General features: G+C 46.4%; 1 protein-coding gene and 1 non-coding gene across 3 annotated transcripts; one reads left to right on the forward strand and one right to left on the reverse strand.

Annotated features, from left to right (window-relative positions):
* Nucleotides 1-40,679: 40,679 nt before the first annotated feature.
* On the reverse strand, nt 40,680-100,945 carry PAPOLA (poly(A) polymerase alpha). Of its 2 annotated transcripts, XM_066343128.1 has the most exons (22): nt 100,714-100,945; nt 83,536-83,709; nt 83,083-83,149; nt 80,797-80,878; nt 78,426-78,535; nt 77,937-77,990; nt 75,878-75,989; nt 75,116-75,205; nt 74,887-75,025; nt 72,912-72,984; nt 71,502-71,622; nt 70,447-70,531; nt 65,219-65,272; nt 64,388-64,507; nt 62,973-63,082; nt 57,602-57,723; nt 57,280-57,422; nt 53,908-54,008; nt 52,642-52,862; nt 47,869-47,931; nt 45,910-45,984; nt 40,680-43,911 (listed from the first exon to the last, which is right to left on the reverse strand). In XM_066343128.1, exons 1-22 carry the CDS (start codon nt 100,719-100,721, stop codon nt 43,816-43,818), a joined length of 2,220 nt encoding a protein of 739 aa, XP_066199225.1. In that variant the 5' UTR covers nt 100,722-100,945; the 3' UTR covers nt 40,680-43,815. The 2 variants fall into 2 exon arrangements, with proteins under 2 accessions (XP_066199225.1, XP_066199226.1); XM_066343129.1 differs by lacking the exon at nt 47,869-47,931.
* On the forward strand, nt 76,770-76,900 carry LOC136377957 (small nucleolar RNA SNORA33). Its single transcript, XR_010746555.1, has one exon. It is a non-coding gene; the product is annotated as a small nucleolar RNA SNORA33 (small nucleolar RNA).
* Nucleotides 100,946-116,872: the final 15,927 nt, after the last annotated feature.

Below are 116,872 nucleotides of genomic sequence, written 5' to 3' on the forward strand. Positions count from 1 at the left end.
TTCCTGTGTTCGGTGGGCACCTCCGACGAGCCGGGCCCTGGGCAAGCGAGATGCATGGAGCCTGCACTTGCGAGCTCATGGGTCAGCTGTCGACAGACACACAGACAGGCAGCCACAGCCCAGAGCAATGGGGGCTCTGGAGGGGCTAAAACAGAAGGCGGGGCGAGGTCTGAGGACAGGGCACCTGTCACCGTGAGGGTCTGAAATGGGTTCCCGGTGCAAGAGGCCTCTGACCCCAGGGTCCAATTCCAGAGGAAGGAGGTTCGCCACAGGCCTCGTCCCCCTGGGTGGCCGGGGTCCGTAACGGGGAATTCCCGGTGACTGTTCCCTCTGTCCTCGGGCTGGTCCAGTAGACCAGGGGTGGGCACTCATTTCCCCCCGACCTGCTGGTCATCCTTGACCTCCTTGGACCCGTGGAGGCCCGAAGGTTCCAGAGAGGTGGGTGGGTCACACGGGTGACGGGTGATGTGGCCCCTGAGGTCTGAGAGCTCTGGAAGGGGAGCCTGTGGGGGCTCCTACTGTCCACCCAGCATGTCACCCCGGGCCACAGGCTGGGGTCAGGCCTCTGCTTCCTCACAGCCCCAGGGCATTTACATGGTGCCCTCCAAAGGAGTTCTCTTAGACCCAGCTTGAGCCGGGCCGCTGACCACCCAGGGACCGTTCTCAGTGATGGGGCCCAGCAGGGGGATATTGGAAATATTTAAGTCAGAACGGATGCTGGCCAGTGCTTCAGGTCAGGTAGACATCACCCTCACACCCACACATCCAAATGCCCAGCCCCTAGTCCCCTGTCCTGTCTCTGCCCAGCCTGTCTTCCTTCCTCCACCCTCACCCTTAGTGGCCCACCAGAAAGGGTGTCAGATGGGCCCCACAACTCTACAGAAGGGAAGTGCTCAGGGCCAGTCCACACTGGGGACCCTCTGAGGCCCAGCAGGGGAAGGGTCTAGCTCTCCCACGACCGAGGACGCACACCCAGGCAGAGGACCTGCAGATAACCTCAGAGGAGGCAGTCGAGTCCCTGTGTCATGACAAAGACCTCCTGCCCCTAAGCTGAACTGTCTCCCGCCCCCAGCCTGACCCCAGGCATTAAAGAGTAGGCAGAACCCCACAAAACCTCAGACTGCCGCTTGGAAGAGAAAACAAAGTGATCGCGACTGGAACGGGAAAGAAACCCGGAGTCACCTGCACGCCCACGGACACCTCCTCACGTCCATACCCGTGCAGCAGGTGACACGACCACAGACACCTCCTCAAGTCCATGCCCGTACAGCAGGTGACACGACCACAGACACCTCCTCACGTCCATGCCCGTGCAGCAGGTGACATGACCACAGACACCTCCTCACGTCCATGCCCGTGCAGCAGGTGACACAACCACAGACACCTCCTCACGTCCATGCCCGTGCAGCAGGTGACATCCAGGCAGAGCTGGCCCCGGGGAGGAAGCCCGACCACAGACACCTCCTCACGTCCATGCCCGTGCAGCAGGTGACATCCAGGCAGAGCTGCCCCCAGGGAGGAAGGCTGACCACAGACACCTCCTCACGTCCATGCCAGTGCAGCAGGTGACACGACCACAGACACCTCCTCACGTCCATGCTGGTGCAGCAGGTGACACGACCACAGACACCTCCTCACGTCCATGCTGGTGCAGCAGGTGACACGACCACAGACACCTCTTCACGTCCATGCCGGTGCAGCAGGTGACATCCAGGCAGGGCTGCCCCCGGAGTCACCTGCACGCCCACAGACACCTCCTCACGTCCATGCCCGTGCAGCAGGTGACACGACCACAGACACCTCCTCACGTCCATGCCGGTGCAGCAGGTGACATCCAGGCAGAGCTGCCCCTGGGAGGAAGCCCGACCACAGACACCTCCTCACGTCCATGCCGCCCCCAGGGAGGAAGCCCGACCACAGACACCTCCTCACGTCCATGCCCGTGCAGCAGGTGACATCCAGGCAGAGCTGCCCCTGAGGAGGAAGCCCGACCACAGACACCTCCTCACGTCCATGCCCATGCAGCAGGTGACACGACCACAGACACCTCCTCACGTCCATGCCGGTGCAGCAGGTGACATCCAGGCAGAGCTGCCCCTGAGGAGGAAGGCTGACCACAGACACCTCCTCACGTCCATGCCCGTGCAGCAGGTGACATCCAGGCAGAGCTGCCCCCAGGGAGGAAGCCCGACCACAGACACCTCCTCACGTCCATGCCCGTGCAGCAGGTGACATCCAGGCAGAGCTGCCCCCAGGGAGGAAGCCCGACCACAGACACCTCCTCACGTCCATGCCCGTGCAGCAGGTGACATCCAGGCAGAGCTGTCCCCCGGGAGGAAGCCTGCCCACAGACACCTCCTCACGTCCATGCTGCCCCCGGGGAGGAAGCCCGACCACAGACACTTCCTCATGTCCATGCCCATGCAGCAGGTGACACGACCACAGACACCTCCTCACATCCATGCCGGTGCAGCAGGTGACGTCCAGGCAGAGCTGCCCCCGGGGAGGAAGCCTGACCACAGACACCTCCTCACGTCCATGCCCGTGCAGCAGGTGACATCCAGGCAGAGCTGTCCCGGGGAGGAAGCCTGACCACAGGAACGTGGCCCCCATGTACCAATCCACAGGGAGTGGGGAGAGGGGAGAGACAGAGAGAAGCCAAGATCCTGACCTACCAGGAAACAGAACTCCAGGGAAAGAAGGAGATTCCTCATTATTGGACAACTGATGAGCATGGTGACTCAACCAAACCAGAGCAGAAGGACAGGGGTACTCAAACAGCGGGAAGCAGGACAGGGGTACTAAAACAGCGGGAAGCAGTGGAAAGGGAGCTTGCTCAGAGCCGAGGGAGAGACGGGAACAGAGCATCGCTACAGGGGCCGTGACTAACTTCTACACACAAGGAACAGAAAACGCACCCGAAACCATTCGTAATGGGAAAGCCAGCGGATGCAGATGAAATAAAGAGATCAAAATAATTAGAGCTAAGTTAATATCGGAAACCGATAAAGATGGTAGAACATGAGACGTGTTTCCTGGAGGTGAGCATTCAACAAACAGAACAGAAGATGCGTTTGAAGAGACGATACAAGAAAATTTCTCCTAAATGGCTAGTTTTTTTTAACATATATATATATATATCTAGATATATGTACAGATATAGAGAGATATATACACAGATATATAGAGATGGATAGACAGATGATAGAAAGATAGATAGATAGATAGATAGATAGATAGATTATGTTTCAGAAAAATTTAACTGGCAGCCATTAACACTGAAACACTGCCTGCTTAAACTCGAGAACATCAAGGATAAACGTGACTTCTCTGAGGACCCCGAAGGAAAAAGCAAATCACCCACAAGCAGAAAAAAAAATCTCGTTGGCCAAAGTCTTACCTGTAGCCATGGTCAATGCCAAGAAGCACTGGAGAAACAGGTTGGAGTTCTAAATTAACCAAGAGACGCAGAACCTGAAAAGATGCTATTTGAGGGTAACGAGAACGAGAGAGAGAGCGATTCTCAAACACGATAAAACTCCAGGAATACAGCACCCAAGTCCTTGGGGAAAAAAGAAAAATGACACCATTGCGATCGGTCCGTTCAAATAAAGACCCACAAAGGGAAAAGTGTGGCGGCAGCCCCAGCGGCAGGAACGGACCCATTTAAATATAAAGCTAAAACTGCACAGCCCTGGAATTGTGGTTTCAGAAGAGACGCAGTTTCATCAAGTAGCAGAACTGGGGGCGGGGGAGCACAGAGATGTGAGTCAGCCTCAAGTGGAGGCTCCCGGTGACGGTGACGGCTGTAGGCTGGAAGCGTGAGGGGACTCCCGGTAAAGCAGGAGCAGGAAACACAAGCGTTCACTGGCGCCCAGGAACCCCCCGAAGTGACGGCAACAGAACAGAGCAGCGATAAACCACAAGAACGAAGAAAAGGGGACGATAGCCTGGCAGATGAGAGAGGTCAACAAAATTCTGGAAGACAGACAGTTGATGGATCAGCGGTAATTAACGGACTTAGCACTCCAGACAGCTAAAGTGTCATTGGTTTCAGGGGGTGGGGAGGAGAACGGACAACACGGAGCAAGCCAGTCTCACTCCCCCCACAGAAGCGAGAAGCCACGAGGACCAAGGACGTCTGACGTCTGGAGGACAAGGTCGGACTGAAGACAGGAGTGGTGGAAAGTTGGCACGAGGACAGCAAGATCCCCTGATAGCATGTCCCACTGTCCTGGTCACCTGGGTCGGAGGGTTTTCCCGGATGTGGGACTTCTGGGTCTACAACCGGGGTGAGTTGGTCACCCTCCCCCACCTCCACTCTGTGCTCCTCTGCCCGCCTGCCTTAGGAGAAACTGAATGAAGTGTATCTTGTGGTGAAAGTGAACCAGGCTGTAGACTCAACAGCCCCAGGCTCGGTGAAGACCCTACTGAAAACAGGGGGTTAAGAGAAAGTTTGCCCCGAGAACACAGTGAGGTCCACGGCTCTCTTTCTTCATGTGGCTCAGAATCTTGACAGTTGGGCTTATCGACCCCCCTCCCTTCCACATGTAGCCCCACCCCCAACAGGGGGTTCAGAGATTCCCCTTTAAGGAAAGTTCCAACAGGAAAGATCTACAGGTACCGACATTTGGACTCCCCTCCCTCCTTCCGGAGAATGACCGGACAGCCACCCAGTGGCTCCATGAGAGACATCAGCCCACAGCCGCTGGCCCTGGCCCCCGGGCAGTCACTGGCTTTCTGGTGTCTCACTCTTAACTGTGGGCGGATACTCTGGTTTCTCTTCAGATCGCATAAATCTTTCGCCTTTTAACTGTGGGTGGTATGCCAGTTGCCACACATGGTCGCCAGAACTAGATAGGAACCTTTAATAGAGAGGTTAAAAAAAAATTAACAATGCTAAGGAAAACAGCCACAGGAATCAGAGAAAATGCTGCATCTGACAAGTCAGACAGCTGCTGGTATAACAACAATAAAGGGAACAGCCAGAGAGCAAACAAAAGCACAAAGGTAGAGGGTGACCGTGACCGTGGCTCCTAGAAACAATGATAACCCCGAGGAAGACGAGGGTCATGACTAGGGGCCCCCAGGCTTCTCGTGGTCACCTGTAGGCCTGTCGGCCTCTCCTCTGTCCCACCCCACACACTGCCACCGGTCACACGCCATCACCTCCATGTCCCCCGTGAGGAAACACGCGCAGAGGAGAGGCGAGTGGCCCTGGGTGCCCAGCTGCAACGCGCAAAGCCCAGACTCCCACCCAGGCCGCCTCGGTCCACCTTCCAGCTCCAGCCTCCCTGCCCCCCGTCACACTCCCTAGAAAACCCTACAAATCACCCAGAGAGGCAACAGGGAGGGGACAGTAGAGGTCAGAAACACCCCCCACCTACCTTGCCCAGGGGGGTCCACACTGTCCCTCTGCCCAGCCCCCCATCACTCTCCCCAGGCTCCGAGTGCCCCACCAGGCTGGCACACGGGCCTGGAACCCACCTCTCAGTCCACAGTGATCTCCATAGCTCTGCCCAAGACAACCGCAGTGAGAATTAGGGGGCCGCACTGCCTCCCTTCGGGGCTTTCTGCTCGGCTTCTGCCAGGCCCCGCAGAGCAGAGGAGCGGTCCCTACCCACCTGGGCACCTACAAAGTGGAAAGAGGGCCCTTCCTCGGGGCAGAGTATAAACGGCAGTCGTGCCCTTGCTGAGTCCCTGAGCTGCTCTGCAGCGGGCTGGAGTCAGAGTGACCAGTGGGTCCCTCCGCGGCTCTCCCCCACAGAAGGCTTTTCTTCTTCACAGAAAATCTCTGCCAGCCCACATGCCCCATCTTTAGGGCAGGCAGACATACAAGGGACACGGTCACAAGTCTCCGGCTGAAGGTCATACCTTATCCAGACCCAGATGGGCCAGATGGCTCCCACCACGCGGAGGCCAAGCGCCAGCCCTGTCTCCCGCCAACACAGCCTTTGAACTTGATGTCCCAAACATCCCTGAGCACTCAGTCGCTCCCACCTCTGGACTTTGCTCCTCCAGGTCTCTCTGCCCCAAGGTCTCCTCTGCTGAGAAGCCTTCCTGGATGCCCAGAGAGGGTGAGGCCCCTGGCCGTGGCCCCCGAGCACCCCTTTGTCCCACGGTCACATGTCTCCTGGCCCAGACTGGGAGCTCCGTGCAGGCAGCAGTGCATCCGGCTGCCTGGTGGGTTCTCAGAGCTGCTGAGAGCTGCAGGGAAGACCTGGCGGATGAGGGCCTCTCTGGCCGGGACTCTTCTGCCTGATACCTCAGCGCAGGAAACGCCTCAGCCATCCAGCCTCCCTGCTGGTCCTGCTGCCACAGAGAGACACTTGGGTCTTGGGATCCTCTTCTACCTCATCGTACTGGCCGTAGGGAGTGCTGAGCAGAGTCTTTAGAAATGAACGAGTGTGAGCAGGAGGGAAGAAGGTTCCGAGCAGCCTGTGGGAACGGCAGGCTGGGCTGCAGAGGCTGCACAAAACAGGACTGTGTCACTTCATTTGAGAGGAATTTCCCGAGTTCCTACCGTGGGCCAGGCACCCTTTAAATGTGGGGGAGATGTAGCGTGTTAGTCAGCGTTCTTCAGAGAAGCAGAACCCATAGGAGCTAGATACAGGGCAGGCATAGACGGAGGGGTAGGGTTAGGTCTGGCACAGGTGTAGATGGAGGTGTGGGTACAGGTATACAGAGAAGATTTCTTGTACGGAGCTGTATTACAAGATGGTGCAGGCTGCAAAGTCCCACGATCTGCCATCTGCAAGCTGGAGACTCTGGAGGAGCCGTTCGTAGTTCTGAGAACACAAGCACCAACGGTGGAAGTGCCAGCGAGGGCAGGAGAAGACCGATGTCCCAGCTCACGGTCAGGCAGAGAGAGTGAATTCTCCTTTCTCTGCCTTGTTCTATTCAGGCCCTCAGTCGATTGGAGGAGGCCCAGCTCGTGGAGGAGGACCGTCTGCTCCACTTGGTCCACTGGGGCACGTGCTCATCTCATCCAGAAACACTCACAGACAAGCACACCCAGAAACAGTCTTTAATCCAGGAGCACTGACACATAAAATTAACCATCGCACGTGGCGAACAAGGACGACGGGGCCCTGCCTTCCTACAGCCTCTGTCCTAGCGCGGTGAGACACACGTACAGAAGTAACTGCGGAAGATGGTTTCAGAGTCGTAAGTGGTATGGGAAAAAATTAAACAGAAAACAGTCGTTTGACAGTGAGTGTGGACGGAGGCAAGAGTTTCTTTAACCACAGTGGTCCAGGAAGATCCCTCTGAGATGACATAAAACTCCTGAAGACTGAGACAGAGCCAGTCGGTTGGAATGAAGGACGAGGTAGCAAGTAGAGCAAGTAACACAGGCAGAGGTCCTAAGGCAGGATCGTGCGTGGCTTGTCCAAGAAATAGACAATAAAAATATACAGTGCACAGTATGTGAGCGTGAGAATGGGAGGAGTCAGGTCCCTCAGGGCCTCATAGGCTGTGTGCATCAGTCACCGAGTGCTGCGTAACAAAACACCCACCCTTTGGTGGTCGTTTGTTTTGCTCAAGTTTGTGCAATTCAGGCAGGGCTTGGTAAGGAAGACGTGTCTCTGCTCCATCAGGTGTCAGCAGGGGCTGGCTGGACCAGAGGGCTGAGGAATTCACTTCCATGTTGGCTCACTCTCGTTGTGGTTCGGAGGTGGGCTAGCGGCCTGCGTTCCTCTCCACATGGGCCCTTCCACGGGCTGTGTGTGCTTTCTCCCACAGCGGTGGCTGGGCTCGGAGAGAGTATCCCAAGAGAACCAGGCAGTACCTGAAGTTCTACAAACTAGCCTTCCAAAGAGTGTTTTTTTTCACCACATTGAAAGTCCACCCACGTTCAAGGGGAGGGGACACAGACCCACCCGTCAACGAGAGGGGTGTCGGGGCCAGGCTGTGAGAAAAGCACGGGGGAGGAGAGACAAGGATGATGGTCATTTGGGGGAAATGCCAGCTGCCCCAGTGTGGCAAGGAGTCTGGGCTTGGCTGTTCCTGTGACAGAATTTGGTTTGTGTTTCTAGATCGTGTGAGCCGCTGGGCAGGGAGTGGACTGGGGAGGGGGCTGAGTGGAAGCAATCATGGGGGTGGGGGGTGGGAACAGCCACGGCTCAGCAGAGGGATGACCCCCATGCAAGCCCGGGACACGCAGTGCTGGGACACGCACAGTGTGGCTCTCCGGCACACATAGTGACTGCACCTGTGATGGGCCACGGTGGGCAATGGGCATCCACTGGGGGGTTTTAAACGAGGAAGGAATAGGAGCAGGACTGTGTTTTAAAAAGAGCCCTCCTGTGGTGGTGCAGCGGATAAAGCATCGACCTGGAAATGCTGAGGTCGCCGGTTCGAAACCCTGGGCTTGCCTGGTCAAGGCACATATGGGAGTTGATGCTTCCAGCTCCTCCCCCCTTCTCTCTCTCTCTGTCTCTCTCTCTCCTCTCTCTCCCTCTCTTTCTTTCTCTCTCTCTCCTCTCTAAAAATGAATAAAATTAAAAAAAAAAAAAAAGAGCCCTCAGAGAGTGCTGAATCTAGGACAAGACAATCTGATCTGTGTCGTAATGACCTAGCGAACCAGCTCCTGAACCCTCTCAGCAGTTCCGTAAACTCACCGAGTATCCGTGGACCACCCACTCTGCTTCAAGCCCGAAGCCCGTTTCTCCATGAACTCACAGAGCTGTTGGCGTCTCCCCCCCCCCCCCCCCCCCCCCCCCCGTCTTGCCTCTCTGGGACGTGGGACGCACCTGTGGTTTCCGCCTGCCAGCATCCGTGCCCTGTTGTAGCCGTCAGCTTTGCTGGGTCGTGCTGCAGTCACAGATGATCCCAACCTCAGTGACTTCCGTCAGCAAACGTTCGGTCCTCAGATATATTTCATGTGGCCTTCAGGTGAGCAGCAGCCCCGTTCCCTGTGCCCTCTTCATTTCTGTCCCACGTGGGTCCTTTATTTTCAGATCCAGCCTCTCTATGTGACTTTTCCATCGGGGGAGAAAAGGGACCAGTCTGTCCTTTGGGCTGCAAAGAAAAAGAAGCATCTATTCCCATTGGCTTCTGAGAAGGTGGATGTGAGCCCGGAGCCCTGGCAGCTGGCTTGACACCATGCGGGGACAGTCCGCATGCGGTGGAGCCCTCCTGGAGAGACAGCAAGCGCAGCGCCCCTGGGGCCTGTTGTGGAGGAAGCTCTGTTTGGTTACAAGAATCTGCTCAAGCCATCTGAGCTGGCTTTCTGCCACTTGCCACCAAAAAATCCTGACAAATACTACAGTGTCCTCCGACCCTCTGAGCAGTGCAGTCCACTTACCCCAGGACGTACTTCACGTCCCTGATGAGAGGTACACTTCTGGAGGACAGAAACCCACGGTGCTCAGCACTGACTGCCTGGAGCGTCGAGCCCACAGTAGGCACACGTCTGGGGAGAAGCGTCTGGGGAGCATTTCCTCTGTGCAGGCATGGGTGCGAGGTGCTCTCCCACGTCCTTGATCACTCCAGCCTCGTCACGTGCATTCACGGTCAAGACTCAAGAAGATTCAACTCTCTGTTCAAGCCGCTCCTGCGTCAGTGACAGCTGGAAGGGGAGTCCACGTCGGCCCCGGCTGTTGGGGGAACCGTCTCCCTGGGCTTCCAGACCACCTCCTGGCGGTCCATCCCAGGGCTCTGGGTATGGTAAGGGACACGTCACTCAGACCACCTCCTGGTGGTCCATCCCAGGGCTCTGGGTATGGTAAGGGACACGTCACTCAGACCACCTCCTGGTGGTCCATCCCAGGGCTCCGGGTATGGTAAGGGACACGTCACTCAGACCACCTCCTGGCGGTCCATCCCAGGGCTCTGGGTATGGTAAGGGACACGTCACTCCTCCCAGGAGGACCTGCTTGCAACCAGGGCAGTGAGACAGCCGGCCAGGAACAGGTCTGGACTCTGTGGGCAACAGATAGGCATCTTCGCCTTGGCTCAAAACTCTAAGACCGCCACCCTGATGCCCACCCAGCCCAGGATCACCCCTGACCAAAGACCACTAGAAAACAAGCACTGAGGGCTGTCTCCACTCAACTCAATCGCCTCTAAAACCAACCCTTCTTTGGGCCACCTCCTGCACCTCTTCCCGTAGGGACAAAGCCACCTCCTGCCAGAATTCCAAGTGTATGCCCAGACCCCAGAGCCCAGACCCCAGACTGCTGTGCAGAAGCTGCCTGAGTCCTTTGCCTTCTGCAGACTCCCCACCCCCAGCACCCAGCCCTCCTATCCTCAGATTATCCCCCTTTTACAAGAAATAGGCAAAACTGCCCTGGCCAGTTGGCTCAGTGGTAGAGCGTCGGCCTGGCGTGCATGAGTCCCGGGTTCGATTCCCGGCCAGGGCACACAGGAGAAGTGCCCATCTGCTTCTCCACCCCTCCCCCTCTCCTTCCTCTCTGTCTCTCTCTTCCCCTCCAGCAGCCAAGGCTCCATTGGAGCAAAGTAGGCCCGGGCGCTGAGGATGGCTCCATGGCCTCTGCCTCAGGCGCTAGAATGGCCCTGGTTGCAACAGAGCAATGCCCCAGATGGGCAGAGCATCGCCCCAAATGGGCAGAGCATCGCCCCCTGGTGGGCATGCCAGGTGGATCCCGGTTGGGCGCATGCGGGAGTCTGTCTGACTGCCTCCCCGTTTCCAACTTCAGAAAAATACAAAAATAAAGAAAAGAAATAGGCAAAACTGTTTATCTTTGGAAACTAAAATACGTGAAACTGAGTCATCAAGCAAATTATATGCATCAGCAAGTGATAAATGTTCGGGGCCAGCACTCCTGAAACGGCGCGTGAAGACTTCTCGCTACTCCTCTTCCTGCCTAGAGCACTCTGAGCAGAGCTCATCGCTGGCGGTAGGAAGTCAAGCCCGCGGAGCCGTTCCCATCTGTCCTGCCAGCTCGGAGGGTCCTGGGGGGAGTGGGGGTGGGGGCTCCCAGGGCCGGGAAACACCCTCGAACCACAGTCCCAGCCCACCCTCTCCCATCTCAGGGCAAGGCTGTTGGGACCTCTCTTTGTTCCAGATGCAACCCCAAGACCCCTACAACGTGGCAGATGGGGACTGGAGGAAGTCCAGTGGACAGTCCTCTGGCTGACGCTCCCTTCGTTCACCAGCCCACGAGGCTGACCACGGGCCGCCACTCCTCAAGCAGTCTGGCCAGATAAGGGCTGGGGCAACGCTGTCAGCTCAGGTCCCTGTCCCTGCGCTCCCCTCCCCTGAGGCCCTGAGATGGACAGCGGTGCCTGGCGGCTTCCCCTCCAATCAAATCCTCTCTCCCATCTCCTTCCTCACAGACATGCTCGCCCACGGCGTCCTGCCCTCCAATCAAATCCTCTCTCCCATCTCCTTCCGCACAGACATGCTCGCCCACGGCGTCCTGCCCTCCAATCAAATCCTCTGTCCCATCTCCTCCCGCACGGACATGCTCGCCCACGGCGTCCTGCCCTCCCCACGCACCTGACCGCACGGTGAGCCTGCCAATCAAACGCCAGCCCCTGGTCCACACTGGACTGGGTGACAGGAGACCCAAGTCTGGTCCTGACATCCCCTAACTCACTGCATAACCTTAGGCCCCTGCACTGTCTCTGCCCCTGTCATCCAAGAGTCCCTAGTCTAAGGCCCCTGTGGGTCCAGGACGGGTTTTACCCTCCTAACAACTGCTCAGGATAATCCAGCCACTAAAACAGCCACTTATTCATTCAGTCAACAAACATCCATGGAGCATGTCTTGGGTGCCGGATACTTTATGCTCGGCCTTGGGGCGCTGGGGCAATTGAGGCAGGTCCCACCTGTGAGCTGCTCGCAGTCTAGGGTCTGCAGGGTTCCCTGGGTCAGGTGCCCACTGAACTATAGATCACCACGCTGCCCCTCGTTTCCACACAGCCACTGCTCCGCCCTGTGCCCTTGACTCGCTTGCCTTCTGCAGGGAGAGCTCATCGGATGAGCACCGTGGTTGAACCTCCAGCACAGCGGTTCTCAACCTGTGTATTTTTCGATGGCTTTAGGCGACCCCTGTGTTTTTGTCGTTCAACCCCCGCCGGGGTCATGACCCACAGGTTGAGAACCGCTGCTCCAGCAGAACTGAGCTTCAGTTCCGATGCAGCACTTAATACTGTTCTTTGCCACAGTTTCCTCACCTGAAAATGCAAATATTAAAGAACCATCTTAGAGGGACACCATGGGGGGTCCCGTGAGGTCATGCCTGGTGACACGCAGTCCGAGGTCAATAAACACTGTGGTTGTCATGACTAAAGGAAGATCCTGCGACCCACCCGCGGGTGCTGAGTGTGCACACACAGGTGCTGCCAGCACTGGCCTGGTTTCCCCCTTTGGGTGACTTTCTCGTCTCCTTCTCAGCTGTTGGGTCACAGGACGACCGCCTGCTATCCTCCAACGTCACCCTATGGAGTTGGGGATCTGGCCCTCCCACCGTGGAGCTGTCTGTCCTTGGCCTCAGCTGTCCTTATCTGAAACCTGGATCCGATGGCCCAGCTGCGCTGGGCAGGGCTGCTGTGAGGGCCGTGGGCGGGCCGGGGGCGGCCGAATCTTCACCGTGAGGCTCTGGCCGCACAGCCTCCTCCCTGTGAAGGCAGAAAGTCACTCCGCATGGGCAGGATCGGCCGGCTGCTTCAGGCTGCAGGTAGCAGACACGCCACCTCTAAACAACCAAGGGACTCATCACCTCACAGGCAAAGACCCTGAGGGGGTGCCACCCCCGGACCTGGGGGGTCAGTTGACCAGCTTCAGTGTCAAGGGCAATGAGAACCTTAGACCCGTCCCGATTCCCAGAGCCACAGCCCCAGAGCAGGGCGGGCCCCGAGCCAAGGGGAGGTTGGGTTTGAGTACCAACAGGAGCGGCTGCCACATCTGGTCACCTGAGAGTTTTGAGTGAGAACGTCCTCATCCGCTTGCAAAGCATTCTCAGCATTTCGTCACGACACTGGGGAGACATGGGGAACGAGTGACAAGCAGAGGGAAGACCTTGACTGGGAAGATGAACCGTCAACGCAGAGAGAAGCAGCCTCGGGCGGGTCCCTTGCCCGGTGCCACAGTCCTCCAGTCACACCTGGACAGGCAGGCCAGCTGTAGTCCTGGGGAAGGCTAAGCCGGCCTCCCGGAATCCTGCTCCTCCAGCCTAGGAAAGGGGGGTGGGGGAGACACTCACTACAGCTGGGAGGGCAAGTCCCGCCCCCGCCGCCGGGGACCCTCTGCACCCTGTGCCCTCCGGGCCACGCCCGGCGTCTGCTGGCTCCGTCCCCCAACAACACACTCTCAGCTCCTCACAGGGACTGTGGCCCACCCTCTGGCACCGGAGCAAGTCATGTAGGGACAAGCCCCCACCTCCTGGTGCTGGGCCCCCGTGGCTGTCCTGGTCTCTGTGCTTCCTGAGCCTGGCCCCCTCCAATGGCACAGGACACCCCTTCCTGCCGTAAGTTCTCTCTCATTGGGTGGCACGGTCACAGTCAGGGTCTGTTGCTTGCCACCCAAAGAACCTGAATGAATGCAGGGGCCTCAGCTGCACCCTCACTCTACGAGTAAGGAAGCTGAGGCCCAGGGATCCAGTAACTTGCCCAGGTGGCACAGGGGAGGGATGGCAGGTCTGAGAGAACCCGAGCCCCTTGGCATCACCCCTCGTTCCCTAGTACAGGGGTCCCCAAACTACGGCCCGCGGGCTGCATGCGGCCCCCCGAGGCCATTTATCCGGCCCCCGCTGCACATTGGTGGTCAATGAAAGGAGCACATTGACCATCTCATTAGCCAAAAGCAGGCCCATAGTTCCCATTGAAATACTGGTCAGATTGTTGATTTAAATTTACTTGTTCTTTATTTTAAATATTGTATTTGTTCCCGTTTTGTTTTTTACTTTAAAATAAGATATGTGCAGTGTGCATAGGGATTTATTTGTTCATAGTTTTTTTTTTATAGTTCGGCCCTCCAACGGTCTGAGGGACAGTGACCTGGACCCCTGTGTAAAAAGTTTGGGGACCCCTGCCCTAGTATTTCTTCAACGCATGGGACCGGCACCCTCCGCACCCCCCTCCCCGCGGCTCTGGCTCCAGGCGGCCCCCACCACGCACGCTGATGCCACCTCGAAGGAGAGTCCTGACCTGGCTCAGAGCCCCCCACCCCCACCCCGAGGGCGCCCAGGCTCAGGCACAGGGCTCTCCGAGTCGTGGGGAAAGGCCCTGCGCCAGCCCACACCGCCAGCTCCGACCATCCCCTGGCGGCCAGAGAAGTCCACCCCTCCCCACGAAGGGTGTGCGGGGGCGGGGCCCGTCGGCGGGGGGTTTGCTGCTCCCTTCGCTGCGAGGAGCGGCTCTCGCTCGCTGGTACATAAACTCTTGGCAAAGTCGGGTTTCCATGGTTTGCTGAACTCCTGAACACAGATGTCCCGTTTGTGTTTCATTAGTGCGCACGGCGCTCCGCGGCTGGCGACCTCTGCACCGGGCAATAATTACCTGGCTCGCGCCCATCCCCTCACCAGCTGGCTGGGGACCCGCTCAGCCCGACCAGGGCTGTGTCTGCTGTCAGCCCTTTCCAGGCAGCCGGACAGCCCCTCCTCGCCGGGGTGTCTCAGCTGGCTGTGTTAGCACAGTGGGGGGTAGGGGGCTGCAGACCTGAGCAGACACCTCCTTCCAGAGCTCAGCCAGCCTGGGGGAGGCTGGGGAGAAAGGGGGGGGGGAGAGGGCCACTTGGGGGGAGGGGAGGCTGGGAAGGAGAATGAGGGAGGTGGTGGAGGCCCCGCCCAGGTACCAGAAGATGGTTGTGCTAGGCGGGATCAGGCAGGCCTGGCAGGGCGCAGCCTGGATTCCAGCTCGGTGCCGTCTGGCTCCAGCCAATGACCAGGGCCACCTCTCAGTCCCAGGGCCGAGGACATCTAGGGGAGGGGAGCTTCTGGCGGGAAGCCAGCCAGGTTTCAAGAGCAGACCTGCCAACCAGAGGGATTTTCCCAGAACTGAAGCACCTGGCTGTGAATGAAGGCGTCAGGGGTCCCCATCTCCACCCCCTCCCCCTCCACAGGCTATGCTCCACAGAGAGCCACCAAGGAGGGCTCCCAGGAGGAGGTGGTGGAGTCTCGGCCCTGAAGCCCAGCTTCCAGAGGCTCCCGAGCCCCGCCCCTCTGGATGGAAGGGGGTTTGCTGCAGTTCATGGAGCTCCGGCTCAGGGCCCTCCCAGGGCCCTCTCTCCCTCCCCAGCCCTGAACCCAATCCGCAGTTCTGTAAGCTGGCAGCCAGAACGCGGAAGCTCCAGGCTCCCCCAGGTCGGGATCCGCTCCCGGGATACATTGGCAACATCGGCCCAGGATCTGGACATTCAAATGCAGTGAGTGTAAGGGGGCACTGGTCGAGGCCACATCTTATAATCGGAAAGGCGTGGGCTTGGGGGACAGAGGACCCTCCAGAGAAGGGGCCAGGGAGCGAGGACGGGACGGGGAGGGGAACAGGAAGAGGGGGCGGGCTTTCATTAGGCACCCCCTGCGTGCACCTGTGCTAAGCACTTTACACCATGATCTTACCATGATCTTATGTCATCTTCCCCGCCTCCGGAGAGGAAGCCGTGCCCTCATCTTGCAGAGGAGGAGACGGGACGGGACCTCAAAGAGGTAAGCGGTTCCAGGAGTGGGCTGATTTCAAACGCGGGTCTGTGGTCCCCTGGGCCTCCCTTTTCCCCGCTACATACCCGGCATGGGCTCAAGTGTGCACAGGAGCTGGGGGGAGGGCAGCGTGAGCATTTCAGATTCTGTTGGCACAGCTCACATCAACGGCCTCGAAACAATTCTCAGGTGACCAGCCCGTGGAAATTAACTGTAGGGCACCCTCCGTTACTAACTCAAAACCTGTACGATGGCTTTGGTAGTCTGTGTAGTTCGTTAGAGCACTGTTTTGTTTATGATTTTTCTTAAGAGAATGGATATAAATGTATTTATGTCCACAGATTCATAGTTTCACTTGTCATCTTGCTGGCCTCCGTATGAATCTCCCCATCCGTTCTCTCTTCGCCACTGTCCCCCCTCCAGGGGGCATCCAGGAGCTAGGCCACCCCCCACACCCTACCCCACCCCCACCCCCCGCCACCAAGGAGAGGAGAAGGAACGGATGCATCTAAAGAGGATTGTCTTCACCTTTTTCGCCAAGGCCCGTAAGTGAGCTGCAATGTCCTCAGTGCTGTGTTAGGAGGGGCTTTGGCAGCTGTGGTCTGTTAACAATATCTGCCCTGCACGTGGAGGGAGAGGCACGTGGGAAGGTGCTGGTCCCTGGAAAGACAGAAAACCCAGAATGACAGACGGTCCTCGAGCTGCAGAAGGGAGTGTCAGTCTGGACATGTGTGTGGGAGTGGGGGGGTGCTCCTCCCTCCCCAAAGAACCTCTGCCATGGCCGGTGCCCTGGTGGCTGAGGTGGCCCCGGCCGAGATGAGTGATGTTGGGGGACTAAGACACCGGGTCCAGCCTGCGACAGCTGGGGACCTGGCATCACCTCTGTGACCAGGAGTCAGCTGGTCCGCCCTGCCCGAGGTAAGTGGGCTCAGCCCCAAGCCCTGGCTGAGGAAGGTCCACGCCACCCCTGTCTCTGCCTGCCCGGGCCAGGGGCCCTCTCACATGGCCACCTGTGCGCCTCCAGCATCCATCCAAGTGTCAAAAGCAACGCTTCCTCTTGGATGTCACCGGAAAACGCTCATGTGAGACGTCTCTTATGTGAGCGATGCTAAATGAGGTCAGGGGGCTGCAGGACTTCTGTGGAGCAAGGAGACAGCTAGAGGTCCTATGCTGGGGACCCCCGTCCTCCGGGGCTGGGGTTCCTGTGAGGAAAGTAGGGCGTGTGCCTTGGGCGCAGAATTTAAGATGGTGCCCAAAATCAGGATAAATAATATTCTGGTGCAAAAAGTAATGGGGGGGGGGGGGAATCCACAACAAATAAAACATTTTAAATAAAAACAAGATCATCCTTACTGAATCTTCTTTTTGTCTCAGGCTCTAACATAGCTCTGCCCAATTGATCCTGTTTAAAATGTTGATATTTTGTTCATCGTGGTTTTTTGGGGTTTTGGGGTTTTTTTAGTAATTTTGAGTTTTTAAATATGGCATTAAAATACTGTTTCTCTTGATTACTGACATTTGGGGCGCCCCTCACATTCTGTGTAGGGAGGGCAGTGCCCCCCTGTTCCCGCCTAGACCCCAGCTCCCTGCTGATTCTCCCTGCTATCTCCCCCCTTGGGCTCTGTCCCCCCTTCAGGAGCAATGATGAGTTCTTCCTGTTCTTTTAGGACCACTCAACTCTTTCTGTCCCTCCCTCCAAGCTCAGTCCCCCATCTCCCAAGATCTGAAACTTTGAAATTACTCTTGGCCAGGAGCTGCCCAGTTCAGGGGATACATACAAGAGAGAGATCCCATGGAGGTGAGGCCCCGTGTACAGAGAGGGTTCTGGTTCCCTTTACTCTGAGAAGAGCCCCCATTGGCCAGGAGGAGGCTACAAAGGCGGATGGATTTGGGGATCAAACCATTGGCCAGTGAACAAGAATGTGAGGTCAGTCTGTAAGGCTATCGGGCGTGTTGGAAAGGGGAGGTCATCCCTACCTAGGCCAGTCCTCTCTCAGAGTCCAGACCGTCGGCATCTTTCCTTGGCATCTAAAGAGGTGCGGGCACACTCCGCGCAGGGCCCAAAGCTGGTTTGGAAAAGGAAGGGAGATGATGAACATTCCGGCCTCTCCCTCTGGAGCTTGACGATTCCCTCGTGGCTCTTAGTCCATACCTACAATATATTCCAGATAGTCACAGAACCACTCCTGAAGAAGAGATAATGAGAGAGACAGAAGAAGAGCAAGTACCAGATCACAATTTCTGAGAACACAGAACTTCTGCCTCTAAATCCAGAGACAAGCCGGGGGCAGAGTTGAATGGGGGAGGATTTCTCCTAGTCCTTATGATAAAAAATGTAGGCCAAGTAAGTTTTACTTGTTGCTTTGCTGTGTGAGTTTACTGAGCCGATTATTTAGGCAGCCAGGGCTCTGTTTTCCCACCTGTAAAATGGAACAATACAAATAGCTTGCTCTTGTTTGAATTACAAGGACAATATAAAAGCCCAAAGCTTCTGCAAATTGTGGCGACTTCCTCAGAGGGTGTGGCAAGGGGACATTCCAGTGTGTTGCCGTGATCACGATGAAGCATCATCCTTAATGGAAGGAGAAGCCAGCGCCTAGAGCTCCAAGGTCTAAATAAATGCCTGAGCTTCTGAATCTCCCTCTTTTCAGAAACCATTACCTCAGGGCTGGGAAGCACTGAGGACCAGGCCACCATTATTCTAGTCACAAGGCAGGGAGAAGCCCAGTGGGAAGGCAGGTGCATACACAACATTCTTCTTGCAGTTTTTCTGGCTTCGACAATGAAATTGCTGGTCCGCTGCCGATAGTTTGAAACATCAGCCAAACCAGGAACGTGGCAAGACAACAGGGCTGCAGAAACAAACTCTGCTGAGCATAGAGAGGCACGGGACACAGTGGAGGGGAGGGCAGAGGGGGCGAAATCTCTAGTCCAGAAGAAGGAAAGCCTGTGACCTTGGAGGGCCCAGACCCCGCAACCAGCCTGAGCCGCTGCAGACAGATCCTTCTCGCCCAGATGGCATCTTCCTGGCGCCCCCGGAGATGTGCTGGGACTCGGAGCCGTGAGCTGGCTGCATGACCCAAACAGCCCAGTGCTGGGAGCGGGGGCCCTGCCCCTTCCCAGCTGTGCCCTTTTTGTGGGCACCTCGCCTCTCTGAGCTCACTTTTCTCTTCTGCAAAATGGGAACAGTGAAGCCCCTCTGACAGGGTTAAGAAGCAGCTAGTAATTTTTAGAAACTAAACAATGCGCCCAAGGTTACACGCTGTCTGCGCTGGGACCAGAACTCAGGCCTCCCGTTCCTGCCCAGTGTCTGTCCACTGGGCCACCCAGCTATTTGTGGTCTGACACCCTTGTCACTTTATTTGTAACCAGGACAGAAGTTGCAAACCGGTGGTCTAAGAGATAGTTGGTCTTCACAGCCCTTAAACTTCTTTTTATTTTGTTGCCAGCAGTTTGAAAACCATGGGAAATTCACAGACAAGCATGGATTTCCATCTTCCCCTGAGAAATCAGGACCTCTGTGAATGGGGGGGCCTGATTCTCGTGTGACGATTGGCTGGCCCATCCCCCAGCTTCCGCCAGGCCTGCTTTCTCGGTCTCCTTTCCTCCCCGGCCCCTGAGCATTTGGACACAGGCACCTGAAGCCTTTCAGAGCGTGAGTCCCTTGTCACCTAGAAGAGGCGAGGAGACCTCTCAACCCCAGAGCTGATGTAAATTGCAAAGCACCCCTCAAAATGTGTCCGCGGTGATTAGCAGGCTTGGGGACATGATTCATGAAGAAGGATGAACACATCCCAATGTGCCGATTTGGCTAAACAGGGACGTGGTCAGAGATGCACCGGACCACCGGCCTCCTTGGAGAGGAGCTGAGTCCTTGGAAGCGCCCAGGTGTGTGTGGGGGTGGGGGTGGGGGGTGCGCAGGGGGTGCAATTCAGAGAAGCAGAAACTGAGCCATGGAAATGACCAGCTGACTTATCGGGAGACTACTGCCCAAGCTGTGAAAGCCTGTGGGGAGGGCGGGGTGGCCCTAAAGAGGGCGGAAAATGCTGCTCTGTTTCCGCCTAACTTCATCTCACATGAGAACACGGATCATTTAGCGGGCACAGGGTCAGCAGCTCTCCTGCTGGGAAGTTCTGAGAACGGGAGGAAGTGGCCCCCAGAGACGTGAGCAGCCCGCTGTCTTCAGAGCCCAGAGGAAGTGGCCAAGTCAGGCTCCCTGGGGCACCGGGGATGGCTGTCCAAGCAGGGCCATGGGATCCTGGTTTGGGTAGGTGGCTTAGTCAAGACTCTTCTCAGTTGCCACAAAAGCCCAACTGGAACTGACTTATGTGAGAAAGACAAGCGTTGGCCTCCGTAAGTGATCGTGTCAGAGGTAGGACAGCTTCAGGCATGACTGAATCCGGGGGACAACTGCTGTCATCAGGACCTGGTCTCTCTCCATCGTCCACCTCTGCTTTTTTCTCTGTTGGCTTCATTCTCAGGCAGCCCCTCCACGGTGGCAGATGTTCTCCATCACAGACGGGGACCACCAGCTCCAGGACCACCGCCTGGAGACTCCTTTCTGTGAATCCCAGCAGACATCCACTCTTATTGGATCCTGTGCCCATCCCCATGGCAACCTACCAGATTGATCTAGATAGAGATATGACACAGTGATTGGCCATTGAGCACTCTGGACCCACCCACGGTGCTGGGGTTGGGACAGGGTCGACCTCTGGCAATCCACATGAGCTGCCGGTGGGGGAAGGTTCTCCATAGGAAAGCTGGACTCCTGTGTCCAGAGCAGAGGGAGGGAACTGGGGGGCAGAGCACAGAGGGCAGGGGATGGGTTGGCAACAACGAGGCAGCCTCTTGGGCCTCCCAAGCAGAACCATCCCCGGGCCTCCTGGGGCGCTCCAAGGTCTGGGAAGACCAGCACCGAGGCTGGCCCAGGTCGCACAGTGGACCCAGGGCCATGAGGCTGGACGGTTAACATTCTGGCCACTTGGGTGAGGGTCACCTTAGGGTATAGGCGAATCTGCAGTTAGAAGAAGTCAGTGCACACAGCCACGAGGGGCCTGGAGGCATCGGTGCAGGGGGCCGGCGACTCTAAACCCAGAAGCACCAGAGGACGCTTCCCAGGCATCCCCCGTCCCCTCTCCCGGGCAGCCTCGGCCTCAGAAAGGGCGACTGTCCTCCCCGTGAACGGCAGGCTTAGGCCTGGCCATGCGGTGCCAGCCGATGAGAGGGGGGGAAAGAGGCCTGGACGTCGGGAGAAGGTTGTCCTTGCTGATTAAAAAAAACAAAAATCACGCCTGACCAGGCGGTGGCACAGTGGATAGAGCGTCAGACTGGGATGTGGAGGACCCATGTTCGAGACCCCGAGGTCACCAGCTTGAACAGGAGCTCATCTGGTTTGAGCAAAGTTCACCAGCTTGAGCCCAAGGTCGCTGGCTCAAGCAAGGGGTCACTCGGTCTGCTGTAGCGCGCCCCCTCCCCGTCAAGGCACATATGAGAAATCAATCAATGAACAACTAAGGAGCCGCAACGAACTGATGTTTCTCATCTCTCTCCCTTACTGTCTGTCTGTCCCTATCTGTCCCTCCCTCTGACTCTCTCTGTCTCATCCACCAAAAAAAAAAAAAAAAAAAAAAAAATCGCATTTGTAGAAACAGCCCCTTTCCTCGCTGTGGCTTCACTGTGTCTGGATGGCAGGCCCATGCCGGGACTCAGGCAGGCGGGGGGCTGCAGCTGAGCTGCTGTGCTGGAGGTGGCCGGCTGGGGCGGCCGTGGGTCCTTGGGGATGTTGTGGAGTCGCTGAACTAGCCAACCTGGAGCCGCCACCTCTGGAAATGCAGTCATGTGACAGAAACTGTGCCTGGGGTTTTCTGTTCCATGCGGCATAAGGCAGCTTGCGTGACCCAGGACAGGACTGCAGCTCTGCTCCAAGCGGGAAGGGACGCGGGCAGGCTCAGAGCAGATGGCCCCAAGGGCGCTGGGGACCCAGGCCTGGCTGACAGGCCTCCTGACCGCAGCCTCAGCTCCGCCAGCGGCCCTGACCACCACGGGCCTCTCTTATTGAAGACGGTTCAGCTTCCGCCCCTTCCCATCACTTCTCGTCCACAAAGTGACCATCTTTTCCCAAGTAACTGCCTTACTCTTTCTTTCAGTGAGCCTTCCTCAAAAAGGATCAGGGACACTCCTTTGTTCACAGAGGACTCCCAGCTCACTGTCCATCACCAGCGGTGACTGACTTCACTCAACCACAGCCGTTCAAGGGCCGTGTGTGTGGCTTGGTGCTAAACCAACGTGGACACGGTGATTAAAGGCATGGAGCTGCTTGTGGACGCCGTAGAGGGGGAAGGAAGGACACAAAGCGACGTGCAGTGTGGTCCCGATGTCACAGAGACACACACAGGGAGACGGGAGGGAAGCACAGTCGTGGTCAGCCCCCAGTGAGGAATGGGGGGTGGCGATATTTATTTTTTACTTTTCATTCCCAGGTGGTTTTCTACACTGAGCATATACCATGATTGTAACCTCCCAAACTCTCATGAATATGAAGAGAACACACTTAACACAGCACGGGGAGGAGAGCAAAGCGGTTGTTCTTTTTCCACGTTTACTTTCCAGTCACAGCTGGCACACCATGGTCTATTAGTCTCAGGTGTGCACCACAGTGAGTGAGTAGACATTATGTAACTTACAGAGTGACCCCCCTTTCTCCCCCCCCCCCGAAGGCTAGCACTCACCTGACACCACCATTCATAGTTATTACAATATTACTGAGTCCATTCCCTATGCTGTGTTCTTCGCGTTGTGGTGAAGAACCCCCGAGCACCCACAGGCCACATCAGGGCAGAGCTGACCCTTCCGGGAGCTTCCGGCTAGTGCGAGGCTCACCCTGCTGAACACAAAAGAGGAGAGTCGGACACCTGTCACCCGAGGCTCTGCATGGATGCCGTGCCCTCTGCCTCCAGTGCCTCTATCAGATCCTCTCCCTGGCTCGGCTGGGCTCAGCTGGGCTGGGCTGGGCTGGACTGGCCGGATCTAGGGAGTTTCCTCCCCGAGGCCAGAAAGCAGCCGAGCCCCCCCCCCACTCCCACAAAATTCTTCAAGCTGAACTGCGTGGAAGCCGCCCCCCCCCCACCCCACGTCCCACCTCAGGCCAACTGCCCTGGAGCGCCTCACACTCCAGCAGTTCGGCACATGGGAGGTTAATTCTCTTTATCAAAACTGTACAAAATCCTAATTTTGCAGAGTGGCAATTTGGGGAGGGGCAGGGGGGGAAGAAAACCCAGCAATGGGAAAATGTTGGTTCTGCAGCACTAGACAGTCGGTTCTCAGGGGATCAATTATAAAAACACTCATTCAGCTATTTCTATTCAAATGAACACCTGAAGAGGAGGCCTCAATGGTTTTAAAAGTGTGTGGATATTACTGGATAAATGTTAGTCCAATAAAAGAGATCATCATCCGCTATTTGTGTACATTTAAGTTGACACTAAAAAGATCTTCGCGGAGGACGGCTGCGGCGGCTTCCGTTTCCGCGTGAGCTTTCATCTCCTGCTCCCTTAACGCTTTAGGGGCCGAAGAAAACAGGCCAGCTGCGTGGGTCGTTGGTCGTGGGGCTGGGTTTCCTTCTCCTTCTTCTTCTTCTTCTTCTTCTTCTTCCTCTGCGTCCTCCAAGGCGAAAGGGACGCGGGTGGTGGCAGGCAGGCCACACCTGCAGTGGGGAGCCAGGCCCCTCACACTTATAAATATGTAACGTCCCTGCTCCGAGGCACAGTCAAGATCCCTTAATGAGAATTCACCAGTCTGGGTTTGAAAACAGGCATTTCCATTTGCCCTGCGGTCACAGTACGGGGACCGTTCTTATTCAAAATTTTATTTTTCTTCTTCTTTTTTTTTTTTAAGGCCTGGAAATATTCTGTGCCCTTGTTACGCTCGCGCACACACGCACGCACACACGCATGCCCTTGTTTCTATGTTCTCTTTAAACGGGAATGAAGGGGGAGAGGGCTCAGAGCCCTGCAGCCCTTTCCCCAGCACTGGCTGGACCTGAGGGAGGGTCCCTAGCTCTCAGATGAGAGACTCCCCTAAACCTGGTTCCAGAGATATAGATATTTTCCATGTCCAAGAACTTTCTCAAATCAGAATGAAACGTGTAACTAAAAAGAAGGGGAGCAAAACAAATGAGGGAGGGGTACATTGGGGCTCAACAGCCCCCACAAAGCAAGGTCAGTGAGAGGTCCACTTACCTGAGGGCTGCCCAGAGGTGGTGGCATAGCCCAGCGAGGGCAGGACAGAATGACCAAGGGGCCATGGTTTCTGGGGGAAATTCCCAGGAAAAACAGCATCGGGCTGGTCAGTTTGGGGAAACAGACTTTTAGAAGAGGCCCATTCTCGTCCTGAATCACTAAATTGTTGGCCGTGTTGGGGAAGGGTGGGTGTCACCATGGGAACCCCGCGGGAACACCTAGCTATTGGTTCTCTCCTCCCCTGCTGATCCCCCGACAGGGGGCACAGGCTGGGCGTCCGGTGCTTTGTCCCCACCTCCCACCGGCCCGAGCTCGTGAACACACTTGAGTGCAGCTGCCTGTTCCCAAGCCGCAGACCCAGATGCCGACACCCAGTCTCAAACCGAGTTCCCACCTTTCCTCCACAGTGGGGGGCACAGCGGGGCAATTCCACAAACCCCCTGTTTTGCACCTTCCTCTGCCTAATTACAGCCCCCACCCCCGGGAAAGCCACTGGCACACTGTGGGACACGGTGCTTCCTGTGGGCCGGACTGTGTCAGACAGGGGCTGTTTTACTCCATCTGAGCTGCAGGCGGGACGGGCTGTAGGAGCTGGTCACTGAGCCTCCTGGCCGGAGTGGACAGATTCCTTTGTGGGCCTCCCTGTGGTAGGCAAGCTGAGCCCCCATGCCAGGACTAACAGTGACACCTGCAATTTAACCTGCCACATGTCACGCTGTGGACAGCCACCCAGGAGGGCACCTCAGGCCACCACACCACCACTCACCTTGTGGCCAGATGGGGAGGCTGGCCAGGGAGGGACTCAGCTCTCACTTCCCTGGCAAAGGAGCCCGAGGGGCCAGCTCTGAGCCTCCAGAACAAGGGCCTGGGCCCGCTGCCCCGCTGACCAGAGCCACCGCAAGCAGCCCTCCACGCAGTCCTGGGCTGCCCTGGCTGGCGAGCTAGGCCGCGGGCAGTGGGACCCGGAGCCGTTTCTTGGGTACCTCCTCTGTGGAACAGCTCGCCACTGCTCTCTGGCCCCCTCGCCCCTCTGCAAGGTGAGACCACCCTCGTGTTTCAGATGAGGAGACTGAAGACCACAGAGGGGAAGCGGCTGGGTCAAGGTCACCCAGAGAGACGGTACCTCAGTCTGTCCTCCAGCCTCTGACCACCCAGCAGCACTCAGGACCGCCACGGCCCCTCGGCTTTGCAGAAGGCATTGATGGCGCCCTCCCGGCCCCCGCCGCCCCGCCCCCGTCCGCCCTCTGTGCGCGCAAGCTGTGCTGTGCGTGGGCAGGCGCCGGTCAAAGTCAGCGACTCCGACCCCTGGACCAGGTCCCGAGATCGGTCTCCTTCCGAGGCCAGTCTCCGCAGCCGCAGCCCGGCTTTCTCCCGTCCACCCGCTGGCTTGCTCACTCGCACAAGTCTGAGAGCCAGGACGCGGGAGCGGGCATGAAAATGAACCGACGCGAAGATTTCTTTATATCTTTTCTCAATATTCTGCTGATTGCTAGCTCAGTAGCAGATGTGGTGTGCTTAATGATGCATAGACAAGAAGCAGCCCCTAATCCCTAAATGAACTTCTTATCTCTAAATATATACAGGAGAAGCTATATAAACTGGATTTAGCCCTCTGCTCTCCCAGCGCTCTGAGCGGAGGCATGGAGGGTGAGGGCGCCGGGGGCACCAGCACCGGAGGGCAGAGTGGAGAAGGGCAGGGTGGCCACCCCCAGCGCCCACCGCCCCACGTCAGCACGACAACCCTGACAGACGGGAAGCCCAACTTGCTGTCCATCCCCCAGGGGGTCGGAGGGCCTTCGCCCCCAGGAGCCTTCCGTGGCAGCGACAGCAACAGCAGAGCCGGCGCCGGCCACACGCCGCCCCCGCCCCCACTCTGCCTCGGTGCTCCGTTTCAGGCGCTGAGGTGATCCCTCCCACCGCCCTCGCTCCCTGACGCCGGCCCCTGCACAGGACACATGACGCCCTGCACAGGACACATGACGCCCTGCACAGGACACATGACACCCCTGCACAGGACACATGACACCCTGCACAGGACACATGACGCCCTGCACAGGACACATGACACCCTGCACAGGACACATGACGCCCCTGCACAGGACACATGACACCCTGCACAGGACACATGACACCCCTGCACAGGACACATGACGCCCTGCACAGGACACATGACGCCCTGCACAGGACACATGACGCCCCTGCACAGGACACATGACACCCTGCACAGGACACATGACGCCCTGCACAGGACACATGACGGGGGACTCAGGGAGGTTTGAAGGTGGATTCCTGACAAAGGAGGGGAAAGGCCGGCGCTGGCGGGGGCGGCGCCAGTGGAGACAGGCTGATTTCCAGGGCAGGTGTGTGTGTCGGAGTGGACCCTTGGGCGACAGGCATGCAGAGGGGGCCCTGCAGGAATGCCAGAGAGGGGACGGAAGAGACAGCCCCGCAGAGCCGGGGGCAGAGGGGGCCTGTCCGTCTAGGAGCTGGCAGGTAACAGGTCGGTGGTGGCCGGAGGGCGGGGGTGGGGAAGGGGCCCCTGGGAGCAGCGGGGACAAGCCCTCCAGTATCAGGAAAGGGGCTTGATCTTCATCCGGCAGAAGGTGGAGACCCTGGGGCTTCTCTTCTCTCGGGTGGCGGCTGACCAGTAGAGGCCCCTGCGGCCGCACCACGGGGTGGGCAGGAGACGTGAACTTCCAGTTCAAGTCCCCCGATCCCTACAGGCCGGCTCAGCGTCCGGCCACACCCTCCCCGTAGCCGTGTGGCCCCCACGGCCCGCTGCCCTTGAGGGAAACCCGAAGAAGCACCCGGGACCCAGTGGGAAAGAGCGGCACGCCCCTCGCCCGCCCCGCCGCCGCCAGACCAGAGCCGACGCACGTTCAGCCCGGGCCGCTCGGAGAAGCCACGCCCGGGGTGCGGCGGGGGACCTACAGTTCACCGTACGTGGCACACAGCTGGGTTCAGACTGGCACCCGGTGCTCATATGCAAAAGAGGCAGCATCAGTATTCCTCAGGATGCTCCCTGGGAAGCCCGCGGGGCCGGCTCTTTCATGAATTCCAAACAAAGAGAGATGGTGGGTGGGGCACTGGGCATGCCAGGGGGCACCACGCTGGCCAGCCAGAGCCAGGTGGGAAAGCCGCGATGGGCCAGGAGGAGAGACCAAGCCTTCATGGGGGGGGGGGATCCTCAAAGAGGGGACTTAGGAACCCAAGGAGCCAGGAGCCAGAAGCTTCTCCCAGGACCCCAGTCAACCGGCCTCACTTTATTGCTGGAGAAACCGAGGCCCAGGGAGGTGGGAGGACTTGCGGAGGAGAACACACAGCCCGGGGTCGTTGACTTGGTCCGGGTCAGACCGTGTTTGATTCTGATGCTTGTTGGCACAGGTGAGGCAGGGCCGGTCCCTTCGAGGCCACGCTGGCCCTGCTGAGCCCGCACGCAGGACAGAGGGCAGGCTGAGGCGCAGGTCTTGGCTTCAGGATGCAGACCTCGTGTTTGGGGATGAAAGCAGCACTTAGCAAGCAACACGGAGCAAATTGTGGTAAGGACGGGAGGGTGGGATGCCCTCCGTGTTCTCGAACAAGGGCACGAGCAGGCACTCCGCGCCGGGTTCAGCCAGGTCTCCGTGGGGCTGGTGTCACCCCAGAGGGTGTGTGTGGGGGGGCTCTCAGGGCCTCGCAGCCATCCTTCACTCTGATCCCTGCTCTGGCTCTGTCCCCCACCCCACCCCCCACACCACCACCAAGTCCCCTTCCTTAGGGTTTTCCGGGAGAAACGGTGGGCAAAATCCTCCCCCAGTTGTTGAGCCAATGGCAGAGAGAAGACGCAGCTTAGATGGCTTACAGTGTGTGCGTCTGAAACAGTCAACCGAGGCCAAAAGCAGCCCGCCTCCCTCCCGCGGCACAGCTAGCAAATCGATTGGCAGGGAAGCTGTCTGCCTGGACACCTGCGACCGACCAGCCGGACCCCTCTTGTCGGAGCCAGCTTCCTAACCCGTAAAACGCAGTTCGGAAGGCCACCCCCAGGCTTCCTGGAGGAGTCCAGGGTATCGGGTGGGCGCACCTGGCAGACATACAGCAACCAGCAGCCAGGATCGCCCGGTGTGAGCTGTGACAACAGACGTGCTCCGGGGTGTGAAGCAGGAAAGACAGGCGGGACAGCCACCAGGGGACGTGCCGGGCGGCCACCTGGAGGGGGACAGGGCACAGCCTGGGTGCCCGGCCCGGTGACGTTTCTGCCCAGAGCCCAGAAGCCCTGGCACTCACAGTTGAGAGAGGGAGGCTGCGTTCCTGAGGGACAGCGCGTGTGCCAGCCAGGCGTCCAGATAGCGGGTTACACAGGCGTCCAGATAGCGGGTTACACAGGCGTCCAGATAGCGGGTTACACAGGCGTCCAGATAGCGGGTTACACAGGCGTCCAGATAGCGGGTTACACAGGCGTCCAGATAGCGGGTTACACAGGCGTCCAGATAGCGGGTTACACAGGCGTCCAGATAAGTGGCTTTCCACTTCTCACGTCGACTGGCGGCAACCCTTCCTCTGCGGCCTTTTTAGCGCCGCTCCTGACGGGCTTCAGTCAGCGCGTCTCCTCGGAGGGCGGTGGGGGCCCCACGGGGACCTGGCCCCACGGGAACCTGACCCCACGGGGACCTGGCCCCCCGGGGACCTGGACGCACGGGAACCTGGCCCCACGGGAACCTGGCCGCACGGGGACCTGGCCCCACGGGAACCTGGCACGGTTCTCTCCTGAAGGCTCCCGGCGTCCATTTCAAGAAGTGAGAATTCGGGCGGTGACCCCATATTCGTGTTTTATAGAAATGAATCATGGGCCAAGATGGGGGTTTTGAAATCACATAAGTTGCAGTTTATTTAGCCCTGTGCTTACGTGGTCTTTGGCCACCAAAGTTCTTTGGCCCTTTTCATTTTATTTCACAAAACCTGCCACAGCCAGGAAGGTGATGAGCACCGAGTCTCTAGGTGGTCAGCCACTAGACCTTACAGGGACCCCCGATCTACACGGACGCATTAGCCAGTCTCCCTGTCATGGCTTATTCAGTACATGACAATCTGAACTTTCACGCCACGGTCTCTTCCTCGCGCAGTGGGAGAGACCACGGGAGGAAATCACTTCAGGGTCCGATCACCCAGGAGCGGCCAGAGGGTTCAAGTTCCGAGGTGACTGCTTCCCAGCTGGAGCCCTTGAACGAGTCACCGAATTCCTCTGAAATCTGAGGTCAGGCAACAACCATGAATGGGGGGTGCAGAAAGCCCCCAGCAGGGCCTCGGACACAGGGGCCCCTTCCCTCTGTCCCCTGGCCCTGAACGTTCCCATCACAGCGGCTGCTCCGGCATCTACAAGGCGTGGGGCCTCCGACAAACGTTTCCCTGTTCTGTGCCTCGGTTTTGCCCTTTACACACTGGGAAATAGACTAGCTGCTTGAAGGATGGTGCCGCAGTGGTACCCCCCACTGGGGGACTGGGCACCGTGTCCAGCTCACCAGGGCTTTATGAAAACGTTAACTGGAACTCCCCACCCCGCACAGCGGGGGCTCCTCAGAGCAGGAGGGCGTTGGTCCTTCAGTCCCTGACTTTGGCTGACCAGTGACTCTACCACACATCGTGGGCTCTGGCTACAGACCCGGATCAAGCCACGGCCCAGCTTTCAAAGAGCTTGGTGTCTAGTTGGGGGCGACACCAGCCCACCCTGAGAGACGGGGCCGCAGAGGGCTTGGGGAGAGGAGGGCTCTAACCGAGCCAGTGGGACCAAGAGACTTGCACAGCCCGAGGGAGAGAGAGACAGACAAGCGCAGAGGATGCACAGTGAGGAGTCAGGGATCAGGGCGAGAGTTGCCAGGAGAAGGAAGAGCGAGCAATGGCCAGGGTACCGTCCCCCAGGTCCCGAGCCCCAGAAGTATGGGCTGGGGCCCCAGGTGGTACTGCAGAGTGGCTGGGACCTTGGGACCAAGGTTCTGGCGAGGCTGCCTGCCCCGGAGGAAGCAGGCCGGGAGGAGTGTGGGGCTGCCCCGGGCTGCGCGCCTCCTTCCCGCAGGGGTTCCCAAAGACTCGTCCCGTTCGTCCTCTTCCCGGGAGCACCCCCGCCAGCCGCCCCCTCCCACCCCGCCCGAACTCCTCTTCCAGCTGAGACGTTCACTGCTCACTGCACCCGCCCTCGGGGAAGGCTGTGATTAGAACCAGCAGACAGACAGACAGCATCCGGTCGAGACGGACGTGTCCCCAGACGCCTGCTAGGTTTTCTCCACTGTCTTCCGCTCCGGTTACAATTGCCGAATGCCTTGCGATGGGGGGACCCTGTGGTCAAACTACAGCTTCTCCCACCACGGGGTGCGCAAGCGTCTCCTGCTTCACCTCCGCTTCTCGCCCAGCGGGGAGGGTGTTGGCGGGGGGTGGGGGGCACTGGAGGTCAGTCAGCAGCGGACAGGGACAGCGAGCGAGCAAGAGCCTGGGCCGCAGTGTCTGGGCCGGCGGTCGGTGCAGGAGGACCGGGAGGGGTGGCCGCGGTTATCAATGGGCATTCGAAGAGCTGTTTCTGGTCCTGATTAAATAAAGCCTCATACATATTCAGCTCAGCCAAGCCGAGCCCCTCAGTGATGGATGTCAAGGGCGAGGAGGCACTCTGGGGGGGAGGGCGGCAGAGACATGGGCCCCTACCTCCACAGGTCACGTCACGGCGCCCACACACGTCGGGATGCGAGGGGCACGTGGCTCACGGCCTCCCCTGGCCTCAGTGATGTATCCCCCCCTCTCACACACCCTGCAAGACACGTGAACCTGGGTGCCAGGGGAGAAGTGCCACCAGCACGGTCCTGGGGCCGCAGTTCCGAGGAGGCAGGGGCGCCACTGGGAGCTGTGACCGGGAGCCCGGCGCTCAGCTCATCAGACGAGCCAGGCTCTTCTCCGGGACCCCAGCCCCCTTCGCGGGGCTGCCGAGGGGATCAGAGCAGGGGGGCTCGCACGGCTATCAGCACCAGCCTGGCACTCAGGACGCAGGTGTGACCCTGTACCGTGGAAAGGGTGGTGTGTCCCCAAACACCCTGATCGGGAGGCGTGGGCCTGTGCCCATGGGGGGCTCAGGGCACCGCACGGTCGAGGAGTCCGGGGCAGACGGAGCAGCGTGGAGGGCTGGACGCTGGACCTGGAACGAAAGGGGGACTTGCAGCACGGGCAGGACAGCAAGGGGCTCCCACATGTCCCGGGGCAGGCTGGTCACTGGCGAAGGGCCACTTCTCCTGGCCTCCCGCCGACCCTAAGCACGACGCAAGCTCGCAGGACGTGGCCGGAAGGCAGGGTCGGGGATGAGCCCATGGGACAGACGGGTCGTACAGCCATCCAGGTCGTGCTTTCTCTTCCCCACGCAGGTTGTAACCGTGCTAAGAGCTCAGACCACGCCTTGTTCACATTGAAATGTTTTATGACCTTCAGAACCCCCCTTCCCCGGAGCTGCTGAGTCTTTCTGCTGACCGGTCACACTGCTTCCTGCGGCTCCACGAGGGGCCTGCTGTTGACTAGCTCTGGGCTGTGCCAGGCCTTCCGCTCGGCACCCGTGCCCCGCCCCACCTCTCCACCCCAAGTGCCACCTCCTGCTTCCAGCTCCCTGGCTCTGCTTCGTGTCACCAGCCAGTTACAGTTCAGGTGGTTTGTACTTCCCCACGTCGTCCCCACGGCCAGCAGGAAGCACGTCAGGGCCCGTCACTGCGCTGTGACACACCTGGGCGGCCACAGCTCTGCCGGCCCCGGGAACTCTGGCACCTTCCTTCCTCTGACTCTGGTCTCCGAGCTCCTTCTTGCCCAGAAAAATGCTGCCTGTCACTCTGCCATAGCGCTCTGCAGGCCGGAGCTCATCTAAGGAGCCTCCTGCCCTCTGGGAGCCCGGGGGAGCTCATCTAAAGGGGCCTCCTGCCCTCTGGGAGCCCGGGGAGCTCATCTAAAGGGGCCTCCTGCCCTCTGGGAGCCCGGGGAGCTCATCTAAAGGGGCCTCCTGCCCTCTGGGAGCCCGGGGAGCTCATCTAAAGGGGCCTCCTGCTGAATGAACGGGTGTCTCAAAACAAGAAGGGCCAGGGCTTTGGAACCAGCCAGATCCAACCTGTGACTGGCTCCGCTGCCTAACCAGCGCACTGAGTCGTTACAGCAGCTCAGCATGATGTCAGCAGAGCGCCCCAGTGCCCCCCGCAGAACCAGCTTCCCTGCTCGCCCGAGCCCCACGTAGCCGCCCCCAGCACGCGGAGGAGCAGTGACCCTTTGCTGGATGCGTGAGTCTCACGGGGGGGGGGGGGGGGCAGAGCTGCGTCCTCTAGAATTGAGCCACCGCAGTATAGGAGCGGAGGACAGGAATCAGGCTAACGTAAGGCTCTCTGATCTTGCTCCTTCTAACCATCTGATGGGGGTATTCATTTCTGCACGAAGCCCGTCATGGCCGCAGACTGCCATTATATGGTCCTCCAGCATCTCGGGGGGCCTTCCCCAGGGCACAGCCTCCCTCCCCTTGGACACGATCCCCCCGCGAGGTCCAAAGCCGCACCTGAGGCCTGGCTCATGAGGACACATGCGGCTTCTTCTCCATACCTGGTCACCAGCCAGGACGACGTGGGGGGACAGTGCTTATGACATAACATTGCTTACTGGTATGATCGCAACCATGGAAAAAGGAAAGTATATAGGCCCTGGCCGGTTGGCTCAGCGGTAGAGCGTCGGCCTGGCATGTGGGGGACCCGGGTTCGATTCTCGGCCAGGGCACATAGGAGAAGCGCCCATTTGCTTCTCTACCCCCCACCCCCTCCTTCCTCTCTGTCTCTCTCTTCCCCTCCCGCAGCCAAGGCTCCATTGGAGCAAAGATGGCCCGGGTGTTGGGGATGGCTCCTTGGCCTCTGCCCCAGGCGCTAGAGTGGCTCTGGTCGCAGCAGAGCAACCCCCTGGAGGGGCAGAGCATCGCCCCCTGGTGGGCAGAGCATCACCCCCTGGTGGGCTTGCCCGGTGGATCTCGGTCGGGCGCATGCAGGAGTCTGTCTGTCTCTCCCCATTTCCAGCTTCAGAAAAATACAAAAAAAAAAAAAAAAAAAAAAAAAAAAGTATATAAAAGACAAAGAAAATATGTACATAAAAGATCTTAAAAACGAACTCGGGGAGGTCAGATGACGGATGATTTTTATTTTCTTCATATTTTTGTATTTTTCAAGCATTACAATGAATATGTATTTCTGTTATGATCAGAAGAAAAAAAGCTCAACATCAACAAATCCTAGATAGCATCACATGTGCCTAAAATCAATTCAGCTAATGATGAATTTCCCAACTGACATCGTCACGGGCAGTGCACACTGTACACCAGGGTTTCTCAGTCGCCGGCCCCCCCACTGGCAGCTGGAAACAGAGCTGTAAACAACACTTGGCAGAGTCGGGGCGTCCAATATAATGAACAAGGCCTCCCACAAAAACAAACTCATTTTTTGACGTCAATTTCTATTTTTACATGTTTTTGTAACATTAAGTATTGTTTTTTCTAAATCCTTTAAGGGGACTTCTGTCCTAATTTTGTGTTTTAAATAAAAATTTATCAGATGAGTACTGTCAGGTATGACAGAGCAGTCCAAGCGCCACCTGAGCCACCCCCGTCCCCACAGTGCCCTGTGTACCCAGCTCTAAGCCACCCCCCACCCCCGTCCCCACAGTGCCCTGTGTACCCAGCTCTAAGCCACCCCTCACCCTCCGTGCCCTGTGTACCCAGCTCTAAGCCACCCCCCACCCCCGTCCCCACAGTGCCCTGCGTACCCAGCTCTAAGCCACCCCCCACCCCCGTCCCCACAGTGCCCTGCGTACCCAGCTCTAAGCCACCCCCCACCCCCGTCCCCACAGTGCCCTGCGTACCCAGCTCTAAGCCACCCCCATCCCCGTCCCCACAGTGCCCTGCGTACCCAGCTCTAAGCCACCCCCACCCCCGTCCCCACAGTGCCCTGCGTACCCAGCTCTAAGCCACCCCCACCCCCGTCCCCACAGTGCCCTGCGTACCCAGCTCTAAGCCACCCCCACCCCCGTCCCCACAGTGCCCTGTGTACCCAGCTCTAAGCCACCCCCACCCCCACAGTGCCCTGTGTACCCAGCTCTAAGCCACCCCCACCCCCGTCCCCACAGTGCCCTGTGTACCCAGCTCTAAGCCACCCCCACCCCCGTCCCCACAGTGCCCTGTGTACCCAGCTCTAAGCCACCCCCCACCCCCGTCCCCACAGTGCCCTGCGTACCCAGCTCTAAGCCACCCCCACCCCCGTCCCCACAGTGCCCTGTGTACCCAGCTCTAAGCCACCCCCCACCCCCGTCCCCACAGTGCCCTGCGTACCCAGCTCTAAGCCACTCCCACCCTCCGTGCCCTGCGTACCCAGCTCTAAGGGCGGCACATGGCGGGAATGCATTTCAGCTTTTCTGAAACTAGAAGCCAAGGCAGAAACAGGGGAGCCAACAACCCAGCCTTTCCCACGGGAAAGGCAGCACCGGAGAGCCAGAGACAGGACACATTTCAGGGTTAAGCTTTAGAGTAAAAAGTAAGTTCAAAGCCCAGTCTCCTGTGTGCCCACGGGCAAGCTGTCCCACAAATACCCCTGTTTTCCGCACCTGGAAGTGGTGATGCCCTCACCGTGTCTGTACTGAATGGACCGACTGCTTGACCCCAGCTTTTGGGGTGCCCGCACCCTCAGCCAGGCTTTCTCATGAAGGTCGCTCAGCCCCACCCACGCGCATTTTTTTAAAGGGAGTTGGGGGGGCTTTGCCTGACCCCAGACTTTCTTCTCCCTACTCTGGTCGTGCGCGGATTTCCTATCAGAAAGGCAGCATGGAGAATCGGGAGGGGTGGGTGCCAGGCACCCTGCCATTGGCCTTTGAGTCCACCCTCTAACATACTCAATTCAGGTTTAAACTAACACTAAAAAATAAAAATAAAAAAAATCTTCTCTAAGCATGTTATTTACTTGCTAATCCACATGTAAAATTCCAATAAGAAATGAAAATATAAAAAATGAGTTCCATTTGACTCAGAAACTGGAAGTGTTCCTCCTGTGGATAGTGCCCTGGCCCTGGCAGACAGACTGTGTCCTGTCCTCCCCGGAGGCCTGCGTGTGTTCTGCCTGCTGCCCAGGCCAGTGTCTTAGCACCGACCTCAGCCATGCCGGCCCTGGCTCCGGAAGTCCGAGGTCAAGACTGGGTGCAAACTGGAGCGCTTGAAAGGTCAATGTTTGGTGACTTTCAACTCACCATTGTCACTTTTTAATTTGGCAATTGAAGAGGTCGGTGCCCCTGACTAAATAGTCAGGTAGTCTGTGCTTTAAAAATTCTTGTGGTGGCCTGACCTGTGGTGGCGCAGTGGATAAAGCGTCAACCTGGAAATGCTGAGGTCGCCGGTTCGAAACCCTGGGCTTGCCTGGTCAGGGCACATATGGGAGTTGATGCTTCCTGCTCCTCCCCCTTCTCTCTCTCTGTCTCTCTCTCCTCTCCCTCTCTTTCTCCTTTCTAAAATGAATAAATTAAAAATAAAAATTAAAAAAAAAAATTCTTGTGGCACACAGGTTGAAAATCACTGGTTTGGGCTTCTCGTATCCACAAACAGAAGGTTTCAAAAAAAACAAAAACAAAAAAACAATTGGTGACCATGTTTGGCTGACATGTTTATCAAAAAAACCCACCGTCAGGTTGATCTGGCACCTGAAACTTGAACAGACCCTCAAACATCCTTTCTCTTACCAGTGTGAGAATGGCCAGGGACCATTCGGCTAACCCCACTAAAAACGGTCAGTCAAAACTCGAAAGGCCATGAGCACTCTGGGCTGAGGCCAGGATCGCAGTGCAGCTGACCTGAAAGCAGGCACCTCGCTACACCCTGGCCAGCTGACTCAGTGGTAGAGCGTCAGCCCGGCACATGGAAATCCTGACTTTAATTCCCAGTCAGGGCACACAGGAGAAGCGCCCATCTGCTTCTCCATCCCTCCTCTTTCTCTCTCTCTCTCCCCCTCCCGCAGCTATGGCTCATTCCAGAGAGATGGCCCCGGGTGCTGAGGATGGTTCCCTGGCCACCACCTCAGGAGCTAAAAATAGCTCGGTTGCTGAGCAATGGAGCACCGTCTCACATGGGCAGCACATTGCCCCATAGGGGGCTTGCCAGGTGGATCCTGGTCCAGGCAGATGCGGGAGTCTCTCTGCCTCCCCTCCTCACTGTAGCACTTCTCTCATTGGTGGCTTCATGGAGCTTACATTCCAGTGGCGCTTTCTGTTGAGTTTTTGTAAGAGCTATTTAGTTGTCAAACCACGGAAATGAAAAAAAAAAACTTCATTAAACAAGCATTTTTTGGGACTTCTCATTTGTACAATAATTTGTGGTTGGATCACCGCTCAGGATGTGGCACTCAAAGTTGTGGGGCTTTCGTGAGTGAGGGCTTAGCAGTGGGAACACTGAGGCTCTGACTTGAGTGGGGTTCCATTTGAAACCTGCCACCATACTCACCGTGGGGAGGAGGACACCTGGGCGTTGGGAGGCGATTGGAGGGTTGGGGCCTCGTGGAGAAGATGAGGGCTAGGATCTGTTCAGTGGAAGCCTTGAGCGGCTGCTTGCAGTGGAAGTGGTGTAAACAATGGCTTCCATAGGGCATTGGGTCATCTTTGTCAGGTGTGGCGCTGGAAAGAAACAGTCTTGCGCAAAAGTGCCCTCTGAGCCTGACCAGGCGGTGGCGCAGTGGATAGACTGTTGGACTGGGACTCAGAGGACTCAGGTTTGAAAACCCGAGGTTGCTGGCTTGAGCAAGGGGTCACTCGGTCTGCTATAGCTCCCCGGTCAAGGCACATATGAGAAAGCAATGAAGGTGCTGTAACGAAGAATTGATGCTTCTCATCTCCCTCCCTCCCTTTCTCTCTCTCTCTCTCTCTCTCTCTCTCTCTCTCTCTCTCTCTCACACACACACACACACACACACACACACACACACACACACACACACACAAAGGCCCTTTGAGGCATCCATCCTGATGGCCACTTTCTCATGTTGGAAGAGCTGAAATACTTAGTGAACTCCTTTCCAAGTGGTAATGCTAAGTGCCTGCCTGCTTTCTTTTATCTATCATCTATCTATCTATCTATCTATCTATCTATCTATCTATCTATCTATCTATCTATCTGTCTATGTATCTATCTATCATTTCTCTAAAGAGCAGGGGAGGCAGAGAGACAGACTCCTGGTCAGTAACATAGTAAGGTTTAAAATTATAAGCAAAATCTGTATCTTTAAGCTGAGTATTAGAGAATGTTGAAAATGCTGGTGGGCTCTCAAGACCACACAGAACAGGAAGCCGCTCCCCGAGACGCAGCCGCCTAGCTCCCCAGCAGTGGAGGAAGCACACCGGATCACAAGCACGCGCCTGCGATCAACATCCTGTAACCAACGCGCGCTAGAGCCAGCGCCTCTTCTCCAGGCTGCCAGACGGGCTCCCTGAAGACTCTGGAGGGCTGCAGTCTAGAGGACTCTCAGGATTTCTACAAAAATTGTAGCAAAAGGCAAGATTTACACGGTCTGAGGAGAAGCCAGAATATTGAGGGTATAATTTTTAAATAAGACTGTTTTATTTTAAAGATTTTATTCACTCATTTTAGAGAGAGAGAGAGAGAGAGAGAGAGAGAAGAGAGAAGAGAGAAGAGAGAAGAGAGAAGGGAGGAGGAGCAGGAAGCATCAACTCCCGTACGTGCCTTGACCAGGCACGCCCCAGGCTTTGAACCAGCGACCTCAGCATTCCAGGTTGGAGCTTTATCCACTGCACCACCACAGGCCGGGAAAGGCTTAATTTTATTAAACCAAATTAGGAAGAATTATGATTGCTTCCAGGAATGTGCCAAAATGATTGAGTTGGGAAGCACGTGTCCTCTCTGCACAAACACTGGTCCTGAGCACCCCGTGAACTCGAGGAGAAACGGGAACGTGAGACCAGCCCAGGGTACAGCTCCTCGCAGCCCTGGCACAAGGTCCGGGCACGAGTGGCGCTCCGCGGGGGGCGGCTCCTTGACTGTGAAGGCAGACCGTGCTCTCTGTCACTCACGGGGAGCAGTTCTGCCCAACTGTCTCTTTTCGACAACTTTATCATCAATCTCTTTATTAACAGCTCTGCTGCAGTCAGAAAGCGCAAACAAGGACCGATTCTCAGGCCAGATTTCTGGAAGCCGCACAGCACCAGGCACCATGCAGCGTGAGAGTTTGTGAGGGGGGTGTTGTGGTGTTGCGCCAAGAAAGCCAGCATCCACAAGGGACAAGGAGAGTTGGGACATTTTACATTATCATTTTTAAATGCAAACACTTTTCTTTCATCTGTGTCAAGTTTGAAAGGACCCAATATCCACTTGTGTTGTGTGTGCACTCATGTGCACACGCGCGTGGGGACAGGGATGGGCACAGCAGAGACAAAAGATCATTTTACTCCCCGGAAACCTGGTCATTTTGCATTTACGTAAGTCTTCTTGGAGCAATTATTGTATCGTGCCAAGACTAAACTTAATAGCTTTAGGACTGACATTACTAGAACATTTACCAGGCTGAGATAAATGTCTGCAAAAGGAATTCATAAAATCGAAATTTTCAATTATTCAAAATATTTTCAAATTGAAATCCGTTGCATCAAAAAACAGCAACTCACAAATTAAAGGAAATGCTTCTATAAGGCTTACAAACATTTCTTAAGAGACTTAGATTTAAAAAAAAATGACAGACTCATGACTAATAACGAAATTAAAAACATTAAAGTTTAAGTGAAAACTGAGAACAGTCCCCGGTATGGAGGTAATACTTTATCACGGTGACTGTTAATTCATGATACTCAGTCTAAGATTTAAACCCACGCTAGGCCAGGGCTTACCCCTGATGCAGTTGTTTGAAATATATTCAAAATATCAGGTAAACAAAAATTTTACAAAATTTTGTTAAGACTCTGACCCCATCTAACTGAACTGACACTGCTCCGTGTTCCAGGAACGGGTCTCAGGGCCATGATGCCTGCACTCAGGTGGAAAAGGAACTCGCTGCTAAGACCAAAGTGGCAAGTTCAAGCTCAGTTAGCTCTGGGGCTTCCAGACCATTTCGCAACCTGCAACAAAACCAACACACCCTCTGGCTCTCCCTGGTCAATTCTGGGGCCTGGTTAAGAGGAAGAGTGGAGGGTTTTGCATAAATCCCTTCTTACTGCTAAAAAACACAAAGAAACAAAAACTATAAGCTAGGTGGCAAGAAGGAACTATCATTAAAGGTGTTATCCTGTATTTTAGAAATATAGCAAAAAATATTCTGCTCACACACTGTCCGCTCTTCACTTCAAAGGCTACATTCCCCATACTACTGGTGGAGTTTAAAGATGCCTCAAACAGAAGGGAAGGGACTGCATGGTCTTACTTACGGTGAAGTATGAACATTTTTCAAAGTTGACATTTTAAGCAGTAGATGGTTCAACTCCACAAACTCTAACAATGTTATGCCCTAAGCTCTGAATCAGTACAACTTTTAGTTAACCGAAAATGTGCAGCATCTAAGGTAACTAAAGGAAAAACACAATCATTCCCATCTGGACCTTCCCCACCGACCTGTGCTTTCTGAAACGTGAACTCGAGCACTGCCTTAATTCTGCCCTTTCAAAGAAGGTCTGGGGATTGGGAGCAGACGCGGAAAAGAAACAAATGTCCTTACTGTCCCACTGCTTCGAACACAATACAGATGTGATTTGATAAGCCGCTACGATGTTCCCAGGGCACGGATACAAACGCGCCCTCTCTGAGGAGTAAGAGCAGGAGCTGAAGTGGCTTCCTGAGTATATGAAACCACTTCCAGAATGAAGTACAAGCGCTTCTGCCATTTGTGGCTCTGAAAGAGCCACGCCATCTTCTGTGGCGCCAATATATACATGAAACATCGTAAGGACCTTTAAACTGGGAAATACATGGAGGAGGGATGACTAATTGACTCCACAGTATTCCACAGAAGCAAGCAGATGCCTGTCTCCAGGATGACTGAAGGTCACGATGACAGAATACACTCAAGTGTTTCATTTACCGAGTTCAGGTCCGAGTAAGGACAGCACCCCTATGTGATTTGGGTTTGAAAAGCTAACAGAAGAATTAAAAAGAAAAACATACAATTCAGAATAAAAGGCAACTAATTTTCCTTGTACTATTTTTATTAGAATTAAAATGGGCAAAAAATGGTCCAAAGCCCTGGTTGGCAAACCGCGGCTCGTGAGCCACATGGGGCTCTTTGGCCCCTTGAGTGTGGCTATTCCACAAAATACCAGGTGCAGGCGCTACCTCGATAAAGTATGTACCTACCTATATAGTTTAAGCTTAAAAAATTTGGCTCTCAAAAGAAATTTCATTCGTTGTACTGTTGATGTTTGGCTCTGCTAATGAGTTTGCCGACCACTGGAAGGATTGCTCAATGACTTTATAGGTGAACAGTGTATCTTTTACTTTATTTTAAATTTAATTTAGCCTGAGAGGAAGGGGGAAGGGGGGGAACATCAGTCTATTCCCATATGTGCCCTGACTGAGGATCAAACCGGCAACCTCTGCGCTTCGGGCCAATGCTCTGAGCTGTCCGGCCAGTGCAGTTTTTCTTTTTCTTTAAATGCATTTAAGCTCACTGACAGTTAAGTGTCTCCCGGGCTCGGTCTACAGGTTTGAGTGTATTAATGATTTACCCTCACATGTCAATGACTACTTGGAGCTGCTGACCACTGACGGCCACCCTGAGTGTGGCCAGGACTGACACTATGAAGAGCTGTGACACATTTTTCAGTGCAGAGGAAAAAAAAACAAAGGCATTAATTAGAAAAATAAAAACTTTATTCCAGAATACACCCAGAGCCACAAACACACAATTTTCAATCACCACTTTACTAGGAAGAAAACGCCCGAGGGCCACGTGGGTGACAAAGCGCAGAGGCTGGTGTTCAGTCCCATGGGCAGTGTTCTGTCACAGGAGAGGAAGTACAGGAAGTTCAATTCTGTAAGTGTGGACAATGGAGTCAAGGGTAGTTTTTACAGTATTTTCTCTTTTATTGAATAGTCTCAAAAGTTTAGTAGAAAGTTATCCCACGTTGCAGTCATGTGGTTTTATACACAGGAAAGGTGTTAGAAGTTGGAATTTTGGGAGTAAGATACGCACAACTGTCTGTCCCTCGGAATAATGGCTTTTACATAAGGAGGTCTATCCCCCACACACACACAGCACAGAAGATAAGCAAACTCCAGGGCTGGCTACCACGCGGACATCCAGAGCGGCTCACTCCTAACCCGAGTTTACTAGATAGTGCTGAGTACCTGGGGGTGTAGTAAAGCAGCATCTGATTTGGGGTTAAAAAATGAGAAACACAGGATCCTAGCTGGCTGTGTCTATAATCCCAAATTCACTAAAAAACAACAGTGCCACCTGCTGACATTAGATACAGCACTGGCCCTTGGAAAACCAGCAGCTCTAGGGGAAGCACAGCAGGGGTATGCCCTCTCCATGCAGGGAACAGACAGGCAAGGTGCAGCGCCCACACGCGCACAGGACACGGATTGTAGAGGGGACAGCTGGAAGTGAGCAACAACCACATTCAAATTTCCTACCTAACAATCACTTACATGAAAAACAAACAACTGTGTGGGCTATCAGTTAATATTAGGCTACTGGTATTGGCATAAATTAACCAGAAACAAATCTTTTCTAAATGTAACGGCAGTCAATTCTTTTATAAATCTTCCCTTAGAACCATACTATATAAACTTCAAGTAGAACCAATTATATCACTGAAACAACAATAGAAGAATAAGAATACAAAGTCAGTCAAAAGAAACCAGCCAACTGTGGGATTGTGCTGTTGTTTTTTTTCTTTTATTGTGTTTTCAATGGAGAAATACATCATCTGTTTACAAAATAGCTCTTGAAAAATACAAGGAGTACAGATACTATAAAACAAAGCAAACTCCAGTCATGAGACGCTACGTACATCATGCGAAAGCAACAGTCTGATCTTCAGGTTATGAAAACTAGAATTAAAAAGTCACTACACAGAAAAGGTCCAAGTTTCCAGCTTGGCAAAACTTGGGTGCAGTTACATGAAACGGTTAATAAACTGAACTTTTTTCCCCAATGTGTAAACAAAATGACAAGACTAAACCTGTGCCTGGCCATTTCCACTGAACTCTGAGGCTGCACAGAGCTGGACACCTGTCCACTGCACCTGCTGGATGGCCCCTGCTTTCCCTCGGGTGCCGGGAGGGAGGGCGGGGCGCCTGCGCAGAGCCAGGGCGTGGGAAGTGGAAATGCTGTCCACTAGACGTTATAAAGGATGGTGAAAAGAAGGCGTCAATTAATGCAGGGCCTACGGGGAAAAGACTACACTCCAACTTTGGAAAATTAAGTCAGAAGGTCGGGAAGAGTTTAAGTGACTGCAGTTTACCATGGAAATGCACATGTGGAAGAACGGAGCACAGTGGAGGAGGGGTCAGAAAACATGCTCGTCAGAAAACTGTTGGGTTTGCTTTGTCCAGATGAAGGGACAGTGAGTTTGTCAACATCTGGCATCCCTTATAGTTCGTGAAGATGGGTGTTCTGCTGCTGAATCATGAGGAACTACTATCTTTAAAGAAAAGCATCTAATCTATTGACAGGACGAAACAAAAGGAAACGGGATTAGCGAGACTGACTAGATGTCAAGTGCTTGCTAGAAATGATTTTTTAAATGTTTCTACATGTAAAATTTACTGACAAATTTTGGTCAACCACTTAAAAGTAAAAATTCTTGGAGAAAATGCCTTTTTGCCCACATGTTTAAAATTGGAAATCAACTTTACTATAGATAGGAGTTCTGTGGAGTGTACAAAATCCCTCCTATGTAGAGATCAAATGGCCGTCCAAGGTAGAGATCATGCTGGCAGGACTGCTCGGAGTCCTCCTAACGTGTCAGCCACGGGACCAAAAGTTAGTGTTCTGTGCCACGTGGCCACAGGGTCACTGGTTTCACATCATGGCTTAAAAAAATACTGGCATTTTGTTTTGTCTGAAAGAAACCCTACCCCTATGCATACAAGCAGGAAGGGGGAAAAAAACCAAGGTGGGAGGGAGCAAAAAGCTGTGTTTCAAAGACAACAGATTGAAGGCAAAGAATATGGAGCTTTCATGAGCTCAAGGAAAACATTTGCCGGCTGATCGCTGATTTCTATGCACTCTAAACAATCCTATAAATAAAACCAATATATCATCTCTTAATCATGACCCCATCAAACCAAGTATTTCTTAATTATTCTTTCAGTGTCAAATACATGTCCATGAACTGACAGTTCCCTGTGGAGGGTCCCAGCGGCCTCGCGGGACTGAAGGGGACGGACTCTCAGCCTCTGTCTGAAGCAGAGCAGCTCGCCACTACACAATGGGACCCAACCTGAAGACTTAGGGTAAAGGAGATTCTTCCAGAAAAAATGAAAATCCATGAGGCTGAAAATCTAAAATCAGTTCTAGTCTCTAATTAAAAAAAAAAAATACATAAAAGTGCATCATCAGAATAAGGAGTTCTTATGCCAGTTTGTATCACAAAGTTTCCAAACAATGCATCAAACATAAACCCAATCTGGATGTCAATTATGGATACAAATATAGCTTGAGGTTTGCTTTTTTTTTTTTGCTTTTTTTTCTTTTTAAAGGCAGTAATTTTTTGAAATAGTTAATGCAACTGTTGCTAACACAATAATAATAGTACTCCTGGCTTCACATACTGACCTGGACTTCCGATCAAGTGCTGATTAGCCCAGTAAGGGAGGTCACCAAAAAAAACAAAAAAACAAAAACAAAAAAAAAAACCCCAAACACCTAAATCCACGTTCAGCCATGTCTAGTCTTGCACCCTCCGTTCTCCTCTTTAGCATTTGAAGACAACAGGTTGAGTTGGCAGATATTGTTTATGGACCCCTGAGGTGGTTTTTACCGATTCAATCTCAGTTTTATTGAATTCTTGATAACAGGAATAGGATTTGCAGGGAGAGCAGGGATATCAGAAAGGTCTGTACTGGATGTTTTCTGAGAACAAAAGCAAAGAACACAACATTGTTCAAAGCACTGGAACTTACCGGTGAGATCCACCTTCCCATCGCTTCACTCCTAAGAAATGGGTGGGGCCTTAGCCTAAGTATTAAAAATTTAAAGAAAAATGCTCTAAAATGTCAAATGGAGTGAAGAGAAATTGACTTACTATGAAATTATTCCTTCTACATTTGTGGAAACATTTTAGCAATATATGGAAAACTTAAGTAATTTCAAATATAGCTTTTATAAACACACTCCTCTCAGAATCCCCTATCATGTAATTAAGTTCCTATTAAACTATTTTTACTTGTAATAACACTAATGGCTGCAATACTGACTGGTGTTGGAGCACCCTCATGTGGGGGAATACTTAAAGTTCACCTTATACACAGAAACAGCAGTTATCATTTTCTAAAAATTATTTTCTGACCCTGTAAATTATGAAATTAAATCTACACAACTGAGCAATAATTTATTCTAAATTTCAGGGAAGTTTCACATTAAAAATAAATTGCAAGGCTTCTTTAACATTCAAAAACATAGAGATGACTTTTTAAATGTTTTATTATGGAAAACTCCAAAAATACACAGAAGTCGAGAGCATGACCCGAGGAATCCCCATGCATTCACCATCCAGCTCCCTCAACTGTCAGCTGAGGGCACCCGGCTACTGGGCAGTCCGGCGCCCACCACTCCGTCTGCAAATGCTGCCAGTCTAGCTTACACCAGTGAGGGCTGTTTGTCAGACAGAGCCACAGCGTTTAATCACCCTGCCACATTCCCCTTATGTCACCAAATACAGGGGTGTATATTGTTAAATCAACATAATCACTCTTTCATAATTGCGTGATTTTCCTCTCAATGGGTCTCACAATCTTTTCATTAGAAGAAAATTCTACTTCCTCATAAAAATAGCTAGAGGGCCAACACCCATGGGTACTAATCACCATAGGGATGAACTCACTAGGACAGAACGATGAGAACAGTCCCCTAGAGAGTGAGTGACAAACTGGAAGACGTGCAGCACCACTGCAGGACAGTTCACGTTGGATCAACAGGTCTGTCCGTGTGTTGATATGAAACACGACACCTCCTAATGTTGTTTCAGTTCCTCACCCCCAAACACATTTTTATTAGATAAAGGTTAGGAAAATAAAAGACATTCCAGGATAATAAACATAATATTCAGAATATCTTTAGGGGCTGTGATATAGGTTAACAGCCAACAAAAACACATTTTTGAATTATCACATTAAAACAGCTCTGAACTGCAAAGCAGCAAACACCCCTGTATCGGCTCCACAGCACGGCCGTATTGATCTCAGCTATTCTGCAGGGGTTAGCAAATTTAACTTCTAGTTAAAGAAAATATTTACTTTGTGTCAGGGTTTGACCTAGACTCTGGAATATATTCAATTCGAAAGAATTCAAGAAAACATTTCACAAACAAAATGGAGGTTCACAGATCAATAGAAAAATGGTTACAGGTGCCTACTGTATGCAAGACTGTCACAAGTAGAATTTCTAGGTCAAACAAAAAAAGTTATTTTAAAGAACTACGGATTACATTAAATTCGCAACTGAAAGTCAGAAGTAAACTATAAGGCAGAAACACATTTTAAAAATAAAAGAGCATGTTAACCTTGTAAAAATAAAATCCATAAAGAATGGTGTTTAGTTGTTATAATTTCACTTTGACCGACAAAACCTCTACATTAACACTGCACACTGTGACTAGGAAGAAAGAATCTAAATGATATGCAATACCCAATGTGTAAGGAGCGGGATGTGTAAGTGACCTGTGAGCAGGGCAGGGGGCGGAGGGTCCATCAGGTCCTGTGCTCTACTGCAACAAATACTTCTACAGGATAGCTCGTAATTACGCCACAAAGATAATTTTATTAGTCGTCTGCATATGTTCATTTTAATTCGTTATACCACACTAACCTTAACGACATTTATAAAACTCTCCTTGCTTTTTGCACTTAGTACCTGAGAGGCCAACAGAGAAGCCGCTGTCTGAACAGTTTCTGATTGGGTTGTACTTGTCTCTGTATCAAGCTGTTCCTGTGAGACAAAGAAGATGGGGGACGAAAGAGACTTAAAAAGGCGTAACAGAACATACCCGCATTATGGCTAATAGAGAAGATATACTAGAAAACAGGAAGATTAAGAGAAAGATGCAACTACATTACAAAATCATCTAATAAGCCTCGTTGTAAGTTATTACCTCATTTCATAGACACATTAATTTTTATTTGCCCATTTAAATCTTTGAAGGCATGGTCACAATATCTCATGACTTTTCCAACCAACCTCCAATTTGGACATTCTAAGCAAACAATAATTAAAACACACAAAGGCACATTATGAAATGTTGCCCAGACAATAATTAACAAAATATAAACCCAGCTCTTAGCTATGTGAAAAAAACAAAGCCCACTCAACATCATTAAATAAAATTAACCAGAAACACAAAAACTGCTCCCATGCCTTTAATTAAAAGTAGAAACTGTCTCTAAAACATTCGTTCTTCCTTTTGGTTTCTCTTCCCATCCTCAATAATCAATGATTCCACGTTTAATCAGAAAGTATAGGGTGAATGAATCATGTCAATTCTCCTGCTCTAAGCCTTTAAAAAGCAGGACACAAAAAAGATAACATACATTCATATGGATATACAAATAAAAGTAAACATAAAAGTTTGAATTTCCATTAAAAAAAAAAATATATATATATATACAATAATAAAGCCATGAAACAGAGGTGTTCCCCTCTGAAACAACGGAGCAGGGAGCAGGGACGTAAGGACAGAGGAGCAGGTGCAGAGTTTCGGTAGCACAGCTTGGCAACATGTATCCAGTCTTAAAAGAATACACACTCTTTGCCCAGGCAATTCCTCTTTACTTAGTTTATCCCAATGAAGCATACACAAATGGCTGCAGGTATTTATTTGGCTATAGTCAATACTACAGTGGGAAGAACAGCTTTTCTTTAACAGAAACAATGGCTAACAACAGGAAACTGGCTGCATAAACAATGGTAACTGTTTTAAGAGAATAGGCAGCCATTTATAGTATTTTCTAGATTATAAAATGCCATGAAAAATTTTCTTTGTTTACCTAGTGAATCAAGATTAAAAAGCAAAAAGCACTGGCAGTGTACACAGACCACATCTGTAAAAACATCAAAACAATCCTTGCCAAAATATCAATCATGGGAATCTGGACAATGTGGGGGAATGAAGATTTCCAATTTTTCTACAAGTGGGAAGAAGTTAAAAGCCTTTAGTACATTTCAATTTCTGGAAACAATAACACTCAAAGTTGAAGCCGGCCTGGCTAAATCCATCTCTCCCCATGCACCCCTCTTGTTTCAGGCCCGCGCACCTCAAGGTCTCGTCAGAACCTTCTGTGAAACCTAGTTCTCTAATCGCACCCTCCTCTCACCCCAACAGCGACATGACCTTCTTCGTCTTGGACTGCCAATAATCCTTCGAGGACAAACTACCTCAAATACTGTCTTCTTCTTTTTTGGAAGACTAACATTATCTCTGCACTCAGAAAATAGTATCTAACTCCTCTTGCCTCGCACCACCCCTACCATCCTTCATCACTTTTTCTTTGAGAATGTAATTAACTGCTTCTGCCTTTCTTTTATTTCTTCCTTCCTTCCTTTCTTTTTTTTTCTACTCAAGTTTAAGTTCTTTAAAGGTATGGAACACAGCCCACTCATCACCCTATCCCATCAGGGGCCCACCCGATTACAGTGCATCTAGAAAGACCTCAACGTTGGAGGGATTCCGTGTCAGCACCATAAGCTAACACTGAAAAGGAACAAACACGTCTCTGAAAACAATACTGAAAACCTACAACAATATTCTAGAAACATTCCTATCACATCTTCTGTCCTCTTAACTGCGTATGTACTCCAAGGCTAAAGTCAGTATACCTTTGTTTCTGATTTATCATGTTCACTCAAAGCAGGACTGTTAGCATCTTCACTTGTTTCATCCTGTTTTTTAAAAAAGAAAGCTTTATTCTCTAAAATGAAAAATTTAGATTATTTGCCAATCAATGATTTAATCTACATTTTAAAATTATAAAATAATTTAACCTGTTGGATCAAATATGGCCTTAAAAATAGATTACTGGTTCACTTAATTTTTTTTCATATTAACAAATATAATTAGTATCATTTTTGGTATCTGCCAAAATTAAAAAGAACATGACAAAAACGATTGTTGATTGATCACCACCTAAAAGTACATTCCCCAAACCTCTGAGTTCATAAAATATTTTTTGTAAGAAAAGAGAAAAAATAAGTTCCCTGATTAAACATTTTAGGAACTTGTACTATATACTATCACCTGCACTTAAGGAGTCATTCACACACACATGTGAGCGCACACACACTCACTACTGTCTCCTGAGTTTGGGAGTCTCACTCACACACACACACACACACACACACACACACACACTACTGTCTCCTGTATTTGGGAGTCTCACTCACACACACACACACACACACACACACACACTACTGTCTCCTGTATTTGGGAGTCTCACACACACACACACACACACACACACACACACACACACACACACACACTACTGTCTCCTGTATTTGGGAGTCTCTCTCACACATGCACGCACACACATAAAGGTTCCAGAAATAACATTCCTTTACCTTTCCCAAAGTTTATTAACCACAGAATCCCCTGCTTAGTAAGACCTATTAAAATCCTGAAGAGAAGGTTAGAGAAATGTTCTCCTCAGATCTTAATTTTTTAATTTCTTATAATTCTATTCAAAACAACTCATTTTTGATAAAGAGGGAAAGTGGGAAGCCAAAAACAACTGTACTTTCCCATTCCTGTGGTGACATAATAAACACCACTTTCCTAAGAAAAATAATTTTGACACTAATTTCTCTGCTTTATTTACTAAGCAGAACTAAAATTTAATTTTAAATGTGGCTCTAAAACAAGATATAGAAACCACAGGCTAAAATTGAGTATGAGAGATTTAACTGCAGTATTAGCCAATTCCAATAAGAAACTTATGTGCATCCTGAAGACATATGAACTCAACAAATAATAATTAAAATCACTACTTGGCAAATTTCAATTCTGACTGGGTATGTGACATTATGGAACTATTGTTAATATTGATAAATATACTGACATACACACACATGAGAATATATATATATGGTTGGTGTTTTATTAGTCTTTATTTTTGGAAATATTTACGGTTGAAATGATATGCCTGAGATCTGCTTCGTAACCGTGGGGAAGGGAGGAGACGTTAACTGCTACGTGATGCAAACAGGACTGTTCATTGTAACTTCGGACACGTTTAAAATTTTCCACAAGTTTTTAAACTAGAATTAAGGCACATTTCTCTATTTTTATTTTACATTCCTACTATTTATATAGACTTGAAAGGCTCTAGCACAGGGGTAGTCAACCTTTTTATACCTACCGCCCACTTTTGTATCTCTGTTAGTAGTAACATTTTCTAACCGCCCACCGGTTCCACAGTAATGGTGATTTATAAAGTAGGGAAGTAACTAACTTTACTTTTTTTTTTTTTTTTACAGAGACAGAGAGAGAGTCAGAGAGAGGGATAGATAGGGACAGACAGGAACAGAGAGAGATGAGAAGCATCAATCATTAGCTTTTCATTGCAACACCTTAGTTGTTCATTGATTGCTTTCTCATATGTGCCTTGACCATGGGGCTACAGCAGACTGAGTAACCCCTTGCTTGAGCCAGCAACCTTGGGACCAAGCTGGTGAGCTTTGCTCAAACCAGATGAGCCTGCGCTCAAGCTGGCGACCTTGGGGTCTCAAACCCTGGGTCGTCCACATCCCAGTCTGATGCTCTATCCATTGAGCCACCGCCTGGTCAGGCGTAACTTTACTTTATAAAATTTATAAAGCAGAGTTACAGCAAGTTAAAGCATATAATAATAATTACTTACCAAGTACTTTATGTCGGATTTTCATGAAATTTGGCAGAATAAATCTTTATAAAACAACTTGCTATAGTTAAATCTATCTTTTTATTTATACTTTGGTTGCTCCGCTACCGCCCACCATGAAAGCTGGAACGCCCACTAGTGGGTGGTAGGGACCAGGTTGACTACCACTGTTCTAGCACATGATACACATTAAGTAGAACTAAACAACCTGGCAATACCTAGAACCCGCTTCTTCCACATCTGCTAAAATCTCTAATACCAAGTACTCATGAAGAGTATAAAAGACCCAGTTCAAGAGCGCTTCAGAATTAGGTACTTATGACAATCTTCTTCAAATTTAGCATCGTGGTTTAGGCCTGGGTTCTAGACTTTCTGACTTTCACTGGCTTTGTAAATAGAAAAACCAATGAATCTCAAGTTTCTCTTCTAAGGGATGAGATTAGTCTAAGACCCTAAGATCCTTTCTCTATCTTAAAACTGCTTTTATTAGTCAATTCCATAGAGCTGCCACATAAGCATATCCCAGACTAAGAAAGTATGCAGAACAAAATATTGCAAGAAAAAAGGGGAGAAAGCTAGACTTGACCAGTTACTCAAGAGACACCAATTAATTGCTTAACAGGGACCCTAATTAGTTACAGATTTGGACAAATCAGCCTTTTTGAAAAAATAAATCAATGATACAATCAAGAATATTTGGGCACTAAGTAGACATTTGAAATTAATGACATGTTAGTTTTCTCTAAGTGGGTTACCTTTATTTTGTTATACTTTCTTTTATGTCACCATTATTTTTTAGATAGATTTTTAAAAACTAATGTTATGATGTCTAGATTTTCCATCTAAATAATCCAAGTACGGGGAGAATGGAAAGGCTGGAAAAACAAGGGGCAAGGACAGGCTCAGTTCATCATACCCGAAGCTGCAGGATGGGTACATGAAACGATTCTCTTTACTCGTACATATATTTAAATTTTTCCCTACCAAGTTTTAAAACTAGATCCCTGTTGCTCCTCAAATTAGACAGGAAACAATTGTTTTCTACCAAAGTTTAAGAGCAAATGAAATTAAAAACATTGTGCCGGTCCACATTTAGTTAAAGCTCACAGAGAATATTAAGAAATTAACCAATTAGCATTAAGGGAATGGAGTGATAGGCATCTGAAGTCAGGCTGACATATACCGTACTGAGGTGAAAAGAAATGTGAGCTCTGAAACATCCTGACAACCCCGAACAAGTATCGACAGACAAAATGTGGGATTACACTGAAACCAGCCCATTCTGAGTCTGACGGGCCACACAGCCCAGCGGCACTGAGGCTTTTAATGAGATTCCCGGAGCCTCGTTAGCTACTTGCCCACCACTCCCTGCTTCCAAACCGTTTTAGCCTAGTCTTTGGAAGAAGCAGATGACTGAGGAAGGGATGCACTGAGCTAATCCCTTTTTGGTAGTGTTTCTTTTTTAAAAAATATTAAATTTTACATGAAAAATTAATAGTTATTTCTTAATTGTAAAAATAAAAAAGAAAGGAAAAAGAATTTCCCAGGCCCAAGTCCTGAAGTCTCTGATTCAGTGTATCTGGAGGAGGCCCTGAAATCTACAGTGAGCAGAGGTAGGGGAGGGGGCATGGAGGAGGGGCCTGAAAAAGTAGGTCAGATATACACCCAGGGTTCAAAAATCACTGCTTTTAGAGATAACTACAAAGACATAGATGGGTTTTCCGAATACATGTTTTAAAATACACTGTAATCATTCTTCATTCACACTTAGTATCATCAGAGGGACAAACTGATTATATTATTCATAGTTCATTAATAGTGACTATTTCCTAAAACAAAAACACTTCAGAAAAAAACAAGGAATAGAACATTTAATATTTATAGACAGTAACTTTTTACCACTACAGATCACACACTCCCTGAAAAACAGATTTTTCCCCATTCTAAAGAAACTTTGTTGTAATGAGTTAAGTTCCTAAACAACCAATTGTCCCCCAAAATCAAGACAAAATTGATGTTTTGGATTGTCACTTCTGTGGCAATGGTGGATGTCTCACTAACAGGACAACACATGACAGTGACTCCATTGAGTAATGAAAATGTATAACAAGGCTATTTCTCTTCTACGACACACACTACAATCAATGTACACTTTTAATGGTTTTCTTAAAATTGTTTGAGACTCTCTGACTAGATAAAACATCCACTATAAAAAGTTGAAGTATTGCTAGAAAATTTCCTCGAGGGTTAGAGAAAATAATCATTCAAGGTCCCAAAACTACTGTGGCTGCAGCTCTGGGCAGTCCCTCCATGAGAACTCCCTGAGAACCACTTGTGTTCCGTGACCCTGCAGTAACCCCACGCACAGTGTGGAAACTCCAACCCCCGTTTGGAGCACAGAAACAGAAAACTGTATCCCAGAGGACCACAGAGACTCAGCACACGTAGGACAGCTGTAAGGGAATAAATGGAGACGCCATCTAGTCCGTGCCGAGCTGTGTCACAAACCAGACATGCGACAGCAACTGGAAGGAGAGGCACAGCTGAGAGGAGGCTCCTGCGGGGCAGGGAAGAGGGAAACTGGCCCCAGGCACTCCCTACAACTTCCCCAAAGCCTTCCTCTGCGCCATCTCCCACTCTGGCTCGGAGGGTCCTGCCCAGCTCCCCCCCTCCCCCCGTTAGGGCTGTCAGCCCGATGCCCGGTGTTCCCCAGGGTAACTACCACAGATACCTCTTCCGTTTTGGTTTTCTTGGGACTCTCTTCCTTATGAGGCGAGGATCTCCTCTTGACTCCGACCATAGGATTAGGTATTTTTGTTGCCGCGTTTCCTGAAGGTCTGGGTTGCGGGTTCACCAGGCGTGTTGACGAAACTACTCTGGAGACCGCAGGCTTTGGTGGTGACGAAGTGGCTGGCTGTGTGGCAGTTTGAGGAATGCTTTCACTCGATGTACCTGAGGGACAGACAGATGTTAACATCCAAACATTACAATAACTCACATCAACATCACATTACAAATAAAGCTTTGTATCTGAATTAGATTTCATTGATAAATTTACAAGCAAATACTAACGTGGCGTTAAAAACTGAGTTCAGGCCCTGGCCGGTTTGCTCAGTGGTAGAGCGTCGGCCTGGCGTGCAGGAGTCCCGGGTTCGATTCCTGGCCAGGGAACACAGGAGAAGCGCCCATCTGCTTCTCCACCCCTCCCTCTCTCCTTCCTCTCTGTCTCTCTCTTCCCCTCCCGCAGCCAAGGCTCCATTGGAGCAAAGTTTGCCCGGGCGCTGAGGATGGCTCTGTGGCCTCTGCCTCAGGCGCTGGAATGGCTCTGGTTGCAACAGAGCATCGCCCCCTGGTGGGCATGCGGGAGTCTGTCTGACTGCCTGCCCATTTCCAGCTTCGGAAAAATGAAAAGAAAAAAAAAACCCTGAGTTCAAACTACTTCATTAACAAAGAAAGCCATCGTTCTAAAAGAAAGCTAAGTCCTGCATAATCTAAGTGCTCTCAGTCTGTAAGCATTCTCCTGACCCCGAGCTCTCACTGGTGGCACAGGGACGGTGGTGGCCGGTATATTGGTCACAGCCCCTCCTGACCCTGAGCTTTCATTGACATTCAATGGTGGCACAGGGACTGCGGTGGCCAGTGTGTTGGTCACAGCCCCTCCTGACCCCAAGCTCTCACTGGTGGCACAGGGACTGTGGTGGCCGGTGTGTTGGTCACAGCCCCCTCCTTACCCCCTGAGCTCTCACTGGTGGCGCAGGGACTGTGGTGGCCAGTGTGTTAGTCACAGCCCCTCCTGACCCCAAGCTCTCACTGGTGGCACAGGGACTGTGGTGGCCGGTGTGTTGGTCACAGCCCCCTCCTTACCCCCTGAGCTCTCACTGGTGGCGCAGGGACTGTGGTGGTCAGTGTGTTGGTCACAGCCCCTCCTGACCCCAAGCTCTCACTGGTGGCACAGGGACTGTGGTGGCCGGTGTGTTGGTCACAGCCCCCTCCTTACCCCCTGAGCTCTCACTGGCATTCACTGGTGGCACAGAGACTTCAGTAGCCGGTATGTTGGTCACAGATGCTGCTGTTACAGCTGGAGCAGGACTGTTTCTGCTATTAAAAAAAGTAATTGAAAAGGAAATAAAGGATAAAACTCAGTAACAAAACTTATGTGAAGTTATTTTCTAAAGTGACTGTTCAGGCTTACTTCTCAGACATACACCGGTATATACATTAGTAGTGACTATCCACTAGACATAACCAACAATGGAGAGTGCACACACCTTCCATAGCAGTGCTAGCTCAGAACTTTCTGTAGCATGTTCTCTGTCAGCATCACCCCCGGGGCAGTGAAAGATGGACACAGCGTGGGGCAGAAGCAGATTTCCAGTTGCCCGTATGCAAAATAACACAATAACTAATACGTAATAATACAAATATAAACTCTGTTTTGTGTACTCACAACTGTAAGCCTACTTTTGCTCAACCCTATATTTAATTCTATTTAATATTAATTACATTTACAGTGCCACATGAGGCTAGTGACTACCATATTAGAACAGTTCTTAAAAACTCGTTCTTATCTGACTTAGGGTATAAAAGAATCATATCAAAAAGTACAAGTAAGATAACAATCTGAGAAATGGACATAAGTTTCTGCACACAAAGTCTAAGGATCCGTGAAACCCTGAAGCCCCCGGTGGCCCAGAGAAACAGCAGAGCTGCTCAAAGCCCATGCCCCTTTCTGTGTTCCGGATCCCACTCCCTCCTGTCATCTTGCAAAACTCCAACGATTCCCCTTCACTCTCCTAGCTCTTCAACTTAGTTTCCAATAAATTCTATGTATAAGCACTTAAATAAGTCCTCTGTGGTTCCTCAATCCTTCAGCTAAAGCTCACACTCTTCAACTGATAAGTGACGTCATGACAAGGTGAACAACACTAGAGGACTTACCGAATCCTGGTGCCTATGTGACATTCATATAAAAAACCAGAGTGCATTCAGCTTATAAATGCTTTGGAGCTAACTGGTATAGCAGGTCCTCAAATAATGTCATTTCATTATAATGCTGACGAGAAAGAAAAACAAACACTATAGGTTTCTGGCTGGGGACCCTGGACACCGTCTATGTGAAGTCCTGCCCACTCTCCCCACATCCGTGCGGGTTTTCCCCAGGTGCTCAGGGTAGGTGCTCTGGCTCCTCCCGCACCCGAAGACATGCACGTTCTGTGAATGGTGGCCCAAACTGCCCCAGTCTGAGTGAGTGTGGGTGTGGGTGCGAGTGGCCCGGTGAGGAAAGTGCACCCTGTCCAGGACGGTTCCCATCTGGTCCCTCAAGCTGCTGGGATAAGCTCTGGCCACCCGCCACCCTGAACTGGAATAGGCAGGTTATAAAAGCATCACCTTACTTGTTTTTATTAATCTTTTTAAATGTATGTATAACTCATATATTTCAATGTTTGATATTAGAATTGTTTGGAGTCTTTATTTAGAAATCTGGTGATGTTTTTGATACTAAAGATATGCCATGCGAAGTTAAGAGGGCTTAACCCAATCAGCCTCTGGTAAAACTGGTTTTGTTACACGCTTTGCTTCAAGTCACAGCTTCCAAGAACCTATCAATGATGTTAAGCGAGGAGTTACTGTACAGGGAAGTAAATGAAGGCAACAGAGCAGGTGATACCCCAACCCAAGAAAGAACAGGGAGGAAATAAAGGCCCGAGGCGAGAACCCTCCAGGCACCACAATCGAACGATTGAGCAGGGGAGAAGAGCTGACCCCAGAACCACAGGAAGGAAAACCTGACAGAGCTGGAGAGGGGCCAGTGCATAAGAGATACTCATTATTTGTTAAGCAAATGCACAACCATTAACTTCACAATCAGAAGTCTTCTGTACAGAAGCTATTTAATATTACTTCTAATATTAAACTTTGGAAACTAATATTAAAATTTTTGAAATGATAAGTAGCCGTTTTACATATACATTTACAGTTGTGAGTACGTGAAACAGCTTATTTTTGTATTATTTGTATTACAGCTGTGAGCCAACTTTTGCCTATCCTTGTATGTGCATGAATGCAAAAGTACACAAAGGTCTTTATACAAATCTTTAAATTCTTAAAATTTCTGCTTTTACATTTAAAAAAAAATAATAAAAATTTGAAAGGTAACACTATAAATGGGGAACAGTTTTAAAACTGAAGATTCAGAGGCAATGTCTTTATCTGAAGTCTTCAGATTATGCATGACACAGTCTAAAACGTATCACATACTCACAGCCCAAGACAGAGAACAGAGCCCTTCTCTGCCCCTAAGCATGTTTTATTTCAAGCTCATGCAAAGAATCATCCCAACTTGAATCTTCACCACTAGGAAAAACCTTTAACAATCCAATTTCTAAAATTCTTTTTTAAATTTTAAGTTTAACGTGCTCAAATTTTAATTATCAATTCAATAAGTGATCAGCATAACCATTATAATTTAAATTAGCAGCATCCCCAAAAATCTACCATAACAGCTCCCTTTCAAAATACAGTTGTTTATCCAGTAAAAAAAAAAAAAAGTCTGCAAAGATACACTATAAAGATTTATAGAAGTTAAATATAAAAATGGCCTCCCCCTCTTCATTTCTCTCTCTCTCTCACTTTCCCTCCTGCTGCCATGGCTCAATTGGAACGAGTTGGCCCCAGATGCTGAGGATGGCTCCATGACCTTCCACCTCAGGCACTAAGAGCTCAGTGGTGGAGCAATGTCCCAGATGAGCAGAGCATCGCCCCCTAGTGGGCTTGCAAGGTGGATCCTGGTCAGGGTACATGCAAGAATTTGTCCGTCTCCCCTTTCACTGAATTAAAAGAACAAAAACCTTTTATGCTCAAATTTTTGTTACCACAGCCATGTATTTCTTTCATAATAAAAACATTTAACTGCTATAAATGTTTTTTAAAAGAATTTAATTCTCCAAAAGAGTTTTCCTAACATAAACCAGCCCACATAGATCTTCACCTTCTTTAGGAGATCCCTAATATTCACAGATATGTTCCCCTGAGACACAGGTCTAAGCAGCTCTAGGACAGAAAAGTAACTTTGGCCCTCTCATCTGTTCTCCTTAGCACACCATACCACTCACTGTAGACAGGCGTCTCAGTATATGAAACTGAAGGGGTGTGACACTAATACTCATATCTGTATCAAGACAATATGGAATACAAGTATGACACGGTAGGATAACAAATTACTTTCTGCAAAACTAAGAATTAAATGGCTATTTAAAAAATACATAAGATGGAGTAAAAATACTATTCTAAATAGATGACTTTAACAACAAGAGCATATCTAACTGTTCATAAATAGCCACAATAATAGAAATGCCCTTGTTTTCCTTACCCCTGAGAGCTGCCAGAACTGTTCAATGGACTGGTCTTCATAGCACTGGTAGGTGAAGGCACAGACATGCTGTTATCACTGTCCATAGATAAGTCGAGGCTGTTTTCATTTGGAGGTGTCAATCTGACACCTTCCACTGAATGCTGCAATTAATAAAATACTTAAATACATCAGATCTTTGAAACATAAACATCTTGCTCATGAAGTCTGTAGTGAAACAAGTTTTCTAATATTCTAAACAATCATCTTTCCTATCCAAAAATGCTACCAGTCTCTCTCTCCACCAGACAGGGATTTGTGCAGTACACTACACTCAAGTTACCTTTTTCTTCTTCTGAAGCACATGATTAGGTAGTAGTTCGTGGAGTTGCTTTCTTCTTACATGCATTGCAGCAATTTTCATGTCCACCTCAAACATCTTGCTGTTTATTGCTTGCCTATAAACTGTACAATCAGGAAATTGTTATAAGAAATAGAAACATTTTAATAAAGGGAGTTAAACTCAACCAGGAGGGGCTATTTTAAGTAGGGATCCTTTATACATCAATACTTCCTACCTGTAAAATTATCAGGTGAGAACCTACCTCTACTCGGACAGTTCACTGCCTGACCAAACTCGAAGTCGCTTTTACCACAAGTCTACATAATGAACAAATCCACAAAGTATACGAACTCTTCCAGTGTAATAACTCTCAAAGTGGTAACTTTAATAACATATTTTCTATTACAGAAATAACTCAACAGGTCACAGAACAAAAATAATATGCTAAAAATAAGTAAAACCAAATAATTTCATTCCAGAGGTTCCCAAAAATGGAAACACTCATTCACTCAGTTAAACAACAAATATTTATGGTGTGGCTATACTGTATCACACTGTTCTAGACACAGAAAGACCAAAATAACTTCAATCTGCATCCAGAAGAAAAAATACACAAGAAAAAAAATTTAGTAAAATATAGTTGTCCTTTGAACACAGGAGTTAAGGGTGGCAACCTCCCAGGAAGTCAAAAATATGAACATAGTAACTCTAGTTAGCCCTCTGCATAGCGGATTCCCAACTATGGGGCTGACCCTTGAACATGGGTTTAAACTGTGTGGGTCCCCTGAAAGATTACACGTACAGTATAAGTGGACCTGCTCAGTGTCCACAGGACAGCAACCCGTGTTGCTCAAGAGTCAGCTGTATTTCATATCAGATGGTGACAGGTGCTACGCAAAACCTGAGTAGGGGAGAAAGCAAGCTACGCCTGGGGACTGAGATTACATGAGTGAGGAAGGGAGCCGATGGCACCTGGTGGAACAGCATTCCATGAAGAGCAACCATCAAGGATGAAACGTCCTGAGGGCAGAGCATGCCTGGAATGCTTGAGGAGCAACAAAGGCCACAGGAAAGGGGGTTTTAAAAGTAGAGATCAGTAATCCTTTATCTGCAATTCTAAAATCCCAAAAGCTCTCACCCAACACACAAGCTTTTCCTAAGATTGGCACCAAAACTCATCTGGCAACAAACCTTGAACTGAACTATTTGTGGCTATTCGGCCTCTACCTTTGTGACTATCAAAACATAAGGTTACTGTCTGACTACAAATGTTGCTCCAGGCCCTGGAGTGGTACTAACTTCAGTACCTTTCTGGCCCCGACACACATGGATAAAGCTTTCTGAACTTAAAAAGTGAAGTCAAGAGACATAATGAGAATGTCAGATCAGGTAAAGGCTTGTAAACCACAGTCAAGACTGGGACTTTGATTCTAAGTGACATGAAAAGCCATTACAGGCTGTGAACAGGCGAGGCATGATTTAACATTTAGGATGCGGACCAAAGCAGGTGAAGGGGGGCAGCGGGCAGAACAGGGATGCTACCACAAAGCAGAAACCAGTCCAGCAAGCAGTGCTTAAGTGGCCTGGACAGCAGCAGAAATTTCAATGTAGTATTCTGAAAGCATAGGCAAACAAATTTTTTAATGGATTTATACCAAGTACAGCAGGTCCTCAACGTTTCATTGTACCGCTGATGGGGGGTGGGGGTTGGTTCCTGGCCAGGATGGCTGTCTGTGTGGTGCGCATGTTCTCCCCATGCGTGCACGGGCTTCCTTCCGGGGCCCCCAGTTCCCCCCACATCCAGAGCTGTGCAGTTAGGTGAACACGCATGTTCTCCCCATGCGTGCACGGGCTTCCTTCGGGGCCCCCGGTTTCCCCCCACATCCAGAGCTGTGCAGTTAGGAGAACCGGCATGTTCTCCCCATGCGTACACGGGCTTCCTTCGGGGGCCCCCCGGTTCCCCCCACATCCAGAGCTGTGCAGTTAGGAGAACCGGCATGTTCGCCCCATGCGTGCACGGGCTTCCTTCCGGGGCCCCCGGTTCCCCCCCACATCCAGAGCTGTGCAGTTAGGAGAACCGGCATGTTCTCCCCATGCGTGCACGGGCTTCCTTCCGGGGCCCCCGGTTCCCCCCCACATCCAGAGCTGTGCAGTTAGGTGAACAGGCATGTCTGAGGGAGTGAGGGTGTGTGTGTGAGTACACTGGAAGGGTGTCCTGTCCAGGAGAGTCCCACTTGTGCCCTAAGTTGCCAGGAGAAGCTCCAGCCACTAGTCACCTTGAACTGGAATAAGGGGAAATAATTATCGTGCTTGTTTTTATTAATCTTCCTTAAATGTATGTATAACTCACCTTTATTTCAATGTTTAATATTAAAAGTATTTGGGATCAATATTTCGAAGTCTGGTGATTTTTTGAGACCAGAACTGTGCCATAGGAACGTAACTCGTGCTGATTATCAGCCTATGGTAAAACCGGTTTAGTCAGAGATCATTTTGCGTAAGTATAACTTTTCTAAGAAGCTATCAAGGACCTTAAGTGAGGATTTACTATACAAGAAAAACAGGAGGAGGACTCCAAGTCCAAGTTTTCTAGTTTGAAAAAACTACAAGAATATAGTTGCCAAGACCTGAGATCAGAAAGATTTGAAGAAGTTGGACGCGACTAGAGGTAAGAATCTGAGGTTTGAACATGTTAAATTTGTTTTATTAGAAAATACCAAAAGTATTCCATTAAAATCTTTTAAGATACAGAAGAAATATTTCCTGCTCAAAATACCTTAAAGTTCCTTGAAAATCTTGATGGTTCATTAATACAAATTTTGATAAACTGCTCAACTTAGACTCAAAGTACAAAACAGATTTTCTACAATTTTTTATTTTATTTTATTTATTCATTTTTTTTAGAGAGGAGAGAGGGAGAGAGAGAGAGAGAGAGAGAGAGAGATAGATAGGGGGGAGGAGCTGGAAGCATCAACTCCCATATATGCCTTGACCAGGCAAGCCCAGGGTTTCGAACCGGCAACCTCAGCATTTCCAGGTCGACGCTTTATCCACTGCGCCACCACAGGTCAGGCCAAAACAGATTTTCTAATTCAAGTATCTCTACATGACTTGTTAGTTCTTAAATAGTTTAAGTTTGACATCAGTATTTTTACTTTGGAAAAAAACACTTCTGTGGTGCTCAGCAGGTGAAGGTATCACCCTCCAAGTCACTTTCAAAAAACCTAAGTGCTTTTGTTGTCACAATAACTAAGGGTTATTACTTGGTATGGATACCAATGGGGAGAGTTCCTCACAGTGAACAATGATACCATGTCCTACTTATATTCCTAAAGATAAAAAAAAAACAACATACTGATCAATTATATGAACCAAGAACTCAATTCAATCTTATATAAAAACCATGAAGTAATTTTTTTTTTAATTTTATTTATTCATTTTAGAGAGAAGAGAGAGACAGAGAGAGAGAGAAGGGGGGGAGGAGCTGGAAGCATCAACTCCCATATGTGCCTTGACCAGGCAAGCCCAGGGTTTCAAACCGGCAACCTCAGCATTTCCAGGTCAACGCTTTATCCACTGCGCCACCACAGGTCAGGCCCATGAAGTAATTTTAATATGAACTTTCCAGCAATGCAACTACCATATATATCAAGAGATCACCTTTTGTTCAACTTAAAACTTTAACTTTTATTATGTCACCACTGGTAATGCTGCTGGTCTCTTAATCAAAACAGGTAACACCTGTATCAACTGGTCAGTAGGAATTCAAACACCACACTGCTGCTGCTAATTCTACATATAGGTGTATTTCACCTGATCAAAATATGTCTTCCAGTCATTGCACCTAAGCAATTAATACTGAAATATATATTCTTTTCCTTTTATTTCTCCCTTATATTTAGTGTATGATACAAGCTTTTAAACAAATTATAACAGTTTTTTCTCTCTACTTCTCCAAAGAAGTAAAAAAATTTTAATGTTAAATCTGAATGTCCTTTGGGGAAAATTCATTGAGGACAGGTAAAACTGACACACACTAAACAATTTTTAATGGGGGGTAGGGAAAAGAGAGGTGTCCAAAAGAAACTTAGTCCCTAAAAAAGATGCAATTCGTCATTGTCTCTATGCACATTCATCATTCCCTTGAAAAGCTGCATCACTACAATCTACCATTTAAACAAGGTGTTTAAATTATACTGCCTAATTATATCTCAGGGTACAGTCAATCTGAAATGTAGCTCTAATCACCCTATTTGAGTCTATATCTGAAAAGGACAATAAATTTCCTCAAAGTCACCAAAAAATTTAGCTTCATAAATTTTTTTTTAATCAAGAGCGAGAGAGCGAGACAGAAAGGGAGAGAGATGAGAAGCATCAACTCGTGATTGTAGCACCTTAGTCGTCCATTGATTGCTTTCTCATATGTGCCTTGATCCAGGGGCTCCCGAAGAGTGAATGACCCCTTGTTCAAGCCAGTGATTTATGCTTCAAGCCACCGTGACCTTTTAGGCTAAAGCCAACGACCATGGGGTCATCATGTCTATGGTCCAACACTCAAGCTGGCCACCTCAGGGTTTTAATCCTGGGTACTCAGCATCCCAGGTCGACACTCTATATTCACTGTGCCACCACCTGGTCAGGCAGCTTCAGAAATTTCTCAGGTTCAAGATTATCATGGCAGTCAGACATAGACTTGGCCTTGTGGACAATCAAATATTCAGGTTGTTTCTAATAAGTAACTGTGGACAAATCAAACTTAAAATAGTTTTACTTAACTTTAGGCTTACCACAATGGGGGAAAAAAACATTTCTATACTACACAATACTAAAACTATAAGTAATCCAGAATCATTAAGATTATTTTGGTGACTATGGTTTACCACACCCAAGTACAGGGGGTCCTCGGGTTATGACAGTCTCGACATACAACGTTTAAAGTTTACAATGCTCATTCCCATAAAAAAACTTAAAAAAACTGAGACATGAGTGTTTTGGCTTGCACTATTAGTGCCGTCCTCCTGGGGGACATGGGCAGACTGCGGTCTGGTGGCGGCGGTGGAAGAATGTGCAGTGACACAAGTCCACACGCAGTCAGGCGCGTCATGAGTGAGGGAGCTGACATCCCCCGGTGCGCTTGTCTATGCCATTTTGGACTGTTAAAAGCTCAAGTGTTCCGTTTGTGTTAGGCAGGGTATGCTTCGACTTACACCAAAATTCAGGTTACATTACTGTCGTAGAAACAGAACTGTGTCGTAACCCGAGGACCCTCTGTAATTTTAACAGTTAATACAAATATCACTAAGGTATATACATGGAGACAAATTAATTCAAATATGCAAGTACACGTTTGTTTATCCAAATAGAGATATACCTGTATCTGTGAAAGACTGAATATCATAGGTGAGATCAACACTGAGATTTTCAGAGTTTTCGGTTTTTTTAAACACTAACCCAATCACCCACATGGTGCGGAATTCTTCCCTGAAAAGTAAAAAGAATATTACTGTAGTTTACCAGGATTTCATAAAAATACAGTTATCATGATTGACAACCTGAGAATGTGAAAAAACTTAAAATAGTAATGTATAAGCAAATTAAATAAAGTGATAAGCCCAAACTCCATCAAACTCAAAGCCCTCCCCACACACCTGTCCTCTATATCTCTATTAAAATTCAGAAACAACCAGGGTACTAGGACAAATACACTCGTATTTGTCAATCTACATATTGACACTCAATTTTCTTCGTGATGACCCTAAAGCATCAGATGCACTACAAAGAAAAATTACATTCAAACTAATGAAAGGGAACGTATATATTGTAGAAAATGCGGAACAAAAAGGAATATCCTAGCTATAAAAATTTAGCTAGAAGTTAATATACATTCCTTAAACCTTTAAAACACAACTGAAAAGGCTGCATGCGCAGAATTGACGCAGCATAGTAACTGGAACAAGGGTGATTCAGCTAGCTTTGAACATTTAATGGCGAATCCACTGAATGGACCAGATAATAATTAAGACTGGAGCAACAAAGAAATGCAAAGAGCTCAAATCCTCTCTTTCACATGATTACAGAAGAAAATAATCTGGAGCAATCAAAAGAATAGCTATTCTATTACTACACAATCTCAAATGACCCACTCCCTTATATTTGCAATCTTTCTTAAATGCTATTTTAATTTGTTAAAAAAGTCTCGCTACTAAAACTCCCAAATGCAATGAAGTATATATAGGCAAAACAGAAACTCATAAAGTAAGACAGCAACAATCAAACCAGAAACAGACTTATTATAAAAGACCTTGAAAAGTATGAAGTGAGCCTGATTTTAACGTATCTTCTCAATGTTCCAGAATACATCACAAATCAAATTTTTACAAAGTCAAATCCAAGTATGTTTTCTTTTAAAAATCTATAAGATAAAAAGCAAAGACTGATGCTTGGCATAACAGCCACTCTGACAGCCACTGTACAACAGGGCAAGAAAGAAAGGGTAAGAAATGCAGATCTGCAAACTTCGCACTGATTGGTTAGTGGGCACCTGACCACTACAGATGATTATCAGAGGAATTTATTTCAGAGGTAATTTTTCTCAAGTAGTAATTTTTGTCTTCAATGTTTCTAATCAGGAAAACCTAACCTATATGTAAATCTCGATGTGGTTTTGAGCTGTATTATAATCAATTTAACAGTGGTTCTAGTTATTAAAAATTGCCTATAAATGCTTCTAGGAGCAAAAGTTGAAAATGGAAAGAGGAAATCAGATCAAATGAGAAGGTGGCTTACTTGTCAGGATTTTCTTTGGGTGCTGGAAATGACTGAGGATTCACATGAGCCAGTGTAATAAATTCATTCTTCTCCAAACTTCCAACCAAGATTCGAATTTTTGACTCCACCAAGCCCACCCTGAACAAATGTCACTTAGTATTAATATGAATTCTGGTTAATTTTAAAAATAAAATAAAATCCTGATATGCCAAGATTGTGGGCTTGATCCTTGATCAGGGAGGGCACATACAAGAAATAACCAATGAATGCATAAATAAGTGGAACAACAAATTGATGTTTCTCTCTCTTACTTCCTCTAAAATCAATAAATAAATGAAAAACAAATCTGTTTCTGTCTCTCTCCCCTCCTCTCTCTATAATCAATAAATACATTTAAAATAAACACACACATACATAAAACACAAAATCAAATGTTTATGTAAAGTAGTATTATGAGGATCATACTTAAATACACAGGGAGCAGTTCAACTCTCTGGACCCCCATAGATAAAATGAAACCTTTACGTTCCAGCCAAAAATGCCGAAGATAAAATGGGAGAATAGAATCAAGCCACATTTCAAACTAGGAGGTTACAAGATATCCTTACAAATTATTATTTTTTAAAACACTTTAAATATACAGTTAGGAAGTGACACATGTATCTCTAAGGCAAACAGAATAAAAACTGTATATGAATCCCAAATTCCTCTATTTCTATTACAAGCAGTAAAGCTCCATTTCTGAATAAAACCAAACTGGGCGTTTTATGGACTTCCATCTCCTGAGCTCTGTGGTTATCTGATTAATTTGGAGTTTATTTTTTCTGTAAAGTCTAATCTTGTACTCACCATTCTAGGCGTTGCTTTTCTGTTGGTGCACTTGCTAGAAGTACAATATAATGCCTTTGAAGATAAAGACAACATGCTATTTATTTTATTTAAGTGCTTTTTGTAGGATATTAATACCATAATATAGTAAGCTTCATGAGTTATGTATCAGCATCGATTTAGCAAGGAGGAACTGTGATCTAAATATGTATATAGAATCATAAAAGCTAATTCCCAAGTTTCTATAACTACTGGCAAGTTTAATTCCTCTGAAAAGTAATTACATTATGAATAATTACCCCAAAAGCAGCTAAATTCAAGAATGCTGAATAAATATGAAATGATAATTTGGGTCAATGACGACAGGGGAATGCTTTACCTACAAAGTTAAAGAGCTGCTCACTAAAATATAATCCATTAGAACCAAGTTACTTCAATGGAAATAAAGCAACAAGATTGTAGCCACAAAAACAGCATGACTAAATATATACATTACATCAGTAACTTCAAAAAATAATAACAAACACATCATGCTTTTAAAAATTAGCAAAAATTAAGCCCAAGTTAATACTGAATGTCTCACGACCTTTCTCAAGTAACAGGATAAATTTTTGTGACAAAGAAGCAGCACCACTAATGTGAGGGCACCAAAGAAATCTTGTTTCTGTGCAGATTCCAATTCCATTGAAATTAAAGAAAAAGCAAGTTTTGCTTTTAGAAAATACCATCATGACCAAATATCTATTTTAAGTCTTTTAAAAACAAACTGTAACTGCGTACAATTCATACAGTTCAGCTGCATAAAACTAAAATGTTCAGTTCAATAAGCTCTTCCCCAGAATCTGTTTTAGGGGTGCTGGAAGCCAAACTTCTCACCAGAAATTTTACCTCAAAAAGCAAACTGTTGCCATGTCTAGTGTGGATACTGCTTTGAAAAGTCAGAACATAACCAAAATTTTTAAATTACTTTTTTCTTTCAAAAGGCTGAAACCTTTGTTATCTTTCACATCTGACAAATGAGATTTCTGGTCAAAAGCACATGTATGATCTAGGACCAGAAAAAAAGCTACCAACCCTAGTTCAAGTTAGCCCCTCCCCCAGCACCTCCACCAAAGACATTTAGGCAAGGGATACTTGCCTAATGAAGATTTGGCCAGTTTTAAGCATTTTTTAACCATACTCCCTTAAACAGACCACTTGATTATGCTCACAAAGTATGTGGAAAAAAATAGTTTCGATTCTTCACAACTATGTTAACCCAGACCTAAGACTTGGTTACATATACCATCTGTACAATGGGATACTTCCGCTCTCCGTGACAGAGGAATTGTTAAGTTCAAATGAGCTACCTATAAACTTACTGTAACAGAAGTAATATACATACATATGAACGCATAGCCAGATGGGTGAATATGCAGTCAAATCCACACAAGTCCTTACTTCCTTTACCAGTTTAATCTGTTCAGTATTATTTAAAGCAAACCAAATACAAATGACCCTTGAACAACACAGGTATGAACTGCATGGGTCCACTTATAGGTGGGTGTTTGTTTGTTTTTTCTTCAGTAAATAAATCTATCTTCCTTCTGATGTTAATAACATTTTTCCTCTAGCTTACTTTGTTAGGATAGAGCAAACAAAACTTAACATACAAACTGAGTTTAGCAATGACCTGTTATCAGTAAGCCTTCCAGTCAACAGTACACTATTAGTAGTTAAGTTATGGGGGAGTCAAGAGCTAGTCAAAGGTTTTGAACTGCATGGGGTTTTGATGTCCCTAACTCCTGCATTTTTCAAGGGTCAACAGTATATAGATCAAGCACAGATGGTTCAAATAAGTCACATGAAAGCACTTTTAAAAAGTCATGCATTTTGTGTACACAGAAAACCTCCTCTCAAGGGCCCTAACTGCTCTTAAATCAAACAAAATCATAACAAGATCAGTACCCGGACTTACACTTCCCTGGGAAATTGAAAATGGACAGATTTAAGAAACAAGAACAGGAAAGGGAGATGGAGGGAGAGCTCTCTGACAAAGTAGAACAACTTATAAAAGGAGACAACAAAGTATAAAAAGCAGCATGCATAAAGAACACCAGTCAGGTTGTTTGGGTTCACCTAGTTTAGGGACAAAACTCGCCTCTCTAGATCACTTCACCACACTATTAAAAAGGATATTCTTAATGACTGCCTGATTCTTCAACAAAAGTTTCAAGGATGTACATATAGTGTTCTCTAAGACAAAGATATAATCCATTTAAATATTTTTTTGGTAATTCAAAATTTCAAGTTGTGAAGCTTAAAGAGTTTAACTTTGGTTCTTAATGAAATGGGGAGTATCTATTCTGTACATTGTTTACAAACATGCATTTGTTTTAACACCGCTGAAAGTGTTCCACAAGTAACAAGTACTTATACTGAGGTTAAATGTTTACTTAGCCATATATAAGCAAATTTAAAGTGGTAGCTACAAAATACAATAATTAAGCCTAATAGAAATAACCTGCCATTAGGAACTTATTTATAAAGCAAAAACTCTTCCATCTAAGAAACTGAACAGAATCCCAGATCTTCAAATCCCTGAAAGCACAAAGGCCAAGTAGTATCTCTTCCAAAAATGTGACAACTCCTATTTTACACTGTCACTATCATGCTTATGATGCTCAGATGGCTTTAGGGACAGTTTGAAGTCTTCATGTAACAGTGATTAACTTAAAGATTATCAATTTCCAATAATAAATTTAAGTATAAAAATGTGCCCCACGTAAATTTTAAAAACTCCTTGGAACAGTTTAGTTACTATTATTACTTAATAACTACCCCCCCAGAAAGCATCATGTAAATAGGTTTCCTGGACATTTCATCACATTATTATTTTACTGGGGTAGATCATAGCTTATATATGCAGCGAAAAATCTCAAACAATCCATGCAAGTCCAGCTTTAAGTAACTCAGGACCAAGAATTATAGCTTCACTATTTTTAGAGTTTTTAAAAACATTATAAGGCTCAAGTATTCTATATATATATACTTCTTGAAATGATAGATTTCTTGCACTTTAGAGAACATTCTGGATTTTTTCCTAATACTTTCCTCCTTCCTTGTTTCCCAGTGAAATGAAACACCTGATGTATTCACATTTCCTAGGTTAACACTGAAGCACTTTATTGCTTTATTTATTTATTTTTTACTTAAGTGTCAACGAGTATCTCGCAAGGAAAAACATAAAAAATATTTTATTAGGACTACTTAAAATTTCACAAAGCAATGTTACGCTTTTCACAAGGAACGATGTTTTGTCTTAAAAAGCAAGATAACTTCCTCCATGGTTCTCTCCTTTCCAAGAATGGCAAACAGGTATATTACATATGATTTAAAATCCTACACATCAAAATACTTGCAGGACATATTTCAAATAAGGTTTAACCAACTTTGACTCAAGAGAAAACTTAAGAACTTCAGTTCAGTGTACAGCCAATCTTTGGACTATTTCATATGTTTTTAAAAATTCATATCTGTGAATACCTCTGAAGTCTAATAAAAGTATTTACTAGAAATTTGGGGAGAAGTTTTGAATACAATTTGGTATAGATAAAATTAGACCACTGTTGTCATATCTTCAAATCTGTTTTCCAAAAACTCACAGCTGAAGTTTTCATTTTGCTGATATAATTTCTTCTATTTGTTGCTACATCCTCATGTCTAATTATGTTTAAGGTCATTTGTGATAACCAAAGGACTGTTTCAAGATAATTCAGTATAAACATAGTAATCTACATCTTTTAATCAGTCAACTGAAGAGCTCACATGTACTATTTGGCATTGATTGAAAGATAGCCTAAAATTTTTAAAAGAAAAAATTAAGCAAGCTTTAGAAAAATCTTCAAAGTTCTAGTAATACAAATTTATTCAAACAAATAACACTATCAAGGTTTGTTCAATTTCAACAATAATCTTGCTTAAAATGAAGAAAGATACTTAGGTACTTTCAAGAATTTCATTCTACCCACCTCTCACCCTATAAGGAAGTGAAATAGGAAAAATAGTAAATCCAGCTTCATCTTTGATTCTCAGGGATTAAGAGATGCTGATACTTCTCTACAAACCAATTTATTATTCTCCATACAAGTAATTATGTACTCTATAATGTAGTTTTTAAAGTATCAGAAAATATGTTCATTAGTTTAAATGTTCAAAAGTACTTCTTCCACACTGGTTCAAATAAAAAACAAAGAAAAATTATCTTCCAAATGGAAAAGCACAACTTACGGGGAATAAGTAATAAACAGAATATTCGATGTTATGCTATTTAAATGTTTACTGACAGGTAGTGCTTCCAGAACACAACAATTAAGCTGGCTCCATCATTGCTTTATCATGCAAAAGATACAAACAAAACACAGAGACATCATGAAGGTCATCATTCTTGTTTTTAATTGGGGAAATAGAATAAAGCAATCTTGCTTAGATTATTACAAAACACAATCCACAAGATCAAATGGTCAGGAAAGTTTCAAGCATTAAAGAAAAAAATTTTAGTGGGACTTTGGCAAATTTTCAGCTCAGGGCAAATAAAAGTGCAAGTCCATTTTTTTAAAAGTAAGATTTATTGTAACTTACAATTTTCATCAAAACCAACACATTCAGGCTTTTAACCTGTACTAAGGTGTTAAACCATTATATTAAAACCTTTAGTAAAAACTATTACCCCCACTTAGATTCCAAAAGAATTACTTGTAGAAATATCTGAAGGGGCTTTATTAACTTTAGAGGAAAACTACATGTAGGCCAATAGTATCGGTAAGTATTGAAAACATTTGACTATAAATGCTGACATGTTATTAGCTTTGCCTATATTATAGAGAATCTTAATGTTTCCAGAAATAGCTGGAAATACTTAGTTTTGTAATAGTGAATATTAATTATAAATTTTGACAGTCCACTTCTTTGCCAAGGTATACAGGTTTTGAGATCTGGTGAGGACTAACATGTGCCTACAAAACTGACGTTGCTATAAATACAGGAGGAGGTTACAGAAGGCAGCGAAACTGTAGGGACTACACTTTACCTTGACAGATAAAAAAAGGGAGGGGGGTTCACTAGAAACAGTACACCCTTTGTGACAGGAAAGTTCTATAGAAGATATTTAAAGGAAAATTCAAAACTACATTAGTCTAGAAAGAAGAGATTTCACATACGCAACCATTACTTAAGAGAGCAACATGTCCGACATGCCTTAAAATACATACTTGTACTTTTGAAAGAAGTTTGGAGCTTCAAAAAGTTTGGACCACTCTCCCTTACTCAGCAAAATTTCATCTGTGATAGCAAGACCTAAATTAAAAACATATTAAAATGTTTGCATGGTTCAGTCTAACAATCTAGAGTTTTAAAGATCTTAAAACATACCACATGCGTTCACTATAACCCTAAAATAATTTTAACAAAAGCAATTTAAGTCAATGACTTCAGAGCATAAAGGTTCTTACATACATAAACACTTTTCGAAAATGCTAGAGGATTTTTTGAGAGCGAGGTATCCGGTAAATTACCACTATTCTAAAATGTCATGCTCACAGAATGACTCTCTCCAAAAACTGAAGCACTGTAGTTACCAAGGAAAGTTTTCCCAAAAGCTTGTTTCTTGTCTGGCTAAAAACATGCTTACTGCTGATTCTAAAAGATAGCAACATCTTCCCACGAAGAGCCCGTTTAGACTAACAGAAAAGACTTTCACACATCTGAGTTTGAAGCTGGTAGTCATACAGCTACTTCTATTTCTTAGATAGACTCGTGTCAGTCAAATCAAACAATCCTGTTCTGGTAACTTCCCTCAAAACTGTTTGGCAATAGCTGTACCTTCACACTAATAGTACAACTGAGATTCAGAAAAGTTTAGAGGTTCTTCCAAAATAATGGGAAGTATAGACCCAAGCCTCCTCAAAAGAGCTTTCCAAGAATATATAGCCTGCTAACAACATCGCGTGCCACACAGTAGAGACAAACTATCATTTAAAGTTTTACATGGCAATAGTTAAGTATGGCAGTAAATCAGCCCCAAAAGGCCCTTCTTAGAGTATGGCTTTAACTGTTGGTTAATCTTCCAATATATAATCAAAATACTGCCTAAAAGGAATTACACTTTTTCAAGTCAGTTCACAAATATATATTGTAATCAATAAAAACACCAAAATTCACCTCAGTGAATGCTCTCTTCAATCTAAATTGTACACCCGACTACAGGGTCTACATTGGTTATGTAAGTTCTCTGTGTAGAAAGGAGAACAGAAGGATAGCCACTTACCTTGTTTAAACTCCTCAACCATGACCATCCGTGTTGAAACGGACACATTGTACGTGGAGTTCTGCTGTGGGTATGCTGGTGTAATTATAGGCATAAGATGGTACCTATCACTGGGGTTTACCTACATACAACAACAGCCAATCAGTTTCTTCAAGTACATATGCAACAGATATTTGGACTTTTTACCCCTTGTTAAAACTGAACCAATGATTAAGTTTTATTTCATTCACAGCTGGAGTTGAGAAAGAAAAAACATGGGAGGAGACATTCTTTTTATAAGAATTCTTTACAGAATCAAGATTTTGTCTAAACTAATTGTTCAGATCATGTCAGCATGACTATTCTGGCAGCCTTACTAGCAACAGTGTGCCTAAGGGTCTACTTGGATGGCTACTGATGTTTAGTTTTTCTTTTTTCAACAACAGAAATGGGGATGCACACACAATTGTACTTTCAAGAAATATATTCCAATGTTCTGTGTAAAGCAAACTTTAAACCACCTGAAAACTTCCGGTCTAATAGAACCTCAACTCACATGTAATGAAGCTTAGCTCACTCATGGTGGAACTATGCTATCTATGTTGGTATCATTTTAAGAGATAACAAAATGATTTAAAAACTGTTCATCTTAATCTATACACTAAGGGTAAGTGGCATATTTCCGTGAAGAAAACTATACTCATCCCTCCAAAACTGTCTTGGGGTTTGGAAAACTTGAAAGTACGATAGTTTGATGTGTTAAGAACTTAAAACTGACAATATTTTTGAAAGTGTAAGATAGGAAAACAATGTAGAAAAGAATTTTATAAATCCCTAAAGCTTTATTCTAACCTGAATAAAGTACACGTTGCTAACATTTAAACTGAGTAAGCAATAAAGATCATAACTTTCTAAGAAGCAGAATGGAAGTTCTTTAGCCCAACCTTGTTTTTATAATCTTTAATACCCAAAACCAATTCTTATAATTACATCATAGAAATTAAAGTGGTATTTCTTAGAAGGTTTCTGCCACAGGTAAACATTAAGCAACAGTTTTCCTATAACAACTCAATTTTTTAACAGAATACTTAGATCAAATAAAAAAATACAGGGATTTTTAGTATCCTTTTATTTTTTTTTTTTTAAGCACAAATGCCCACACAACTTTGACTTACAAGGTAGTTCTATATAAAATAAAATGTTAGTGAACTTGATATTACGAACTATGTACAATTAAGTGTAGTTTACAGGGTACATAATTATGCTTCTCACATGAGAGGACAATTATAGTTGAGGTAATCTAAAAAGAAGTGCAATACGAACAGGTCACTCATATGTAAAAGGATGGAAAGTCTCCCTGAAGTTTATGCAGATGACTTTTACTTGTTATTGCAGAGTGTGAATTTGTAGGGGAAAAAATAATACACTAACCCTTGGGTCCCATACAGGCAAATTAAGATTGCATTCTTCAGGCTGTTTCAATAGCACTGGATTTGGCCATTCCCTGTTTAAAAAGAGTGTAGCACTTGATAAGACTTGGATATTACCATCTAAACGTATTTTGTTAAACATACAGCATTGTGAATGTGATCCTTCTTCATTCATTTTGCCCTCGTGGTACATATAATAATCTTTTATTCCTGTTGACGTTAAGACTACTTGAAATACTTTTCTTCTATGAAATTAAACCATTTGGTAACTTTCTCAGACTGCAGTCAAACATCTACTCTATTTCTCAAAGAACTTAGATAAAGCACTATTTAAATTAAAAAGTATTATCCCACAACATCTAATATGTTCACCTCTACCCTGAACTAGATAAATCCCTCTTAAGAGGCAAAAGTCCTGTCTTTACACTAGCTCCATCCAAATACAACCAAGAATGAAAAGTTAACGCATTACAGGCAAAGTATAAATAATAATAAAAACTGATTAGGAAAATTTTTCTCTACTTCATGACAAGAGTTATGAGTATGTGTAATAAAACTTTGTGACATGAACATATTATTTTCAAGGTGCATCCTATGAATTAGCTACTTCAGTCATTTATGGAGTAGATTAAAAACTAGAAAACATTTACCATACCTAACATCAAGGTTAACATCTTAGAAATGGTATTTGCTATGTATGTGTAACATTAAAAAAATTCTGACATCCTTTAGTCATTCCCATCAAACTGATTATATGTGATTAAGTACTATAAAATCCGAAAATAACAGACTCAGTATTAAAAAGTGTAGCAGAAAATAAAAGTGTGGGAGAGTTCTACATTATCAACTGTAATCCAAAAACTCTTTATTTTTATAAAATAACTAAAAGACTCTTTTTCTTCAGAGGGAGGAGGTATAGAAGTTAGCAGAAACAAGGAGGAAGGAAAAAAATCTCTAAAATCATTTTCATTAAAACCAAGAACCTGCCCCAGCCAGTTGGCTCAGTGGTAGAGCGGTGGCCTGTCACGAGTATGGCCTACGTTTGATTCCCGTCAAGGCACACAGAAGCGACCATCTGCTTCTTCACCCCACCCCCTTCTTCTCCTACAGCCATGGCTTGGTTTGTTAAAGCAAGTTGGCCCCAGCGCTGAAGATGGCTTCATGGCCTCTCCTCAGGCGCTAAAACAGCTTGGCTGACGAGCAATGGAGCAACAGCCCCAGACAGGCAGAACATCACCTGGTAGGGGCTTGCTGGGTGGATCCTGGTCAGGGTGCATGCAGGAGCCTGTCTCTATGCCTCTTAATAAAAAAAAAAAACAAAAAAACCAACAAAAAAAGCCCCTAAACTTTGGGGCCAAATCAGCTAATATAAAATGGCAATCTCTTCTTATCTTATTTTTCTTAAAGAAAAAATGCTGTTTGACAGATGCAAAAATGCTGACACAAGGGCACTTAAAAATGGAAAATCTCTCCAGGGTTAATGACTAATCTCAAAGGGAGGGTCAACTGCCTTTTTTCAAGCACTTATAGTTACTGCATCTTAATATTTTATCAAATATAAACGGGCAGCTGAAAACAAAAACAATCACAAGAAACTAAGGGCCTATAGATTTAGAAGAATTCAAAGGGTAAAAGGTTGGAATATATAAGTTCATCTAAGGTAACTGATATCCCAACCCTATCTAGTCTTTGATTTCACAGACATTACAGTTAAGATTTAGAGTTCAGTTAGAGGTAAGTTTATACGTGGAGGTACTAATAGCAACTGCCATAGCACCCTGGGAAAGCTAGGGGAAAGGAATGGAATTAAGTTTGCCAGTTTACATACATGATCCTCCCCCCCCCCACAGTCTATCTAAGTGGCTAGATCGTGAACTAAGATTTGAATCTGATACCAGCTGCAGAAATGTCATAGAAATAAGACTAAACTTCAGTGTCTACAATCAATTTTATTTTAATATAATCTAAACACATACCATTTAGAAAATACCAAGAAAAATTTATGTACAAGAGTTGATGCTATTGCATTTGGATAAAGCTGGCAAGTTCTTGCTACTAGCATAGCCCAGGAAACACCACCGAGGAAACCTAAGATATTGGAATAGATGTTGTGGCCTGTTGATAAGGGAAAAGCAAAAAGAACAGTTAGTGTTGAATCAAAGTTTAAATAGTTTTAATAAGCTAGCCAACAAATTCTGAACTCACGTTTGGCCCACAGTTTGATAGCTCTCAGAGTCAACCTGAAGTTGTCAATGTTTGGTACTAGGTGTAAAATTTCATCGGTTACCCTACAACCTGATTAATAAGAATGGAAGAAAAAAAAACCAGCATTAAATAACAAAAATTTTAATAATATTCCTTTTAAGTTTTCTGAGATTAATGTCAAATTAAAAATACTTAATTTGAATCAGTAATGTTAATTCAACAAGAAGGCAAATAAAAAACCTAAAAGTTTGATCTATTACAAATGCTACCGTCAACTAAAGAATCTGAACTGTAATCTGCCTAATCTCAAACTTTCAACCCATAATTGAACTTCTTCCACTCCACATACGTTGAGCACAGTTTGATCCACTTAAATTGCAAAGAATTATTCAAGAGCATAGTAACAATCAATGATAATCAAAAGTGTTCAAAGACAATCCTTTCAACACAACAGTTAAAAACATTACAAAGGGCACCGGGGATCAAACTAATTTAGTAAAACCCAAATTAGCAACAGGTTATGTTGCACAGTCTTTACATGTCCCAGGAAATTAAAAAAAAAAAAAGTTACAAGATAAGTAAAATAAGTTAGCAAATACCCTCTAAAGTCTAACTATTTTAAATAAAGCACATGTAACTCAAGTCTCTATGGATAACGACTATGGCTACAAAAGGCTTCATTCATTACAAGACCTGAGTTTAAAACTATTTCATATTTGACAGGAAGTGCTACTATGCAAAAGGAAGTAGGTTTTGACATACCGTTAAGACTTCTTATACATCTTATATCTAAATTTTTAAGCAGACTGTCATCCCGTAAATCCAAGTCTTCTGGAATAGTCTGCAGTGCTAATCTTGCAAATAAAATATCAATCTAAAACAAAAACAAAACTTAACATTCTGTATCTGTCTATTTTTTAGGCATTTCTTTAAAAAAGAAAACAACACTCCTTCAAGCCGAGTTCTTCTCATTAACTACGAACATGACAACGCCTCCGCAAGTCCAGAGTGTTAATTCATGCCAGAGGCATGTTAACCAGATACTGTTAAAACATGACCATATGAAACAGAATTTACACAAATACATGTTTTAATCATACTAAGTTTTGGTTTACTAAGTTTTTTAAATGCATCTATTGGATTTACTAAGTTTGCTAAACCATCTATATAAACTGTAAAATGATGACATACTAAAAGGTGCACAAATATAAGGCCATACATATCCTTACTTAGCCCAAATATTCCTGTCAGTAAAAAAGAAGCTCCAACTGAACTATTACATTATATTTCTCCAACTGAGTTTTGACAAAGAAAACAAAAACTGGCTAATTTTGAAGGCTTCTCCCCCCCCCCCAAAAAAAAGGTTGGTGTGCAAAAAACTCTTAGCACAGACTTGTTAATTATTCCTGAGGGTATGACTTCAGATGCTGCTAGAGGTATGCCTTTTATAAGATCACTTCAGAAACAAGTGTTTTAAGATTTTACTGTGAAAACACATTCACATGTACCTATAGGATAGAGAAAAACTGTATACATACAAATAGCACCTGTGATGTTGCATAAGTTTTCCAATAAAATATATTCCAAAGCCTCAATTTAAAGAGAAATAAAGATTATATGCTCACAAAAATATTAACTCAAAAAGCAACTCAGTAAGCCAGCCAATGAATCTGCTTATCTGAATGTGTTTCTGCGGAAATTTGGAGAAAGCTGGCAATAGTAAAGCCATGTTACGAGCCTTAAAGACATTTCAAGTCATTAAGGTCCCTGAAAATGGCTATAAGGAAGAAAAAAAAAAAAGCAAGTCAGTGATGACACTGATATTTAAAAAAAGAAAATTATTTCACAAAATGTTGAAATGGAAAAACACTCCCTAAAATATTATTTTATTATACAATGTAGAAATAGAAAACACCTTAAAATATTTCAAGTAACCACCTGGCTTTCATCTCCACCCTGAAAATTTTACACAACTGAGTTAATTCTCCCACAGAAAAAAAAACTCCCTGTTCTTTCTGGGAAACAGGGAACCACCATACATTACAGATTGCTTTATATTCAATTATACATTGACAGTAAGTTAAAACTACCTGAACTTGATAATCTTTTACTAAATTTAACATTTTATTTCTACTTACTAATGTTAGTCATTTGCTTGTTCATAAAAGACTGAGTTGGCATCTTATGCAGCAATTATAGAAACCACCTGTTTTGCAAAAACAATGATGTTTTCAAAATTTTATGATCTTCACTGTTACTATCAGTGACTTTGCAGCCACGTCTTCTGTATGGGAGAAGTAACCTCATAACTAAAGTTGCTTCTCTGTCACTTTGTTCCAATTACTTTCACTACACATGCTGAAAGCAGCAAAAATCAGCGTGCGGCCTCTCAGAGTCTGAGCTCGTACATCCTCCCCTATCGGAAAATACGTCAGCATACATAATATCAGGTCACAATTTTCTCCCAACTTCTTGAATATTTAATTTAAATGAAGTCAAGGTAAAGTTTGTTTATAAAATATATTGGTTTTAATTAGACTAAAAGTGTACAAAATTTGCATATGCAGAAACTACCAACTGTTTTGTAGCAGTATTTTATTGTTAGTTCATTACTTCTGTCTATATTTTAGCTATTTTCACTATACTCTTAAAACACTAAAAATGGTATTTTTCTAAGAACAAGCAGTCACTTCCATTATAGAAACTTATTTCTTGTATCACACCAATTCACCAGTTATAAAACTTTTTTTAAAATCAAGTTTTTAACCTACATTGATCAAAATTACACATAGCAAAACCGTCTATCTGGACTACACCTTACCTCTATCCCATCAAAACATAGTTTGATAACTGGCACAAATGCCTCTTCAACGGCCTGTAAGAAAATCAAACAAATTCAGTCTCTGACCCTCCACATTAGACCTATACTAATTTCAGTACTTTTAAATGAATGTGATATTTCAAATTGTTAAAAAGTAACTTAGCATAACACCTGACAGACTGGGCTTCTCAGCTTTAACAAACTAACTAACCTAAGTTCTAATCCTCGATCTCTAACACTAGGATGTGTGATCATGTCCAAAATGCTTAATATTTATTTTGTTTGCCTCGTTTCCTACTCTGTACACGAAATTACAGATTTGTGATTTTAGGCTTATTGTAAAGAATAAAATGAAAGCAAGCATTTATGTTAAGCACTTAAAAAGGGTTTGGCAAATTTCAGGAGTTCAATAATGATGGCTATACCATAAAATTCACTCAATTGACTAATTTTTATAACTCCTCCCCTTTTACCCGAACTTTTACGCACTCTTAAATCTTTTACTTCTTCTTGTAATTTCAACTTATCATAGAAAGAGGTGAAAAAGTCACTTCGGTCAACATGTCTTGGTGCAACACACAACGCATCGATGTCGGCACCTAAAAAAGATGAAGCCTGTCAATTATTAATTACTACGCTGAGAATCTGTTAACGTCACACTGGTGAGTATCTAAAACCACACCCCTCCCCTTAAAAAAAAAGTCAATACAGGAACAACATGATTCTAATTAATGGGGTATGTTTTTACTGCAGCATCCTTTAGTTGCAATGACCCAGGTGAACTGGGAGACAAAGACTAAGATAAGACTTCTATGGTGGAGAGAGAGGATTTAATCAAGAATACGTCCAACATCTGGCCCTGGCCAGGTTGCTCAGTTGGTTAGAGCTTTGTCCCAATTCACCAAAGTTACAGGTTCAAGTCCTGGTCAGGGCATATACAAGAATCAACCAATGAATGCATAAATAAGTGAAACAACAAATCAATGTTTCTCTAATAAATAAAAATTTAAAGTTTAATAGAATAAAATCAATAAAAAACTTTAAAAGTTTTAAAAAGTAAAACTCAATAAATAAAAAAAATAACTGAGCTAACATTTTGATGTCATTAATCATAAACATGTTCTTCAGTGAAACAAAGAAACCATTTTCTTCTATACATTGTGTAACAGGCACTTTTAGTCTCCTGCATATCCCCCAAATGGGACCTACAGGATAAACATCAATAAGGACCACTGACAAGAAGCCAATGAGGTTGATCGTGGTAAGATATTTGTTATTAATTTAGTGCTTGGTAGCAGGCCAACACTGAGTATGTAAGGAGAACACAAAAAAGACAATTAGAATCAGTAATCAGGATCTTACAAGGGAGCGATGTAACTGTAAAATCAGGTCACAGTCATTTTCCTAAGACTCAGCAGCTGAGGCCCCACCGTGAGGGCGTTCTGGGGCCTATGCACACAGCAGTGCACAGCACACTGCTTTGTGGCAGATAACTTCTAACACAGAGGCCAGTGGCTAATGGTTGAAAAACACAGCCTCAGAACACCCCAGAAGAACCCTAGCTCTGCTGAGGTGGCTGGGTGAGTCTGCTCAAGCTGTATTGCCTCTTTAAGTCTAGGCTCCTATGTTACATGAGAATAGCGTTGAGGAATAAAAAGATAATGAAGACCAAGAACAGATTTGCTCCATGCTCAGTAGAGAAAGGCTCAGTAAATGTTCTCTGCCATGATATTTTTGTGTATTTACCTGCACAGAGGAGAAAACTACAAGTGTCAGTAAGAAAATCCACAGGCCCTGGCCAGCTGGCACAGTGGTTGAGCGTTGGCCTGGCATGTGGATGTTCCAGGTTCAATCCCGAGTCAGGGCACACAGGAAAAGCAACCATCTGCTTCTCCACCCCTCTCCCTCCTCTCCCTCTCTTGTAGCCATAATTGGTTTGAGCATATCACGCTGGGTGAGTATGGCTCCATGGAGCCTGTCTCAGGTGCTAAAAATAGCTCGGTAGCGAGCATAGCCCCAGATAGGCAGAGCATCAGCCCTAGACAGGGGTTGCCGGGTGGATCCCAGTTGGGTACATGTGGGAGTCTGTCTCTCTACCTCCCCTCCTCTCACTTAGAAATGAAGAAGAAGGAAAAGAAAGAAAAAATCCACAGGTGTTTTTTAAAAGCTTTAATTCATTTTTGTTCTGGTTTCCAGAGCAATATTCCTCGGGCAGAAGAAACGACATGAGAGCTGCACTGTTCAGAAGAACCTTCCAATGGGAAAAATGTTCTATAGCCACACTTTCCAATATGGCAGCCACTAACTGTATGTGGCTAGTCAACATTTAAAATGTGACTACTTTTACTGAGGAACTGAATTTAAAATTTTAGTTAATACTGCATTGCACAGCACAGGTATAGAAAGCATCATTTTATTTTTCTTTTTACCTAATTTAGGCTCCTTGAAGTACTACTCTCTTTAATGTAAATTTAAGCTGTTATGATATGCCATATGCAACTGAGAGGGATACATCATTATAATTTTAAGAACTAAAAGAATATTCTTTCTCGCCTGATCAGTGATGGCACAGTGGATAGAGCATCAATCTGTGATACTGAGGTCCCAGTTAGAAATCCGAAGTTGCTGGCTTGAGTGTAAATTCTCCCGCTTGAGTCCAAGGTCGCTGGCTTGAGCAAGGGTTACTGGCTCCGCTTGAGCCCCCCAGTCAAGGCGCATATAAAAAGCAATCAATGAATAACTAAAGTGCTGCAACAACGAGTTGGTATTTCTCATCTCTTTCCCTTCCTGTCTCTCTCTCTTCCTCTCTCTCTCAATAAATAAAAGTATTCCTTCTCAAAATAATTAAAACATTATTTACCTTTTGTGTGTACTCCTAATCTGTAGGATCCAAATGTAAAAATTTTTCCTCCAACATTTTCAATTACAGATTGTGGAAGATTCTGTTGAAACAACAAAAAAAAATGGTTATTTTCTCAGTGGAGCAAAACAAAAATTATTTCAAATAACAATATACATTAAAAATAGACAAACAGAAAAGGCCAAGGAAGATTTCAGTGAAAATTTATATAGAAGGTAAACAAATTCTATAAACTCTACAAAACACCAGGCTTTTATAGATAACCTCATTTGAAATGGAAGCAATTTTCAATTTTTAATGAGTGTTCTATAGTAAAGACCCTTACTATGTATTTTAGAACTTTGCCACATTTCTGGAAACTGCATTAAAGATGACTATGGTAAAGGTGGTTGTGTGATTATACAGGAGCAATGAACCAGAGATCTTACTCAAAACAAGGATGCTGCATAAACCATGAATGTTAGAATATAACAAAACATATTCTGGTTGCTTAAAAGATTATATTATATGCAATGATTATAGCAAATATCCCATAGTACATCAGAGTATAATTTTACCATATCAAAATGGACTGATTTTGAGTCCAATACTGGTACATATGGTTTCGTTTTTCTTCAATTTCCAAGACTTTGGTGAAATGATTCTGAGCAGAACTAAACTTTCTTAAGACTAGAAACTGATGCTTTCTTAAGACTAGAAACACCAGAAACAGGAGAAAAGAAAGCATTTAAAACCACCTTTCTGACCCTGTCGTTGAAGGACCATGGTAAATATCCCTGGTGATAAGGATAATTTCTGCCCAAACAAAAGATAATTTTAATGTATGCGAGGGTCAATTATTTCTCTGTATCTTCTAATCACTCAGTGTAGTAAAGTACTATTTAGTACCAGAGTAAAGAGGAGACCAATCTCTCCCTCTGCCCTGCCAAAATGATTTCAATGAAATGTTACTTCATATTCCAAAAACCATAAAAATCTTTACAGCACAGGTATAGAAGGCATCATTTTATTTTTCTTTTTACCTAATTTAGGCTCCTTGAAGTACTACTCTCTCTAATGTAAATTTAAGCTGTTATGATATGCCATGTGCAACTGTAAAGATTCAGGGACTCCCCTGCATTTTAAGGACTCATTTGATCATCACTTAAAAAAACAGAAAATCTATATACATAATATTACATTTGTTGAAAGCTGTCAAGGCCAAGAACCACAAAAGACACCAAACAGCCAAAGCAATATTAAGAAAGAACAAACAACAAAGCTGGAGGTATCATGCTACCTGGTATCAAACTATACTAAAAGGCTATAGTAATCAAAACAGCATGGTACTGGCAAGAAACAGACACCCAGATCAAGGAAATAAAATAGAGAGCCGAGAAATAAACCCAACCTATATGGTCAACTAATCTATGACAAAGAAGGCAAGAATATGTAATGGGGTGAAGAGAGACTCTTTCAATAAATGGTGTTGAGAAAACTGGATGGAGACATGCAAAAAAACAAAAACAAGACTGGGTCACTGTCTTACACCATATACAAAAAAATTTTAAATGGATTAAAGACTAAAATGTAAGACTTGAAACCATAAAACTCCTAGAAGAAAATAGGCAGTAAACTCTTTGACATGGCTCTTAGCCATTTTTTTGGGGATATATGTCTTTTCAGGGGAGGAAAACAAAGAAATAATAAACAAATACAAGATTCTCCCATATTTAACATATATTTTTAAAGTACCTTTCCAGAGAAATAGCTATTATTTCAGTAAAGTGTATAAGCAATTACTGAGTTTCAGCTTTGAAATGTTGCAACCAAAAAGGTACTTCTTTAAAAAAAGAAGGCCCTTGGCTCAGTGGATGGAGCATCAGCCTGGCATGCAGATGTCCCAGTTCAGTCCCGGGTCAGTGCTCACATGAGAAAGGACCATCTACTTCCCTTCCCCTCCCTCTCTCCCTTCTCTCTCTCTTCTCCTCTAGCAGCCAGTGGCTTGACTGGTTCAAGCAACGGCCCAAGGTGCTGAGAACAGCTTGGCTAATTTGAGCATTGGCCCCAGACCGGGGCTGCCGGGTGGATCCCAGTCGGATCCCAGTTGAGGCACATGCAGGAATCTGTCTATCTCCCCTCCTCTCACTTAAAAAAAAAAAAATTCACTGAATTCAGTTCAGTTTTTCCTGTTTTCAAAATAACTAGAAAACAATACATAAATTCTGTTTTCAAGACTCTAAATCTACTCACACAACAGGTTACAAAAGACAACTGCTATGTTCATATACAAGTAAGTCACCTTACCTTGCTTTCACTGATTTCTCGTATCCACTCTTTTACCAGATTATTTAATTTTCCCAAAATTAATATCCTGTTGATAAAGTAAATACTAATCATTAAACTGTTTGTTATTCCAAATCATTACTTATTAAAATGCAAAACCTTTTCAACGGTGGCTTCCTAACTTTTAAAGATTTTAAGTAATCAGAAAGAAAAGTATATAGTGGTTAAATTATATGTGGACACTGTTACACTGGGTAAAGGCATTCCCCTTCCCCCTGACAATTCCATGCTGTAATTATCAAAAGCATCAAAAATCAAAATTAGGGAAATGGAACTCTGTAGAAGCTTTCTAGGGATCCTCTTGTCTGAAACAGACATTGGGAGAATAATTCTGATTATTCTCCGAGAATTGAGTTGAGAATGCCTCCGAATTAGTTTATGCTAATAAGAAACGATCAGTGTTTATACAGCTACCTGCGCTGCAGCTCCTCTTCCTCCTCGAAGACCCCAAAGGGCCTCAGAGTCTCGATGAGTTTCTGAGTGAGCAGGCAGTCCGTCTCCTTGGGGGCCGCTAGGCTGATGGGGGAGGTGATGCCATAGTGCCGCTGCGGAGGCTGTGTTTGCTGTGATCCCTGCGTTGTGACTGGACTACAAAGGGAATTGAGTAAAATTACTGCCAAAAAATGTCTACAATTTGAAACAAACTGGCATGCCTAGAAATACTGCTTTAGTAAAATTCATTTCTAAGTATAGTTGGTTCATGCCACATGCAAAAGACCTTTGTTTTCAAAAGACATTTTGTCCTACAACAAAAGTAAGTTACATTAAATGTAAATGACCAAATGAAAACATTATTTCTCCTCCCACCCACTCGAAATTTAACTTTTTCACTACCTAAATATCTAAAACTGTAAGAATCAGATCAAATATAGTGCTGGGGGAAAATGCAATCTACAATAGAAGTAAACTGAGGAATTTTATTTCTTAAAAAAGAACCAAAACCTGTTAACACTGTTATTTCTAAAGCAATGACAAACATACTATAAAAACACTATTTTACCAATATGAAACCCCCCAAGTGAAACTTACCTGACTCACAATGAATAAAGCTCATAGCTGAATAGGACATAAAAAACATAAACATAACTTGGGGAGGCAGAGAACTATATTCACACAAAGCTTGTTACAATTTGTATTAAGAGATTAACACTTCAACAATGAGGCTAGTTTAAAATGTTCTTCCATTTCAAGAGAAATGCAAATTTTACAACTAATGGGATTTTAATATAGCATGTTTTAGTTATTTTTGGGTGAACCCAATTCTTGCTCTCCCCACCACTGTTAAATAATTAACTTTATAATTCAATGGACAAAGACTCTTAAAAATATATAGCACAAGTATTATTTAAAAACTAACAAGTCACAGCCTGACCAGGCAGTGGCGCAGTGGATAGAGCGTCGGACTGGGATGCGGAGAACACAGGTTCAAGACCCCAAGCTCACCAGCTTGAGCGCGGGCTCATCTGGTTTGAGCAAAGCTCACCAGCTTGGACCCACGGTTGCTGGCTCAAGCAAGGGGTTACTCGGTCTGCTGTAGCCCCACAGTCAAGGCACATATGAGAAAGCAATCAATGAACTAAGGTGTCGCAACAAAAAAAACTGATGATTGATGCTTCTCATCTCTCTCTGTTCCTGTCTGTCTGTCCATATCTGTCCCTCTCTCTGACTCTTTCTGTCTATAAAAAAAAACAAAAAACTAACAAGTCACAAAAGACATGAAACCAGGTAGGGGCCAAGAGAAGAAAGAACCTAACATCTGTATCAGTTATTTCTCTCAAATTCTGTTCCTTAACAAATTTTTTGTTTTACACATACACATTTCTTTAAGTTCTAAATACCATTTTCTTTTTTAAAATTAAAGTGCAATAACCTACTTAAACATTAACAAACCAAATCCAAGAACCCCAGTCAGGTAAGTGTCATTATGCATTTACTACCTATTCAATGGGTTCTGGTTTATACTGAACTGTGATCTGTGGACTGTGTTTTGTATTTTGTATTTTGTCTTCTGGTAATTAACACAGACCTAAGAATGCCATGATGCCCCTACTCTTTTTTTTTTTTTTTTACAGAGACAGAGAGAGAGTCAGAGAGAGGGATAGACAGGGACAGACAGACAGGAACGGAGAGACGAGAATTATCAATCATTAGTTTTTCGTTGCGCGTTGCGACACCTTAATTGTTCATTGATTGCTTTCTCATACGTGCCTTGACCGCGGGCCATCAGCAGACCGAGTAAGCCCTTGCTGGGGCCAGTGACCGTGAGCTTAAGCTGGTGAGCTTTTGCTCAAACCAGATGAGCCCGCGCTCAAGCTGGCGACCTCGGGGTCTCGAACCTGGATCTTCCGTATCCCAGTCCGACGCTCTATCCACTGCGCCGCCGCCTGATCAGGCGATGCCCCTACTCTTGTCAGTAATTAGCCAGTGGGCTGTGTATCATCTAATCAATGTTTCATGATCTAGTTAGAAATTGTCTCAATTTATAAAATATTTTTTTATGTACTGTATTGATTTTAGAGAGAGGGAGGGAGAGAGTGGCATGACCTGTTTCTGTATGTGCCCTGATCCGGGATTGAACTAGCGACCTTTAAATGTTGGACTATGCTCTAACCAACAGAGCATAGCCCCAGCCAGGGCTGTCTCAAAATTTAACACAGAATTTACAGTAACGTTTACTAAGTAAATATCACAATTATTATCTCTCACAGCAGTTAATTCATGTCAGAGCACTTGCTCCTTACTCCTTTAATCTAAATTGCATAGCTATACAAGGCTCTGATGTTATTTCAGAGCTGAGGATGCTCGTGAGCACCAAGCACTATTTGAGGACTACATATCTTTCATTAACGTTCTTCTCAAATTTATGCAACATCTCCTATGATTATAATATACAAATTAAGTATAAGTGCATTCATAAAGTTTTGGTTAATACATGTTTCCATCAATCAAGAAACAATTATCTGGTTCCATAAAACTGACATTAAACAGTTGGCCCTCAAAACCAGTCATTTCATAACCCTCCTTCACACCATACACTTCAGAGATGTCAGACAATTAGGTTAAAATACATATCCCAGAGTGACTACATTCTCTTGTGTCGTTCACTGCTTCATGAGTTTCTCCAAATAAACTACAGCACTTCATTACAATCCCAGGATTATGAATACTTTTATAAATTATTTTAACTTGAGCAGAGCCAGAAATGAAAATGAGTGTAAAGTTCATTCTGATAGAATTGGTTCCAGCAGGGAGAGCTTTCAAGTCAAGTATAAACTGAGTAAGTAATAAACCACTATTGGAAAAGTTTTTGTTTTGAGCAAGTAATGTTTCTCTACATTCTGTTCCTTTTTGATGGGTTAAATTCATTACCAGTTGAGTTTTAGATAAAAAAGAGTGAGTACCCATTTTTTGTGTACTCTCAACATTCTCTCTCAAGTACTCAGGTTTTTAACTGTCATACAAAAAACAATGGTTGGAAGGCCTATTTCAACCTATAGTATATGATCCGAGTATTAGGATATAGACTTGGATTTCTAAATTCATACCAAGTTTGTTCATTCTAATTTGATAAACAAATGTTGAATATCTACATTAGTTTCCACATTAGCACTTTGACAGCAAAACAAATTACATAGAAGTTGTAAGTTTTTACTTTATTCAAAATGTCACATCTATAATAAAACTATATTTATGTATTTGTCCCATCTAATCAAGAAAGGACATATATAGTATGTATTTATATTTATGGTATGCACATATAGACATATCTAATGAAGTATACATATAAAACATATACTAATTCAAGAAAGAACACATATAAAAATAATCACAACCAAACAAAAAGAAAGAAACAAATACATGTTCTAAAAGTTATAAGATAACCTGTTCCTTCAATAAAAATGACAATAAAAAGTGGCAGGGCTAGAAATTCCAGGCTGCCAGATGCTTTGAATTTCCAAAGTGTCCCAAGTAGAAACATTGACTGTACTTTAAATGGAAAAAGTCGTCTTCCGCTTAACTTAATATTAGAAAATAAGCAGAGCAATAAAACTTAGGGATCTTTATGTTGTTGTCTGTGGCTAACAGAACACAGACTCCTCCTGGAGCCACACACCAGACAGCTATCAATCCTCAAAATACAGGGCTCTTCCTCCTGTTCTCAGACACACCAGTCGCCTGCCCATGTCTACCACTTTCTAGAGACTTTTTTTTTTCTTCTTTTTTTCTTTTTTTTTTTTAATTTTTTTTTAATTTTATTTATTCATTTTTAGAGAGGAGAGAGAGACAGAGAGGGAGAGAGAGGAGAGAGAGACAGAGAGAGAGAAGGGGGAAGGAGCTGGAAGCATCAACTCCCATATGTGCCTTGACCAGGCAAGCCCAGGGTTTCGAACCAGCGACCTCAGCATTTCCAGGTCGACGCTTTATCCACTGCGCCACCACAGGTCAGGCTAGACTTTTTTTTTTTCTAGAGACATTTTTTAAAGATAAAAAACTATAATTATGTGAAACTACCAAAAAAAAAAACTAGATGTAGAGCTACAGTATGTGTAACTCATTAAAATTTCTTTCTGGTTTTCAACATCAAGAATATTTGTTCTTTTGAACTGATGTATTTTCATCTTATAAACATGATTTGCATTCACCGTTAGGATACTGTCTGAATTCAAAGAGACACCAGTGTTGAGTCCAGTAAGTTCTCTACAAGTATCCAAGGATCACTGTTTCTGTAAGAACTATTTGGTGCCCTAATTTAATTTCTTCCTCTGCTTTATATCTCTATCCTTATTCTTCCTTTCCACCCACCTTAATGCAAACATCTTGCTAGTTTTTACCACGTGACTAAAGCATTCTTGGAAGTCTTACTCCTTTCTGGATAAGAGTAAAATACACATACAGTACATACACAAATTTTACTTCCTCCCACGTGGGGCCGAGGGCTGAGAAGGAGGTAGAAGAGGGCACAGTGTTTTCAGAATCCTTCTCTCTCTCAGAACATTTAGAACATGGGGTATTTACTGCATTTAAATTATTTTCATCAGGGCAAAGAGGATACATGCCCATGTTTCCTTTTTAAATTGTTTTGTTTTGTTTTTTCTAACAACATTCTATGTAATAATTCCATTTTCACTACTCCAATTCTGACCCTTGATATTTTGGTCCCACTCCCTCTCCCCCCAACAGGCCCGTCCACCATCCATACTGCTAGTTATATCTTCCTGAAACACGGCTTCCTTAAAACTCCATGGCATTCAAAACTGTCTACAAATTCTACTCTCAACTTCAGCGATCTGATCAAGTAGGAGAGAAAGCAGGCCTATTTTCTTTTCTACTAGTTATCTCCCAGTGTTGTTGCTGCTCCCACTAATATTATTCCTGGTAAGCTGTGCTTTATGGACTCACGTTGAGTTTACTGTATCTCTTCTCTAAGTTGGATGGCAAACTAGGAGTTTAAAAACTATGACACATTTATAATACTAAAGTTTTCCAAACACATAAAGTTTTTAGCCTGACCTGTGGTGGCGCAGTGGATAAAAGCGTGGACCTGGAACACTAAGTTGCCAGTTAAAAACCTTAGTCATGGCAATAGGGGAGTTGATGCTTCCTGTTCCTCCCCACCCCGCCTTCTCTCTCCTCTCTCTAAAATGAATAAATAAAATCTAAAAAAGAAAGAAACCAGAAGCCAAACTTATAAAAAAATATAAAGTTTTTAAACCAATACTCAAAGCTCCATCCTTTCCCCATGATAGAATCCTAGACTTGACTCTAATTAAAATGTTAGATATTTAGTAATAGCAACATTTTTGTAAAATTAGCATAGTACACCCCTTATTACAGCTAGATAGTTGATTTAAAAGTTTAGGCACTCAGCTTAACCAATAATACATTCTGAAATATCAAGAACTACTTTGGTACAGTAATTATTCAATATAAACCTAACTTAGAGTGTGGGTTCCTATGATTCATTGGTACTGTAATTTAGTAGTCATATATCTAAGCAGTCCAAGTATGCTCAATCTTTGGATTTATTTATTATTATTATTATTATTATTATTAGAGAAGCAGGAAAAAGGAGACAGGAACTTCAAGTTGCTCCTATATGTAAAAACTGGGGAATCGAACCCGGCAACCTCCACACTCCAGGACAATGCTCCAACCACGCAAGCTATCCAGCCAGGGCTTGATTTTTATTGATTTTTAGAGAGACAGAGGAAGGGGGAGAGAGGGGAGGAGAAGGGAAGTATTTGTTGTTCCACTCAGCCACGCTTTTCTCTTCTTTTTTTTTTTTTTTTTTTTGGTTACTTCCCATGTGTGCCCTGACCAGAAACCGAACCCACAACCTTGTTCTTTCCAGACAACACTCTTAACTGACTGAGCTAACTAGTCAGGGCCTGTTTTGGGTTTTTTTAACAGAGACAGCGAGAGTCAGAGAGAGGGATAGATAGGGACAGACAGACAGGAACGAAGAGAGATAGGAAGCATCAATCATCAGTTTTTTTCGTTGTGACACCTTAGTTGTTCATTGATTGCTTTCTCATATGTGCCTTGACCGTAGGCCTTCAGCAGACCGAGTAACCCCTTGCTCGAGCCAGCGACCTTGGGGTCTTGAACCTGGGTACTCCGCATCCCAGTCCAACGCTCTATCCACTGCGCCACTGCCTGGTCAGGCCTGGATATTTATTATTGATAACTATTCCTAGTCAATGAAGTTTGGAAAATTCAAATGGCTTTGGTTATATATAGTAAAATCTAAATTCCTGATGCCATATCTCAAAACATTTAAGAACTATAGATATTTCAAAATGTTAAAGGAAATGAACACTATTTTCAGAACCACATTTAGGCAAGACACAAATCCCAAAACTCATACACAAAACAGATTTTTCTACAGAAAAATATTTCAACTTTTATATAGCAAAAATACATCATAAACAACGCTAAAGCAAATGATAAGGGTGGAAAATACATGCCAACTCTGCTAAACAGTAACAGTCTAAACACACACACACACACAGCTTCACTGCAAATCAGGAAGGCAAACTAAGACAACCATTTTCTGCCTGACCAGGCAGTGGCACAGTGGAGAGCGTCGACCTGGGATCCAGCTTGCATGTGGGCTCACTCTTGAGCGCTGGCTCGCAAGCTTGAGCGCAGGGTCACTGGCTTGAGTGTGGGATCATCGACATGACCCCACGGTTGCTGGCTTAAACCCAGTGGTTGCTGGCTTGGGCAAGGGGTCCCTGGCATAGCTAGCGCCCCCCCCCCCCCATCAAGGCACATATAAGAAGCAATTAGTGAACAACTAAAAGTGCCACAACTACAAGTTGATGCTTCTCATCTCTCTCCCTTACTGGGTCTTTCTCTCACAAAAAAATGACAACCATTTTCTGCCAGACTGGAGAAAAACAGCTGATGGCTGATAAACATCAAAAACTTACTATAAACCTCCAATGAATGAGCACTCTTATCCATCACAATGGAAGTGAACTTGGTACATATTTTTAAAAAGCAATCTGGCTGTCTTACTGAGTGGTGGCACAGTGGATAGAGCGTCAGACTGAAATGCGGAGGACCCAGTTCGAGACCCCAAGGTTGCCAGCTTGAGTGCAGGCTCATAGGTTTGAGCAAAGCTCACAAGCTTGGACCCAAGGTCACTGGCTCGAGCAAGGGGTTACTCGGTCTGCTGAAGGCCCACGGTCAAGGCACATATGAAAGAGCAATCAATGAACAACTAAGGCAGTGGCGGTCAACCTGGTCCCTACCGGCCACTAGTGGGCGTTCCAGCTTTCACGGTGGGCGGTAGCGGAGCAACCAAAGTATAAATAAAAAGATAGATTTAACTATATTAAGTTGTTTTATAAAGATTTATTTTGCCAAACAGCGAAAATCCGACATAAAGTACTTGGTAATTATTATTAGATGCTTTAACTTGTTGTAACTCTGCTTTATAAATTTTATAAAGTTACTTCCCTACTTTATAAATCACCATTACTGTGGAACTGGTGGGCGGTTAGAAAATTTTACTACTAAGAGAGATACAAAAGTGGGTGGTAGGTATAAAAAGGTTGACTACTCCTGAACTAAGGTGTCACAACAAAAAACTAATGATTGATGCTTCTCATCTCTCTCCGTTCTGTCTGTCCCTATCTATCCCTCTCTCTGACTCTGTGTCACTGTAAAAAAAAAAAGGCAATCTGGCAATAATCATCAAAATTAAAAATGCATGTATCAATTTTAAAGTTTATGTCTAGCAACTTCACCTCTAGCAATCTATCACTCACAAATATACTGTTATCTTTTGCCACAGTTGACCCTGTCAATCCCATGGACCACAAAGTAACCCAAATGCCCAATATGAGGAGGCAGGGAACAACATTGGTAGTATGGGTTCTGTATAGTTTGGGGTGCAAAGGCAATTAACATTTATTATTTGGGAAAGCACCACTGATGATTTGCTGTCCTTTCTTTTTCTATTAGTCATCTACCTAGACCACACTCCCCTCCTCCATTTAGAGGGCACACCTTTTTCACTTTTTCCTGCTGCATAGCATTGACTTGTTTGTTTCTATAATATTTATTTTAAGCTTTACTTTGCACTATGTGTTGTGTAAGGATCTGAACCCCAGGCCATTTTTGAGACTATCACTGAGAACAGAAGCTGTCCTAGTATTCCTGACATGAGCATTGTCTGTCTGTCTTATGTATCATATTTAGGTGTTCAGTAAGTTTCAGGCTAAGTATTTATTATAACTATACTTTTTGACAAAACTAAGTTACATGAGAAAAAGGTTCTTTTAGGAAAACTGGATTGACGAAACTTGATCATTTTGGATCCTTAACAGTTTCCCAGAGCAATAAATCATGATGTGCTGCTTTGTATCTGCTCGTTTTAATCAGAGTATTGAATTGAAAATTTCATTTTTAAAGTCTTGTTTTATTTTACTTTTTTAATAATACACTGCTGACAAAAGTTAGGGGATATTTTATTGCTTCATATCCATTTCGAAATATCCCTAATTTTTGTGAGCAGTATATATTTTTAGCATAAACAGGGTTTTTAGCTAGTAATCAAAAAGTTTTACATTGAGCATTTGTTTGGTGTTCCATTCTGCCAGGAGCTGATTATAGCCTCCTTACTATTACTAACTTAATTTAATGGTGTATTTAGCTACCAGCAACAGAAAACACTATATCACTTCTTCGTAGTTTTATTCAGTCAAGTTTAAACTGAAAGCTTGATATTCCTCTTTGGAAGCAATCGGATAAAGCTCAGTAACTTAGCTGATGTAACTATTCACCAGTATAATTCACTATTTAAAGGTCTCCCCCTTAAACATAATGTGCCTCTTAGGGTTAAGCAGGAAAAAAGGACACTGGACAGAAGAAGAATAAGGTATCTCTCTCAACTCAGCGAATGTGCATTAAATATTAACTCTCAGCAGAAACAATACAAATCTCTTTCCCATTAAGTGTAACATTTTAATTTTACCAATCGAGCATATAACCAAGACAATGTATTTATTTGCTATGAAATTCTTCTAAGGATGGCTAATTTGCCTGCCATGAGTTCTATGTAAGTGGTACAAAATACACTGAGAACCTAGTTATATTCTTAAAATTTGTACTCCAAGTGGATCATCCAACCAATATTTAGAAAGCAGCAGCAGAGGTTCAGACACAAACAAACTAATAGTTTATGCTGAAGGAGAAACAATTATGATGACTCCCAAGGCCAAACTTTGGAAATTTAAGGTTAATTATGCAGGGAAAGAATACTTGTTACTCATTATAACAATGGCCAGGTTATTTTTACTTCCTTCCTAAGGGTACTTCCAACTGCCCCTTTGCTCTCTCTCTGCAGCGGATCTTCAAAGGAAATGCATGTTTACCTCCCTCCTTAAAGAAAGACTGGGAAAAGGAAGTATTAATTAAAAAGGAAACTTTTAATTTCTAGAAAGAAAGACAAATTATTTGAGTTATTTCCTCATTAATGCCTTTTAAAAAAGGCTTATATTTCCTATCACTGATCAATCTTGAATACTGCCAAGATGATCAGTTTACTAATTTTGTACAAAGCCAGACAAACCACAGCACTCCTGCGTCAATGTGCCAAGAACACTTGAAAACGAAGGAGATGTAATAGAGTATCTGAAAAAGCATAAAAATGAGTCTGAAAGGAACAGTCAAAAGTATAAAGCACAATATTATACATTAATTTCAGGAAATGCAATTTTGATGTTTGCGATGACCAAAATGACAGGAACACTATTCTAAACCCCAAACTATAAAAACTACCATAAATTTCAGGAAGCTGGTTTCTGGACAAACAATGGAATATAAATTTGAAAGACAAGTCTGTAACAGAAGAGGAAGAAAATAAAAATATCTTTTAAAACCCTTAAATCTTTTCTTTCCCAAGCCTTAAATTCCCACAAATGAGAATGCTATGCAATCCTACAGACCTGAAATCCAAAGATTAAAAAACAACAGACACCTTCCCACAAAAAGCAGAATGGAGTTTGTAACTGGTAAATCTGAGCATGGCTTCAAATAAACTAGTCATTAAAAATATTACTAAGACCTTGGGCTCTATAGTATATTATATTTTAGATATACTATTAAGTATATAATAAATGTTACCAATAAAAAAACTTAGATTTTAATGGTCTACATCAAAAAAAACCTTCATATTGAAAGTTAATTCTATTTAAGACATACAAACAGACTCCAATTGAGTTAATCAAACAGTTCCCAACAAGCTTCACAGGACATAGTACAGTACTAGAATGAGAATGAAACATGGAACCCAGAGTTGAATTAAGGCCCAATCTACAACTTACCACCCTAATTCCTTGGACAAGTAACTACTCTGAGCCTCAATTTAACCAACTTTAAGGAGAACTAATGCCCCTAAATGCTGTTGTTTTGCTAATCGTAAACTGAGATTGTGCAATTAATTAAAAGCTGATGAATACTCAAAACAATTAAAGAATAGAATAAAAGATATGCCTCCCACTCCACCAAACAAGGGAAAATAGCTAAGAACCGTTTTGCCAGAAAAGTAGTTTTTATAAACTTGCCTAGATACAAATGAAGGTTAAAATTTAATTGCAATGGTAACTTAAAGGTGGCTTAGTTACCAAGAAACAGAATGTCTAATGACTCAAACAAAACATTTATTTTTAAAACGAAACATTTTAGAAATTACATGTTATCAAACCAGAAGGCTTTCCCCTAAAGCAGGAGTCGGGAACCTATGGCTGGCGAGCCAGATGTGGCTCTTTGGATGGCTGCATCTGGCACGCAGACAAATCTTTAATTAAAAAAAATGTTAAAAATATAAAACATTCTCATGCATTACAATCCATTCATTTCCTACTGCTTATGTTCATGGTTGTGGGTGGCTGAAGCCAATCACAGCTGTCCTCCAGGACAACACCAAATTTTTATCAGATAATGCATAACGTACATGGGTTGTTGTATGGCTCTCACAGAATTACATTTTAAAATATGTGGCATTCACCCTGACCAGGCGGTGGCGCAGTGGATAGAGCGTCGGACTGGGATGCAGAGGACCCAGGTTTGAGACCCCGAGGTCCTCAGCTTGAGCAAAGCTCACCAGCTTGGACCCAAGGTCTCTGGCTAGAGCAAGGGGTTACTCGGTCTGCTGAAGGCCCACGGTCAAGGCACATATGAGAAAGCAATCAATGAACTAAGGTGTTGCAACGAAAAACTAATGATTGATGCTTCTCATCTCGGTTCCTGTCTGTCTGTCCCTATCTACCCTCTCTCTGACTCTGTCTCTGTAATAAATAAATAAATAAATAATATAAATGTGGCGTTCATGGCTCTCTCAACCAAAAAGGTTCCCGACCCCTGCACTTAAAGGGACAGCTTAAGTTATCAGGAAATAGAACTAAATAAGCTCATAAACTTCAACTCAATACCTGCCCTCTCAACTTCTCCATGAAAAAGAGTGCACTGAAAACATGCCTAAGGTAAAATACCACATAACCATACCCAACATTTATTAAGCAGCAAATAATTCCTTACAAAAATTTCTAAATCCTAAATTCTGAGAATCAAAATCTCTCACTTAGAAGTTACCTTCTCTAACAATTATCTCATGAATGGTTTTTCAATAACAAATGTTTTGTGTCCTTGCCTGATCAGGCGGTGGTGCAGTTGATACAGCATTGGACTGGGACACGATGGACCCAAGTTCAAAGCCCCGAGGTCGCCTGCTTGAAACACAGGCTCACCAGTTTGAGCGTGGGCTCAAAGACATGACCTCACGGTCAGTGGCTTGAGCCTCCAAGGTTGTTGGCCTGAAGCCCAAGGTCGCTGGCTTGAGCAAGGTCTGCTGTAGCCCCCAGTTTAGGCACATAGGAGAAAGCAATTGACGAATAACCAAGGTGCCACAACCAAGAAGTGATGCTTCTCATCTCTCTCCCTTCCTGTCTGTCCCTCTGTGCCAGAGAGAGAGAGAGAGAGAGAGAGAGAGAGAGAGAGAGAAATCAACTGATGAATAACCAAGGAGCCACAACCAAGAAGTGATGCTTCTCATCTCTCTCCCTTCCTGTCTGTCCCTCTGTGTCACAAAGAGAGAGAGAAAGAGAGAAATCAAGTGTCCTTTCTCCAGATTATGTTTAAAAAGCACCAGATGAAAACAGTAGGCTGTGGTTAGCTGCTACTATACAGCAGCACTTCTCAAACTTTCTTTTCTTAGGGCCCTTTTATGATTCTTAAAATTTACTGAAGATGCCAAAGAGCTTTTGTTTATATGGATTATGTTTACCAGTATTTATAGCATTGGAAATTATAACTAGAAAGTTTCTTTAATGTTTACTCATTTAAGTAACAAGAAATCTATTACATGTTAACATAAATAACAAAAAAACAACTTTTCCAAAACAAAAACTCATTAAGAAGCATGGCACAGTTTCATCTTTTGGCAAATCTCTTTAATTCTGGTTTAATCAAAACGGCTGGATCCCCATAGTATTTGCTTCTGCATATAAGCTGTTTTTGGAGACACATATGAAGAAAACCTGCCATCCGACTACTGTAACTAGAACAGTATTTTAGTAATCTTTTCAAATAATTGTGGATATTCTTCTCTGACACTACACCAAAACTCCACAAATGGTAATTTAATTAATATTAGGTACAGCATAAAAGCTGATACTGGATCAATAAACCCTTTGTACTCTGTTGCACTAAAATCCACTGGTCTATCTTGCACTTTGAATGTACCTTTTACTCATGTAATATTTTGTTACATCATGATTGTGATTTGGAAAATGTAGGTTCACTGATTTATACATATCTTCCCAATGCTGACACATTATTATAAGCTATTAAAAAACTACATTCATTCAAAAGAACTATATTCATTAATACCACCACCAATCTAATTGGAAACATATTGGTTTGGAAGCAGTCAAATTCACCATGGCAGAAACAATCTTTCCAAAATTCTAATTTTTGCATGAAAGCTCAAATTTGATCACTGGCCACAAATATTGTTATTTTCTTAGAGATATGCTCACTTCGTTTTCAAGTAAATACTAAATAGTCAAGGATGAATACCCACAGTTCATCACTTGTTCTTTCAGGCAAAAACAGAGCTCCATGAGAAAAGCACTAGTTTAGCACACAGATCAATCAATCGTATTGTATGTTCTTCTCAACGGCCACAGAACTCTTCAGTATACAGCTTTATGTGTGTTTTCCATTTTACCACAGCATATTTAAAAGACAAACTCAAGGGTCAAGATTTAATAAAATTAACATTAGTGCTTCATCAAGGATTTTATTTAACTGTGTGTGTGCAGTGACGAAATCCAGTGGCTACTACTATGCCGCCTCTGCTTGATTCTTCCTAAGCCATGAGCAGGATCACCGTTGCTCTGAACCACGGTACTAGTGTCAACACAGCAGAAAGACAAGTCATCTCAGTATTGTTATGAAAACAGTTTGGATTTCATGTTTTCCTAAAAGGATCTCAGAGATACCCCTCCCCCCCAGGCTTTCACACTGCTACACACAATGTCCACCAGCAGGTCCCAGTTCTACCTGTGACGACTACATGAGACTACTCTATCCCTCTTTTCTGCAATAGCCCGACACATATTGAGTAAAAAGACTACTGTCTTGCTAAGTATTTCTTCTAGCAACTTTCACAATAGTCTGTGAATATGACACGAATGCTAGGTCACTTGTACTGGTTACTCTCCTTAGTCTTTTCAAGTAAGATAGCCAGAAATGAGCTGATACAAATGATCTGACCAGTGCAGAAAGCGGAATACAGTTTCCACGAGGGCATCATACTGTTACTAATGCAGTGGTCCTCAACAAAAAGACTTTGCCCCCAGAGTACATTTGGCAGTATCTAGTCTTTTTTTGGTCGTCACTTCTAGGGAGATGGGAGAGTTTGGCTTCTGAAACCTGGCAGGTAGAGGTCAGTGATGCTGGGAACACCCTACAATACACAGGGCAGCCCGTGAAAGTAATTATGCAGCCCAAAATGTGAGAAACTCTATTAATAAATCCCATTACTATCAAAATTGCTGGAAGCTTTCATCACCATGGCTCTTAAATCATACGAGCTTTTCATAATTATATATGCAATTACATGTGATTTTTAGACAAAATATGAACATTTGTTCACAATGTTTTGTAATGACCTAAACCTCAATAATCTATTTTGATTTGGTCCATTCAATCCATCTGACAACTCACCTATCGTCTATGCCCACCTACCCAACTAAGGACAGGCATACCAAAAATTCAAGCCCAAGTCAAACATAGTATAGCCTGAAAAATCACAATTCAAAACATCAAAGAAACAAAATTAATGACAGTGTGACACCAGAATACTAAAAACAAAGTAAATTAATGACAAAAAAGGCCTATTTAACTAGGCAGGCTTTGGTCTTTTGTGTACATTTAGGGTGAAAAATGAGAGGGATAGCTAATGAAAAACTGGCCATATTGTTCACATTTCAAGAAACAAACTGGAAAGGCAATATCCATGTCAACTTGCTGTCTTGATTCTCTCTTCCATCTTAGATATCTGAACTACTGTCAAAGAATTTGAAGCACTTAGGTCTTCAAAGAAAAAGTATATCTCCCTCCTCAAAGAAAATTTGGGAAAAGTAAGTGTGAAAAGACTTAATTTCTACAAAGAAATACAAATTACTACCTGATTTCCTCAGTAAAGTCTTTTAGGCTTACAATCACTGATCAATTTTTAATACATGATTATCAGGAAGAGAAGTCCCTTTACAAAAGCAGCAATAAAATGTGAGCTAAGAAATCACATGGCACCACTACAAACATTTAGGCTCACTTTAATTGCTACTGAACTGAAAAAGGCCCCCCCAAAAATTTTGCGTAGGCTTGGTTCTCCTGGTGCCTCTTTACCTTTCCACAGAAGGATCAATCAATTACTGGGGATCTTGGAGGTTCTAAGCTTTTAGGTCTGTATATATAATTAAAACAAATATTCTCATTACAGAACTACATTGATAAGTCTCAACAAAATGACAGGAATGAGTGAGGAGTATAAAATTCCTTTTTAAAATATTGTGTAAAATGGAACAGATGTCCTTAAAGCCTGTGTCAAAATTAGAGCCTCACCTGTAAAGAGACATATACATATATACACATATGTACACTCATATATGTATAAATAAAACTAATCGGTGAGAGGTGCAAAAAAGTCTTTACTTAAAAAACAAACAACGAACACTGATTTGATGCAAGAGCTGCCTAGAAACCACAACACCTTTATTGCATTTAAGTAAAACTTTGAGAGTCAATCACAAGCTTCGTTTGGGAGCTACAAAGAAAACTCCGTCCCCGGTCTCAAAGGGGGCCCTCTTGCTCTAAAAATGAAAGAAATGCAGTCTCACTATTTAGGCCTCCACACGCTGTAGAAGCGCAGAAAACAAACTGTCACCTTTCCCTCCCAATCATGATTACAATTACATCTCACTCTTTCCATGAGAAAAGGGAAAACTTTTCAACCCTCCACAAAGGAGAGGAATACAATAAGAAAGACAGTGTAAAATGCACGCCTCGCGAGATGGGAAGGCAGAGAAGGGCTGGCTTTAAGTCTAGAATCAGAAAAACAGTGTCACTGAGAGACCGAGGGAGCAGGGAACAGGCGCCTGTCCCGCTATCCTATCAAAACAGAACAGGGCGAGCCACACGGAGCCTGGCGCGTTCCGGAGGGCAGGCTGGCGAGCGCCCCGAGGTCGGCGGGAACAGGCTGGGGAGGACCGGGGCGGGGGACAGGCTGGGGAGGACCGGGGCGGGGGACAGGCTGGGGAGGACCGGGACGGGGGACAGGCTGGGGAGGACCGGGGCGGGGGACAGGCTGGCGAGCGCCCCGAGGCCGGCGGAGACAGGCTGGGGAGACCCGGGACGGGGGACAGGCTGGCGAGCGCCCCGAGGCCGGCGGGGACAGGCTGGGGAGACCCGGGGCGGGGGACAGGCTGGCGAGCGCCCCGAGGCCGGCGGAGACAGGCTGGGGAGACCCGGGACGGGGGACAGGCTGGCGAGCGCCCCGAGGCCGGCGGGGACAGGCTGGGGAGGACCGGGGCGGGGGACAGGCTGGGGAGGACCGGGGCGGGGGACAGGCTGGGGAGGACCGGGGCGGGGGACAGGCTGGGGAGGACCGGGGCGGGGGACAGGCTGGCGAGCGCCCCGAGGCCGGCAGGGACAGGCTGGGGAGACCCGGGGCGGGGGACAGGCTGGCGAGCGCCCCGAGGTCGGCAGGGACAGGCTGGGGAGACCCGGGACGGGGGACAGGCTGGCGAGCGCCCCGAGGCCGACGGGGACAGGCTGAGGAGGACCGGGGCGGGGGACAGGCTGGCGAGCGCCCCGAGGCCGGCAGGGACAGGTTGGGAGGACCGGGGCGGGGGACAGGCTGGCAGGCGCCCCGAGGCCGGCGGGGACAGGCTGGGGAGGACCGGGACGGGGGACAGGCTGGCGAGCGCCCCGAGGCCGGCAGGGACAGGCTGGGGAGACCCGGGGCGGGGGACAGGCTGGCGAGCGCCCCGAGGCCGGCAGGGACAGGTTGGGAGGACAGACCGAGAAGGACCGTGGCGCGGAGGAGGGGTCCCGACAGCGGGGCTGCCCCCAGCGCCCCAGCGGCCTCCGCCGTGGAAGCGGGTCACCCCGGGAGCGTGCCGTGGGTACCCTGGAACCAGGACGACAGGGACGCAGCGGGGGCAGCCCCGGAACCGGGGCGCGAGCGGGCCCCACGCCGCGCGCAGCCCCGAAGGAGCAAGGCCTCCGCTTCGCCGCCGGACGCCGCGGGGTGAGAGGCGCCCCCGACTCTCCCGGAAGAGGAAGGCCGCTGGCCCGACGGCGGCTGAAGCCGGGAAGGGGTGGGGGAAGCGGGAAGCGAGCGCCAGGGGAAGTGCGGCAGCCAGTGGGCGAGGAAACAGGAAGCGCCCCAGTCCCGCCGGCCGCCCCCACGGGGCGAGAGCCCGGCCCGCGCGCCACCCCCTCCGCCGCCTTCTCCCGACGCCCCCGAGGCCCCGCCGGCGTGCTCAAGAAAACAGAATACAAATTACTTACAACGGCATCGTCTCCTGCGCCGGCACCGCCCAGTCACTTCCCCCCCGCAACCGCCGCCGCTGCCGCCCTGGGCATGATCCACTGAGGCGGGAGGGAAGGGGGGGGCCTGCCGCAGCCCTGGGTCCAACCCCACTCCCGCACCCGCTCCCGCCGCTTTAAGCGCTTCTCCTCCTTCCCCTTCGTCCTAACATGGCGCCCGAGCGCTACCACAGCAACGTTCTAGAACCGCTGACGCCGCCACGCACGCCGTGCGCGCGCCTGCGCAGAGGCAGCCCGGCGCCGCGAAGCCTCATGGGAAAGGTAGTTCCGGGGGGCAGCCGAGGGTCGAGCAATTTTCTCTTCAATCCCCGTCCCTCTTTCGCGAGGGGTACAGTGAGTCTAACGGGAGCTGTGCGGAAGGCTCGGAGCGGCAGCGCAGCCCACCAAGCCGAGACGCTTCGGTCGCCGACGGCGGTATCGCGGCCCGGACTTCGCGAGGGAGGGCTCGCAGAGGTGCCGGGACCGCGAGGCGACGCTTCCGGCGCATTATGAGGTCCTGCCGCCCTCGTCGCCTTAGTTCGTGGCGGCTGCGCCTCCCCTCGAATGGCGCCTGTGCAGAGGCTTGGAGGGGGTTGCTGAAGCACGCGCGCGCGCGCCCCGTGTGTCACCCCAGAGCGGGGCTCCGAGCGCGGCCAGGGTCGGTGCCTTGGGGTGGTAACAAGTGACCCAGCCTCTTCACACCGCTCTTCAGAGTGGGGCTCAACTCGATTCCTGCTGAATGTCATAGATCGCGCCCGAGGGGTGCTTGGCGGAGCTGGGACGGAGGGCGCACTGGGGTCCCCGGGACCCGCCTGCCCCCGGACTGAGTTCCTCGAGACGTGTTTGTTGAATGAAGGAAGTTCTGGAACGCGAGTGACATTTCCCTCTTTAACAGGATGGAACTGACGGGTCAGTCCGCCCTTCTGTAGGAACTTGGATGGCAGTACCGTGGGGGATTTTTAGCCAGGGACGGTTTCGGCCATCGTTTCCCTGAGGCTGTGTTTTCCTGCCCTGCCCTCTCCCTGGGGCGGGACCTGGGAGCCTTCCCGCCCCCCGCCCCCACTCCACCGCCAATAAAAGCTGGAGAAACCGTCCCCCAGCCACACGCGGCTCAGAGATTCCTGCCATCTTCAAGTGAGAACGCCTTGTGAAGCGTCACACGGGTTGATGGAACGGAGGGGCAAGAAGGAATCAAACACGTGTGGTTCAAGTTTTAAATTCTTCAACTGTACAACGGAAATTTGACAAGGGCTTTCCCTTCCCTCCACTCCATCACCGCACCCCGCCCCCGCCCCAGAACATCCAGTGAGTCTAATGGCTCAATGGGAAAAACACAGGGTCTAAATCTGCGTTGTCCAGTAGAATAGCCATTTGTCACATGGGGCTTTTGTGCGCTTGCAGTGAGGCTAGTCCATGTAAGAAGTGCTGTAATGTGAAATGCCTCATTGGTGATTTTTATATTGTTTTGGATATGATACATCAAAAAAAATTACAAAAATTCATTTCACCTTTGGTTTGTTTACATGTTTAAGTCTGGCTACTAGAACTTTTTAAATTGTATATGCAACCATCATTTCTATTGAACTCTCTGGAGACAGACTTGTATTTGATTCTTAATTCTACTTACTTCTTACCCCCTTGTCATCCAGGTGGCTTTGGTTAAAAACCCAGACCTGTTCTTAATAGTTTGAAAATCTAAGATCTGAAGAAATCAATAAAATATTACAGCTGTGGTCTTCTTACACCTTGCTCATAAGGAGGCCCTGGCAGGTTGGCTCAGCAGTGGAGCGTCGGTCCGGCATGTGGAGGTCCCGGGTTCAATTCCTGGCCAGGGCATACAGGAGAAGCACCCATTTGCTTCTCCATCCTTCCCCCTCTCCTTTCTATCTCTCTCTTCCCCTCCAGCAGCCAAGGCTTCATTGGAGCAAAGTTAGCCCGGGCACTGAGGATGGCTCCATGGCCTCCGCCTCAGGCGCTAGAATGGCTCTGGCCACAACGGAACAACTCCCCAGATGGGCAGAGCATCATCCCCTAGTGGGCATGCCAGGTGGATCCCGGTCGGGCACATGCTGGAGTCTGTCTCTGCCTCCCCGCTTCTCACTTCAAAACAATACAAAAAAAAAAAAGCTTGCTCATAAAGATAGGCACTAATAATGTACTTTATGAATTAAAGAATGGGAACTTCTTGAGCTCCTAGCTGTGCTTGGCCTGCTGCCTGCGCAGTAGAGAAGAGATGGATGTGTGTATGTAGCTGCTCCACACGGGGTTGTTTCTGCTGTCCACAGCCTGGGGCACCTGGGCAGCACAGCTGAAAAATAAGTACTTAGTCCCGGGAATGTGCTAGGTGCCCTGTTGCTGAAGATTGTTAGAAGGAAGTGTATTTGTAGATGGAATCAAGATAGATTTTACATAAGCAGTGACTTAAGAAATGTCCTGATAGAAAACTTAAGAGTTAGATACTTACCTGGCAGGAGGCATACCATGATCATGAAAATTTAAGATTTAGTACATGCTCAAGAGGAGAAGAGCATATCAAGTAGAGGGAAAATCTTTAAAAGAAGAAGAAGAAGGGGAGGGGAAACAGAAAAGCAATTCTGATAGAAAACTAAAGATTTAATAAGTAGACAAGCCTGACCTGTGGTGGCGCAGTGGATCAAGTGTTGACCTGGAATGCTGAGGTTACAGGTTTGCAACCCTGGGCTCATCTGGTCAAGGCACATCATACAAGTAACAACTACATATTATGTGTTGATACTTCCCACTCCTACTCCCTTCTCTCTATGTAATCAATAAATATAATATTTTAAAATATAAGTAGACAAGAGTGTCATCAGAGGTATTTATTAAAACTCAAAGAGCCCTGGCCGGTTGGCTCAGCGGTAGAGCTTCGGCCTAGCGTGCGGAGGACCCGGGTTCGATTCCCGGCCAGGGCACACAGGAGAAGTGCCCATTTGCTTCTCCACCCCTCCGCTGCGCTTTCCTCTCTGTCTCTCTCTTCCCCTCCCGCAGCAAGGTTCCATTGGAGCAAAGATGGCCCGGGTGCTGGGGATGGCTCTGTGGCCTCTGCCTCAGGCGCTAGAGTGGCTCTGGTCGCAACATGGTGACGCCCCGGAGGGGCAGAGCATCGCCCCCTGGTGGGCAGAGCATCGCCCCTGGTGGGCGTGCCGGGTGGATCCCGGTCGGGCGCATGCGGGAGTCTGTCTGTCTCTCCGTTTCCAGCTTCAGAAAAATGAAAAAAAACAAAAAAACTCAAAGAAGTGAAAAGGAGCTAAGGATGGGTTATTTTCTACTATGAAAAGTATCAGTGAAGATCTCTGACCCACTTAGGCCTTAAATTCTAGGGGCGTTAGGGGCAGATTATAAACCCATAATCAGAATTGGGAGTTACCGGTTGTGATTAAGAACCATTAATAAAATAAACCAGGTGTTAGAATTATGGGGAGGTCAGACAAGGTCTCTCAGAGATGATCTCTGAGCTGAGACGAGGCCATTCTGAGAAATTTGGATTTTATCTTTTTGTGGATGGGGAAGCCATTGAAAGTTTTAAAATGGCATGAGATCACATATTTTTTAAAAGATCTCTCAGAGGGTAGGGGATGGATTTGAACTGGGAGAGATTCTCGAGTTGGAGGATCACCAGATGGATCTTGGCATGGTTCCGGTAAGAGGTGATGAAGCTTGAAACAAGTCAAGAAGGGACCCAACTGAGAGATATTTAGATGATGTAATTAATCCTGGTTGTGAGAGGCGATGGAGTGGAGGAAGACAAAAATGATTACAAAGGTTCTAGGGAGGGTGACAATGAATGAAGCTACCACTGGATGAAATAAGGAGCAGGGAGACACTGGGTGAGTGGATGAGAGCATGGGAATAGATTCACATGGGTTGAATTTACAGCTCTGGTGAGACCTTCAAGATGTCTCCGGCAATTGAAAGCATGCCTCAGGATCCAAAGAGTGAAGTCAGGGCTGGTGATAGGGGTTAGAAACTCTGAAAGTGCCTGCCCAGGTGGTGGCGCAGTGGATAGAGCTTTGGACTGGGATGCGGAGGACCCAGGTTTGAGACCCTGAGGTCGCCAGCTTGAGTGTGGGGTCATCTGGTTTGAGCAAAAAGCTCACCAGCTTGGATCCAAAGTCGCTGGTTCAAGCAAGGGGTTACTCGGTCTGCTGAAGGCCCACGGTCAAGGCACATATGAGAAAGCAATCAATGAACAACTAAGGTGTTGCAACGATAAACTGATGATTGATGCTTCTCATCTCTCTCCATTCCTGTCTGTCCTTATCTATCCCTCTCTCTGTTCCTGTAAAAAAAAAAGAAAGAAAGAAAGAAACTCTGAAAGTAAGAATTGCATTTTGGAATCATGTCTCAGTTCTGGAAGGGACTTACATACACCCAGCCACTACAATCTAATGCAACTAAAATCTCACACATGAATAATGAGCTAGGCATTCAGATATCCCCAACACTTAGGACCCAATTAAGGATAAAACTTGAACCAGGCGAGCCTGACTAGGCTGTGGCGCAATGGATAGAGCATCGGACTGGGACGCGGAGGACCCAGGTTCGAGATCCCGAGGTCTCCAGCTTGAGTGCGGGCTCATCTGCTTTGAACAAAAGCTCACCAACTTGAACCCAAGGTCCCTGGCTCAAGCAAGGGGTTACTCGGTCTGCTGTAGCCGCCCCCCCCCCCTCAAGGCACATATGAGAAAGCAATCAATGAACAACTAAGGTCTCGCAATGAAAAACTAATGATTGATGCTTCTCATTTCTCTCCATTCCTGTCTATCTGTCCCTACCTATCTGACTCTCTCTCTGTCTCTGTAAAATAAAAAAAAATAAAAATAAAACACATTATTTAAAAAAAACAAAACCAAAAACTTGAGCCAGGCGAGTGGAGAGTGAGACAAAGCCCAGTACCAGTAACATTGGTGAAGACAGTGTCTATATTGTGAGCCTGGCCTTCCTCCCTTTTCCTCAGAGCCCCTGCCCACTCCCTCCAGCTGCTGCCTGTCCACCCTGCTGTCAACAGCCCTTCACCCCAGCCCTTTCCCTACCCCCACCCTACCCTAGCACCGTTTCTACCAGCTGCTCCAAAAGCAGATGTTTCCAGCCGCTATCTTAAGTATTGTTCCGATTGTTTTTTCCACACAACAATGTTACAAATAGGTAGAGTTCTTAAACTGGTTCTGTTAGGTCACAATGCAGTAGAATCAAATGCACGCAAATGTTCTTGAGAGAAGAATCTCTTCGCCTACTGGGAACTCCCTGGATTGTGTTTGTGTCACTGAAGGGGGTGATAATTGGAGATACTGTGTGAGATGGAGGTTTTTATCCCAACAAGAAAGTACAGTGATTCATTTGGCTATTAATGGTGCATACTCTTTTAAAATTTTAATCAAAAAGCAGATTTATGACTCACTAATGTAACAAACACTTTCATCAAATGTGTGCAGTACTCTTGAGCTATCTTTTCATTAAATTAGTTTATGTTTTGAAGAATGCGTCTTCTACCATTTGCGTGCAAGAAAGAACCACAAGGGCGTGTTGGTTAGAACCGGCCCCAACCTGTGCCTCCTCTAGTTTCTGCCTCTCAGTCAGTAGCACAACCATCAAGCCAGAGCAACAAATCAGTGTCCTTTTTTCTTTCTTTCCCTCACTACCCATATCTAACCTATGATCAAGTCCCACTGATACCATCTGCAAAATCCATCTGAAATCCATCCCCTTCTCTCCGCGTCCTCTGCCACCACTGCAGCCTTAGCCAGTGTCCTCTCTGCCACCACTGCAGCCTTAGCCAGGGTCCTCTCTGCCACCACTGCAGCCTTAGCCAGTGTCCTCTCTGCCACCACTGCAGCCTTAGCCAGTGTCCTCTCTGCCACCACTGCAGCCTTAGCCAGTGTCCTCTCTGAGACCACTGCAGCCTTAGCCAGGGTCCTCTCTGCCACCACTGCAGCCTTAGCCAGGGTCCTCTCTGAGACCACTGCAGCCTTAGCCAGGGTCCTCTCTGAGACCACTGCAGCCTTAGCCAGTGTCCTCTCTGAGACCACTGCAGCCTTAGCCAGTGTCCTCTCTGAGACCACTGCAGCCTTAGCCAGGGTCCTCTCTGCCACCACTGCAGCCTTAGCCAGTGTCCTCTCTGCCACCACTGCAGCCTTAGCCAGGGTCCTCTCTGAGACCACTGCAGCCTTAGCCAGTGTCCTCTCTGCCACCACTGCAGCCTTAGCCAGGGTCCTCTCTGCCACCACTGCAGCCTTAGCCAGGGTCCTCTCTGCCACCACTGCAGCCTTAGCCAGTGTCCTCTCTGAGACCACTGCAGCCTTAGCCAGTGTCCTCTCTGCCACCACTGCAGCCTTAGCCAGTGTCCTCTCTGCCACCACTGCAGCCTTAGCCAGTGTCCTCTCTGAGACCACTGCAGCCTTAGCCAGGGTCCTCTCTGCCACCACTGCAGCCTTAGCCAGTGTCCTCTCTGCCACCACTGCAGCCTTAGCCAGGGTCCTCTCTGAGACCACTGCAGCCTTAGCCAGGGTCCTCTCTGAGACCACTGCAGCCTTAGCCAGTGTCCTCTCTGAGACCACTGCAGCCTTAGCCAGTGTCCTCTCTGAGACCACTGCAGCCTTAGCCAGTGTCCTCTCTGCCACCACTGCAGCCTTAGCCAGGGTCCTCTCTGAGACCACTGCAGCCTTAGCCAGGGTCCTCTCTGCCACCACTGCAGCCTTAGCCAGGGTCCTCTCTGAGACCACTGCAGCCTTAGCCAGTGTCCTCTCTGAGACCACTGCAGCCTTAGCCAGTGTCCTCTCTGAGACCACTGCAGCCTTAGCCAGTGTCCTCTCTGAGACCACTGCAGCCTTAGCCAGTGTCCTCTCTGCCACCACTGCAGCCTTAGCCAGTGTCCTCTCTGAGACCACTGCAGCCTTAGCCAGGGTCCTCTCTGAGACCACTGCAGCCTTAGCCAGTGTCCTCTCTGCCACCACTGCAGCCTTAGCCAGTGTCCTCTCTGCCACCACTGCAGCCTTAGCCAGTGTCCTCTCTGAGACCACTGCAGCCTTAGCCAGGGTCCTCTCTGCCACCACTGCAGCCTTAGCCAGTGTCCTCTCTGAGACCACTGCAGCCTTAGCCAGTGTCCTCTCTGAGACCACTGCAGCCTTAGCCAGTGTCCTCTCTGAGACCACTGCAGCCTTAGCCAGTGTCCTCTCTGAGACCACTGCAGCCTTAGCCAGTGTCCTCTCTGCCACCACTGCAGCCTTAGCCAGTGTCCTCTCTGAGACCACTGCAGCCTTAGCCAGGGTCCTCTCTGAGACCACTGCAGCCTTAGCCAGTGTCCTCTCTGCCACCACTGCAGCCTTAGCCAGTGTCCTCTCTGCCACCACTGCAGCCTTAGCCAGTGTCCTCTCTGAGACCACTGCAGCCTTAGCCAGGGTCCTCTCTGAGACCACTGCAGCCTTAGCCAGTGTCCTCTCTGAGACCACTGCAGCCTTAGCCAGTGTCCTCTCTGCCACCACTGCAGCCTTAGCCAGTGTCCTCTCTGCCACCACTGCAGCCTTAGCCAGTGTCCTCTCTGAGACCACTGCAGCCTTAGCCAGTGTCCTCTCTGCCACCACTGCAGCCTTAGCCAGTGTCCTCTCTGAGACCACTGCAGCCTTAGCCAGTGTCCTCTCTGCCACCACTGCAGCCTTAGCCAGTGTCCTCTCTGAGACCACTGCAGCCTTAGCCAGGGTCCTCTCTGAGACCACTGCAGCCTTAGCCAGGGCCCTCTCTGAGACCACTGCAGCCTTAGCCAGGGCCCTCTCTGAGACCACTGCAGCCTTAGCCAGGGTCCTCTCTGCCACCACAGAAGCCTTAGCCTGTGTCCTCTCTGAGACCACTGCAGCCTTAGCCTGTGTCCTCTCTGAGACCACTGCAGCCTTAGCCAGGGTCCTCTCTGCCACCACAGCAGCCTTAGCCAGTGTCCTCTCTGAGACCACTGCAGCCTTAGCCAGTGTCCTCTCTGCCACCACTGCAGCCTTAGCCTGTCCTCTCTGAGACCACTGCAGCCTTAGCCAGTGTCCTCTCTGCCACCACTGCAGCCTTAGCCAGTGTCCTCTCTGCCACCACTGCAGCCTTAGCCTGTCCTCTCTGAGACCACTGCAGCCTTAGCCAGTGTCCTCTCTGCCACCACTGCAGCCTTAGCCAGGGTCCTCTCTGAGACCACTGCAGCCTTAGCCAGTGTCCTCTCTGAGGCCACTGCAGCCTTAGCCAGTGTCCTCTCTGAGACCACTGCAGCCTTAGCCAGGGTCCTCTCTGAGACCACTGCAGCCTTAGCCAGGGTCCTCTCTGCCACCACTGCAGCCTTAGCCAGTGTCCTCTCTGCCACCACTGCAGCCTTAGCCAGGGTCCTCTCTGCCACCACTGCAGCCTTTGCCAGTGTCCTCTCTGCCACCACTGCAGCCTTAGCCAGGGTCCTCTCTGAGACCACTGCAGCCTTAGCCAGGGTCCTCTCTGAGACCACTGCAGCCTTAGCCAGGGTCCTCTCTGAGACCACTGCAGCCTTAGCCAGTGTCCTCTCTGCCACCACTGCAGCCTTAGCCAGGTTCCTCTCTGCCACCACTGCAGTAGCCTCGGTACTCCTCCCACTTCCACTCGTGCTTTCCTCCTGTCCCTTCTCCGTACAGTAGCTGGATTTTCACAACATGCTCTAGGTTTTATCACCCCCTGCATTAAAACCCAATTTCATGGCTTCCCAGTTGCTCTTAGTTAATACAACCAAACTTAGTAATGGCTTTCAAGGTCCTGTATAATCCGGCTCTTACCGCATTTGCCCATGTATAAAACATACCCTTTTGGCCTGACCTGTGGTGGTGCAGTGGATAAAGCGTCGACCTGGAAATGCTGAGGTCGCCAGTTCGAAACCCTGGGCTTGCCTGGTCAAGGCACATATGGGAGTTGATGCTTCCTGCTCCTCCCCTCTTCTCTCTCTCTCTCTTCTTTCTAAAATGAATTTAAAAAAAAAAAAAAAAAAAAAAACCGTACCCTTTTTTGAAAAATCTGGGGTCTAAACACTGGATGCATCGTATACAGTGGTTGTAGATATTTTTACTTGCATTTCCTGCTTTTTCATGCTTGTTTTTTTGCGCTCATTGTTGTAGACAATTTGACACCAGCCAGGAAGAGTGAAGAAACCAACTATAAGAGAAGTTTGTTCCTGGATGAAAAGATCCTGGGATAATATCAGGATTGAGATCGTTGTCAAGTCATTTAAGAAGTGTGGCATTTCAAATGCCATAGATGGAACCGAGGACGAGGCAATATATGAAGACAATGATTTGTCATCAGACACAGATGAGGGCAAGTTCATAGGTGGGAGTTTTGACAGTGATGAGGAGTTGTATGAATTTTATCATGTATAAAACTTGAGTTCAATAACTGTATGTAATATATTTTTATTTCAAATTTGGGGCCCCAAAATTCAGGTACGTCTTATACCTGGGACGTCTTATACACGGGGAAATACGGTAATTTTCTCTCCAGTCTCACCTCAAACTCTTTCCCTTTCCTGGCTGTGCCTCACCCTCCCGGCCCCTCTTCCTTCGACAGGGGAAGCTCCCTCCCACCTCTGAGCCTCCACACTCGTCCTCATCTGCAGTACTGCCTAGTTCAATGGCTGACTCATCCTCGGTCTGTCAAAGCTCAAATGTCTCGTCTCATAGATGCCTTCCCGGAGCACTTGCCTCAACTTTGTTTGCATTATAGTCCTTATCACATAACCAGGACTTCCTCGTTAATTTTTAAAATTATTTATTTTGTCATCCTCACTAAAATATAAGCTCCATGAAGGTAGGGGACCTGATTATATTAATACTAGTCTAAACTCAAAGCACAAAACAGCATCTTCGTCCATATTGGCACTTAAATAATTAACTTGTTGCTGATTCTTTAAAGACAACTTAGGATGGCCGAGGATTTCCATTCAATCATTTCAATTCTGCAGTTAATCTGGCTAAAACAAACAAAACAACAACTGGTAATTATCTTAGCATGAGCTGCCATAACAAAATACCACGGAATGAGTGGCTTAAACAACAGAAATGTATTTCTCGCAATTCTAGAGGCTGGGAAGTCCGAGATCTTGGTGCCAAAATGGCCAGTTTCTAGTGAGGACCCTTCCGGGCTTGTAGATGGCAGCATTGTCACTGTGGCCTCACATGACAGAAACAGAGAATGCCCTTGCATGCTTGCTCCTGTGTAAGCTCTCTGGTGTCTTCTCTTATAAGGAGACTAATCCTACTGGTTCGGATCAGAGCCCCACCCTTTTGACCTCACCTAACCTTATAGACTTCCTTAGAAGCCCCATCTCGAAATATAGTGTGTGTGGGGGAGACATGGGGTTTAGTGCTTCCACATACAAATTTTGGGGCATGCAAACATTCAGTCCATAACGCTGATGCTCACAAATACACTGATTGTTAATTCCTAGGAGGTAATAATGCCCATTAATTACTTATTTATGCACAGCAATAAATAACTGCCACAAACCTTAAGCTACTTAAAATAATACACGTTTATTATCAAACAGTTTCTGTAAGTCAGGAATTTGGACATGGCTTAGTTGGGTCCTCTGCTTCAAGGTCTCTCAACAAAGCTGCACTCGTGGTGTTAGGACTGGGTCTCATTTGAGGGCTCAACTGTGGAAGGATTCAGTTCCATGCCTGTTTGTTGGCAGGATTCAGTTCCTAGGAGCTGTTGGAGAGAAAGTGTCAGTGTTTTGTTGACTATTTGCTAAGTGCCCTCTCAGCTTCTGTCCAAGTGGGCCACTCCATATAGCAGGTTGCTTCATCAAAGCCTGTAAGTGGAGAAGACAATAGAGCCTGCTAGCATAATCTCATCTACAGTCTTATGTAACCTAAGCTTTGCTTAGGTTCTATACAATATATTCCATTGTACAGAAGCAAATCATAGGTCCCACTTACACTCAGAGATTATTCGAAGGCATACATACCTTCAGGCAGAGATCACTAGGGGCCATCTCAAGCTGGCTCAGCCACATCAACTAAACTTACTTTACGTAACACCTAATATTGTGCCACACCCAAATACACTAACTAAAGAATTTGGATCACATTTTGATTAATTTTAACTTTTTTATTGAATTTATTGGGGTAACATTTGTTGATCAAATTATATGGGTTTCGGGTGTACAATTCTGTAATAAATACATCATTTGGATACTGTATGTTCATCACCCCCAGGCAAGTCTCCTTCCATCACCACTTATCCCCTTTTTACCTTCTCCTACCTCCCCCCTTAATATTTTCAAATAGAAAAGATTCCAAATTTTTCATAGTTATTTAAATGGTCATTTCCTTTTCAGAAGTGGATCTAAGGAGCTCTATGGCTATGAACAAATCCACATTTTAAGGAGTTTTATGTTTTTGTTTTTACTTTAAGGACAAATGGTATACTTTACTATTTTTTAAGTACCAGCTCATTTAAAGAAGATCATTAAAGTACAACTTATACAGTAAAGTGTACAAACAATAAGATATTTATGCTTGTCTCCCATCTCTGTAATACTCATTATTGAGCTGTATGAATTGTTATCTATGTGTACCCCTGTGTAACTCACATAAATCAAGATATAAAAAATTTCCAGTACCCAGCAGGCTCCCTCCCAGTGGATAAATCTTCAACACTCATCATGACTGGCACGCCACCATCACCACCACCATCACCACCACCATCGCCATCCCTACCACCACCACCATCACCACCACCACCATCACCACCACCATCACCATCACCACCACCACCATCACCACCATTGCCACCACCACCATCACCATCATCCCCATCACCACCATCATCACCATCACCACCATCATCACCATCACCACCATCATCACCATCACCACCATCACCACCACCATCACCACCACCACCACCATCACCACCACCACCATCACCACCACCATCACCATCACCACCACCACCATCACCACCATTGCCACTACCACCATCACCATCATCCCCATCACCACCATCATCACCATCACCACCATCATCACCATCACCACCATCACCACCACCATCACCACCACCACCATCATCACCATCACCACCATCACCACCACCACCACCACCACCACCACCATCACCACCACCACCACCATCACTACCACCACCAAATAATTAGTTATATCTGTTTTTAACTTCATACACATCAAATCATATAGTATTTACCCTTGTATCTAACTTCTTTTGCCCAATGTTATATCTGTGAGATTCTTTATGTTGAACAGTCCTTTCTTTTTTATTGCTGTGTAGTGTTCTCTACTGCCACAATATGTCTTTCTCCTGTTGATGGAGATTTAGGCTGTTTCCACTTTGGGGCTTTTATGAGTAATGTTGCTATGAATAGTCCAATAAATGTGTTTCTATAGGCATAAACACTCATCCCTCTTGGGTATATAAAATTGCTGGATCATGAGTGTATCTACAGTTAGCTTTGGTAAGTACTCCCAAATGGTTGTCAACGGATGAGTACCAATTTATACTCCCACCAGCAATATATATGTTGGTTCTAGTTGCTTCACAACCTCCCCAGCACTTGGTATAATCAGTCCATTTCATTTCAGCTATCTGGCAGCTTTGTAATAAGATTTTATTGGCCCTGGCCGGTTGGCTCAGCGGTAGAGCGTCGGCCTAGCGTGCGGAGGACCCGGGTTCGATTCCCGGCCAGGGCACATAGGAGAAGCGCCCATTTGCTTCTCCACCCCTCCGCCGCGCTTTCCTCTCTGTCTCTCTCTTCCCCTCCCGCAGCCGAGGCTCCATTGGAGCAAAGATGGCCCGGGCGCTGGGCATGGCTCTGTGGCCTCTGCCTCAGGCGCTAGAGTGGCTCTGGTCGCAATATGGCGACGCCCAGGATGGGCAGATCATCGCCCCCTGGGGGGCAGAGCACCGCCCCTGGTGGGCGTGCCGGGTGGATCCCGGTCGGGCGCATGCAGGAGTCTGTCTGACTGTCTCTCCCTGTTTCCAGCTTCAGAAAAATGAAAAAAAAAAAAAAAAAAAGATTTTATTGCAGTTTTTATTTGCACTTCTCTGATGATTAATGGCTTTGAGCACTTTTAATGTACTAATTCGTCATTTGGATATCCTCTTTTAAGACGTGGCTACTTCATGTCTTCTGCCTATTTTTGAATTGGGTTGTCAATATTATTGACTTGTAGGGATCTTTAATATTTTCTGAGAACAAGTCCTCTGTCATATATATGTATTACAGATATCTTTCCCATTCTGAAGTTTGCTTTTTTACTCTTTTAATGTTATCTTGTGAAATCTTTGCCCAGCTAAGGGTTATAAAGAATTCCTCTTATGTTTTATTCTATACTAGAAGCTTTATTATTTTGAACTTCACATTTCAGTCAACGATTCATCTCAAAATAATTTTGTGTATGGTGTGAGGTAGGGGTTAATAGTTTTTGTTTGTTTGGTTGGTTGATTGGTTGGTAGGTTTTAATATGTGGATCTCCAACCCACCTGCATTATTTATTGAAAAATGCATGCTTTCCTCATTGAATTGCAATGTCTTTATTGTAAATCAGGTAATTATAAGTGTGCATCTGTTTTTTGGTTTTTTATTATTATTATTATTGTTGTTGTATTTTTCTGAAGCTGGAAACGGGGAGAGACAGTCAGACAGACTCCTGCATGCGCCCGACCGGGATCCACCCGGCACGCCCACCAGAGGCGACGCTCTGCCCACCAGGGGGCGATGCTCTGCCCCTCCGAGGCGTCGCTCTATTGCGACCAGAGCCACTGTAGCACCCGGGGCAGAGGCCAAGGAGCCATCCCCAGCGCCCGGGTCATCTCCGCTCCAATGGAGCCTCGGCTGCGGGAGGGGAAGAGAGAGACAGAGAGGAAGGAGAGGGGGAGGGGTGGAGAAGCAGATGGGCGCTTCTCCTGTGTGCCCTGGCCGGAAATCGAACCCGGGACTTCTGCACGCCAGGCCGACGCTCTACCACTGAGCCAGCCGGCCAGGGCCGTGTGCATCTGTTTTTGGACTCCTTTCTCTGTTCCCGTACAGGGCCGTGTGCATCTGTTTTTGGACTCCTTTCTCTGTTCCCGTAATCTTTATGTCTGTCTTAAGTAGTGTAGCTTTATACTAAGTCTTGACATCTGGAGAATGAAGTCCTCCACGTTTGTTGTTGTTCTTCAAGACTGCCTGCACTATTCCAGGCCCTTTGTATTATTATCCATTTCAGAATCAGATGATCAAATTCCACCCTATCCTTCCCCCCAAATAAAGGAGAAAGAGAGAGAAAAGAAACACTGGGATTTTGATTGGGATTGCACTGACTTTACAGATAATTTGGGGAAGAATTGAAGTATTAACAATATTAAGCTTTAAATGCCATTAACATATGTTATCCCTCCTTTTATTTCATTTTTAATTACTATCACCAGTGTTTTGTAATTTTCAGTGTAGAGGTCTCTTAAACATCTTTTTTTATATTATTCCTAGGTATTCCACTATAAATGATACCAGTTCTTTCAAGCACTATAGGAGTATGTCTATCCCAAATAATGAAATTATAGTTATGTAGAGAGAATGCTTAGCAGTGGCAGGCTGGCTATTTTGAGGGTGGGAATTGCTTTCAGAGAGCTTAATTGTAAAAGGACACTTAATGGAGCAAACCAGAAGTAGGAAAAGTCACTTTAAAGAGAGTAAATGCCTCCCAACCTGCAAAGATCTGGAAGTGTGAATATGTTAACATGCCTGAAGAGGGAATGTGTCAAGGAGAGTCACAGAGGTAGGTAAAGAATTGTCACTGCCCAAACAATGTCCAGGAATGTGCACCTTGTCAGGAAGGACTGAACACAGGACAGGTGTAGCAGGAACGGATATATCAAACCAGCGGAGGCTGATGCCTTCTCCTGGCTTTGCATTCACCAAGCCCTTCTGATCATTTGGCTTCTCATAGAAACTGCTTCCAAGAAGAGAATGTTCTGGTGAAACAGGTGCAAGTATCAGCCCACCCAACAATTACGTAAATAAATAAGCGGGCACTCTGTCTTCTCTCTTGGTTGCTTAGAGTAGTTAAGACAGGTCAGTGTCTTAGAGTCCCATCTTGTGGCTGAGGCCATGCTTCTTGACTTGCATGGCTGCAGACTAGACTCCATAGTGAATTTTCCAAAATAAAAGCCACGTAGGGAAACCTCTTGGTGACCTTCAGAGTTACTTAAGTGTCCCATCACAGCTCAATGGAAATGTGAATGTTATGGACTTCATTGAGTGACTGGAGGTTGGAATTAGTTGTGGGGAGAAAAAAGAAAGAAAGAAAACATAGCTGTGTGACAAAATTTCAGCTCAACAGCTTTTATTCACTAACATTTATTACACTTCTACCATGGGGGGTGCACTTCTTTAGTCTCTGGAGATACAGAAAAGCAGAAGAAGGCCCTTGCCTTCACGGAGCTTGTAGTTCAGTGGGGGAGATAGACACTAAACATGTAGGCACATGCAGTGATGTCACCTGTGAGCAGAGAAGAGGAGCTGTGGGCTGTCGCAGAGAGGACGGTCTGTGGAGGCCCTTCCGAGGACGGGACGATCTAGCTGAGCCCTGGGTGAAGTGAGAGCGGGCACGTGGATATGTGTGGGCCGAGTCGTTCAGGCAAAGCGCCCCAAACAGACTCTCTTTGGCAACGAGGACTGACGTGCGGGGGATAGTGAGGGGTCAGTGCGAGGGGTCAGACTGCATCGGGCCTCAGCGACCCAGGCCAGGACGTGGCCTTTCACTCCGGGTGAGATGGAAAGCCACCAGAGGGCTTGGGGCAGGTCTCACTTCTGATTCAACAAGATTCCCTTACTGAAATGTTGAAAGAAGTTACAAAAAGGAGCACGCGAGGTGACAGCAGAAATCCGGGCAGGAAAAGGTGGCATCTGGGGCCGGCACAGTAGAGTGGAGGGTGAGGAGCAGACAGACACTCTTTTGGTCGTTTGTGTTTTCTCAGTGAAGGAAGAAGCAATGTAATGAAATGTAACCACTGTGAAGGCATGAAAAGTTACCTATTATAAAGGCTAATGAGCCTGACCAGGCGGTGGCACAGTGGATAGAGCATCAGCCTGGGGTACAGAGGACCCCGGTTCAAAATCGCGAGGTTGCCGGCT

Source organism: Saccopteryx leptura, chromosome 6 (assembly GCF_036850995.1).
Source record: "Saccopteryx leptura isolate mSacLep1 chromosome 6, mSacLep1_pri_phased_curated, whole genome shotgun sequence".
NCBI lineage: Eukaryota > Metazoa > Chordata > Mammalia > Chiroptera > Emballonuridae > Saccopteryx > Saccopteryx leptura.

What these genes read in the sequence shown, in the direction of transcription:
- PAPOLA (XM_066343128.1), bottom strand. An exon ending in AACTTCTTTCAAAAGTACAA is followed by an intron (nt 65,273 to 70,446) that starts GTATGTATTTTA and finishes TTATCTTCAAAG; the next exon opens with GCATTATATTGTACTTCTAG. An exon ending in AGTTCTGGCAGCTCTCAGGG is followed by an intron (nt 54,009 to 57,279) that starts GTAAGGAAAACA and finishes TTTTTTTAATAG; the next exon opens with CAGAAACAGTCCTGCTCCAG.